General features: G+C 35.1%; 9 protein-coding genes across 14 annotated transcripts in view; 5 read left to right on the plus strand and 4 right to left on the minus strand.

Moving 5' to 3' along the window:
• LOC140755251 (uncharacterized) overlaps nt 1-7,094 on the plus strand; it is a 12,443-nt gene extending 5,349 nt beyond the window's left edge. Inside the window, exons 3-5 of one of the 2 annotated variants that reach the window (XM_073090494.1) lie at nt 765-852; nt 5,930-6,032; nt 6,840-7,094. In XM_073090494.1, the coding sequence (XP_072946595.1) occupies nt 765-852; nt 5,930-6,032; nt 6,840-7,045 (397 nt within the window). In that variant the 3' untranslated portion in view covers nt 7,046-7,094. Of the gene's footprint in view, nt 1-764; nt 853-5,929; nt 6,063-6,839 lie in introns of both variants that reach the window. The other variant, XM_073090493.1, reaches the window with a different exon arrangement.
• A 9,392-nt stretch (nt 7,095-16,486) lies between these two features.
• Nup62 (nucleoporin 62) lies at nt 16,487-26,537 on the plus strand. The gene is made up of 13 exons (XM_073090491.1): nt 16,487-16,708; nt 17,011-17,076; nt 17,597-17,686; nt 18,694-18,815; nt 19,302-19,515; nt 20,556-20,677; nt 21,086-21,263; nt 21,920-22,288; nt 22,651-22,735; nt 23,584-23,752; nt 24,201-24,376; nt 24,931-25,042; nt 25,608-26,537. Exons 1-13 carry the CDS (start codon nt 16,642-16,644, stop codon nt 25,764-25,766), a joined length of 1,929 nt encoding a protein of 642 aa, XP_072946592.1. The 5' UTR covers nt 16,487-16,641; the 3' UTR covers nt 25,767-26,537.
• Nucleotides 26,538-27,307: 770 nt separating this feature from the next.
• Nucleotides 27,308-30,552, minus strand: Hus1-like (Hus1-like checkpoint clamp component). The gene is made up of 6 exons (XM_073090495.1): nt 30,396-30,552; nt 30,066-30,272; nt 29,869-29,969; nt 28,899-29,006; nt 28,413-28,590; nt 27,308-27,581 (listed from the first exon to the last, which is right to left on the minus strand). Exons 1-6 carry the CDS (start codon nt 30,445-30,447, stop codon nt 27,352-27,354), a joined length of 876 nt encoding a protein of 291 aa, XP_072946596.1. The 5' UTR covers nt 30,448-30,552; the 3' UTR covers nt 27,308-27,351.
• A 1,209-nt stretch (nt 30,553-31,761) lies between these two features.
• Nucleotides 31,762-87,518, plus strand: Myb (proto-oncogene like protein Myb). Of its 5 annotated transcripts, XM_073090085.1 has the most exons (17): nt 31,763-31,964; nt 35,482-35,598; nt 63,590-63,722; nt 64,055-64,204; nt 71,650-71,747; nt 72,057-72,191; nt 72,927-73,077; nt 73,964-74,166; nt 75,038-75,129; nt 75,484-75,638; nt 76,391-76,552; nt 77,025-77,110; nt 77,273-77,465; nt 79,157-79,309; nt 80,260-80,433; nt 84,509-84,619; nt 85,182-87,518. In XM_073090085.1, the coding sequence occupies exons 1-17, from the start codon at nt 31,942-31,944 to the stop codon at nt 85,299-85,301; spliced, it is 2,256 nt and encodes a 751-aa protein (XP_072946186.1). In that variant the 5' UTR covers nt 31,763-31,941; the 3' UTR covers nt 85,302-87,518. The 5 variants fall into 5 exon arrangements, with proteins under 5 accessions (XP_072946183.1, XP_072946186.1, XP_072946184.1 ...); XM_073090086.1 differs by lacking the exons at nt 31,763-31,964; nt 35,482-35,598 and adding an exon at nt 36,024-36,346; XM_073090082.1 differs by lacking the exons at nt 84,509-84,619; nt 85,182-87,518 and having other exon boundaries at nt 31,762-31,964; nt 80,260-82,617.
• Nucleotides 87,519-90,477: 2,959 nt separating this feature from the next.
• LOC140755072 (gloverin-like) lies at nt 90,478-94,012 on the plus strand. Its single transcript, XM_073090264.1, has 5 exons — nt 90,478-90,615; nt 90,816-90,903; nt 91,882-91,993; nt 93,112-93,297; nt 93,775-94,012. The coding sequence occupies exons 2-5, from the start codon at nt 90,821-90,823 to the stop codon at nt 93,904-93,906; spliced, it is 513 nt and encodes a 170-aa protein (XP_072946365.1). The 5' UTR covers nt 90,478-90,615; nt 90,816-90,820; the 3' UTR covers nt 93,907-94,012.
• Nucleotides 94,013-111,982: 17,970 nt separating this feature from the next.
• Nucleotides 111,983-114,663, minus strand: LOC140755165 (attacin-A-like). Its single transcript, XM_073090375.1, has 3 exons — nt 114,276-114,663; nt 113,211-113,411; nt 111,983-112,361 (listed from the first exon to the last, which is right to left on the minus strand). The coding sequence occupies exons 1-3, from the start codon at nt 114,590-114,592 to the stop codon at nt 112,157-112,159; spliced, it is 723 nt and encodes a 240-aa protein (XP_072946476.1). The 5' UTR covers nt 114,593-114,663; the 3' UTR covers nt 111,983-112,156.
• A 5,876-nt stretch (nt 114,664-120,539) lies between these two features.
• Nucleotides 120,540-122,338, minus strand: LOC140755054 (attacin-like). The gene is made up of 3 exons (XM_073090237.1): nt 121,939-122,338; nt 121,484-121,684; nt 120,540-121,127 (listed from the first exon to the last, which is right to left on the minus strand). The coding sequence occupies exons 1-3, from the start codon at nt 122,271-122,273 to the stop codon at nt 120,923-120,925; spliced, it is 741 nt and encodes a 246-aa protein (XP_072946338.1). The 5' UTR covers nt 122,274-122,338; the 3' UTR covers nt 120,540-120,922.
• A 4,720-nt stretch (nt 122,339-127,058) lies between these two features.
• On the minus strand, nt 127,059-128,863 carry LOC140755058 (attacin-like). Its single transcript, XM_073090242.1, has 3 exons — nt 128,451-128,863; nt 128,007-128,207; nt 127,059-127,652 (listed from the first exon to the last, which is right to left on the minus strand). The coding sequence occupies exons 1-3, from the start codon at nt 128,783-128,785 to the stop codon at nt 127,448-127,450; spliced, it is 741 nt and encodes a 246-aa protein (XP_072946343.1). The 5' UTR covers nt 128,786-128,863; the 3' UTR covers nt 127,059-127,447.
• Nucleotides 128,864-135,007: 6,144 nt separating this feature from the next.
• LOC140755087 (defense protein 3-like) lies at nt 135,008-136,453 on the plus strand. Its single transcript, XM_073090284.1, has 3 exons — nt 135,008-135,403; nt 135,650-135,850; nt 136,248-136,453. The coding sequence occupies exons 1-3, from the start codon at nt 135,069-135,071 to the stop codon at nt 136,450-136,452; spliced, it is 741 nt and encodes a 246-aa protein (XP_072946385.1). The 5' UTR covers nt 135,008-135,068; the 3' UTR covers nt 136,453.
• Nucleotides 136,454-144,179: the final 7,726 nt, after the last annotated feature.

The raw sequence follows: 144,179 nt of genomic DNA on the forward strand, positions 1-144,179 counted from the left end.
GTGACTTAACCTGCACTGCAAAAAACTTACGATCAAAACTTCAATTCGACTTTTGCTAGCGTTAGTCTTCAATTCGTTTTATAAGACCATTTATTATACTCGATATTTCACAGTATCTGTATGTCTCAGACTCACTTAAAATTTACTGTAAGTACTACACCAGAGGCTATCATATTGACGTACCGAGAACGGCGGGAGTATCTCGCCCAAGGCGGCATTTTTGGAGGGCGAAAAGAATGTCACAAATTAAGGCCTTCTCATATTACGTTAATTGTATCTCATGTAGGATTTTTTTTTCGCCGACCTACATCCTATAGGTACATGTCTTACAGAACGACAAAATTTCGTATAAAAGATTTTTTAAACACCCCATTTAAGCTCCTCTGTAACAACCTCTGACGCGAAAGGTTGGCCCCACAGTGTATCAACGACGCCAGTCAGATGACCCTTAAAATAATACTTTTCTTACTTACATATATTCCATATAATAATAATAAGCCTTTATTCAGACACATATTTAACAGTAATTAATAACTTTATGACTCCAGTGAGCCGACTTCGTCAATGTGGTCTGTTTGCCCGTTTTTGGCAAAGGCCTCCTCCTTTTCTTTCCATTCATTCCTGTTTAGAGCTATCCTTGACCATGTTATTGCTGCTGTTGCTTTTAAGTCATCCTCCCATCTTCGGAACTGTCTTCCTCGTTTCCTTTTCTTATCTCTATACATATATTCCATACTTACACTTATATATAATCTTTTTTTCAGCTATCCTGCGATCCGAACGCCGCGCTACACAGTACTGCAGGCGCTTAGACTTTGGTTTGGCAATCCACGGAACAGAAGTCATTTACAAGTAAGACATCCAATATATATATTTTTATAATATAGAGGTAGCAACGAGTATGAAGTGAAGTGACTAGTGCTGCCCATGGATATTGGTAATCAATCCCAGATAAGACAAGATTCCTACCTAAGATCCGCCATAAAAGAATAAGTTCTAATCATATGTATAACCAAATTTGATATATGTATAAATACCTATACATAATCATCTGTCAATGATTTAAGTATAAAAATGTTTCATAAGGTTATTATTATTATTAATGATTTCTAAAACTTACACGTATTTTAAAATTTCGTCCGTCTTTGTAAGAGCTAATTTCTGAAACCACAGAATCGATACTGACAAGAATTTCAGTTCAAAAATGGAGACTCTTCAGAGTGTAATTTAGAAAAAATCCCGAAAATGTCATAATTTAAAACTGTATAAATTGGCTGAACTGAAATAAGAAAAATCGAATGCTGGCAAAAACATTGAATGCTCACTTTAAAAATATATAATGTAGAGCTTAAAATGTAGAAAGCGTTATTATTACATGAACGTAAGTGTAAATCTAACTTTTATGGGATTATTTATCATTTTAGTCACATTCTAAACTTGATTTAATTTAGTTTCTACACAAATGACCGCCGCGCCATTTGTCTCAGCAAGTCGCCTGCAGTAAATTTTTTCACCGCGTCACAATTCCACCAGCGATTCGGATCGCCCGATGGCTTTTAAAAGGCCATTTGCGTCGTAACAGTTTGTTTATTGCGAGCCCTGGGTCGAAGTTTGAAATATCGCCTGTAAAATACGGTCTCCTTTGTACCTTTTTTACTATTTAGTCGCAAAATGTTCTATGTAAGTCTAACTATGTCGACGTTATTTATGCTCTTTTAAAAGCACGGAGCCACGAAAAAATATTTTATAGATACTGTTGAATAGAAAACGAATTTTAATCAGCCAATAAAAATTTTGGTCGTGAAATTTTTACAATCTTACATAAACTACAACTTTTAATAAATGAATAAAATTGGCCATTCTTTTTCGTAGTTCTATTGTACCCACTTATAAAATCAGAACTCTTCATAATTTCCCGTGACAGTAACTATTCATAGGTGAATTGCAAGTTTACTTGCACATTTAAATTTGTACAGCTCCACCAACTTTATTCACTTTACAAAAAGTGCCATCACTCTTTCAGATTTATCCCTAAGAATGCTGAACCACAATATTTTGCTGTGTCACAATTTTGGCGCGTCGCATCGCCAAATGGCTTTTAAAAGACAATTTTCGCGAAACTGTTTGTTTATGTGAGGTCTTCGGGAAAAGTCGGCAATCAACCAAACATAAAACATGTTTAATTACTATACACATATTTGTAAAAGAGTTTATAGAAATAGTTACCACTACGAAGTTAATTTTAATTGTAATATAAAATGAAATGGATCATTTTACACGTACACGATGGTTTTAATTCAAACTGTAAAAAAAATAAGTCTCAATCTCAATATTGTCTTCGAAACAAAACACAGCAACGCATTATAAAGCCGAAGCACATATGTAGCAGTGGTGCCTTCCAGGTGAACCTAGATAGATTCTTTAATGAAATCGAAGCAAAATATGTATTACGTAGGCACAACTAACCACAACCGTATATCTAGATTCTTGTACGAGTGTTTCTGCACGACTGGCGTTATAAATTACACCATACATTCAACTGGACACCGTGCCCACCTGCTTTCGGTCGCTTAAATCATTTATACGGCGGCGGTACTCCGTATTTCAATTTTTAGAGCTCAGTAATCTGTATTTGTATCAAAGGATAGCTATAAGCTGCGTTTAGGTCTGTAATATTATAAATCTGTAATTTTCTAGGCGTCGAGGCCAATCCAAATACTGCTGTTGTTGTTTTTTTTTTTTATAATATAGGAGTAGCAGACGAACATGCACGCCACCTGATGATAAGTGGCTACTGCCGCCCATGGACATGTGTAATCAACCCCAGATAGGATTAGATATTCCTACCTGAGGTCGGCCACAGATGCGCCGCTACCCCTGAGGACTAAGCTAGAACGCCTCGAAAAAGTCTGTCTCCCTTACCACACCCTTCAAACCGGAACACAGCAGCGCCTAACACTGCTGTTATTAGGTAGAAATAGGTGTGGCTGTGGTGCCGCCGGAGTCGAACCACAAAGGGTTCTACCACCTTCAAATTGATTTTCTTCTGTCTGATTTCTTCGTCAACCTGGCCACAGGTCTCATCTCGAAGTGTGAAGAATTTAGAACGTAGTAGTGCGAATATACACACACACACACTCATACACACACACACACATACACACACACACACCTATTAGAACTATTTTAAACGACTCTCAGACGTGTCAGCTTAAGTATTTATTTCAACCGTAACATAGCCGCGTAGACGTGTCAAAATAATGCGTTAAATCTGCCGAAATATAGTTTAGAAAAATATGTTTTTTTGATACGAAACGTTCATTATCTGTAGATATAAATGGGATCTTAGTCCTCAGTCCTTGGCCCTTAGTCCTTAGTTGCAACGCATCTGTATCCAGGTATCCAGCGGTATCCAGGACCAATCGTAACTACATAACACACCATCAGGTAGATTTGCTAATTTGCTACTTCTATATTACAAAAAGCATATCACGAAATATCAGTAGATATTGTATTAAAGAGTAAAAGCACTAAAATAAAACTGAATTCACTCAGCGCGTTTTCAGTTATTGCCTCCTATTGTAGCGTGTACTCGACGCATGACATGGGCATATTGCGAACCGCCCTTCAAACTACATGTCTACGATAGATAGTTTTCCACTGTTTAACACTTGAGGTACCTAATTCGTTCAAGACTATAATACGCAACTTTATAAGTAGATATGATTGCGGACTGATTTTGGTATTTATTTTGACGACCCGCGTGACTGAGCGTTCGCCAGACTGGTCTGATCGCAAAGGAATCCAGGTTCTATTCTCCAGACAGCCAGACAGACTCAAATATCTAAATGATGAATTTAGATACATGTTCTTGGTATGAGTGTGTGTTCGTCTTTGTTTCCATAGTCTGTTTATGTGATGCCTTGAATTTACTGCAACAAATTTATCTTCGCGAGTACAGTGACATACATATAAATTAGAGAACTATTATAAACCAAAACCCAAGTCCTTAGAAATATAACTAACGTCACTCCTACAATTTAGCGTCACCTCATATATTAAAATCCGCGAAGCCATTTGGGCTGCAGCTTGCAGCCTGCAAAGCCTGCCAAAGTATAAGACATACATACAAGACACAATTCGTGTAAGACATACATATATACAATATGCTCGAAAAACATTACCCTCCGCTGTGCCTGACCGTGTGTTGTGACTTCTGGGCCCGAAAGTCGTTTTATTATGTAGCTGTGTTATTGTATAATATATCTATGACAAATTTACAAATTTTTAATAAGTATCAGTCGTCAAATTCACAATTCAAAATTCAAAATTCACAGTAAACATTTTATCTACTTCCCTACTTCGCTGACTTAATTGAAAGGAAAATTCCAGACGTTCTCAACCCTCGAGCGATATTTTAACGCCTCTGACCGCAAGAGGGCGCCACCGCGTATCAAAGATGGCTGACGTTTGACGTGACAAGACACGCGCATATTGGATTTCTGTGCCTCACCCGTCTCTTATTAAATTACCGCCTCGTATAAACGTTAGCTATATCGCAAAAATAATATCACGGTTTAAGCCAGGTTTCAAACGATATATTATAAATATTGGAAGTATCGAAATATTTATAAGTATTACATATTGCATAGAACATTTCTAATAGCATGAAGAACCCTTTGTGGTTCGACTCCGGCGGCACCACCGCCACACCTACGAGTATTTCTGCCTCATAACAGCAGTGTTAAACGCTACTGTGTTCTGGTTGAAAGGTGTGGTAAAGGAGGCATTATTTTCCGAGGCGTTCCAGCTTAGTCCGCAGGGGTAGCGGCGCATCGGTGGCATACCTCGGGTAGGAATATCTGATCCTATCTAGGGTTGTTTACAGATGTCCATGGGCAGTACCCACTGACCATCAAGTGGACTGTATGCTCATTTGCTACTCCTACACTATTATTAAAAAAATCAGTTTCAAAACTTATGCTTGAGTGAACAACTGTTTGTACGGAATAATCCCGTACAATTTCAATGAGATAAGACGATTTTTCAGCAATGTCAGACATAACGGTAATATTTATAAAAATAATCCTTAAAAATAAAAACAAATAACTACATAACCCATAGATAAATACAGACTACCCAAATTCTCTGTGCCCAAATTACAACGGTTTGTTACGGTTGACAATTTGTTGGAACATAAATGAAGAAGCATGCCAGCGATTTAACAATGTCTTTCTAAATATATTATTGTACTAGACAGCGAATTAGTTACCCTTGCGAAATTTGCTTTGACAAACTACCAGTGGGTCCCTACCCAGACTTTTGTGGGTCAGGTAGTCTTAAACGTTATTTAGTACAAATTCCAGACTTCACATTATCAGGCTATTCCTGTTTGACTGCTAGGCACAGGTCTCCTTCAGAGTGAGACCGGTTTAGCCAATAGTCCATCTCGCTAAGTACGGATTGGTAGACTTCACATAAATCTTTAAGAATTTTCTTAATCACCAGTGTGGTCAAGTTTGAATGGTGTCTTAAAAGAAAAACACGAGGTATTCCTACTTAGTGTTTAAGGACAGTACCTAACGAACCTCTGGCCGTCCTCAAGAACAACTTCAATTATCTTTAGTGGATAATTGTAGAGCAGGACGTACATAAACGGCAACCATTTATTATGAGGTGGACTGGAAAAAATCGGTCACCTAATATTTAGATCTGGAAATTAGTCGATTACGTTGATGTTTTGTTTTGTTGATTTGTTGAATGTTGGGTACATTGCAGATATTTAAACGAGTGTTTTTACACACTTTTTATCCCGTAATTCCAACGAAAAGGTAAAGGAAAATTAACTAATAATTAATGTATACATAGCGTGACCAAGTTAAGCCGGTTAAAAGATAAATTGTTTCTAAACATAACATTTCTTTTACAGTCCGACTGCTTGATATTCTGGCTGCTGTCCACGGTGACAGCCGGTCTGCTCGCAGTGTGCATCGTTGGTACACAGTACTTTGTTATCGAAGGCAACAAATTTGGTAAGCTTGATGCCGCTAGAAAAGATGAAGGTGTGTTTTTGTTTGTTTTAGTTTTATTCTTATTTATTTTTCCTTTTTTTATGAAACTGGAGTATTAAGTGGTCACTGTCGCCCAAGGTCATCTGTAATGAGTAACAAATAGGATTAGTATCGTATTGGCATCGGTCAGGGATGCGTTGCTGCCCTTAAGGAATGTCATGTACAACTCTCTTAGCACACCCTTCAAACCAGCACATAGTAGCACTTAACAGTGTTAAGTGCTACTATGTGCTGGTTTGAAGGGTGTGCTATGTGCACTATGTGTACTATGTGCTTATGGCAGTAATAGGTGTGGAAATTGTGCTAGCAAAGTTGAACCACGAAATGTTCCATGACTTTAAAATAGGTCATTACAACCTAATATCAAGAGGGCAACACGCTCATCTATTACATCGATAACGTAAAAATATCGACTATATAATATTATATTAGATATTTTATAAAACATTTCGTATACAATGAATTCTCTTTTTACAAATATTCATTGCAAAAGAAATTACATACGGCTGTAGAGAAGAATAGGAACATTAGGCTCGGCTCTCTCCGAGCGGCAAAGTTCCAGATAAGAGGATAGCTCTTTTTTGCCGACCCATTCTTAAGGGCAAAATTTACGCCCTGAGTGGCTCACACCCACTCTACACCACTAAGTGTACTCGTATAATATTTACTAAGACTGGTAAATGACTACAAATTCGTGCTATAAATCTTGTTTATACTGATTTATCTTAACATCTAAAAATCTATATTCTAAGACAACTTCTCTTGCAGGTATATCCCATCGTATAACAGAGACAGCAATGGACTTCTTTATGGCAATAGTCCTCTGTGGGTACTCAGTCACGGTGTACCTCCTCTGGAAGGATCATTACGTCATGTGGAACCGCTGGAGACGAGCCAACGTCAACGTCAGGCTACTCCTGACTCCTGACGCCAATCCTGTACCGTTCGTACCTAGGAATAGATTCGCCGTGTAGTTTGTACTCTGTTTTAACTGTACCGTTAATAAACTTTTATATTGATGTTTTTGTAGAGTTTCACTTTCATCAACAACCCATTATTGTCCCACTGTTGGGCACAGGTCTCCTTCAGAGTGTAAAGATTAGGCCATAGTCCACCGCGCTGGCCAAGTGCGTATTGAGACACTTTGCATACCTTTGAGATTTTTTTTATAAATCTCAGGTATGCAGGTTTCCTCACGATGTTTGCCTTTACCGTTTAAGCAAGTGATAATTAATTTCTAATACGCACCTAACTTTCAGAAATCAGATGTGTGTGCCTGGGGTTGGAACCACGGACCCCTCGATCGAGAGGTCGAGTTTCTTAACTACTAGGCTATCACTGCTTTCACTTGCTCACTCTAAATTACTTTAAAAAGTCATTCACCTTAGAAAAAATACTTATAATATGAATACTTATCATGAAATGAAATAGATACCCGTTTTCTGCTTTATTCAAAAATATTCAGAAACTGGAAACAAGTTCGACAATATTAATATTTATTCGCTATTTTACTTGTATAACTTTTTATTCGTATATTTAAAATACCAATAAGCATCGTTATGCTAATTATTCCACCCTACATTTTACTTGTATTACTTTTTATTCGTCTATTTAAAACACGAATAAGTATCACTATGCTAATTATCCTAAAGTAGTAGAAAACCTTGCATGTAAAGTGCAGTATGAATTTATATGGCATTTTCGAGTTTATAATAGGAAGGACATAATGTACAGTTTATTACATACAACATGGAGGTCTGGCGAGCTGCCAGCCACGATAGGTACAGTACAGCAAATCATTTCAGAGCCTATTCTGTGTTAACGAGGTGTAAACAAGCCAGATTGTAAAGAACGCTATTATGAGAACCGCATAAGAGTACCGATAAGTAACGTTGGCGCGTTCGAGAGTTGGATGGGCAACCACTAATGGTTAAATCCGCTTCTGTGCTTCAGCGTTAAGTTGTTAAAATAATAGTCCTTAAACCGTGTTTAACCATGAACAGTTTAAAGTACCTATCATATACCTGATGCTTTAAAGTAGCAGGATATCGTATGCGCTATCCTTTTATGAGAATGTGAGAGAATCACGTGTCCAGCAGCATTTTTTTTTTTTTTTTTTTTTATCTTATAACCTAACGATTAGGCAGACGTGCTACCTGATGGAAAGTAGTCAACGCCGCCTATGGACATTTGCAACACCAGAGGAGTTGCCAATGCATCGCCGGCTTTGTATGAGAGCTCTTTTTGCACCTTTTTTGAAGAGCCCCATGTCAGCATGACAAATATAACAAAAAATTGCAATAAGAATTTCAGGTTTCAAGTTTATCTAAAAAAAGACATTGTTAATAAATTTACGGTTGTTCATAAATTAGAGGATATTTTTTATAACATTCATCTTTTTCTTTCACAGGATTTACTTTAAATAATTGTAACGAATATATACAATACATGTTTAAAACTTTAGTGCCAGTTCACATTCATTTGGCCTGACATTTTTACCGTTTACCCACTGACCGATAACTATTAAGCAACAAAGGTTTGTTTTGTTTACTTAAAGGTAGACCAGCCGATTATTGGCAATTTAAATAGCAAGATTTGTCGGTCGGTGGAAAAACCGCGGTAAACTATTTTGCCGACCTAATGTGAACGGACCTTAAGTGTGTTGCTTTATTAACTGCGTTGGAATTTAACGATATAATTTATATCTAAAGTCTATTATATGTACAGTCAGCGTCATATAGTACGTAGCAGTCAAGATTACCAAATACATGGAAACATTCAATATGACCATTAAGAATGGCTCAACCAAAGCGATCAAAATGTTTAGACCATCCTCCGTGTACAAATATACCGGAGCACGCACAACACCAAATACTTGATAACATCCAAGTCGGCATTAGTACCGTGACAACCACAACGCCACTGGTTGCCTAACAGCCAAAGTGTCCAAAAGTATGAAGCAACCAAAGTATTCAAAAATATGTAGCACCCAAGTAGCTAAAAATATAGCAACACATAATAAAAATGGACTTTATATGACATGCAATAAAGTTCATTGTGCATCATTTTTTCCGATAAGTAAATTGATTAATCATTGACATTGGTCAAGTGCAAGTCATATATGTCAAATGAAGTGGTGCTTTAATGCTTGCTTTGATATATTTAATTCAAAAGTCACTAATGTCAAACGATTTCCATTGCGATTGCTATTAAGTTAGACAATAAGGGCGCAGTTTATACAAATTGGGCGGTCCTTTCGCTAAAAAAAAAACAAATCTCATCGGGTGTTAAAAATATATTTTTATAGGTTTAATTATATTTATTTCTTAATTAGAATCGTGTGTAGCCACCGTCTGCTAGAATTACATCAGAAAGACGTCTTCGCATGGATTGTACCGCATTGTAGCAAAAATTGTCTCCTCTCATGAACTCCCAAATTTCTTCAGCATGAGTCCTTAAATTTGCGGTGGTTCGCGCTCGAGTACTGTCCCACACTTGAACCATTTTGCCCCATAAGTTTTCTATCGGGTTTAGGTCGTGGCTATGAGGTGGCATCGAAATTAACTCCAGGTCTCGGTTACCTTCCAAGTAATTTTGAACAATTCTGCAGTTATGCACGGAACTGTTATCTTGGACAAATCTAATCCTTTCATGTGGAAAAAAATCCTGGCGGTTGGAAGCAAAACGTTTTCTAGGATGTCTTTATATCGGAGACCAGTCATTCTTCCTCCCACCTCGACTAGCTCTCCCGGTCCGCTTTGGGTCATCCATCCCCAAAATCCTAAGGTGATGCGACCACTGCGATTGTTAGGGAGAACATTTCTTTCATCATACCTTGTGTTCGATGTTCGGTATAGAGATAACCGTCCCTGGGCAGATGAACAAAAAACTTTTTCATCTACAAATATCACATTATCAAAATTGTAATTTAAGTAATTTCGTGCGAATTGTAAACGTTGCGCTTTAAGCCTCGGCGTTAATATAGGCTTTTTAGCTGGAATACGATGGCGTAACCCATTTTCTCGTAGACGTCGTCTTATTGTGCTCTGTGATACGCCAAATTCCACAGATATATTCCTGGAGTTTATAAATCGATTACTTATAGCTCGCTGCACTATATTTCTATCCTGAGTTGTACTTGTTTTACGTGGACGACCAAACGAGACATGGTTACGCACTGCACCATCACTTTGCCATCTTTCTAACCAACGGTATACGGTGTTTCTCTAAAAGAAAGAAAAAATATTTGAATAGATGCGAATAATTCGATAGGTAGGTAACTCATTTAAAGCGATACTTACGGATATTCCCAGTTCATTTGATATATCTGTTACGGAAACACCTTCCTCCTTCAAATATATAATTCGATGTTTTGTGGTTTCATTAATACGATAAGTAGCCATATTTATGCCACGAAGCACTAATATTGCATCAATAGATATTAAACTAACTTGACCGTTCTTCCAAACCTAATAAAACATGAGAGTAGCGTACTTGACTTTCCGAACGTTTCCTATTCGTGGTCTCTGTCTTACCTATCTATCCGTTCCTTTCTAACGGTCCGGCGACCCTCTCTCACCGTGGCAGAGGTTTGCAGGTAGCTGCAATGCCTCTTGCGATCATTGGCGTCTTGACTTTCGATCTAAAACGGACGTAGCCCCAAGATATAAGAGATTATAGTGTTCAGTTACTTAATATTAAAATACAGTGATTATTACGGAATATATCTTGTGGTGAGTTTTTTAAATATTTTTTAAATTCTAAGTTTGTGGTATGCCTTATTACCACAATACTTTACAGTGGTCTTTGCATTAATATCAGTGAAAGGATCATTAATGTGTTGTTATAATCTACCCTCCAATAATTAATATTATTATAGCAATTTTTAACAAAGTGTATTTCAATAAAATGGTGTTACCATTCGATTCTAAATGCTTATTTTCAGTTTTCTTGTAGTTTTGGAATAACTATGGAGGGATCTAACTGCATAAGTACTGCACAGGGTGCGCAGAAATCTCCTAGAAAACGGAAGGAACAGGAAACTAGTACCTCTGATTCCGACACAACAAGTTCGGAATCTAGTTCAAGAGGTAAGCCAAAAGCTAAACGACGCCGCGATCGTAAATATGACAAATTATTCAGGGAAATCAATATGCTTAAAAATCAAATTAATAGTTCTAACTCCAATAACTACCCACAACAATGTTGTAGTTATAATGATCAATGCGACTACGTTGATCTTAATTGTAGCGACAATTTAATTGATGAGGCGGGTCCTTCTCCCACGGGGAAACCTGTTGAACTCACCTGGACTTTGGGCACCAAAACACAGGAGCCTTCGATACCAGCCGCAGACCCGGTGTATGTGCAACAACTAAGTGACATACAACGGTTCAACCAAGAAGAGTGGAACAATGTCAGATACGCCGATGTACAGAAGCTGTACGTCCGCTCGCCCGGCTTTACTGCTTTACAAGCTAATGACGAGATTAGGCGTTACGACGTATCACGTTCTGACGCTACCTTAGAGAAAGCATTTGCAGGAACCACTTACGCTCTTCTGAAGCAACGTGAGGCTTTACAAGCCGAATTCACGACGTTTTTGTCTTGGGTGAATGAACAAGGAGCATCATTATCGTACAACACGATTTATGATAAAATAAATGAAATATTCACCAACGGTGAATACGTTAAGGCGTATAACGATACCCTTCAAATAGTGTGTGGCCATAGGGCCGAAATTATACAGCGCAGGCGAGAGGCCACCCTGGCGTCTGTGAAGGATATTTACCATAGAAGTGCTTTTCGTAAAATACCCCCAACTATAAACAATTTGTTTGATGTGGACAAATTCAGCGCTTTGATAGAAAAGTTCGGTGGAATGAAAAATGTTTTCTGGCCTAATTATAAGGATCGCAAAACCCCTGCACCGCAGAACGATCCGAGCCCGTCTACCTCAGCCTTGCATCAACACGGCAATGCGACTAGTCGGCCCCAGAGCAATAGAGGTAACGCCTCAAGGGGTTCGTTCAAACGAAATTCGTTTCATAGCGGAAAGAGCTCTAGAGGCCATCATAACTACAAGTCCTCAAAAGGACCACAGTCCCGCTCCTCCTTATCCCACCGGGATCGGGGAAGTCGGCAACGTTCACAATTTTGACAATCAAAGCACATTTGTTGCCGGTCAGCTCACGTTTCACTACAAACAATGGCAACGCCTGGGAGCACCGGTGCGCATCTTAAAGATGATAAAAGGGTATCATATACCGTTCGAGGCCAAACCCCCGCTATATATACCCAACTCTCGCAGCAGAATAACACAATCATCTCCAGAGATGGATATCATCATAACAAAAATGCTCAGACAACGGGTACTCGAACCTGCGGACCTCTCTCCGAGCTTCATATCACCCATATTTTTGAGGCCAAAAAGCGACGGCACGTCGCGACCCATTTTCAACCTGAAGCGGTTAAACAAATACGTACAACCAGAAAGGTTCAGACTAATAAATGTACAGCGAGTCCCCGACTTCTTGCAACCTTACGACTGGATGGCAAAATTGGACATTCACCAGGCCTACTTTCATCTCCCGGTTGCCGCAGCTCACAGGAGATTCCTTCGGTTGTTGTACAAAGGAAAATTAATGCAAATGACTTGTCTGCCCTTCGGGCTAAGCACAGCACCAAAGTCTTTCGCAGCGATGACGAACTGGATCGGCGAACAGCTTCGCAATCAGGGGATTCGTGTCCTCATTTACTTAGACGACTTTTTCTTGGTTCACCAAGACTACCATCACTTGAAGGAGCATGTCAACTTGGCAATCCACACCCTAACAAACCTGGGATGGACACTAAATTTAGAAAAATCTATAGCCTCCCCGAGAAGGTCTGTAGAATTCCTAGGCGTAATGTGGGACCCCTGGAAAAACGAAAAATATCTGCCACAGAGATCAACATGCAAATTGGAAAAACAAGTCTCAAAACTCCTACACATAAGGAAGGCAAATCTGGTCGAATTACAAAAAGTAGTTGGAACTCTGAACTTCGCCAGTTTTGTAGTCCCCAGAGGGCGTCTGCACTATCGCTACCTTCAAGAGCAACTAAACCTTACGTTGAAAAAGTCTTCAAGGTATTTACCCCTTTCGAAAGAAACGATGACAGAACTTCGCTGGTGGCTTCAGCACTACAAGGTCCGGTCCAAAATACACGTACATGCCCCAGTGCATCATCTAGTGACCGACGCGAGCGACGTAGGTTGGGGAGCAATGCTGGACAACCAACCTCTCTCGGGCCAATGGACCTCGGAGGAAAAGTCCTTACATTCCAACCTGAAGGAGATGATTGCAATAGTCAATGTACTTCGCGATCATTGTCAACTCCTGAAATCCACAGCACTTCACATACAAAGCGACAACATGACAGTGGTCTCGTATATTCGGAACGAAGGAGGCACCAAGTCCAAAGCATTAATGGATTTAACACGCAAGGCGTTTGCGATCTTAGACGATTTCCAGATTCATGTCTCGATTTACCACATTCCTGGCCAATACAATGGTCATGCGGACAGGTTGTCACGACAAAAAATGACACCAGAGTGGCATCTCCTACCGGAGATCACACACAGAGTATTTGCAAAATGGGGGACACCTGTGGTAGATCTATTTGCCTCGGAACAAGCTCATGTGGTGGATACGTACGGCACTCTAGACAGACGAGACAACAAGGCGAGTATCTACGATGCTCTGAGCATCGATTGGAGTTTCAGTCTGGCTTGGATATTTCCCCCACCTTATCTAATGCCCAAAATATTGGCTCACCTCAATCGCGCTCGAGGAATTTATCTTATAGTAGCCCCACGCTGGGAAAAGGTATACTGGAGGCCCGATCTGAAACACCGGGCTCTATCAGCCCCGTTCACCTTGAAGAATCTCGACCGAGTTCTGATAGACGTGTCCACAGGTCTTCCTCCTCCAAATGTGAAAGAGATGACCCTCGAAATATGGCGATGTGGGGGTGGGATGAGCACCTGAAAAATTGGACTGAAGAGCAAAGAATATTACTTACATCTAGTTGGCGGCAATCAACCTTGAACACATATCGCCCTGCATGGAATCGATGGCTTAGTTGGACCCAACAGAACAATGTTAATAAATGCAAGCCCTCTGGATCTGACCTGGCTCGATTTTTAGCTGACCTGCATCAGAAAGACAAGCTCGCCCTAAACACCATACTAGTCCACAAATCTGTGGTTTCCACATTCTGTGATCCAAACAACCGGTATAAATTAAGCTCCCACATCCTTGTTAAACAAGTATTAAAAGCTATAAGCTTAGCTAAACCTAAACTCTTAAAACCACCCATTTGGGATATAGATACCTTCGCGAATTACTTGGCAACGAAAAACCCAGACACTAAAAACTTATATGAAGCATCATGTCACACCGCATCTATTTTACTTTTATGCTCGGGAAGACGTATTCATGATTTAACTTTATTAAAAATTTCCCCCGAACATTGTATTATATCTGAAGAATACATAATCTTGAAACCAACCTTTGGGTCAAAAACAGATTCGATCACCCATCGGCAGTCTTACTGGAAGCTCATAAAAAATACAACTAATAAGGCTCTGGACCCCGTTCATTGGATTCGTCTCTTGATACAACTATCGCAACATAGAAGACTTTCATCCGCAATGAGTGAATGTCTATTTCTGACAACTGCAGGTCAAGCAAAGCCCGCATCAAATACGGTGATATCAGGCTGGGTGAAGCGTTATTTAAAAGAGGCCAAAATTGATGCGAGCCCTGGAAGTTGTAGATCAGCAGTGGCGTCGAAGAATTGGCTTGAAAACTTTTCTCTTAATGATATATTGGCTAGGGGAAATTGGAGGTCTGCTAATACTTTCATAAAGTTCTATCAACGGGAAGTTGAACCTTCATCAGACAACCGTAATGAAACGTTGATTACAAATTTATTTTCTCCTAATGATTGAAATCAATATACAGTGATTACTTATTCTTGGAAAAATTATACTTATGTTGTAATATAATTTAATTACAGAAATATATTATTTTTGGTTGAAATCTAAAAATAGTTTCATTATGACATCACCTTGGCGTCCTCTCTCACCAGGCGAAAACAAACAAATCTCTCATGTTTTATTAGGTTTGGAAGAACGGTCAAGTTAGTTTAATAGTGACGTTTTACCTTACAATAAAACGTTTATTAAACATACTTACCTTCTTCCAAACCTAATACTCCAACTCTGCCTGGTGAAAACATGCGAGCCAATGATCGCAAGAGGCATTGCAGCTACCTGCAAACCTCTGCCACGGTGAGAGAGGGTCGCCGGACCGTTAGAAAGGAACGGATAGATAGGTAAGACAGAGACCACGAATAGGAAACGTTCGGAAAGTCAAGTACGCTACTCTCATGTTTTATTAGGTTTGGAAGAAGGTAAGTATGTTTAATAAACGTTTTATTGTAAGGTAAAACGTCACTATTATTTGTAACTTGCCTTAGTATTAAACTTGACATTGATTTGAATTATAGATATTGACATACTATTATAAATAATAGAATGACATGCCAATAACATTAGGTTGCCTAAAGAGGTTTTCATATTTGAGAAACTGTTTATTTCTATAACAAGTAAAGTAGTTTATTTTTTCTAATGTTCCATATTTTTGAACGCTTAGAATGCTTGGGTACCATTGGCGAGATGACTGTAACTATGTTTATGGTGTTTTGACTGAACTGATGTATATGGCATTTTAAACGTCTCGGCCCTTGACTATATTGTTGTCAACAATAAGGAACCTTTGCTTGTACCGATATTATCGACTTTTTGGTTGCGTCTATTTATTTGTATATCCTGAGTGTCTTTTACTATTTGACGCTGACTGTACTTATGTGCTGTTTAAATTAAGCATTAGCTACGTTAATACCGATTTTTTGTATTATTAATAACACCAGGCTTTACGTTTCTAATAATCTTTGACAACTAAATGTCAAACATAAAAAAGATAATTCGAAACAACGAATGCACGGTTGCCAACTTAGGGGTTTTCCCCCCAGATTTAGGGGGTAAATGAGTAGTATGGGATTTTTCTAGGGGTTTTATATGTCTAGGGGTATTTTTAGGGGTTTTGTAAAGGCGCGGCGAGCAAAAAAAAAAAAAAAACGGGAAACGTGACATAATCTTGCACGGCGTCCAAAACAAACATGTCCTGAGCCGGCACGGCGGGGCTAAAAAAAAAAAAAAAACGGGAAACGGGTCATAAGGTGGCACGGCATCCCAAAAAAAAGTGTAATATATTTTTAGGGGAATTTTCAAATAATTAATGCAATTATAGGGGGTTTCGACTTCAGTTTAGGGATAAATATTTTTGAGAGTTGGCAACACTGAACGAATGGCGGCATTATCTTGCTGTCGTTTTGTTTAGTGAAATATATTTCAATAAAACGTAGTATTTTATTACAGATAACTAGTATTACATAACTTTGTAGAGATTATTTAATCGTTAGGACTTATAAAAGTTTATTTAAAGCGAGAAAAACACTGAAAATGTTTAACTTTGGACAGAGCAGTACAACAGCGGGAAATACTTTCGGCACAACAACACCCGCTACAAGTACAACTATTATTTTACTGTATTTTCTTAACGTATTACACATTTATTATCATTTGCGTCTCTACACAATTATATTCGACACAAATGTTATCGTAATGTTGTCAACTGATGAAACATAACCTAAAACAAGTTATGATAAAATTTATTACGTGCGTTTCCTATGTAGGATATTGGGGAAACCGTTACAGATTTTCAAACTGCGAATATAATTGCACTGGATAACATATAATTGTAAAATTTGTAATTCAGTTTTAATGCAAGTATTATGTTGTAAAAAAATAATAAAAAGAATGGTCTTTCAGGCTCTTTATTCGGTGGTGGAGATGCATCCAAAGGATTCCAAACTGGTGCAACAACTGCAACTCAAGGTACAATATAAATTTTACTTTAATAATGTCTGTTTATTTCTCACATTTGGTAAGTATGTGTATATATGCCAAAAAACAGTGAATGCCTGAAAACAAAATAGATAAATTTATTATTCTTTCCCATTTGTCTGTCATTGTAATTCTATACTGGATTTTACTACAAGTTCAACCTACAACTATCTAAGTATCTGGTCCATTTATTAAATTACGTGTGGAACTACCACTGGAAATCGACCAAAATAATTCTTCATCCAGTATCTGAAACCTGCCAGCCCAGATTTGAACCTGCTTCCTCTGTAAAATCATACAGCATGGTAACTTTCTTCACAAAACTTATGATTTGACAAAAGAATCTTTTTTTTTTGGACTTTTAGTCACACATTATCGAATATATCCCGCCGCATTTTTAGACGAAAAAGCAGAAATAGAAAGTCATGGGGAAAAGTATAAAAGATGGCTACAGAGGCACCCTAACCGACTAAACAATTTCAATTAAAATATTTCCATTAAACAATTACAGATAATAAGCAGAATGTGTTTGGTGGTTCCGCATTTGGAAGTAGCTTCATGTTTGGGGCTAAAACTACAGCAGCCGCTACTTCTAGTTTGTGTAAGTAATACTAAATTGTTATTTTGCACAATATTGATTAGCATGATGCAAATCTGGATGGATACAATATAAAATCAGTATTGCAACCCTCAATCATCAGCAAAAGAGGAAAAGCACTGCACAGACAGCTATAACTTTTTTTTTATATAAAATGTGGGAGTAGTAGCCCCTGATAGGACTGAGGACTTCAGCTAGGAATCTAATATTAACAGTGGTTTACAGCAGATGTCGATGTACAGCAATAGCCACTTACCATCAGTGCACACAAGTTTGCTACTTCTATATTATAAAACGCTTTTAGGCAAGTAGAAGGGCTCTCAATGCCATCACAACCAGAACTAAGCTTACTTAAAACTTAGTGAAATAGTTGTGACACTAGTGCATTCAGAGTCAAACTATGTAAGATTTCATCACCATAATATTGTTGCATTGCACGAATAACCGCACAACTCTAGAAATATTTTTTTCTAGGAGAGCCAGTTTAAAATTAAACAATGTTTTGTTTTGAAGAATTTTTTAATTAATAAATTGAAAATAATGAAAAATACACATTACACACACACATACACAGGCACATTAAAATGGGACATACATATTTTAGATAAAATTGCACCGTTAACAAAAAATTAATGTTGAGTAGCGCGGTTATTCGGGCAAAGCAGTGATATATCATATATAACAAACAATACTATAGTTACAAGTTGTAACTTAAAACAGAAGACGACCCATTGTAATTATCACCTAACTATATAAGAAAACTAGCTGACCTGGCAAACATTGTGTTGCCATATAAATAAAAAAATGTTAAGGGTGAACAATTCTTATCACTTAGGGGTATGAAGAATAGATAGTAGCCGATTCTCAGACCTACTGAATATGCATATAAAATTTGGTGAAAAGCAGTATAGCCCTTTCAAAGGAGTACGGTAACTAACATTGTGACACGAGAATTTTATATATAAGATGTTATTCTTTGCAAAGATTGTCCATATATGTTTATATTACAGTCTCTCCGGCAACAACGTCATCCGTAACAACATTTGGTGCGAGCAAGCCACTGAGTTTCGACTTTGGTTCTCCTCCAAATCAAACTGTCGGTAGCCCTGGATTTGGAGCAGCTACTCAACCGGTACTAAATATTTTTATTCTGAGTATTTTAGGATTGCTCTTTTTGTCATAAAATCGTTTCCATTCAAATAAATTTGTTTAAATTTGAGCAAATCTTAAAAAAGACTGATTTTGTTCACTTTATGGCTAATTTCTCATATACATAGGTGTTATGAGTCAAATTGGTTTTTCAATTATTTTTGAATGAGTATATCTGACATGGATCCTTGATCTGAATAAATACTATATTAGTACAGAAATATAAAGACTACTGAAATTGACGACTCGCACCAAAGCCGTTTGACTGGCTCAGAGTTCCAGGTTCAATCCCTGGCCAGACATATCAGAATGATAAATTAAGATTTTCATTCTGGATCTGACTGTTTATGTCTGCATCTATGTGTGTTTCCATGGGAGCTACGATAGAGAAACCTAGTGACAACTTTAGTGTATTGTCTTACTTTTTAAAACCAAATCAAATCCATTAATTTATTAATTAAATTCACAGCAACAGCCACAACAAACACCACAGAATCTGTCGTTCGGTGCATCGTCTCTACAGCAACAACAACCACAACTCGGACAACAACAACAACTACAACTTGGGCAGCAACAACCACAACTTGGGCAGCAACAACCACAGCTTGGACAACAACAACCACAACTTGGGCAACAACAACAGCCGCAACAACCAACACTCACATTTGGATCTCCAGCTCAAAGTATGTTTTACTTTTTTATATATATCTTTTTATAATATAGAAGTAGCAGATGAGCACTCCCCTTGATGGTAAGTGACTATTGCCGCAAATGGACATCTGTAATCAAACCCAGATGGGATTAAATATTCATACCTGAGGTCGGCCACAAATGCGCCGCTACTCCTGAGAATTAAGCTAGAACGCCTCTGATAAATATATCTCCCTTACCGCACTCTTCAAACCAGAACACAGCAGGGTTTAACACTGCTGTTAAGCAGAAATAAGTGTGGCAATGATGCCATGTAGACAGTTGAAGTTTTCACAATGCACTTCTGTAGCTGCTATTATAACAACATAGATTAGTAAAGATTACTCCCTCCTAAGTATAAAAAAGGAACCAGTTTTGTCAATTGAAATTGTCGCTGTCATCTATTTTCGTGTTTGAAAAATATGCAAAAAAAGAAAGTTGTTTTTAGAGCATTTACGAATGAAACGATATTTCTACGCACTTTTTCCTCGATTTCGTGTCTTTGCACCACTTAACTGAGCATGTCGGCATTGTTCCGCGTAAATACACCATGACAGCCATTAAACGGCTGACAGGATTGTCTGCCATTTAAGCCATTTAATGGCTTCCTTCAATTACAAGGCGGTCAGATATCTATACATATCTATGGATAACAAATACTAAAAATAAGGAACAATTGAAAATTTTGTGGCATGGAATCCTCCTTGAGCAAGTTAGTTGGTCTTCCACTTGGCCAATTATTCATATCAATATTATAAAAAGGTAAACATTGTAACTTTTGATTATTTGTTTGTTTGTTTGTAAGGGCCGATATTAATTAAAAGTGGGCATATAAAAGGGCACTGTAGATCGTCTACTAAATAGTTATTTTACGATCTTTGTAAAGAAATCTGCCAGTTTTGTTGCTCATTTGCGTTTAAATCGTGTTTCTCTTAATTTATTTAGAAAAGTTAAGGTTTCTCGGCTTATAAAAAGTTGGTTTTCAAAAAAATTCCTGACGATTTTCCTAACAATATTAATTTGTTATTTCCAGCTACAGCATCAACGTTATCTTTTGGTACACCATCAGTTTTATTTGGCAAGCCGGCCACCACAAGTGCATTCTCATTCTCGACACCAACATCCGGGTTTTCAGCGCCACAGCAAGCTCCTAGTGTGAGTATATTTTATTTTTAAAGTGAAAAGTATTTTGAACACATTGAGTTATTTAAAATTTGTAGTTCAAATTTCAAGTTTTGGTTTGACAAAAATAATCAATTTATTAATGATTGTTAAGCAAAGCAAAAATTGTGAATAACATACGGTTTGAGTATTCTTTTACTATAAAATTCACATTCTAAAGTTTGTATAATAATATATTTCTCGTAATGAAAGGTCTGATTTAAAAAGGTCTTTAGATAATGGGAACTATTTTCATGACTTTTTATTTTTAATATGTAATTGGTACTCACGATACGCGGTTTTTTTATTTCTTTTACTTTTTTCTTTTTTTCTAAAATCATATATTTATCCGTCTATTAATAATATAGAAAAAATAATTTTGGAAAAAAAAATTTTTTTCAGGCTACTACATCAACCGCACCACAAACAACCCAGTCGTTCTTTTCAGTAGCGTCAACAACTGCTACTAACATGGGTTCCACTCCAGCACCAGCTACCCTGAGCTTTGGACAGAGCAACTTTGGTGGCGGTTTCTCTTTTGGTGGTGCCACGTCGACAGCAGCACCTGCTAGCAGTGCTGGTGAGATAATGGTTAAATAAGGAATTAACTTGGAAGATGGTGAAGTCACAGACCTATATTTGGCACTAGCTGACCCGACAAACTTTGTACTGCCTCAAAATCTGTTTATCAAATATATTTCATATAAAATATAGCCTGTGTTACTCGTGGATATTGTAGCTTTCGATTGGTGAAAGAGTTTTTACAATTGGTCCAGTAGTTTTTGAGCCTTTGAGTTTCATTACAACCAAACAAGCAAACAAAGTTTTCCTCTTTATAATATAGTATAGATAAAACAAATACAGGTCTTTGGTAGAAGCCCTTTGTGGTTTAACTTCTGAAGCACCACCGGCACACCTATTTCTGCGCCATTACAGCAACGTTAAGCGCTGCTATGTTCTGGTTTGAAGGGTGTGGTAAGGGAGACATATTTTTCCGAGGCGTTCAAGCTTAGTTCTCAGGGGAGCACTTGTGGCCGATCTCAGGTAGGTATATCTAATCTCCAGAGTCAAACCACAAATGGTTCCACAACATTCAAAAGTTTGCAATAAGCTACAGAAAGCACTTGTGCAAAATTAGCTTTCGTATATTATTTTTTTACCATGCTGAACATATTTTGTAACGCCATGTGATTCTAGAAGAAATTTGAAAGCAATGTTAATATTTTATCATTCCAGTGCCAACTCTAACAGCATCGTTAACAACAACCGCTACATCATTCCCAACATCAATACCTTCGGCGACAACACAACAATCCGCCTTCAGTTATGGACAACCGAGTCTCAGTTTTGCACCAGCGGTTCAATCCCAGCCAACAACAACAACACAGCCGAGTCTAAGCTTATCAACAAGTTCTGGATTCGGCTTTGCTAAAACAACAAGTACAACCTTCGCAACAACAACACAACCCAGTTTGGGAACAACAGCGCCAACACTCAGTTTGGGGACAACAACAACAGCTCAGCCGACACTCAGTTTGGGAACAACGGCTAGTACAGGACTGACTTTCCCAAAACCAACGACTTCAGCAGTTATATCTAGCGCTGGTTAGTAATTTTGACAAACTATATTACTATGAAGTATCCTTTGTTATCAAGTTTATTAATAGAAAATTGATTTTATAATTTTTTTCGATTATATTATCAATGTTTATTTAATGAGTGCCTCATTTAAATATAAATTAAAAAAAGTCTTATACAACTATTTGTTGATCTCAAATTTAATCTGTGCATACTTACATTGATACAATAAGGGCTGCATTTACTTACACAATATATGTGTACTTCATTGTCTATAGTGACTGATTTCGAAAGTTTCAAACTTTTATTAAAATTTATGTAACAATATTTTTTTCTGCAATATTCAATTAACATATGAAGTTAATTTTAACATCTATTTATTATTTCAGCTTCCACACAAGCGTCTATAGGCATAACGTCATTTGGGAAAACAACAGCCACAACCACTATGGCGTCATTAACGACTGCTACTACGTAAGTGACAATACTATATTTAAATTTATTTTTAATGGTTTATGTACTAAACAAGTATATATTTAGATGATAAGCGCATACTGCCGCCCATTGACATCTCTCTATATAGACTCTATCTACCTGAAGCCAAAGACAAATGCATTGGCACTCCTAGGGTATCCATATCTAGTATATGGGTATCCGTGATCGATCCACACTTGTTGAGCTTTTTTTCCGTCTTCAGCATTATGTAACACTGCTTTGCTTTGGTTTGAAGGTTGTTATAAAGAAGAGACTTTTGTAACATAAACCTCTGCAACAAGCTGTAAAGCATCTAGAGTTGACCTTAGGTAGATCTTCAATCGTATCTGGACTTCATCTATACCAATATTATAAAGAGGAAAACTTTGTTTGTTTGTTTGATTGTAATGAATAGGCTCAAAAAGTACTGGACCGATTTTAAAAATTCTTTCACAATTCGAAAGCTACATTATCCACGAGTAACATAGGCTATATTTTATATGAAATATATTTGATAAATAGATTTTGAGGTGGTACAAAGTTTGCCGGGTCAGGTTGATACCGATAAAAATAAGTGATATTGGAAATTTTGCATGCCATGGAATGCATGAGTTGTTTGCTACAATGATACTATACGGCAGTGTTGGGCAATATGAAATCTAAGTTCTGAATCAGTAATTATAACTACAAATTACAAAAAGTAATTGCAAGAAGTAGTTAAACATTTTGATTACTAACTACGAATTGTAGTTGCAATCACGATTAGAAGATTACTTTTTGTAACTACATATTTAAAATGATTTTGGGGCTTTAAAAATCGCAAGTACAAACATATTATCGTATTCCAGTACAACAGCAGCAGCGCCACCTCAAGCGATCACATCAATATCCTTCGCTCAGCTAGAAGAAAACATCAACAAATGGACCCAAGAGTTGGAGGAACAGGAGAAAACCTTTATTAACCAGGCTACTCAGCTGAACGCTTGGGACCGCTTGCTAATAGCTAATGGAGAGAAGGTATGTATCTTTGTTCGAAAAAAAAGTAAAAGAGCACTATAATGAATTCTGACGAGCGTACATAAGGCAAGTACACACGTTGTTTGTAATGTACAATAATAGTAATAGTAGTAGCTAAGAGATATATCTGTTAAGTGGAAAATGTATTTTTCATTCGATGATAATTCTGTCCATACTATTGGTATAATTTCGGAATATACTATACTATTATATAATTTAATATAATATGTATAATTTTTATTATACTATTGGTATAATTTCTGAATAATTTTACCCCAAATTTGAATAACGTGTATTGTAGCGATGTCGCGTCGTGAAAATGTACGACCGTAATATACGACCTATCACAATGTCTTGATGAAATCCTGTTACTTTTTCTTAAAGTAAAAGATATAGTATTAATCATTACCTATTACAAGGTCTACTATATAATGTTCAAAACTTTTAGATAGTAGAGCTGAACGATGCAGTCCAAACAGTGAAAAATGAACAGCAGAGCTTAGAACACGAGTTGGGCTTTGTACTAGCTCAACAGAAGGAGCTAGAGGAATTGCTAGCTCCAATGGAAAAACAACTGCTAGAAGACCCAGGAGATAGACTGCGCGACCCAGAAAGAGAGCACATGTAAGTTTTAATACTACAACTGTAGATTATAATTACATTGGTAGATTTTTCATAATATACAAGTAGTAAGCAAGCATGTAGTCCACCTGATGATAAGCGGCTACTGCTGTTCATGGACATCTATAATCTACTCCAGATAGGATAAGATCCCTACCTGAGGTTGGACACAGATGCATTATTGCTACCCCTGAGGAGTAAGCTGGAATGCCTCTGAAAAGTATGTTTTGCTTATCACACCCGTCAAACCAAAACATAGCAGCGCTTAACACTGCTATTGTTTGGCAGAAATAGGTGTGGCAGTGGTGTGGACAAATTCGTTCCACAAAGGGTGTTACTACCTTCAAAATTATTTAATTATTTTGGTTATGTTTATGATATGGTGAAACATTTCCACCTAATTTAAAGTTGCAAACAAACTGCTCAATAATTATTGCAGCCTAGAGCCTAGTATAATAAAAATTACAATTGAAAGTGCTGAACTATAAATAGTAATATTCTACACTTTTAATCCCATTATTATTTATAAGAAGTTAATTTATTTTTGTTATTTACAGGTACTCCCTAGCTGAAAACTTAGAGACGCAACTCAGGCAGATGTCAGAAGACTTGAAAGAAGTGATTGAACATCTAAACGAGACAAACAGGAGTCAAGATAGTAATGATCCGGTAATCTATCCTGTTTTATTATGTCTCATATTTTTTGTAGGATCAAAGCAACATTACTTTTGATTTTAACCTCCTGATGGTAAGTGAAATGGATGTTGCCAGAAATGGACATCTATAATCAACTCCAGATATAATTGGAATTCTATCCAAATATAGTGGTAAATTGGTCTGTTATCTTACCACACTCTTAAACGAGAACACAGCAGTACGTAGCACTCTGCAGTTATAACACTTATTCATGAGGGGTGCACAAAGAGTTCTCCTCCAAAGCCGGCGATGCATTGGAGTCTCCTCTGGTGTTGCAAATGTCCATAGGCGACAGTGACTGCTTTCCATCAGGTAGCCCGTCTGCCTTATCGTTAGGTATAAATTAAAAAAAAAAGCAGACAGATGTAGCGGTGCTGCCTCCCGAATCTGACCAAGAAGTTTTAACTTCAACCATTAATCCTAAGAACTCAGGTTCGAAGTTAAGAATTCTGTTTGGACCAGGCAGATATCTTGTTTGGAGTCTAGATGTCTTTGTTCTTGGTGCTAAGATTTGTAAACGTCCTATTTTGTTTTACAGATTGTTCAAATCGGCCGAATACTAAACGCACACATGTCGTCCATGCAATGGATAGACAATTCAATTGCACAGATTTCAACCAAATTGGACCAGCTTAAAGCAACACACGATACACTGAGGCGAGAAAATGAGAGATCATTTCAGAAAACTTATAACTAAAGTATTGAATGCAAATGGACATTAAGAAAAGTTAAACTAATGAAGTGAAATAAGGCATAAAACGACAAATATTCAATTATGAAAAGTGATTTCGTGAATTATAATTGGAAAGTAATCACAGTTGAAAACCAGTGGTCTAATATATTATGTTATCTTGCAAAATGTCAGAGTAAAGTATTATTTTAGTGTTTTGATATAAGTTGTAAGAGAACGAAACTCATTCTCCAGGTAGAAAAATATAGATCAAACCCCTGGAATAGAATATTGAAGAATTTTTTGCCGATTTGCGTAGTCTACACGGATTGGAAAATAATGTATTCTATAGAGTAGACATAACTGTCGCGTTACCCTACCATCTAAATCAGATTGTGTTTAGCATAAAAGAGAAATTCACTGGTCTCATTGTTAAAACTAAATAAATATAAGTATGCCATTGTGTATCATTTATTTAAAAAATATTCGAAAACTCATCATTTACGAGACGACATTCACGAATTTTACCATTGCGACTAAGTTTATAAAAGGGCTAATTGTGCCTTTATGCAATGATTCTTGAGGTTTTATCTATTCTTTTCTTCGCCCGATTCACGGTTATTTGGTGATATATTATTGTATTACAATTTTACTTCCAACATTTTCATTCCCAAGTTAAAATAGTACTGAAACTATTGTTGGTTAAATACTGTTAACCATTGTATAAAAATAGTTGATTCGTTTTTTTAATTTAATAATTTGCTATCAAATGGAAAATAAAGATGATTTGCCTACAAATTTGTGTTTCAATTCCTCTTCTTACTACTATGACCTCGAAAGTGACCCAAAATGTTAAATAAAACCGCAAATAAGTAAAGCACGTTTTAAAAACAGTACTTTATTAATATCGCAGTACATACAAAATAATAACAATATCCTGAACATAGAAAAAATAAGAATAGTTTTGGTATCACATTAAGCAATAAGGTTAACGTTAGGGATGTAACCACGAGCCGTAACCATAGTTTAATAACTGGGAATCAGTAGCTTTAAAATCTGAAATTCTGAATCTGGCCTTATTGTTAAATGGCTTGTTCTTCTAAAAGTATAAAAAGCAGCTATGCTGTATATTTTTTCATAAAATAGAATTTTAAAGTAGTCTCCTCGTTTCATAAGTCTTAATAAAATATCCCAGTTATAAAGCACTGTAATTTCACATTCTCATCAGTCTGCAAACATAGTATGATTCTAGCTTCTTATGTACAATACTGCAAAAAATTAGAGGTGCGTGCCTGGGATTTGAACCCCTAATCCCTCGATTGCGGCGAAGTTTTAACTAGTAAGTTATCATTGCTGTGACCCTTAACCTTTGTACAAAGGTTAACATACAAACGAATATAAACAGTTTTTGAATCATATACTGCTGTTAAGATGTTCTAGGTGCACATCTCAACAGACCATCCATTATAGTGATGGCTGTAACTATAGTTTATTGAAATTTGAATCTGCCTGTACTTTAGTTCCAAAGTACAAGTTATATTCTTCTATAAGTAACATAAGCTTCCAGATCATAAAATAAATTCTGCAACTCATCCTTCCTTTCATAGTATTCTTAATAAAATATCCCTGTTATAAAACACTGTAATTTCACATTCTCATCAGTCTGCAAACATAGTATGATTAGTTTCTTATGTACAATACTACAAATGGTCTGGTTGTGTGCTATTTGGTCTGCACTGAGAAACATTGAGAATTTCTTAGTGTCCACTCTACAGAAACACACTTTTGACATGTCTTCATTCACTTGAGTTTCTGTTTCAGAGTCCGAATGATCAATTGGCCCTGTAATCAACCAAAAAAATTGCATTCTTATAAAATTTGGTATCTCTCTGTATTTCCTAACAAATTTATTTGTCTGCCCACTTGTGACTCGACCCTCGAATCAGTTGGATTTTCGAAAATTTCACAATATGCATTTGACTCAAGTAGAGGCAGGTCCACTTAAGCGATAATGAAATTAATTTAAAATTAAAAATATATAATCATTTGAAATTCATTGGAATATATATTTTTTTTATTTATTTGAATATATATTTTTATCTTATATAGACTTTTTTGTTCATTAAATTAGCAATTTCTCTAAAATATTATAATTTCCCTTCGGAGTTGATTCACAGAGCATCTGTGTTCAACTTCATGTAGAAACTTTGCTCTAAATGGGGTTGGTTACACATATTCATGGAGAGCAGGCACCACTTTCGGTTAGGTGTACTTCATACTTCTAAAATAAATAAAAGTTTAAAAAAACACGCTTTTATTGCTACCACACTTTTTACTCTGAATTGAATTATTTTAATAACTTAATTATTTTCTAGTTTTTAGTTCGATTATCAATAAAAGTGTGCTTTTTAGTTTATTTAAACTATTATTAATTTTTAAGTTTTTAGTCTGTGACAAACTCATAAATTGGGGGATTAATTCATCTAATAAGGATAATGGGAATCTTATCAAATTACTGCATTGTCATTGGTCCTTGATACATATGCAAAGTTTCAAATTAATCAAAGTTGTAGAAATTGGTGAAAGTTGAGCTCAAAGATTCCATTACATACATACATAGATACAACCCAAGCTAATATAAAAGCATATTAAAAATGTCTTAACACCACATACCTTCAAACGCCTCGACTCTTAAATTCTTGAATCTAGTTGAGACCTTCGCAATGTCAGTCTTTATTTGTAATGTTAGTCTTCCCTCAGCAGATGCTCGTATCACAACTTCCGAAGACATGGTTTTCATGCGGTCTATAGTGGTTTTTAGTTGTTTAAGTGGTGGCAATTCTATAGAGATCTGGAAATGTTAATAATACTACCCATTTTATACATCTTACATATAATAAATAGATTTTACAAAGGGCAGTCTGTAAAATATGTTTAGTTATAAAAAAGATCATAAAAATAAACACTGCTGACATAAACACAATCATCTGGATTGTGTAACTCTCTATATAATGAAAATAAAGCAAAGCTTTTTGTGCTCATGTAATACTGGAACAACCTCTATTTACTACCATGCGTTAATTACTAAATGCAGCTAATTCTTATTGTTTAAGCATAACACAATAAGAATAAGCAGTTTTAGTTTAACACAATACTTACATCTGGTGTTGGAACTCTAGGTTCATAGAAATCAGACCACATCTTCCTTGGGACTACAACAACTGGAAGATCATGTGTCACCTGTCTTGTCTGTGCACCTGAAGTCAGCTGAAATAGTATAATTATATAGATAGCACAAATAATAATCTATGGGCTCACTGAAAATCAGTACTGTGATGCAACACACCATGGCATCAATGCTGAGTGAGTGCCTTTTCCATATGCAATGTGTACATACAAGCATAGGGACATGCAGTAGCCTATCTATTTAACTATTGAAATTTTTTATATTTGTTTGTGTTGCTATATTATGTATCGTAAGTTTTTGATTTACCTATATCCCATTAATTTTTAATTAATTAAGATAATCTCTCATTGTTATGTGTGTGAACAAATAAAGTTATTTCTTTCTTCTTTCTCTTATTTCTTACTAATATTATAATGTATAAATACTTTGATTATATAAAACTTAATATTCAAATAACATTCTATTAAAGTATCTTTTATCAAGCAGTAATAGCCTAGTGGTTAAGGAACTCGGCCTCTCGATCGAGGTGTCCGAGGTTCAAATCCCAGGCACGCACCTCTGATTTTTCAAAGTTATGTGCGTATTAGAAATTAATTATCACTTGCTAAACGGTGAAGGAAAACATCGTGAGTGAAACCTGCATACCTGAGAGACTTATAAAAAAAGAAAAATCTCAAAGGTATGTGAAGTCTACCAATACGCACTTAGTCAGCGTGGTGGACTATAACCTAATCCTTCTCATTATGAGAGGAGACCGGTGCCCAGCAGTGGTACAGTAATGGGTTGTTGATGATGATCTTTTTTACACAGAAATAATAAATAAATGTCAATCCATTACTGTCCCACAGCTGGGCTGGGAGTTCCTCTGAAAGTAAAAGCGGTGACCTAAAAGTTGTTCAATATAAACAAGCCAAAAAATAAAAATACAAATAATACATATACCATTTCTATTTCCAATGTAAGACACGGACATTGCTTTTTAGTCAGTTTCATTTTCAGGCATTTCGCAGACTTCAATGTAAGTAGTATTTTAGCAAAGTTGCCTACAAAAGACAAAATATTTTAGTTTTTAATAATGAGACTTACTATGGTCTCTTAGTTATTCTATTTGTCTTTTATAAGAAGCGTAAAAATATTACCTGAATTAAGTCCCAAGTATATATCCTTATGCTCTTCATCCAGTCCAATAACTTGATACTCTGAGAAGAACATAGCATGTGGTATTTCACACCACAATACCGGTGGAGCGGGAGTATTGTTTTCTTCACTCACAATGAAGTAAAGCCTATCATCAGATAACCTGAATACGCATTCTTTTGATAACTTCGATATTGTGCTTACTATGTCTGTAAAAGATATTTAGTGCAGTAAAAATACAGAAAACGCGAAATCTGAAGTTACCAAACAAAATCTCAATCAACCATTTGAAATATTTAAATAAAATAATGTAAAGGGAATTTGAATCTCACTTGAAAATTCTCTCATTGGACCTGTGTCTATCATTACAGCTCTGAACTTCATTTTCCAGATAAGTAAACTAATTAAACGTATATGTATTTTATAATATATTTATTTTTAAGTACATAAATAAACTTTCGCGGTTTTTTAAGATTGACTTCACAATTCACATCTGACATTTGACAGTAACATGAGAAATGAATATATTATATAATAATACTCTATGAAGTATGAATGAATATATTGACGTTGGTCTACAATCTACATTACATTACTTTATTAGAATGAGAGGGAATACGCATAAAAATGAAAACTTAATCAATTTAAATATCAATGAGTAGGTATATTAATAAATATTCCGCTTATTTTGCAATTTCATAACAAAAGCTATAACATACAAAATAATATTTCTAACCACTAAATTGTCTATGATCCTAATCCACATTCTGAATGATTTATTAGGATTTTTTGCATAAAATAATCATAAAAAATAACAGCTTTCTAGCCTATAAGATCCAAACGTATATTGTTGCTGGTACTAGATGTAGTTTTTTTTCTTATTGGAGCTTTATAATGTTGCACTAGAAGCGGTCGCTGATAAATAAAACTAAGAGGTTTCCGGGTTCGATCCTTGCGAATCCCAATTTAAACGATGTGCGTAAAAACCATACTAGGCATAAAATTTCACCCATTCACATAGATTTACTTCTTATGTTGAGTCATACCAAACGATATAAAATAAAAGAATATAAATACAAGTAAAAAACCGGCAACGTGCAAATCGGGTGCTACATAAATATTGTATCATATTTACCCAAAAATAATGCTCACGAGCGCAATTTTAATTTTATAAGTGTATTCTGTTATTGAATCTTACAAAAGTAATAACAACAGACTGGCAGGCGGACGCAAAGAGTATAGTAACCTTTATAGGAAGGCGGACGGATTTAATAGATTTTCGGTGTTTTAAAGAAATCGTCAACAATATACTGAAATATATTAAAGGGTTTATTTTTTTCTAAATGGCTCTCAAAGTTCAAACTCGCACATCATAACACTTCACATTCTTTTCATTTCTTAAAAGAAATACTCTATTAATTGAAATTAAACTAAATAATTAATTTGATTTGTGAATTATTAAAACTTTATGCATTTTTTTCATTTTCATTTAATTCAATGTTATGTTTTATGTCTAATTTTATTTAATTTACGAATATAAAATAAATGGATATGGCAATTTTATCCCCATTCCATAGACAAAATAGTTCACTTCCTCTCAAAGATGGCGCTGGCATACTGATAAGTTTATTTACGGTGCTTATCGTCTATCTCGTTCTAACACAGCTTAAATTTGTATGGCTCGATAGAGACGGAAGACATCTTCTTTTGATTGTAACGAATATTAACGAATCGTGGTTATTTTACTCAAAGAATTTATTTATTTTACATATTTTGTTGTGCAATTTTAAGTAATTTATTGATACAATCGACCTAATTTATAAATATCGTTTAATATCTAGCTACTTTTGTCGCCACGAAACCATTTAAAAGGAGTATATGGAGAATAATGCACGTTCAAGGTATGTGTACGAAAATGACCGATCGATAAGCTTGTCATGTTATAACCATAAAATGTTACGCTTTCGTTTGTTTTTATAGAATTCTTATTAGGCTAGCATGTGTATCTTTTCATGTTGATATTTATTTTCTCATAAACACGTCATCACTGCCAGCGATGTTGTTAAAATGCGTAATTTGCCCTATTTATGTGGGCTAAGGAATCACCGTTGAGTTAACGTTTTTCCTTCGAATTCGATCTTCAAATATTTAACGGATTCATGTTTTGAAAGGTGATATTATGTGTCAAATGATTCGTATTAATAAGTAACTATAAATAAGAACGCGGTGTATGTACCGTTATGCGATGTAACTTCGGTTTTAAAAGAGATCACCGTATTCTCAGACGCAATAATAGGTTCAATGTCGTGGTCGATTATGCAATAGACTGACTGACATCATTTGTTCCTTTACTAGTATTAGTTGATAATAGCAATAGCGTTTTCCTTCTGTTTGATAACGTGATCTAACAATTTAATTTATACGATAAAACGTGTAGAAATGGAATTATATTTCTAATTACTTTTGCAGCATTCTTGATTGTACGTGTCGTATAGAATTGAGGTTATATTGATTAACCGCACTCAGGTACCACACAATCTACTTCACATGATATGGAATGTTTATAGTGTAATTAATTGGTTCATTAATATGATGGGCGTTAAATGTACCTACGTGGTGTAATACGAGATTGTATTGACTATGGCTTAGCCCGCGGATTTACTTACGCATTTTATTACTAGTTTATTTTTTAGCAATGCGCTTATCTACAAACTATTATTATAGTATTCGTATATTTGTAAGTATTACTAAGTATATGTAGTATGTGTCATTATATTTTCTATGCAATTATTTTTGTTTATTTAAGTACTTCTATTGCGACCTATACCTATGTATAATATGTATGTATAATCTGAAAATAATGGCCATAATTGCGATTAATAAATTAATGAAACAAACATGTTGTGTACAGTAATCACTTACATCGCAGGACTAAGCGATTCCGAAACAATTTAAATGATATCCATGAGTTATGGTCGTTAGATGTAGGACACCGTAAAGTTGAGGAGGCAATTCTATAATTTGATCATATTCTAGTTCTGTGTATCCTTGCGTTGATTATTTGAGCGGTAATAACCTGCTTAGCTAGCGTTGTGGACTATCGGCTTAACTTTTAACGGGACTGCCAAGCATTAAGTTGAGATCTCTATATCGACGTTGGATATGGATGGAATTTTCTTTTCTAGTCTTTGAAAAGAAAATTCTTTTCACCGACCTTTACGTCGGCTGTCTTATATACTGACCCTATAAACTTATTGCAACTCCCATGATCGGAAGTCTGAACTGGTGCCCAAAGTACCTATAGTTCACAGGTACATAAATGCTTTAAATAATGTTTTTTCTATGCAAGTGCATTTTCTTTGAAGAGTAATAATTTGATAGTCGAGAGATGGAATCTAGTGATAATATGCCAAGTGAACACAGTCAGAAGATACCTTTACCTTGTAATTTGCTTTGGCAACACTTCCTGCCTGTAATACCAGGAAACTGTAGAAATAATCTTTTCTGATACCTATTTAAGTTGACCATGACATAATACATATTTTTTCATAACCATGATAAAGTAAAAAGCAAGTTTTGTGCTCCATAGTTTGCTATATATAAAGTAGGTCGATTAGTGCGATTATACTGGATTCTTACGAAGGTACTTAAATATGAATGAAGATCTCGTAAGAATCTCTTAAGAATAAGGTAAGAATGCAGGATAAGGTAATGACGCGATGATTTTATATATTATTACTGGTATATGCATAATGAAAATGTTAACAGAACCAATGTAATAAATTAAAAAAATATATATGTGAAGCAAAAGACCAACATAAAGACATTATAAAAAAAAACATAACACAGGTAGCGAAAAGGAATTAAAATTTAAAGCAAACGAAAAAGGAGAGAATGAAGATACTTATTCACATATTGATAAAATGACTAAGCACCACATTAAGATTTTAAGCGAAGCACAAAGATCTAAATACGTCATTTAGATATTTTCCTGGTTGGGGATCGTTTCCGAAACTCACTTCGTGTCAGATCGGTATGCTGACCGCTCTGCCATGTCACCGTTCTATTCTTTGGATGAATATTGATAGAATTTCGTGGATGTGTAGGTGGAATTAACGAGGGTTGTATCGCCACACATATTTTTCTGTCATATATCATCTATACCTTCTGTTCTCTTATTTCAAGGGATACTAGTGTAAGGCTTTCCAAATTAATCCTCATGTCCAAGTAAAAGGACAATAATTTATAATTTTGTCTAAAAATAACAGCCTCGCTTTATTGATTAAAAGATCCTCTATTAATAATCTATTCCTCTTCACTGAACGAATTTTATAGAACGTCTTTATCATTAATTCCTTGTACCTATAACTTTGTTAAATAAATATTGTAATTCACATTGACGGCTTATGTTTTTGGCTCACATATTATAATTATATATAATTTTGCCAAATTTAATAACTATATTACTAAAACCTAGTTATGAGATCACTACTTAATTCGAAAGCTTTAGATTTGGGGCAAATAATTCAAAATATTTATATATATATTGTATTCTCAAAGAGGCCGCTATTCAACTATTCATAAATTCGTATTAATTTGGTATGAAAGGCCTTGGGTGTGGAGGGCAATTTGTATGAAAGCTTCCATGAATATTGATGTATTGAAACAAGTCTAAAGTACCTTGTTACCGGTTAGGTATATGCTGAACCGTACGATACAGATAATTGAGACAAACTACTGTGTTTGACTAAATTGAAATAAGTAAACTGAATACTGAATGTTACAATCATTCAGTAAAAAACTATTGAAGCAGGTATAGGCAAGTACCTTTGAGTTTGCTAAGTTATGTGCGCATTAGTCTAACAAACGAAGTATGACAATTCGCTCTTGTCCAGCGCTATGGACTCTAAAGCCCTACACTCTTTCAATTAGTGATAATAGTCTAGAAATATTTTGGGACCCACGTTTTATTAGAAGTAGCAATTGGAACCAAATCGATGAATATCTGAAGTTGCCATAAATAGGACAAGAACAAGCTTCCTCCCGAACCCAAAATTGGGGCGCCTCAACATTCGCCATTCACACTCTTAAATGAAGAGTAAGAATTTAGAAATAGGTGTGACGGTGATACCTCTACACTCTACAGCTTAGCTTTATTGTTCCTTATTGTAAAATTAATACTGATGATGATGTTGATGATAATTATGGCTTTGTATGATAGATATGAGATCTGGGTATTGAAAAAGGTGTGACGTGGTTGCTTCTTGGGTGAAAATTTTAGAGAAAAATTTTACTAAGAGATTACTAATTTTGAAAAAAATTGCCGACTAAGGTTAAAAACTTTACTAGTGTTAACATAAGCTACTTTGTCCCCTGAATGTGGTGTAAAATTATTAATTTGATTCTTACTTGTTGCAGTATGGCCAAGGATGTAGGAACAAAGTCCTTTCTTCAGCACCAAATAGAGAGACTAAAGGTTTTGCAGGCGAAACTTTCCACAGAAGCAGAAGAAGACTACGTTATTGTTAAACAAGAGTGAGTACCTATTTTATTATTTTACATACCCATGCGATTGAAAAATAACTTTATTCTCTGTCTATCACCTATTGTTTAGTTCCGGTTGCTGAGTTACTCATAGGCCACTTAAGTGGCTACTAAATATTAGGATGTTGTTGTTATTTTTGTAGGTACACTTCAAGATATGAATTTTCTGAAGTTAATAAATAACAAAGCGCATACTTTCTCATTATAATACGACACCTGCAGTTGTCTCGGAAACCTTGCAATAAAATGAATGAAAACTAAACTATTAAATTAAGCTAAGCTATTAAGTTTGGAATTCTACACCGCTATTATAATCTCAGGGCGAGACGGGAGTGTGAGGGACGTGGTCGGTTCCCGCGCTCGCCTCGGTCGCCTTGCGTTCATTCCATTCATTCAGTCGCATTAGGTAGTTCAGTCAGCCGGGGTTCGCGCGTGTTGCGGCTGTACACCGTGTCCGGTGTTTGAAAAATAAAAAAAAAAACTTATTGCGATTTCGCGGTAATATTTACGGTATGATTTAGATTAATGTTTGACCAAAGTGAGTTAATGTTGCGTGGATGATTTGTAACGATGGTTCTAAAGTTAGACAGTGATAAGGGTGGTTTATTTCGTCGTTACGCCCCGTAATTTGCGTGTAAGCGATGCAATATCCAAGCAATGATGAGGATGAACTACAATACAGGATTTTTGGTGAATCCTTCAACTTCCCTCTCGAGAACTCGACCTCCCGCCGTCGAAAGTGAGTTTATTTTGTTTACCTTCGGCTTTCGATTTTAACAATCCTTTGTTGCTATGTTTAATCTCTTTAGAACACCTTTTTATTAAATTATGTAGATACCTTCTTTAAGTAACGTAAGGATATGTAGATGTAAAATAAAATGTTCGTGGTTACTTACAAATTGCAATATCTATAGTCGTATTATTAACATGTATCTCTCTACATATAAATATGTTATCTTGTTATGTTGGACACATAACTACTTATATTTTGTTTATTAATTATACAAGAAATTACATCACAGGAAAGATAACTAAAATACTCAAGTTTTTGAAGGAGAGTGTAGTTGTCCTCTAATATATGCGGAAACCACCCAAAGTAACCCTACAGGTTCATACATTTTAAGGACACTTTACTATTTTCAAGGAAAGGAACAGGTGCTTCCATAGTACGAAGTCTTCATCAGGGTTTTTATATGATTAGAGTAGCAAACGAGCATGCATTCCACTGGATGGTTAATAGTCACCGCCCTACATGGTTATCAATTTGTTGATTTGTTGAGAGTTGTTGAGCCACTCCTGATTACTGCAGGATTCTCCTGAGGACTCCGCAGAATTGCCTCGCGCTAGTAATATACAGTCATAAGTAATCCTACCACACACATCTCCCTTTCCACCTTGACAGATGTGTAAGCATATACAACCTGTATGCACATATTATACTGTCTTCACAGAATTTACTCGTAAATTAGAATGGTTGGTTAAAGTTGAATGGTTTAGGTTAGCTTAGGTTGGAGGTATGGTTCGCGTCATGGTCGTGGCAGGCGGTGTTATTCTTCTGAGAAGCATTGTCGCTCGCGAAAAAGTCGGCTAAGAGGGCCAGGGACACTCAACGCCGGAAAGCGGCTTTCGCTGAAAGCTCCGTCCCAGGAGCCCACGAAGGCGGATTTGAAGGAATCCATTTTCTGTCTTTAGGGCTCAAGATGTCGTGTATGCGTTATGTACGCTCTTCTCATGATGGACAAAATTGAGTCCTCGCTCTCCTTCGAGTCGGCCTGTACATTATAGTTACACCCATGGGGTGTAATACACTGCAAGACTGAACGAGTAATGGATTCAATCTTTACATGAAAAATTAATGGTTGCATTTTTGTGTAGATTCTAATTATATCCATAACACTCCCTTAGAGCCGGTCCACACGGCGCGTTGCGTTAGCGTTGCGTCGACGCAGCGCTGTGGCTGCGTCGTTTTACATACTAATAAACATAGTGTACACACGGTGCGCTGCGTCGACGCAGCGCGTACGCGACTGAACTGCAGCGCACCAGACGAAGCGGGAGGGGGAGTACTCATTGCGTCGCCGGAGCGGCAGCGCTCAGTTGTTTATGCGTTGATAAGGAACGCACACGCAAGCTGATCTCGCTTTTTTTTTACGTATTGTGACGGTGACGTTGTAATAGCAGCAATGCCAGACGTCTTTTCCGATCCATGCTTTCTATAGAATGACTGCGACGATTACTTAAAATGCTCATCGCAACGGTGCGTCGCCGTTGCGATGACGGAGCGTTACAACTCCGTCGTAGTAACGCTGCGTTGGCGCAGCGCCCGTGTGGCCGGCTATGCGTCAAAACCTTTGCGTTGCGACGACGCAACGCAACGCAACGCGCCGTGTGGACCGGCTCTTAGGAAGCGTTTTCTATAGTCACAGGGTTTTGCGTTGTGCGGAGTATAGTAGTACGGTGCTTTTGACCATGTGAATTTTAGGCTTAGTGATGAATTAATATTTTAAAGATATGGAAAATTGTCTCAAAGCGCTACAAAATCCGTGCGACGACTCTATGCTGTAATTTTCTTGTTTCATTCTAAATTACATACACAGGTTTTGCGTGAAAAACTAGTTAATCAACTCTTATTTCTATCCACGACATGAAGCCGTAACAAGTATAGATAGGCTTTAAACATCATTTTTGTTTATCCCTCGAGGCCTCGATGTATTATCATTTTATGTTAAGAAGAATCTACTTCAAAAAATATTTACATACTTAGTTTTACTCGCATTTCTATTTGCTTTGTAATTAAAGGTTTAAAGATTTGGTTCCCTCTTGAGAATTTACACTATTTACGAATGACGCTAAAGTTCCTTTAGCTAGTAACTTTTCGTAACTTTCTATGAATTAGCATTCTGTAGAAGTAGTTTCTGAAGTCACTTATAACTAAATTCGTTCTTGAAGATAACGCCGGAGTTCAATACAAATACTTTTCTTCTTGAACCTCATATGTACGTTTACGTACATACATTCTATTAAGGTAATAGACGAAGCCGGGGGTAAAAAGTAGCCAGTATAAACTATTTACTACTTGATGGATTGCTACATGTGAAGAAAAAGTCGATTATATTTATTACATTCCCTCGGGCGATTTGCGACCGGATAGTGATTACCTATTAGTTATTTTTATACTAGGATAATGAGTTTGTGAAGGAAACGGAGTTATAGCTGATAAGCTTTTTCTTTAGATAAATGGTTTGGTGTCGTTAGTACGATGTTTCAGTGAAAATTGTTGAATGGTTTCAGTAGCCAATATGACTTGACTCATTTCAACTTATTAATACTACAGTACCACTGTTACTTGTGTTTTTGCCTTATAGTAATAAATAAACGTTTCTGTGTTCCGATTTGAAGGATATATGGTAGCCATAACTTGACCCAAGTTAAACTTGAAAGTTGAACTAAATGGAATGTCTCATCAAAGGTGCACACGTAATTGTGATAGGGTAGTACTCATTAGTGATTCTATTTTTAGATGCCAATAAAAGTCCATGGGTTACCCGCTCCAGAGATAATTTATTAACCTTAAAAAATTCTGCCATTTTTATTAGAAAAATGGTGACAGAATTTTTCCTTTCAAAGACATCAGGCCTTAACCACGCGGTATATATTCTATGTCAATTGCCAAATTTGAATAAACCGACCTCAACCGACCTTCAACTCGACTAGCCCGCGTGCCGCTCGAGACCTTGGAATTCGCCAAGGTCTCACGTACTAAACCTACCTACAAGTACAACAGCTAGATAAGTCTGGATAGCTTGAATGTGGGTGGGTTGCAGGGCTGGCAGATGTGGGAAAGCGCTTTGACATTTAAGCTGAAACATATAAATATTATGACGGTTTTTCTATGATTGTCTAATCGACTTTAAAGTTTAAATGCCTCCGAGAAGTCATTCATTGTAACTTTTTTGTAAAACTTAGTTATTATAAGTTTTGGGTAACAATCCGCATATTTTTATAAAATGTTGTTTTTAAATGTTGTCCCTTAAATTAAATTAGTATGTTGTGTAAAATCGAATAGCTTTGAAATAAAATTTTCAAATGTTCATACAAATAAACCTGTTATTTACAGGCTAAAACCTATATCCCTCGCTCAATTTAGGCGAATCCTACGTCACCATAAATGTTCAAATTCACTAAAATGTCTGAATTGTAGGGTGTGTCAAGGAAAGAAACGTACATACATAAACACGTTACCATTAGCAGTTGGGTAGAAAGTATAAAATATTTAAAAAAATGTTCAATTTCATATTACCTATATTTATGAGTAAGCTGATCTGACAACCCTAACACAATTCAGTCACACTGGATGAAGTCATACAACAATCCACAATTCAAATTTTCAATTAAGTATTCCACATGATCCTTGACGTTAATCTTTGGCTACCTATTTTATTTACCTAACTTGTAATCATCGTGTCATTTCCGCTTTGAATTGTTGTTTTAGCTTTTGTTATACATGGTGTTTTAAAAAGTACCTAGGAATATTCTACGGATATTCCTAGGTATTATATTATATAAAATTTTGTAGTAGACGTATGAAGCCATATGAAATGGTTCAACAACTTATTAATTTCAAGCAAGAATGAATGAAATACAAATTACCTAGATGGTGTTGTGTTAATCATAGATATTTTAGTTACGGAATTTATTTAAAAGCAATAGGCATTAAATTTTAAATGTAATATTTCCGACACATGTATGATCTTCATAGATATTTGATATCATCTAATATAATTTATATGAAATTTCAATATTATTTATACGAACACAGCTTGTTTATTTTCTAATGACATTTACCGCCACTAATTGCCACCGGTAAAAAATACTTGTATTCCACATACTGTAATCGCGTGTATACTAATTACGTTCGCCTTTTCCGTGAGTACCGTGTACTGTTGACCGGCAACCCCCGAGGTTATCGACCACGAGGGTGGCACCCCCGAGCAATTATTCCCTCACGACCATCTGCCGTCGGAACTCAAGGTGCGAACCAGTGATGACCTTTGGTGCTATCGATAAAGATGTAATACATAAACAAACTCACGCTCGATATTACTCGGTGAGTTAAATGAGTGCTGGTTTGATATTTATTAAAATATCTAATTAATTTAATTGCTTATCGTTGTGTGCGGAAATCAATAACATTTGAGGATTAATAGTTAGTTAACTAAATAACATTTTCCGTATAGTGTATTTTATTTTACGAAATAATTTTTAGCACGTTTTTGTTAAAACTTATTACCTACTTAGGTACTTATTTTTATTTTAAATATAAATTAAAACAATACAAGATTATAAACCAATAAAAATAGGCAGCCAAAATTTAAAGCTGTTAAATATAATGTTATCTTACTTGTTTTTTAAACAAACTTTATAAAAGAATTAGTATAATTATTTAAAGCAGACATGTTTTTTAAGTTTTTATCTTTACGATTTAATATTTTTATGATTTACTTTAAATAATTATACTTATTTAATAAAGATTTTTTAATATCGAATAACAAAAATAACTATATCGATATTTTTCTAGCTCGCGTCTAAGCACCCACCCATGAATAGCTACGTAATTGGGGTTGGTATAGGACGAAACTTTCACACGATGCAACTGCACTTTTATTGCGTAGACAAAGCCTGTATATCTTGTGATGGTACAAAATCCAACCAATTTTCAATCTTAAGGCCTTTTCATAAGGAATGTTGCGTTCATGGAGAAGTCTCTTTAATGAATGGATATTTTATGTGTTAATAAACATTACATCAACTTTTTACTAACCGTAGTTGACATTTCTAGGCGCTTTAAGTACTGCGATAGAGCTATGAATTATTTATTGATTGAACGCCCCATTTTGTAGAGTTATGGGCATTGTAGATTGCACGTCAATACATCTTCAATTTTAATAACAATCAAGCATCTTAGACCCCACGTTTAATTTATGTATGTATTTATGAATATGACTTGTTTCAATAAATATTGTAATCCAAATTGTCGGCATTTATGTTTATTTTTTTCCTTCCTAATAACATGTGACTGTGAGTGGGAAATACCTATGTCTACAAGAGATACGCCATTTCTGATTAAAATAATTATGGAAACAATTTGTAAATTAATGGAATTTTAAGGGAGAGGCATTATGATGACTTTTTTAGGCTCAGAAAAATTCGCATGTATGTTGAAGTTCTGTAATATTTTCTTAAATCATGACTTTAAAATGTATTGATGGAATATATGGAAGGCTTCAAGGTATACTCGGATTCTGTACTTATTTTCGATAGCAACCAACTAACAACTGACATATTTCCGGACAAAAAAAATATGTATTACATACATACATTGGTGTCGCCACGTGGTAGGTAGACAGCTAGGCCGCCGTGACATAAAAAATGCCACTGAATAGACCAGCTGTTTTGGGGTACACTAAGAAATACACTTACAATGAACTTGGACCCCCAAGAAATTGGGACCCCATTATTTCTGGGTTCCGTCTGGCGAACAAAAGCCTCGCGTCTTTGTGCATACAGACAGATTCGCAATTTTTACGGGGAAGGTTCGTTTTTGGTTTTGAATAAATAACATGGGTATTTTTGTGTAGTGTCAAAGTTCATCAAGGTTGTCATGATTTCGCAAAAGTTCGTAAAGATTTTTGCTGAATAAGGAACTGGATTATCGACGCTTTATTGTAAATTGAGTTTGATGGGAATACGTTATCTGAAATGATGAGAAAAAATCTGAGAAAACACGTTGTAAACCTTTATATGTACTATAAATATAGAGCATGTAGTAAATAGTATCCAATCGTTAATAATGTAACAATAAAGTACAATTAAGTTTGTTTAATTATTTCATTCACAAAATAGCTATGTGTCATATTTTTTTATAAATATGTAATTATGTTTAGAAATATTAAACTGTGCTCTACTTTAGCGCTACCATTCTGCTAAATCACATTATATCGAACGAAATAAGCGCCCTAATTAACTTCGAACATAGAACAATCCCATAATATTACAGAAAAATAAAACTAGAAATGTCCTTAAAGTTATTTCTATAATTAATTATTTAACCAGTTGTCTTCATCCTGTATAAACCTATGTCAAGTTGACAGATAAGCTGTGAATCTATGACAAAAGATCATCCTGTCCATTAAATCAGTGAAATCGTAGGAGTATTAAACTCGGCGCGTGCGCATGTCAGCTGTTTCTGTCTTTTTTCTGATCTATTGTATCCGGGGTGAAACACAAACGTAACTTAATAATGGAGATGTGTTTTGTATGTAATGTGTAATGTTACGTGTTGAAATTGAAACGAATACTATGTTTACGTTACATTAACTCTTCAAATGTAATGCAAGCGGAAAAGTTAAAGTTGTATTTTTTGTAGTAATACATAATATTTTTTTTATAGGTATATCCTTTTATAGAAATTTTCGAAAAATTAAAACTAAATCATCGAGGTACGAGGCTATAATTAATGTAACTTAAAAATAAAAATGATGACCCAAAAACTTAAACTACAAGAAAATTACAGCATTCAGATTAAAACTTATTGTTAAACTAAACTAGGAGCCCATTTCGAAGTTCTTGTAAATTTGATATCCAGACAGTGCAAGTGTGCACTGTTAACAAAGATGCCAACAGAATTCTTCATGAACAATTATAATCATCGAGTTTTAATGAGTACTATTTCATTATAATCAGTACCTACTTAATAAGTAACATGTAAGTAACACACAGACACTCATTGTTTGTATGTTAATAGTTGCTATACGAGCAACCGGGAGGTTCAATGGTTGCAACAAGGGCTCAGAGTGAAGGGATCGAATACCACTTTGGACCCATTGCTCCTTTGAATAGTACAAGTTGGATCTCCCCTTCCTGACGAAGATTGAAAGGTTTGAATATAACTTGTTTCTATAGGCATCCTACTTCGGAGACGTACAAGTGATCAGTTTCGAACAAATTAATTGGAGGTGAAATGAGTGGTACTGACATCTTTTCACGGATAAATTCGTTACATTGAAATGACAATGAATGTAGGCTGTTGAAGTTGCGAACAGAAAATATATATTTAGGAATGTTCTTTATTAGAAATATCAAGATTTATAATTTCTAAGTCGAAGTCCTGGCGTTGCACTTTCGTCTTTGTAGACGAAATAAACCGTTCAAGGCGAAGAATTCTATTATCACATACATACATAAGATAGGTAGGTATAATTACCGTCCCGGTGGTCAAGTTTCATTGTTTAGTTATTTTTCATATTGTTTTGAATTCGTGTTAGTATTTTGCAGAATTACACAACAGTGCTAAGTAATTCTCAAAAAATGTTATATTCCTAGAATGCTCATGTATTTTGCTCATGACTTAATTCAGAAAGAAAATACCTTGCGCTACATAATAGAATATTAACCTGCCCCTACAGAATGACCGCATCCATAAAGTATGAAAACGAAATAGAACACCTTTCTAAGCAACAAACACTATGCGGGCACGTACGCCATTAAAACTAAGTAGTAAATATCCTCAAGAGCCCGTATATTATAGATAAGTTTTACTGTTTTAAGGAAATTTCTGTGGTATCATGGCCTATTACCATGCATGAGGGTTGTTGACTTGTACGCAATTGTTCTGAACATATGGTGTTTTTGAAATCGATTTTAAGGGTTCTGTTGTATGTGTGTGTAATTATATCATAATTTCAATATTCGTTTTTACTGAGTGTATAAGATTTGGTTTTTATAAGCGAACAGAAATAGAAACAGCTTTTAGTAATGTCTTGTTTGAGTTATTGATTTTAGGATAGCTTGGGGTTCTGTTTTGAGTTTTTGTATTCTTTCTATCAACCATAAAGATGTTTCGATGCTTCAACATTTAAACTATAGCCGGTAGTAGCAATAAAATGTATACTCAAATTGTAAATATTTAACTTCACGGGTACAAAGTTAAGGAACTTCATGCGTGATCGGTAGTTGTTGCACTTATCCCGCGCTAGTGGTAATGTTTCATATTCGCTTCCTTTCTTCGGAAGGTATGTCATGACGTTGGTCCAGGTCGTTCTGGAACTTCTTCGGAGATCACATAAACGCTTTGAAAACATTGTATCTTTTTCCATCAAATCGCATTGGAAAAAACGTAATGGAGCAATCGTATAATATAAAGGGTTAGAAAAGAAATAGATTGATAAAACTAATCAAGTATTAAATTGTATATCTAACGCACAAAAACCCAAAGGATATAATTAACAACATAGCACCATAAAGCATGTAATCGGTAACTGCTCCAATTAATATCACATACAAATCGTATTAATGTTATTCTCCCTTTAATGTTCATCGTTTAGGCACCAACAACCGTGACGCCCATATTGCACGCGTCTTCATGTCATGGTTCAACAAGTTGAGGGCGTGTGACCTAACGAAAAAGTGTTAAAAGTAACAGGAATAAAAATAAGGCCAGAAAGTCAGATGATTTTGCTAATAACAATCTAGTCTTGTGTTTGGAAGAATAAAGATTCAGGTTTCTCTTTTACATTACTTGCCTAAATTGCTCGTTTCTTGTTCTATGATGAAAGAAAACATGGTGACGGAAACCAATAATATGTTTGAGAAGTTTGATACCAAACCTAATCCTATAATATTTTGCGATTTAGCCCTGCAGTGGCCGATGGACGATGAATCAATGAAGTCCTTGTTCCTTATATCCGTCATAAGGAAATGATGTATCCGACGGCAGGCTATTGTTATTATGCAATAAATGTTCAAGTACCATAAATAATTGTTACATTAAAGACTATGTATAAATTCGCGGCAAATATTAAAAAGATGATCTATGTTATTCGCTATCAATAAAAAAATTGGTTACGCTACAGACATAAAAGTATTCGAGGTATCGAAATAATGTTCCATAGAATTACCAAATCATGCGTGAATGGAATCAAAATACTGATTGTAATTTATTGCTCTTATAATTAAAAGGGGTTACGTTGTAAGCCCAAGCTTCAAATGAAGCACTGTATTTGTATCGTGATAAGGTTGGGAAAGTAGCACGTGTTGATTACAGGTAAATGGATTCCCACGATCTAAAAACGGGGGACTGCATGCTCGGACAAAGGCAAGGAGGGCAGTTCATTGGTGCATAGAGGCATACGTGTCATTATATCTGTCGTACAATTTTATATACAAACAGATGCGGTGATGCGCTTGTATCGTTCCCATGACGTTTCGACCCCTAATGCAAAGATCCGATTGATTAGATTGTTCTGGATGTAACTAAATAATGCTTCTAAGAATATGATCCTTAAACCTCAAATTCAATGCCGATTTTGTTAACAAAACTATATTCGTATTTTTTTTCTAAACGTAGATAAATTTTTGCTTCATTTGGAATCTTCGTCTTAAATGCATTTGTATAGATTTAAATGTATAATTATTTTCAATTCAATCGCAACTATATACCCTCACAAGTCTCGATTAAATCTAGAAGTGTATTAATCTTGCGACAACTTAACTCAAAGCTATTAGTGGCAGGAAAAATATTTCTAAACCAAAGTATATTAATATTTTAAATTTAAGGTGTAGTGTTATTAATAAAACTTGCCATATTAATAAAACTTTCAATTGTTTCCATAATTCATAATTATTTATTTGCATCGAATAAGGTTAACAAAGGTCTTATAGCTACAAATTTTCTTTCATTCTGCCGGGTCGGCGTGCAAATTTAGTAATTAGAAACAATTTACCTACTAACATCACTTAAATTCTATTTATATCAATGTCAATAATTAAAATAATTCGTTCTTAATCCATTTGGATTTATATTATCCGAATCTTACATGGGATTTAATATAACTTTATGGCTACTATTTTTACTGCATATGCTCATGCTACATTTCACCATCGCAAGTGCACTGTGCAATTTGCTTTGTAAGTCACAGCCCCGTTGTTATGCTTTTATTGTTCAACCCCACTTTCATCCTTTACGACGCTTTGTATAGAAACTGGATTTTTGTGAGAATTAAGAACCATTTTATAATCATTCAAAGTACATTGCCCTTTGCTTGGTTGGTAACTCTGATCACTTTCGCCTTGATGACTTTTTTAATTTATTATGGTGTAAATGTTCAACATTCATAGTTCAACATTTTACAAATCTACATTCACATTAATTTAGCAATTGTTGAGATTAGCGCGCCACAAAACTCAAGCAAGCAAACAAGGAGTCTAAAAGTTATCGTATTCTGTTTCCTAACTGTACTATGTCCACTTTACAGTGTAAGGTAAGTGGGAGGATAAATATAACATTTTTATATCCTCACCTTTGTAATTATAAAATACGACTTCTGTGAAACTATGCAATCCATTAGTGTTTGTTTAACAGACCAGATTGTTGTATTAATATCTTTGTTAGCAGGAAAACATTGCTTTATATTTTTATGTAGAGCTGTACCTATTTTTTCCTGCACTTGTTTACGACTGTTGTTTTAGTATAAATAAATGAATATGACATAATTATGGATAACCATTACAAGTTTTATGCACTAACAGTGTTATGCAAGTGAATTTAAGTAATTGTCCTAATGATATTGGTATTTAAAACGACGTTTTTAGGCGACAAATAGCTACCAAGTAGTTTATTTTGAATTGCGCTTCTTGATTAGAAGTTTCTTTTTGATTTGCAGTGTTACAATCTGCCTAGCCTTGTATATGTGCACTGTGTATGTCACAGCAAATAACAATTTGTTATGTGGTGTTTTTCCGTGTGGTGGCTTAGAATAACGCTACTCTTCTTCCCGTGAATGTAGTAGGAGACCAATAAATGATTTAATACATAAGATAGGTAGCAATCAGTGTTAGTGAGATATGTAGCAATTACAGTTACCTTTGACATCTCTTTTATCTCACCTACTGTGATCATAAACACGCACAGATAGTAACTAAACTAAACTAAACTAAACGGGTAAAACAATTTGTTTTAGCGTAGATATAGGTCCAGTCAAGCTATTGCTCTCAATGATAAAATTATGAAGGTATTTGGTGTATTAAAGACAAATGAAAAATAAAATGTTTGAAGTACAAAGTGTAATAGAATGCCGCTTTCAAAGGATACACAGTCAAACATCGGAAACATGATAATAACAGGAAATAAAACAAGGGCTTGATACACAGTAAATATTACGACGAATAATACTTTACATTACGATCGTATTTTTTGTCTATAGGTCGCCTTTTTTGTGTAACGTTACTCCCGACTTTTATAAGGGTTCCGTTTTGAGTTACATTGAACCAAAATCAATGAATTGTAGAATTTTGGATCCTTGTTAAAGAAACAGATTTGTTTTTTTTCATAAGAGATGTTTTATAAAAACGATATTTTCATCATTATGTTCACGGGTGCAAATAGATCTTTTCAGGCATGAAGCAAAGCAAAATGATATCTGCATTTTTATACATCGGACATCACCGTCGTCAAAAGGAAGTCTCATCTGACCTGATCAAGTAAGATCTTCAACTGGTGAAGACCCTTACTTAGGATAAACCTATTCTTTCTTGCCAATGTTACTGCTGTAAAATTAGATTGATCAGACGTTATCTAAGATGCAATTAGAAAACGTGTGCGTATTAGAAATTAATTATCACTTGCTTAAAACGGCGAAGGAAAACATCGTGAGGAAACCTGCATACCTGAGAGATTTATATATATTATTTTTATAATATAGGAGTAGCAGACGAGCATGCAGTCCACCTGATGGTAAGTTGCTACTGCTGCCCATGGACATCTGTAATCAACTCCAGATAGGATTAGATATTCCTACCTAAGGTCGGCCACAGATGAGTGTGGCGGTGGTGCCGCCGGAGTCGAACCACAAAGGATTCTACCATCTTCTACCAGGATATAAAAAAAATCTTAAAGGTATATAAAGTCTACCAATACGCACTAGGCCAGCGCGTTGGACTATGGCTTAATCCTTCTCATTCTAAGAGGAGACGATTCCCAGTAGTGGGACAATAATGGGTTGATGACGTGACATTGGAAAACTCATTCAAACTTCATGTACTGTGAATTATACGGAACCTAACCCCAGCACAAACCAGCCCATCACACCGCAGCTGCGTCGCAATCAACGCGGCATTATGCGTGGGGGCGCAGATGGCGCGTGCACTCCCGCGCCGATAAATCGATATCGCGGATGGGAGCGCGTCGTTGTATCGGTGTGCGGGGTTTGGCAATGGCTCTCTAATCATATGGGTACCGAGTACTGAGACGAGTTGATTTGATTAATTGTTTTGGTGATTCTATGCATTGTGTTGTAGATAGATGATCCTCGTGGCGCAGTAGTCCGTAGTAAACCTACTCAATTTATTAGTATCAGAAGTTTGTTCTATTTACATTTTGTTTCTACTATCCCTAGTATTATTCTCTACATCGGGTTATTCTCTAATGACCTCCTATTATTCTCTAATAACAGGACCACAGTCTGATAGGGCGATAGGATTCTTGTCGGGGACTGTTTTAAGGTCTGGTTGTTCTAGTGTAATTTCGTCTATATATGTTCATGGCATGACTAAGGAAATGCTAGTATGGGATTATGACTGTTCAACGCGTTATTTATTTTAAACTTAGCGGAGTATTTTAAATAAGAAATACCATATTATTTTGATATTTGTAAAATTGATAGAAGAAACTGAAAATACTATACGAGCTAGACGCTTAAAATTATCTGTAGATACAAAAAGAAAGATCCTAGATAAATGGAGATCTTTATAAAAATATATTTAAAACCTTTATAAAAATATTGTTGAAATATTTCGATCATTTACTCGTTAGCTAATTTGCTTGGAAGTTACTAAAAAAAACATCCTTGAACTATCACGTGATTACAGTCCAACATATTTTTTGCTTAAGAATTTCAAGACTTAAATACTTAGGTCTTGTTAATTGAAACAACTAATCACTCGCATTTAGCTCGTCAAGCAGTTAATTCTTCATCGCACTTAAGGAGCTGTCGCTCCATACCATCTGTCAACTTCAAATACCTTAAAAAACCCTTAAACATTTTTTATATCTTTTTAATGAACTTAAAATATGTCATAAATAAAACCCGAGCCTATCAAAACGATTTCCCTAACAAAAAGGTTCTATTAAAACCCGATATCGCCAATTAGGACAACACCTTCGAAGGTGCAAAAAGTTCCCGCTCCGGGAACCGTTCGACAAATCAAATTTCCGATAATTGTCAATCGCTATAGTGTTGTAAATTCGTTGTGCATTGACACGTGGTACGGCCAGATGGCGTATCACCTGCCCGAGACACACTACAGTCTGCGATCGAGACTTGGCGGAACTCGATTGTCCGGGACCACATTCTTTAGGAAAACATATTCCCATCACTACCCACCGGTCGTTGACTTTGAATGCTGGTTTTTGAGCTACTACTTTTGCAGCTGATTGGCTAAAACCACAATCTCAGGGAACTGGTAAGTGAGATTGCTCGAGATTTCGACGAACTGATATACAAGTAGGTATTGAAGTTCCATATCAAACTCAAGTCAGGTTCATGCATAATTAGTAGGTATCTGTGGAACCTCTTAAAATGTTTTTCAAAATATAAGCATTGGTTGAAGAATTTACATAACGAGAATAATTCAAAGTTTCATAAAATAATTCTTGCGTACTGTGGCAAGGACATCTTCAATGTTGAATAGCATTTTAGCTTCATGTTGTAAGTTTGAATTCGAATCTAGTCTAAGATTTCTCCTCAGTGTTTTCAAAGATGTTCAGCAACTTCATTAGGAAGAACGCGGTCATAATAAGGACGGTTTATTGGCTGTTTTAAGTTTATTTACCTAATAAACTGAATTAGTAAACACTTACAGTATACAGTGCATATATGATTGCTTTTCAAATAGATATTAAATGAAATGCAGAGAAAATAAGGCAATTCATTCCACGGGCAAGTCGGCCAAGAAGTTCCAAAGTTTTCGAACGGATGTTTACGTCTCGCATGATTGCTCAGTCACATTTACAGAAACTTAAGCGCAGCCTGCTAACATATTGACCTCTTTAGTCCCAGCGAGTGATTACGTCACCCGAAGGCCTATTTTCGTACTCCCGGGCCTTGGCGTCTACCCTGCGGTGCCTCAAGCATGGGACTGGGGTTTGATAAGAATCACTTCAAGGAAACCGACATTCCGGTATTATATGGGGTGCTTACATAAATGTGGGGAGCTTAAACTGTATTATATTCTTAAATTATCACTAGTTGACTTTGGACCTACTACAAAATCTACAAACAATTAGTTTTGTTGAAACTTTTTAATAAAAGGCTTTTGTTAGATTGAAAAGAAAACACAAGAAACTACATTTTTCTCAACCAAAAATAACGAATAAACCAGGAGCACTCTTATTTAATATTAAAACCATAACTTAACTAGTAACCAAAACGAAAAGAAGTATGAATTATACCTAATGAAATTATACCTAACTAGAATTACTTGAAAGGATGATTACTAGAAATAAAATAAAGCATATATGACATAGAAATAAACTGATTTAACTGATTTAAAAGTAGTGAAATTAAGTTGAAAGTCACTAAAATGTTCATCATGGGAATTGTGTAATACGATAAGTGGTCAAATAGATTTCAGCTATTAAACTATTGTGTAAACTATTTAGAAATTGGAACATTTTCATTCGTATCGGGTTGCGATAATATGATAAACTGTGGCAATTCAGGCCCTGGCGCTTGGAACAATGACCCCGTTATAATAAACACAGCATCTTCCTGTGTGAGGCCCCTGACCAATCTGTTGTCTTTATGAGATGTCGTCACGTTTCATATTAGAATTCTAACGTCTAAAGTAGCTTGGGTTTTATTATGGCTAGAAGTCGGATTACTAATATTATTAATATTATGTTTCTATATACTTACATCGTGTTTACACTACCATTTTAAAAAGTTCTTAATTCAGATCTAGGTACTTGATTAGTAAAAGTATTTAATGTTTAGTTTCAGTATTATATTCTGCTGTTCCCGTTGAAATGTCTTCCTAGTTTTTTTCAGCTCTTACTTAAAAATCCTATGTATGCTAAATAATTATGCCACTTATAATCGTCAAGCTGTTTATTTCGAACAAAAAAGCAATTACAATGAAAAAATCCTATGTTCTCACAAAGGCTACTCAGTTGGAACACAAATAAATGGTTCATTAGCGCTTTCTCTAAACACCTTTCGGGCGCGTGCTGCTTCATAATTATTGTAAGACGATAATAAGGGAGGAAGTTGAAAAAACTCCACGGGGTTAAGAAATGTCAGGCCATGTGCGCGGGAGTCATTGTACGGGGTCTCAAGACATTAATCTTGGGGGAAGTGCCCAGGTGAACAACCCCTCGGACCTTTATGTACGTCAATTATATTTTTTAGTTATGTTGACATTTGAAGTCAATCCCGAATAAAGCCGACGATTTTTTTTCGGTTTCCAGATGTTTCCCTAAATTCAGAGCTAAGATGCCAAGGTATAGGTACTGATACAATTATATTACAAAATTTCATCCTCTATTTTGCTTCTTAGTACATGAATTATTAAGTTTCCTTTTTGTAGAGCCCGTGTTTGTTAGGCAAATGTGCTAAAATTCATGGCTTCAGACTACGTAAGACAGTCAATGTTCTTTCAAGAATTTCGGTAAAAAAGTAAATATATTAACATATCACATATTGTTCATAATGCTTGTCTCTTGTTATGATATTGTTAAGCGCGTTGCTATATCCATACTCATCCTCGATACTTTTAGAGTCTAGTGAATATATTTTAGCAATCGATTGTAAAAAAGTTCTGCCATAGCCCAATTTGTGTATCCGAAGCTTTCCACCCCAAATCCATGTACACTTTGTGTTAGCGGCACATAAAAATACCCATTTATTCAAGTTCCAACTTGTCGGGTCTATCGCGATGGTAATCACTATTTCAAAGGGAGCAGATGTCCCTTTATAATGTGTTGCACCCCACTTTTATACCTATCCTAATGCCCTTCGTACATGGAATAACAAAATTTATTGTAACAATTGTTTCTTTAATGGAACCACTATTTAAAGTGCTTGCTAATTATATGGTTTTTATGAAATTATGAGTGATACGAAAACAGATCCCGCATTTAAAACAATTCAAGTGTTATTTGCCATTTTGCTAATAAGAAAAACATCCACATATGTTTTTAATGTGTCATCCAGGACACATTGGCTCGATCGATTGGATGCTCTGTATTATGAAACTTGAAAACAAAATTTATTTTGCCTTCAGTCGGAAGTGTCTCTACCTTTACGCAAAAAATCACTTCACTCTCCAAATGGTTGCTATTTTTTGTTGATTTACAGTTACTTTCGCACGTGTTTTCCTGTGTGTTTCAGTAATTTGATCTTGGAATACGCCGAAGATTAGACTAGGTTATTTTCGTTTTAAACTTTCCCGTTATTTCCCAAAATGAGTAAAGTTTAGTCATTATCGTAGATTAGCTTTAGGTTTTTATTTGTTAGAACTGTAAAATACGATAATAATATGATGGTACGTTCATATGAATTACTATTCTTTATTTATTATCTTTTACATGTCATCATAACAAGACAATTAGTATGGGCGGTTTTAATTTATCAAAAATACTAATAGGTACCTTGATAAATAAAGTAATTGAAGATCTCGCTAAAGACTGACAACTAAAATTACGTCTATTATTCAATTCATAAATAATAAATTGCACATGACAGTGTTCAAAGCTATCCGTGAGAAAGTGTTGTAAAAGACAAGAGATTCAATATCCCTTACGAACCCTTAGTTTAGTATCTATTGTGATTTGCTCTCACGTGGTCTCTTAGATTCGTCTATTTGTCTATTCTCGAAGGGATACTAACCTGTTTGTAGTGTAACCCTTCCCATGTTTATTTAAGCTTAGATCATGGCGTCAGATGATGGTAACATTTTGTTTGCTTTATGCTATTAAGTTACTGTGTAAACTTCGTGTTATTAAAGCTGCGTTTTGTTTATCTTATCTTGTTACTCTCGGGTTATCAGCGAATCTAATTTCACCTAAAGTATAATATGTTTAAGTAACATTAATATCTACATTTATCCTACTCTTTTTGTGTAGAATAAAATGTCGTGCAATATTAAATAGAAATAAAAATAGGAATAATTACTTAAAATATTCCGTTTACGAATATTTGCAAAAAAATGCTGTAAAATACGACGTTAGGTCGTAGAATTTATTTTATGTCGCAATGCTGTTAAAGCAAGTAAAAATATCATAGGAGAAAGGTTTTAAACAACTGACATAAATTATTCACCTTGATTATGTGTTACAATAAAATGAATTGGACTATGAATTGAATAGATTCAACCTTCTTAATGTCTTGATGTCTATAATATCTTCTTAAACAAAATGATGACCGTGTACTCGTACATTATGATTAATTTGGGTCATTTCGGTCACACGGGCCTTCTTCACTTATATTATCTCTGAGTGTATTGCAAATAATGTGTTTTGTTCCATAGTATGACACGATCCTTATTATTGGCCCCTTTTATCAACAGGAACTCATTATTTTCAATTTGAGCATGAATTTATTATCAATAGGTCATAGTATGCATTTTTTATTCATCGTTCGGATGTTATTATCTTTGTGTTTGTTGAACTTAATCATTTCTTTTGGAAACAAACTAAGTTAATCAGTGACATGTTTTTTATCTGTACCAAATATAGCGATGATTTGAATAATTGCCCAAATGGTACCTCTTTCATATTTTTCTCGATTAGAGTATAAAATATTTCATCCCATACGTACATTTATATTTTTGCGTTCACAAATTCACGTACCGTTACTAAGATTACATTATTGGCTATCCTTGTTGTTTCATCAGCACCATAATTCACAGTAATATATTGTCCATTTGGAATTACATACCGTTTCACTAGTTTGTTCGAATTTACTCTCCGTTTTCACTATATTGTTTGAATTTGCTCTCCGTTCAGAAAAAAATATACTCATTACTTCCATGAGATTGCACGGTATAGTGTTACGTGGCGAGCCTTCAGGGCGACCGCGGGTATGTTTTCGTTCACATGGCACTGTGTCCGGTGTCGGGTGACGTTTACTATGTCACAGAATACTCGCAGCATCGCGGTTTATGGCTTGCAAGGTTCGCTAAAACCTAGAAGGTCGATTCTTTTAAGCTTAAACTTTCACGGACCAGACTTGTTGGTTTGTTTTAATGGAAATTCATCACCGAATTTAGATTTGGAATAAGTACTAAATAATCTACTTCTTTAAGATGTTTAAATGTCTTTGTATTTTTCTTAATTACAAAATACAAATTCAGCAGATGTGTGATCACAACATCTTCCGGTATATTTTAATTTCTCGAAGACATGTGTTGAAAAACCTCAAAAATAATTTGATACAGATAGTAAATTTTAAAAGTATGACTGCCTAGATTATTACTATGATAGAATTAGGTACCGTTATTTCCTTCCTTATCCTTAGTTAAATTCTACGGTAATTTAAAAAGAAACCCTATACCTATACATTTCGAATCCCTCTTAAAATCAGCGCGTCTATAAACCTCCCTACAGGATCCGCCGGTCTTGCTCGTATGACTCATTCGTGCAATTGCAGTTTTTTTCGTCTCCCACCATGCAGTTCAGGAATGCCGTCCCTGTCAGTAGATTGTGATTCTGGTTCCATGCAGACTGTAACAACCACAGCAAATTAGTTGTGACTTTCTGTTTTTTATATTCATGTGATATTTTTCATATTCTAAATGTCTTTAACCAAATTAAAAAATATTCTGCAATTGTTAAGGGAAATATAGATCATAAGGTGTGTCATTATTGCTTTGGTTGTATGAATTTTGGCATATTTTGTTTGGGAACTGGAAAATAAATTTCAGTATGAAACTTCTGAATTTTTAATGTAAGGTGCTTAATAGAAATTGTTTATCGGGTATAGTTATCGCCAAACTGCTAATCCGCTCTGAAGTTGTTCCGAGCAGGTGTAGACATACAATTTGCTATGGCGACGCGATTAATTTCTATATTCAGAGCGGCATAGCAGTTTTACACGGACTATACCTTAAAAGTGAAGGAGGAATATAGTAAAGAAGCCTACACTCCTGTGAATTCTTGAATAAAATAATCACATACTTGTATGAAGTCTACTAATCCGCACATGGCCAGCATGGTAGACTGGATCATATCCTTTCCATTCTCAGTGAAGATCCGCACCCAGTAGGGGACGTTCGCGACGACAACGGGTTCACGATGATGAGACTTATGTACGTGTATCGATAAAAATTGATAACCAAATTATACATTATTATGAATGAATTTATCATGAATGGTGTCTAGACGAGCGTCGCCCGCGTCGCGACAGTATGCTATCATGACATCATGGCGACATATACATTTATATGCTATCTACATTACAATTTATGACATAAAATAAAATTTTCACATGTTTTTATGACCCTTGATATTCTGATAAACCGAATAAAGTTTATTAGCAAAGATAAAGTTTAGATTTACAAAACATATAAAAAAATCATATACGTTTCATATGTGATTCTACATCAGTATCAAAGTTTATGATTGATCAGTTTGATCAAATTGGTCGTTACATTAATGGAATAGCTCTAGGTAACCACTTAGAACGAACAAAGACACAAACAAATTAGCAATTAGTACACCTATGCACACTGTATCACACTTTCTGTGTTATCGCAAAGCAGACTGATGCAGATGAACAAAGAGAATAGACATGTTTCAATTATTTCCATTTCCACATAACCACATACTACAATCTCTTAAAACAATATTATTTTAATAAAAATTTAACTTTTTTTTTGTAGGAAGTTTAACTTTTTAAGCAAAATATTTCAATTTCAGTTGGTTTTATACAATGGATAAGCAAAAAAATAATAAGAGTTTAAGTTTGTTAAACTGTGTATGACGAAAAATTTTACTGTTTTAAGGAGGAAATAAAACTTTCCTGAACTATGACGGTTTTTAAAAGATGGTGGTAGGCCCCCAGCAATCCTAATATGTGCCACCTTATCGTTATAGTTCAACAAATAAAATCCTCAATGAAATTAGTGATTAAGTTAAAGTACATGAAGTAAATGAGTATATATCAATTAGCATTTTAAATCCGTGTCTCTATAAATTGACCTACAGTTATTATAGTATTATGTATCGGCAGAAAACGTGATCTATTATAGGAATTAGTTCTCAAAACAAGCATGGGAACTGTAACTGGTTGCAAGTTGCAGGTAATAACATTCTTCTGCAAACTTCGCCGCGTCAGGTTTTCGAACGCTACTTCGCCTTTAACAACGATAGGAAATGAAATGTGGAGGGGTCAAAATAAAGAGGGTTGACATTGTCTTAAATTGAGTGACGAGTATATGTAATTAAGGTATGAGTTCCGGTATATTTTTCTCTTTTGTACATATAATTTCCCCTGACCCTGGTAGAATAGAAGTATTTTTGGATTGGACTTAGATGATATCGTAAGGAGTACATGTATACAAATCAGATCGGATTTACTAATTTGACCCTAAGAGATAGAAAAAACATGTACAACTTAAGATGGGACTTAGAACTTTGTTTACCATTTCTAACATGAGCATACCTATACGAGCTCGTATTTTGAATTGTAAATCATCTTATTTTGAGAGAAGGTTTACAGTGTACAAGTAATGGTACACTAATGGATCGAAGTCAATTTTCTAGAACCTGTTACGTAAGATGTAACGGGATAAGGAATATTTCCAAAAAACTAGTTTGACATTAGAAAGTCGAAAGCGTTAATAAGAGGTCCAAACTGATGCGTCGTAGGGGACATCGGACAGGAAGCACGGCGCATGCGCGAGTTAACAGGACGTTTCCTCGCTAACCCCTCGGGGTGACTTCATGTTTTGTTTTATGGCACGGAAGTCGTTTTGTCGTAGTTGATGGTTTGCGAATAAGAAGGTACTGCGAATAGTTTTGGGAATGATTTCGTTTAGTTGTAGTAGATTGGAGAGGTTGCGACTCCTGATGTTGAATAATGTATGTGTACTTGTAATGTGATAATGTAATTTAAATCTAAATTAGAAAACTAATTTGGAGTATCTTAGCACTTAACATCAAAAGATTCGTTATTACAAACAGATCGTTCAGATTCAGATGCTTTAAGATCTTTGCATGGCGGGTTAATCTCTGAAGGGCAGTCTGTTCTAAATAACCTCCAAAGAAATGAAAGTTGAAAAATATTATAAAGTAAGTGATTAGAGGGCAAAATTAAATAAAATAAATGAATAAATAACAGAAAAAGATTACTGATATCTGTGTAGCTCTACGTTTAAGTGTACAAAGCTCCTATTTTTTTTTTGTTCACTTAAGCAACAATCAAGTGTTATTTTCCGTTTTTGGTCTAATCTTCGTTGTAATCAGACGACTACAAAAGGGTGTATGGAGGACAGGTGGAAATGACCATGCCTGTCCTATTTCCTCAATTTAATTAGAATTTATGCCTTATTACCTCCTTATTATTGTGTAGAAGACATTTTAATTGTCTTGATTTACTTATTTCGATTTATATCTTTTACAACAGGTTGCTGAACCCTTTAATATCCGTTTTAATATTTTTCCACTTATTTTCACTGTTTTTTAAAGTACCCCAAAATTCTTGATAATTTTAAGGCAGCTTGTGAATAGTCTAGCCATTTCGTTTTAAGTCTTATCTCATTCATTGTATATAGCACACAATATCGTGTAAGGACTTAAGCTTATTATACGATTTTTGGCCAGCGATGTGAAAAAAGTTTTAGTTATCAACATATCTGATTAGATTTAATGGTATCTGGCATTGCCCTTTAACTTAGCCGGTTCTAAAGAAAACCTTATCTTTATGTGACAGGAAGTAGATATATTTACGATCTCCCGATATATTTTGAGTTAGCTGATGTATGCAAGTCCACTCGCGAAGAATCAGTTTTGAAGCTTTGTATCAGGCTGGTCAAAATAAGAAAAGGTACCTGATCTGAAAATGTGTAGAATAAAATCAATTAAGCATTAAGTTACATACAGAACATAAATTGACATTATAATCATTTACCAAAATATATATATTTAGGACGAACAGGATAATTTTAAACTACTTAGGAAGAATCCACATTCCGAAAAAATGAGTGTGTGTTCATGTTTATGTTCATAAGCATAAGTTTATGATATGCATGCCAGCCCTCCCGCATGGGAAAATAAGACCCATTCGCGTATGTTAAAATACATCAAAACAACACGTGCTTCGCTCTAAAATAGCACCGCTAATACAATGTCTCTACATGTATGTATTAAGATATCTTGCTATTGCTTTCTTTTGTTTGTTTTGTATTGTTATAGCTTTTAAAGGCTTTTTGCTTATTTTATATAAACAGTGTGTTCTTCTATCTTTTTCGAAAAACTTGGCGAAATACTTTTAGTAGTTTCTATAATGAGTAGATCAAAATTTAATTTCCTACCTAGACGTCCTGCAAATAAATATTATGCTTATTGTAGAATAAGTTTACAGTACATTATTCACGTTCAGAATGACTTCTGTATTTAATCTTGAATAGCATTTGAAATTTAATACTTCCTATAAATCAGGGGTTCCCAATCTTTTGTAACCCGCGGCGCAGTTACAAGTTTAATATTCTTCCACGGCGCCCTGTGCCCTGTCCTAGCTAACTATTTGAAGAAGACAGTCGAAAGAAATAGGTAACTACAATAATAGTAGTTACCTTAGGTTGATCGAAACGAAATTTAAAACACCACAATATGAAATTGTATAATACGTTATTATAAAATAATTTAAACGGAAAACAACAAGAAAGACTTGAGGATAACAAAAATAAAATACGATATTTATTCAGTCAAATCAATGTGAAGGGTGAGCTAAGTGATCTCCGCGCAGTTTTTCAAAGCGGGGAATATCACTTGACACTGCTATTCTCATTTCTTGCTCCACATTGATCCGATATTTGTTCTTTATCACAGCTACATCTGAAAACCCAGCTTCACATAGATATGATGTTGCATACGGAATGAAAATTTTTAATGCTTTGGATGTTAAATTTGGATATTCGGCTCACGGCGCCCCTCTTTACTTTCTACGGCGCACCAGGGCGCCGCGGCGCACACTTTGGGAACCCCTGCTATAGATTATTAATTAAGCGTAAAAGATTGGCGGCAGTCTACTTATAAAAGCCGTCGCTGAGCACGGTATTTCCTGTAATCCGGATAATCCGCCTTTCTTTAATCTCATCCGACCTAATTATAATTGTCTACTTCTCTTAAATCTAAAATTGTGTTTTATTTCTAAACATAGATTTGTTTACAAGTTGGAAATAATTTAAAATTTACTGAAGTTTGGAGTATGGCGTAACAACGTAAATAATATTCCTCGCGCCATGTATCTTTCTAAAAAGATCATGGAATGTGAACTAAAACAAATGACAAGACTCGAGTGTTGGTATGTTGAACTCTTGGAGACGGAACAACTCCAAAACTGGTATCTACAAATATTTGTATAACGCGTGTTCCAACCAGGAATCTAATCCGGAAGATGGTCCAGATGCAAATATGGCCGACAACTCAGTCATCAGCTGACATTTGTAACTCATCTGTTCCTCGAATTTGGAAAAAAATATCCCTCTTCATTCAAAATTGGTTTAGCATCCGCCACAAATCAGCTTTTTGTTTTTGGTTTTTAATTTTGAACCGCAATAATGGAAGTACCGTTTGAAACATCGCAGATCGGCAACCTTTGCGGAATTTGACGACCGAGGGCTATTTTGTGAGCAATTTTAATAAGACACTTCTGGGGAACAGGAATTTCTTTACTATTATAGGACTTTAAGACTCGCATAAGGTAGATACCTTCGGGCTGTTTGTTATAAGGATTCGAAATATATTTACTTAGAGCGGCGGAAATAAAGAATTATGTATGAACACCTTTGAAGAAAAGAATTAGACGCTGACCTATCCAACAAAAAAGAGCATATGAAATCGACTTTCTTTGTCTATGTATGTTGCCTACACCTGCCCTGTTGCGTCACGGTCCCACTGGAGGGTATGATTTTAGTACCTGATCTTTCTTCTCTTTCGCACTTTGGATGAATCGTATGAACTTTTCTTTTCAACGCGTCCCTTACGGGGTTTTTGTGCCGTGCACCCTTATTATGTCCTGCGTGTGCGCTTAGTGCGTTAGTGTAGGTGTGTGTAAATGTGTGAACGTTTATTGTGCATGTGTGGGGATGGGAACGGGAATGGTGCTCCAGTGTGGTAGTGACTTTCGTGCGTGGTGCGTCTCCATACAATGTGATTGTGTTTTGGCGGGAAAATTACACCTAGGGTTGTAGGGATCTAGTGCAATAGTTTAATGGGTATAGTGTGAAAATGTTTTATAGTTGATGATGGAGTGCATATTATTATTGGTGGTGGATCTCGCGTTTCCTTCAGGATAAATCGGCGTGATGTTATATGAGTGAGTTGCTTTGTTGTTGTTTTGGTTTACAGCTTGTGGGATCTTTCAAACTTGTTTGTTTAAAGAGCTCTTTGTTGTTAACTCTGGCAGCACCGACATCACTTCTGCCTTCATTTCTAATCTTAACCCCTGGAAAGACTGAGTAAATCCGTACTGCTAGGTACGTTATACCTTTTAAGTTTATCTGCGTTACAAACCATTTTGTGTAAGACAATTATGAAAGTTTTTGATAGTCCTTGGGGATAATGAAGTATAAGCCTTTAGGTAGAGTTCAATTTCTATTGCGAGTCCGATCTACGATAGGCATCTTTACTGCAATAATGCTACCATATACTGACTTAAATATGAGGCTACCATCTTAGTCCTCAGGAGTGGTATGTGGCAACGTATCTATGGTGCCCCACACCTTTAGGTAGGACCCCCTGTTCAAGCACATTACTTGATTGTCCATGGGCAGCAGTGACCACTTTCCGTGAGGTGGACTGCAAGCTCATTTTCTACTTCAATCTTAAAAAAATGTCTATAAGTTAAAAGAAAATTTCGTCAAAATACAAAATTAATATAATTAATGCTCTTGTTTTTATGGTTACACGTGACAAAATCTTTATGAACCTGTTGGGTACGTAAGGTTAACCTTGATATGATATGACTAACTTCGAATTTATTTGCAAATGAGTCGTCAAAACCGGAATTGGAAAAGAATCTCCAATGCTTATTAAACTTTAAGGTTAGTGTACATAAGCATAAACGTAAGATATTCAGTCCAGTAATATGAAAGCCTTCCACAATGCAACACTTCTTATTTTAAGGGAAGTCCAGCGATGAGAAATTAATAGGCATAATTGTATGATAATGTAATAGGCATATAATAGTGTATTTCACATGTTTTTATTTTCTTTTTACTGGGAAAGATAAATTTTCTGTCAGGCTAGCTGATTGTACTCTTCAAACCTCATTTCGAAGCTAGGGTACGTTCAGTATCTCAGAAAGATTCAAAAGCGTGGGAATCAAAAGTAAAAAAATATCGTTCACTTGAAACGTGGCGAATAACACAGGTTTAACTTTTTCGCTGCTCTAAAAGATGCTGTCAATAGAAAAGGCAATTTGATATTGGTGTATCATGTTAAATAAGCTCCTGTATTCTGAACGCGGTCTTAAGAATCTATTTGTGTTAGCTTACAGGCATACACTGATAGTCTTAAATTAAAGTCATATCATAAGACCTAAGCTTAAAAAAATTAATTCACATGGTATTAATTCAAAATTGATGCATAATTTTTAAACGTCAATTAGGTAGTAATTACCACCCTTTCGGAACATATTTCTAGGGAAAAACGGTGAAGACTCCATAAGGATACTGCTTGATAAAACTAAAAAAACGTTCAAGTGTCCAAAGTAGAAGGCAGACCGGCAAGAATGTAGGTAATTATTATTTCCTCGTTTCGTAGCGCGAATGAATGAGAACTTAAACTCGTTTGTCAGCTGATCCTCCGCGCCTCGCATATATTAACACAATGTAGTTATTTTTATTTCCATTCTTACCTCATCGAAAGTATAGACTCGTTTCCAATCCCAGAATTATTATTAGGTTACCTAAAAACCGGTATGGCGTATTTTTCTTCGACTATTATTGGAACTCGTTTCTTACTCTCGTAGGTAGTGTTGCTCGCTCAGCTGATTCTGGTCTTTAAGATGGTATGACTAAAGTTTAAGTTGCGTTAGTAATAAGAAATGTACTTAAGGGCAAACAAAAAGGTATGTCCTTCACAGAATTTCATCTACAAATTGAAGAATGATTGGCGCCAAGTTTTTAAGATCTCACGGTGACAAACATTTTGCAGACTTCGTTCCTGGAATGTATGATGATGATAAATTGGCTGTCTTGTATGGAAAATAATGCTAATTCTGTAAGGTTTTGCTATACATTTTATTTTTATTTAGTATTGAATTTAAAATAAGTATTCTCTTAGTATTCACTAAATATATAATAAGTAGTTTTTATTCACAATTATAATAAATAAAGGTCGTTTAATTACTTTAAATAAAGTTTAACTTTATGAGCATTTTCTCTTGGTTTAACTTTGCATTATTATAATAACATAAATTGGTTTGCATAAACCTAATTTGTTTTAAAAGCCATTCAGTTTATTTTATCGGAAACCCAAGTTTATATAAAAATATATACATTTTAATTTAACTGAAAATTAATGTTCATGATAGTAATATCAGTCTTACTATCATGAACATTAACTTATATGAGTAATGGTTTGTGAGTAAACTTGAAAATGCTTCAAAGACAACAGGCAGGCCTTAGCATAGACACAGAAATAAGCATCAAATTGAAGCTAACGACGAGATTGTATCATTCATTTTATACATTTTGTCAACAGACGTAGCGGCTATGACTCTGAGAGTAGCGAGTACTCTGAAGACTCGGCAGCGGCCTACGAGGATGCGCAGGTTACAACCAAAGTCATTGGGCAGAGGAAGAATATCAATAGAGGGAGATGGACGAAGGAGGAGGTATGCTTTATATCATACAGTATTGATTTACGATCTATTCTTTGTATGGGATAACAAAAACTATTTCTGTTAGTGAAGCGGTGATAGATAGTATAGAAGTTTATGACAGAGTATTTAGAGGTTTACGGCTTATCTTTTTACGTCTAGATTGACCTCCAAATGTTGACGAACACATTCTAACTAAATTCAAATTAAAATTCTGGTCATCACTATGTAATCCCAGGTCTAGTGGAAGAAATTCTTGCAAACATCAGAAGAAAACATTAAAGCAAAGTTCTTAGAATTTGTTGTTAACTGTGACGACTCCTGAAATGAATCTCATAAATTTCCAGGACAAAAGGCTCAAAATGTATGTGAGGATGTACAACGAGAACTGGGAGACTATAGCGTCCCAGTTCACAGACAGATCCGACGTCCAGTGCCAGCAGCGGTGGACGAAGGTCGTCAATCCGGAACTAGTCAAGGGCCCTTGGACCAAGGAGGTAAGGATCTTTAGTACATACTGTACAAATCTTGCAACTATGTATCTATTTGCAAAATTCTCGAAAGTAAATCGCAAATACTAAAGGAGTCTTAAGGTGACTGATGCGGCGTCAAAGTTTAATGTTATCTCCTATGTTTTTGTAGTAGTTGAACGGTAGGAATTTTGTTTTATTATATTATTCAGAGCAACAAGCAAGAACATTATTGCTGCTATAAGATACTATAAGACCTCTTCTCAAGGAATTTTACGGAAAACTATGTATTCAAAGTGTTGCTCCGAAAATTTATCTTTACGAATTTTATGATTCACCTAATAGCATCCTTTCATTTATGTCCATTATGATAAAAGAGGGCTTTACTTCAATGGTGATAACTATAAGTTAGATTTAGGCAGATAGAGATTATTTTATAGGTATTGCTTCAAGCTTAACCAAAATAGGACTCCTGAGAGACTTAACTGCTATAAAATTAAGAAATTAAATACATAATTTTCAAGTCAAACTATAACTTAACCATAAACCAGAAGGTTCAAACATTTTTTTAAAAACAAAAAGTCAAAAATATTCAAATTGTAAATATGCTCTACACAAAAACGAAACAAAGGAAATGTGGTTTAGGTTTTGAGTTTACACCCCAACAATGGGGACGTACAGTACTGGAGGTGTAAATTGGGAATGGGTGGCCATCTGTCGTCACAACGTCATCTGTTGTAACCTTGGCATTAAAAAAGTAAAAAGTTATTGTTTACAAGGATATTTTTTTGGCTGCATATGAAACATAACTTAAAAGTTTAGTCATAAATTTTGAGTTTTAGTTTTCATACAGATCATGAATGTGGCTCGTTTCTTTGTATGATTTTGTTACTTATTAAGGGAATTGATATTGTTTTTATTGCTCCAATAGATTAATGTAGGTAAACATATTTTTAGCTAATTATAATAAACTTCGAATTTTTACGTACGGTAAAGCAGCAAGCAAGAATTACAGTGTTTTTTTGTGGATATATATTATATTAATAGTAATTCAATGAGGTAAAAAATAATTATATAAAGATGTTTTGTAAGATAAATTATAACTATTTTTATGAGCAATGCCCAGTGGAAACTTTTAAGAATATTTATTTATTATAATAAAGCTTCTAAGAAAGGATAATCGGTTGAAAAACAATGACAAAAAAAAACTGAACTCTTTTGATTTTGCATAAATATTTATTATTTCACTAACCATAAATCTAAAGGCTATTCATGGCTTGTGAAATTGTGAATAAGCTTTGAGAAAATGTTAAGCTATGTACATTTAAAGGAAATGTGAGGACCAATACAATGTCCAAAGATGCGTGGGAACGATTTGAGCACATGGCATGGAATTTGCGTAGGTTTAAGTTCTAATAGAATAAATTTCAAGACTTTGGTACGAAATATTTCTTTCGCATAAAAGCACCGCCGCCATCTGTTTCTGCCTAATAAAAGCAATGTTAAGCTCTGTTATGTTCCACTTTGAAGGGTGCGGTAAGGGAGACATACTTATGTAAGGCGTCCCAACTTCTTCGAGATTAGCAATTCATCTGTGGTTAATCTCTGGTAGGAATTTACTCCTATCGGAGGTTGATTACATATGCGACAATAGCCTCGTACCATTAAGCTCGGTAGCTACTTCGATATTATACAATAAAGGACTTTTTTATAATCATTTGTACTAAAGATCAATTTTATCCCAAAACAATAAGTGACTTTGTCAATACACAATTCCTGTGTTCACAAAAATAGGTTTTACCTTAGGAAAAGCCAATTGAAATAGATCAGAAATTCGCAATGGTTGGTGTTATGCCACAGCACACTTCCAATTAGGCTATTTTCAAATAATGCACCCACGATCGCCAAACCGTCTAACGAAGGAAGATGACTCAGGGGTCAGTAACACTGCACGCGGCATCTTGCATAACAACGTCATTCATTCACCGTCATTGAGCTATGCAAATGTTTGCATAACGACCTTCCTCATTCTTCATTAGCGGTCGCGGTGTGAATAATGAAATGGTTAATTTTTATTATATGGATTTTTTTTTAATTTTGAAACGAAGTTATCGCTGAATTTGGATTTTCTCCGTTATTTACCTATTAAAACATTATCAATAGTAGGTATTAATTAATTAATTAATTGAAAAAACTTGTATGCAAATTAGACCATAATAATTAAAAATTACCTATTAAAATAATTTTGATGAGTTAAATAGTCTACGTTTTCCATCGAGTATTTATATTTTGAATGGAATGTCAAAAACATTTTTGATATAGATTACCGAGTACCTTTTTAATCAATTAATGTATTTTATCAGGATTTTTATAGAAATAAAATTACTTTACCTGTCTATTTCAGTAAAAGCCGTAAAAGTGAAGATATAAAATTTTAAAAATTACGGGAGCGCACACGTGTTGTCTACTTCGTGAATGTAATCTAATAAAAAAACATTAAAATGGAATTGCGCGAAACATATTTCACGCTTAGATACAAAACTACTTAAACAGGTTTAACTGGTCATAAATTTGAATCGAATCCACTCGTCACATCCGTTTCATTTGTAACATAGAAATATTCCGCGTAGGTGGTTTAAAATTAATGACACAACTCCAATATACATATAGGTGTGACGTGTTGGTATTTAAAAAAAAATGTCAATTATTAATTATTTATATTGTAATTTAATATTTGTCAAACTAAATCGCATAAGATTTTTATTTTTTTTATTTTACACGTAACTGATTTAAAGTAAGGTTTAAAGATATAACAACAAAACCTATTTTGAACAAAATAGGCCACAGTGCTTTGCCATATAGGAAAATATAATATCGTAACCAAAAACTATTTTTATATCATCAAAATTAAATAATATAGAGATGTATCTTGCCAATAAGACTAACTTAAAAATACGAAGAAATATCAGAAAGAGCCAAAAAGTTTGTAAAAAGCAAAAATAGTAACTTCACATTCTGAGGGTGTAAGGCTAGTTCAAAATATAATAAACACGTAACCTTCAAAGTAAGATTTTGCTCATATGAATCCACGTTACGTTCATAAGTTGACGGCGCTTCTTAGATTTTATGAATGAATCCATTGTTAGTTGAGACATCCCGGGAATTTTAAATCCGTTTTCACTAAGGATGACAATCGTAAATCTTTTTTTGTTGTACATTTTTTATGGGGTTTTGCGATAAGGGCTTTTTTAATTCGTATAGAATGGTATGGATTTCTCACTCCCATGCAGTATTAGGATAGGTTTAATTTCTCGTCATATTATGCGAATATATTGGGCTTAAATATTTTTTCGTTTTTTAAATAACATAATAAGAGGCCTACGGTGGATTTTATCATTGATTGTAATAAAAAAAATATAAAAGTGAACATAATTCGGAGTATGTAATATAATTCAAATAATGATTACAATAATTGTATTTTAGCACAAGTTGGGCAAATATAATAATTTAATTTTAAAGTATCGTCGTGCAATACCTGGCACATTTTCGATACCGACCCAGGCCGCCATCTAAATGAATTTAAAATTATTTTACAGGAAGCTTTTGTATACTGTCTTAAGCATAGAAAAAAATATTTATTTGTCGTAACAGATAAGTCTAATAAAATGTTTCGACAACCCTGCAGATCTATTAACGTCGACGCTAACTATGTCATACTTATAAGGAGATATACATCTACGTATAGGTAATACGATTTTTATTACTTCGTACTGAGAACGCTGATGTCATAAATAAACAGCTGTTGATAACATCTTAGCAATTCACTATTCTGATCGTTTGAGGGGCTGTGTGGTCTATTTTTTATGCAAGTGACGTCATAATAGGTAGATGCCTTTAAATGTCACATGTGAATCTATTGGTGGTATTTTTTATTACATTTGAATTCTTTATACAACCGCAATTTTATGCCCCACTATTTTGCAAAGGTCTGTCCTTTTTAGTAGGATTCTAAATATACCTAAGGTACATAAAAATATATCGCTAGAGTCTTCTAGTTTTTAATAGAAATATCATGAAAATTATTGTACCAAGACAATCAAAATATAATAAAAAAAAACATATGAATATAAAAAAAGAACAAAAAATACAATCAACAAAATTTTAAGCTACGTAGACTGTCAATCAGATAAATAATAATAGGTACGTATGTAATAGTCTCAAAAGAGCCTAATAAGATCTCAAACACATGTGTCTCATTAGTAAAACAGTCGGTTCTCACGTCAACATCCCGTGGAATGCAGTTTAGGTGTGACATCGTTGTTTGCTAACCATTTTGGGTTCATTTATGGTATTTTGCATTCTATATATGGCACATGACATAAGTTTTTTGGCGACAGGTCAATATAATAGCTAAAGTGACTTCGTTAGAATAGCTGGGGTACCTGTCTTGTCATTGGAAATATTTTAAGGGAAACCTTAAGATTTTTTTTGTATTTTGTAAGAAGTTTGTACAGCATCATTCTCAAAATGCTCGATAACATGTGCTTATTGTGTGGCATCGGGGATCGGTGAACGAACCAAAGAAAATTGGGGATGACGAAGTTTAAGGAGTGATGACTTATGATTTTCAAAAAAGATACCTTCACGTAGGCGAAATTAGCTCGCGAGGCCTTTTTCATATTATACACAGAAATAGATGGACCTTTTTAGGGTAACAATGAGTGTTCCGCCCCTGCTATTTGTCATTAGCTAAAGTTTTTGATAATTCGTCCTGTTTGGAGGTTAGAAAATATTGATTCTTAAAGTGGGCGGTACACCAAATAAGTTTGATGAACTCTGTCCATTCATTCATAAAGTTAATTTAAATAATACTCGTAGCATTGTTCTGATTGTTAATTATTCACTTGTTATGTCTAATTTATTCGTAATCGTGGTATATAAACGTTATACCTGTAATTTTACACTTTATATACAACCTCTGAATTTCTTTGTAAGTTTTATATTGCAACTTGAATACCAAAAGAGTAGGTATACAATAAGACTTTCAAGACTAATTTCAAAACCGGATTATGACACCAGCTTCTTATAATTATGAAGGAACAAAAAATAATAATTATCTTATTTATTATTATCATAAGTAGTCATTATCCTTGTTGATATATGAAATTATGTGTTAAGCGCTGTTGTATTTAGGTTTGAAGATAGATATACATGTCAACTAGTTCCTTATGGTTAGCAACGCATTTGTGGTCGACTCAGGTAGGAGTGTATTCCTCTCTGGGATTGATAACAGATGTCCATGGGCGGCAGCGGTCACTTATTATCAGACGGACTGAATGCTTGTTTTTTAGTATAAATTAATTATTGCTTTAACGTTAAAGGAAGACATCGTGACGAAACCTGCATACCTGAGAAATCTTAAAATTAAAAGTATTCCAAGGTATGAAGTCTACCAATTCGCACTTGTCCAGCGCGGTGGACTATGGCCTAATCCCTTTCACTCTGAGACCCGTGCCCAGCAGTAGGACAGTAATGGGTTGATGATGACGATGAAATAAATAATTGCGGAGGATTAAACTAGTTAATTGTTAGACTTTGACACATGCTCGTTAGCCTTGACTCGGTCATTGTTTTTTGTCCGCCCGTCTGTGATCACATTCGCACAAAGATTAATGGAATACACGTAATGTTTGCACATGTCAATATGTTGCTAATGGGGGCCTTTAATTTTGGCAATACAGATGTACTGTCATTAATGATATGCTAATAAAACTTGTATTGTGTTTTTTTCGTGATTTCTTGTTCTTTATTGTAAACTTAGAGGTTGCGAAGGGTGAACTTAGTGACATAGGCGTCGTTTAGAATTAGTTTTATTTTAATCTTTCTCCTTTATTTTAATCTTTAATCCTTGAGGATTAAGTTAGAACGTCTCGCATATAATCATGTCTTGTTACATTCTTCAAACGTACACAGCAGAGCTACAAAGTACAAATATCACATCACATCACATCTAAGGGTGAAGGAAGATCTTCAAGGTGGACTAATCGGGGAAACAGAAATTCAATAAATAATAAGGAAAATGCATTCAAGTATTCTTGTTTTGTTTATATTAAATTAATTTATAGAGGTCAATGTTTGGCGGCGACCACAAATAAACTACTAAAATACCCATTTGATTCTCTTAATACAAGAAACTAATCTTATTATTAAAGTTCATTATTATAATCATATTATTATGTGTAAGCATTTAATCTTTTACGTGTTTTTTGTCGTGCAAATTACATGTGAAACAGGTAATACTCGCTAACACGTCATTGTATTGTCAATTTGTCATACATACATAACATAGCACTTAATATATTATACAATACTGGCTGACCCGGCAAACGTTGTATTGCCATATAAAAAAATTGAAAAATCGAATATCGAGCGGTAAGAAAAATGATAAAATTACTGAAATGGCTATTAAAAAATAGGGGTTGGTGATAAAAGGGTAAACATTTAGAGTTGTATGTATTTTTAATGCCAGATTATAGATAAATAATAACAAAAATGTGTCATAAATTTAAAAAAAATGTTACCGTTAAACAACCTTTATTACTTAGGGGTATGAAAAATAGATAGTAGCCGATTCTCAGACCTACTGAATATGCATATAAAAATTGGTGAAAATCGGTAAAGCCGTTTCGGAGGAGTACGGTAACTAACATTGTGATACGAGAATTTTATATATAAGATTATATGGCTAGTCACCCATCCCAGCTGATCCGCGATCTGAACAGTGCGATTTCATGTTTTTTCACCCACGCACCAGTTCACCTTGCGAAGTAACGAATTTTCGCACGGTTTAAATCAAATGATTGGTCATTCTTTTATTCCTTTTTTGTACCGGGTTTTTCTAAGATGCTCTATTGAAAGATTCGATGCTACTCTGTCTAAGGTAATAAGTTTTAAGTGGTGCGTAGCGAATATTCTAATTGGAATGTATAGGGTATGCGTATTGTTGATATGGAATTGGAGTGATTAGGATTATGTAGGTACAATATTATATTGTTCGGAGTCACGGAATCGTATCAAAAAATGTTTCAACGTTTTTGCAATCATACGTATTGTTACGAGTAATATTAAAATATGCCACAGTAACCTTTAACTGAATCTACATCTTAAAGATATGTTCTCTATAATTGAAGGTGTGTAGTTAGTTAGGTAGGTAGATGAGTCTGGCTGCATGTTATAAGACAATCTTATAGCATATTTTCTAATAAGTACTTTTTAGACACATATTGTTATGTAACGATTGCATTTTTAACATTATGTAATATTTAAAACAACAGGTATAAGAGTGTAAAAAATTAGTTGCTTAATCATGACGAGACAAGACAGTCTTAAAAGGTTTTCAGGTTGATTTATAAAACCATTTTGATTCTAAAAAAGTTTTGTTTATTAATATTTATTTTTGTGGTTCATTACAGGAAGATGAAAAAGTGGTGGAGTTAGTTGCTAAGTACGGCCCGAAGAAATGGACGCTGATAGCGCGGCATCTCAAAGGCAGGATAGGGAAACAATGCAGGTTGGTAAAATTTTACGTAATATATTATTTTTATATTAATTAATACGTTTTTACTATTAACACGAAAATTTGCGTTACTTAGAATATTTTCCAAGTTTATAACTTTTAATTTACAGTTTTCAGAATAAGTACTTATTTCAAAATTTTGCATCAACTGATATCATCAACAACAAATAATATGTGTAATGTAAGGCAAATTATAAATGTTGCTAATTATACTAAAAAAAAAAGAATTTGGGCATTATCAAATATTTATTTTTAATTTGTATTCTAAAAAAAAATTTTTAAAATCTATTTTGAATATTTCAGGGAGCGCTGGCATAATCACCTAAACCCGTCAATAAAGAAAACAGCGTGGACAGAACATGAGGATAGAGTAATTTACCAAGCCCACAAGCAGCTGGGCAACCAGTGGGCAAAGATCGCTAAGTTACTGCCTGGAAGGTAAGCATTTTATGTATTAGAATTATTAGTTTTTATGTAAACCATTTGATATGAAGGGTCACTGCTGCCAATGGATGAATTGTACCTGTAATAAATTTCATATAGAAGATAACAAACGTTTTACTACTTTTAAAGTCTAATGGGCTTTAGGAGCGTTTAGAAGCAGTTTTTAAGCATTAATTGTCAGATTTAAGTAAGCATTTTTTTATTTGGGAAATATACAATATTTAATACACACGGTAACTTTCACATAAACATAACAAAAATTATATTATTAGGTAATAAGAGATGTTAGACGGAACACATAGAAAGGTAAATTGTCATATTTTTTAAACCAAATTTAGGGTGTTTATCACCTTTTTATTGTATTTCAAAAAGTACAGTACAACCCTTTCATCATTATTTATATCAATTTATTATTGTGTCATTGCTAGACTTCGTTGCCTTAGAATGAGAAAGATTAAGGACATAGTAATGGCCGAGTAGTACCTATTATTATATCTAAATATAATTATATAACTCAAAGGTGACTGACGGACATACTGACACTGGACGGATCGGGCTGAAATTTGGCAGGCAAGTAGATGTTATGACGTAGGCATCCGCTAAGAAAGGATTTTGATCAATTCTACCCCCAAGGGGATAAAATAGGGGATGAAAATATTACTTCGTAAGGCGAGCGAAGCCGCGGACAAAAGCTTGTTACTAATATTTTCTCTCTTCCCATCTCCCCAGGACAGACAACGCGATAAAGAACCACTGGAACTCGACTATGCGAAGAAAGTACGAGCCAGAGATGCTGGATTGCTTCGAAACGCTCCGTCGCAAGCAGCGAGTCAAGCGCACCTTCGAGGGATCGGAGAGGTCGCACGATTCGCATAATGAGGTAAGTTTTATAATTATTTATGTAACTACTAGTTTACACCCGCGGCTTCACTCGCGTTTTAGGTGTCCCTTGGGAACAGTACCCTTAGTATGAGTATTTAAGTTTGCTCGAAAACGTTCAACGTTTATGAGCGATCATACAGATCTGATAAGGTCCCCGGGCGGACCTTATCGGAACTAAAATTTTGCATTAAAGTGTAAAAAAAAATGAATATTTATAAGTCCGTCTTTTAAACTTACACTGCGGAATTTTAGTTCCGATAGGGTTCACAAAGGCGCTATATGAGCGAAGTCGTAAACGTTGAACGTTTTTGAGCAAACGTAAAAACTCGTTCTAAGGGTACAGTACTTTTTTCGGGATAAAAGATATCGTATTACCTATTCTAAATCACTGAAAAAATTTCATGGCAATCGGTTTTGTAGTTAAGTCGTGAAAGTGTAATAAACGAACAAACTCATAAGCGCATTTATAATATGAGTTAAGATACAGGGAATGACACTAAAAGATATTGTATGATATAATATATACAGTGTAATATAATCATAAATTTGTTAGAAAGATTAAACCATAATCAATCGTAATAGCACTTAGGATTGGTAGACTTTGCATACCTTTGAAAACTTTCTTTTAATTCTTTTAAAGTACTCCCATGCATGTTCCATTCCAGGCCATGTTTCTCTAGAGTGAAAAAGTTTAAAGTTTTATAATAATTAAAAATAGTGTTGGACTAAATTATGATTGTAGCTTTAAAAAAACTTTAAAAAACGAAACTAGTTATTTACGTTAGTTATTTTATGTTTAGCTGTATAGATTAAAGTAAATATATGACATTCTTGACTTCACCCACCATAAACACATTGTTATTCCAAAATCCAATCAATTACAGACAAATTGGACGGACTCCTTCAACGAATCTGGCCAAAGCAACTCATCGCAACCAAGGCAGCCACCCTCCAAGCAAGTGCAGTACTTCAGGCAGTTGCTGAAGGACCAGCTCAGTAATCTCCAACACCAGGCTCCCGAGACTTCCCCGCACAGAGGGAATCTGGTCGCTGCGGACACACTCGAGATTGTTGAGTCACCGTTTAAGTGAGTATAGTGTACAGTATATATTGCTTTTTTATAATAGGGGAGTAGCAGACGAGCAAGCAGTCCACCTGATGGTAAGTGGATACTGCCGCCCATGGACATCTGTAATCAACCCCAGATAGGATTAGTAATTCCTACCTGAGGTCTGCCACAGATGGGCCGCTACCCCTGAGGACTAAGCTGGAACGCCTCTGGAAAGTGTGTCTCCCTTACCACACCCTTCAAAGAAGAACACAGCAGCGCTTAACACTGCTGTTATGAGGCAGAAATAGTTGTGGCGGTGGTGCCGCCGGCGTCGAACCGCAACCGGTTCTACCACCTTCAACGATTATAGAAATATGAATTATAGAAAGTAATTTTTAACAACGAACAATTCCATATTGTTTTTTATTATAAAAATTCTGATAAGAATTGAATGTTAAGTTCTTAACATGTGTGTGCTATCATAACAAATATCAGACATTAGTTTGTTAACTATATGGCACTAGCAAATAACCAAGAAAATTAATAAACAGTGAGTGGTCTCTGCCATGGTGTAGAGTGGTCTGAATAGAGTCCGACCTGAGGCAAATTACAAAAGTGTTAATGTCTGACCCTGACTCATATGAGAATATAGATATATCTTATCTATCTTCTCATATGAGTAAATTCTCATAGTAATTATTTATCACCCACTTTATTCTATTGTAGTTGTAGCAGTAGCAATAGATGTTTTTGATAGTGTTTACTTGCCACAGAGTTAAATTAATAAATACTATGATGGTTAAAAACAGTTCCATTTATATGTAATAGTATTTTTTTGATCTTATTTATAAAAGGATATGGTCTCTTAAATTTGAGTAATCACGTTTTTTATTACATTATTTTACAGATACGTAAATATAGATTCTTTACCATCCAATTCGCCTCTGAAGGACTATTTGGCGCAAACTTCTACAGCAGATACTGAAAATCAAAATTCTGGTAAGTATATTTTCATATTAAATAATAATAAATGATGACTAGCTGACCCGGCAAAGGATGTGTTGTCATATAAATAAAAAAAATGTTAAGGGTGAACAACCCTTACACTTAGGGGTATGAAAAATAGATAGTAGCCGATTCTCAGACCTACTGAATATGCATATAAAATTCGGAGGAGTACGGTAACTAACATTGTGACACGAGAATTTTATATATAAGATAAAGATTTGAGGAAAAAAATACCCGCTTCATATGACATACCCAATAATAAAATATGAGCTCTTTGTTTCAAGAAAGTAAAAAAAATCCAATTTAATTGGCCTTCCTATAAATAATTTATATTTTCTTTTCCAGTATCTTACTCAATACAGTCCGAATCGTCAAAGGATATAGTGGTGCCGTCGATGTACAGTTCGCCGAAGAAAAAACACCAAGAAACTAACAGTCCGCCCCCCATTTTGAGGAGGGGGAAAGTGAAAAAGAACCAATCGTTAACACCCAACCCTAATGTGAGTTAAAGTATCGTATCAGTTGTCAGTTATATTTATTTAATATTTTTGAGGGTTAAGTATTTGCAATGTACTTTCTGAATATACTTTTGTACTGTTTCTACCCTGATAATGTACATCTAGTAAAAACAACTATATAATAATTATAGTTTAAAAACTAACTACGCTAAAATCACACAAGGAAAATCGTTAATCCTGATTCCTGACGATCCTGGTGAGGAGAATGAGATAAAATTATTAAAATCGAATTCAAAGAGTCCGTTACATACATACAGGTCAAGCCAATAAAAGCGTGGTAAAATGCAGAGAAATGTTGCTACATTACATACTAGTGAGGAAGGTATGGTTTAGTGTCGACCTTGTATCAAATGTTTGTCAAACTGTCCATAAAGTCTCCGAGATTCAACAAGTGCTATAATATGATTTCTGGTATTGATGGCTTAAAATGTCCTCTGAAGTACAGAAGCATGCATGAAATATAATCACAATATATTAGTCACAAGAGTTTGAAGACATTGAAAGAAAATTTAAAAGTTTCAGTTACAGTTAGACGCTGATGGACATTGTAGTGCAATATAAAGCAAGTGAATAACAATTCAAAAACACATACTTTCTTTATCAGTTTATTGCTTCTGATAGTAACACAACAAAACATCTTGTGTTTTTGATCAACAAACATCTGTTTATGATTTTGCCACTTCAATGTATTATTTTAACTTTATATATAACATATTATTTTTATAACATTTCAGGCATGGTCAGAAGCGGTATCGAAAGCATTGGAATCGCGTAACGAAGGTGTAACTCCCATAAAGGCTTTGCCATTCAGTCCGTCGCAATTCCTCAACTCACCCGCGACTCTGTCCTTCCCTAACTTCGATTGTACGCCGTTGAGGCAAGCGGCACATGCTAAGGTTGGTTTGTATTACAATTTTTTTCATTGTAATATTTATGTGAATACTTGTTTATAATGTGATATTCGCTTTTTTGTATGATTTAAAAAAATATGTAATTAGTGATTTATGTATAGTAGTCGACACTAAAGTGTTTTAATAGTTAAATAGTCATTTCTATAATATACTGCCAGAAATATGAATATGAAATGACTACAAAGTCAGTATTCAATTGGTGATCGATTTTATAAATTACACAGTAAATGTGAAATTTACTTAAATGTGATTTTGGGCTCAACTTCATTATATAACTAAACTCGGAGAAAATTTTGCAAAATCGACAGTTATGATATTTTTTAAACTTTACATACCCCCAGTTATGATATTTTTTTAGCTATAAGTATATATACAGAAACAAAATCCATATAGATATTATATATCTTTATGAATTTAAACCACACCTTTTAATATTGGAACTTCATACATGTTATAGGAATGGGGAGCTAGTCCACTGCTAAACACACCGACACCAGTCAACATTACCCCCGGTGGTACACAACTGAAGAACAATACACCCAAGTAAGTGACAAACGAAATACTTTTTTATGTTAAATAAACTAGCAGACCCGGCAAACGTAGTGTTGCCATATAAAATTAAAAATCTGACATCGAGCTGTATGAAAAATGATGATATGCATTTAATTTCGTAAAAATAAAATTATTATTCTATTTTATTTTCAGAACGCCAACACCATTCAAAATCGCTATGGCGGAAATCGGCAAGAAGTCCGGCTTGAAGTATGAACCATCGAGTCCGGGACTATTGGTCGAAGATATTACTGAAATGATACAACGGGAAGAGAATTCGGATAGCACGATGCAGCTCAACGATTCTATGCTATCTTCTACCGCTGATCAGGAGAATATGCAACAGGTATGTTTTATAATATTATATATTACTAGCTGACCCGGCAAACGTTGTGTTGCCATATAATTAAAAAAATGTTAAGGGTGCACCCTTATTACTTAGGGATATGAAAAATAGATAGTGCCGATTCTTAGACCTACTGAATATGCATATAAAATTTGGTGAAAATCGGTAAACCCGTTTCGGAGGAGTACAGTAACTAACATTGTGACACGAGAATTTTATATATATGTCGTTACTCACTCCTAACAAGAATATGTAACCAGTTTTGACAATTGAAGTTGGTACTCTTCGTTTTGAAAAATTTAAAAAGAAAATAATTTACGAATGAAACGATATTTCTCCGCACTTTTTGTTAAATTTCGTATTGTTTTTGCACCACTTATTTGCACATGTCGGCATTGTGCCGCGTAAATACCATGACAGTCGGAGATGTAATGGGAAAACGATCGGTTATTTTACGTATGTGTCAGCCATTTGTGGCTTTCTTTAATATGACAAATTTTTTAACCCTTTTTATAATGTACGTACATGTCTACTGATTCCAAAAATTGTATTATTTCGGCAATAAATTCAGTATTAACGAAAACAATAGCATCTTTTTATACCTATTTTGAATTAAGCGCGAAAACGCTCGCGGGTGTCATGGCGTCCGTAGGTGACGTCACATTAGAACATCCCATTCGAAATTTCAAGCAATTCAGTGACATACCCTAAAATGACGTCATTCGCGCCGATTAGTGTTTCAGACAAGATGGCCGACTGCAGTATTTTATACTTTTATTTTATTGAAAATATAATAAAACTCAGTTTTTTTAACTGGGTTATTTTTGAGAATCCTTTCAATATATTGTGTTTACTTAAATCATTTATTATTTAATACTGCCATCATGCCAATTACAAGGATATCTATACTTATCTATGGTCGGCATTGTTCGGAGAGCAAGTTGGGTTGTCGCTATGCGGGAATAAAATACGGTCTCCGGTATGAGCGATATAATGTTCGTAATAATAAACAGCGTGCGCCTGCGCCGAGGTATGTTCGCGCACTGGCCCCGCCCGCCGGCGAGGTTAATGCTCCCGGCGCGCGGTCATTGACCTCTGTCCCCGCGCCCCGCTTCCCCCCTACTTGCGTATTGTCAGATTCATAATTAGGTGTCCAAAATGTAAACAAAGGTCAAGTGACCTATCAAGAAAATATGTTTCAAATGGTAGTTTCTTATTTTTGACAATATTAAATTAATACGACGATAATAAAATAATAATCTAAATAAATTAAGATTAATTTAAATATTTTATTATTTATATTACCTCAATTTCATTCCATACCGTTAATAATAATAAAAACAAGATTTATGGTAGAAAATTAAATTGTGAAAATGGTAACACAATCGGGATCCAAAACATGTTTTGTGCCGCTATTTTTAAGTTTCGTAGTTGATATTATTCATATTCGCGATTGTGGTCGAATTCGAATGTTTTCTAGTTTTCATAGCGTGTTTTTTTAAATTGTTTGCAGTTGTTAAGGTTTTGTTTTTGTTGAATTTGTGAAAATTTTCGTTTCTTGTTAATTTGTTAGGGCTTGCAATACCTGTAATCGTATTTTGACAATGACATTGTTTTGTTTACATTTTGGACACCTAATTATTATGAATGAGACAATAGACAGATATTATTAACCCGGTGTCGTGTCGCAGGGCAACAACGACTCCGGCATCGGCAGTGGCGGGCGGCGCGGCAAGGAGAACAGCTCGCCGCACCGCCGCGCGCGCAAGGCGCTCGCCCCCGCCTGGGCCGCGCTCACCTCCACGCCGCGCGCGCACCCGCCCGACGTGCACATGGAGACGCCGGTACGACACGCGCCCGGGCACACCGCACACACCGCGCACACCGCAGACACCACACACATCGCGTACACCACACACACCGCACACACTCGCACAGCACCGGCGCTCCCCCAGCTGGGCCGTGCTCACCGGTACCGACACATGGCCTACGCTGACCCACGCTAGCCCATTACTTTGAAACTATACCATACATGTCTACCATTAAAAAACGTTTATTACGGATATCGTTACAATAACATACGATGACCCACACTAAAACATACTGATCCTTGCCTGATTCTTTTTCACACACAAATCCCCCGAAGCGAAGTCCGCGCCCGCCAAACTTCAAGTCCGCCCTGACGTTAATGTGCGCAGATGTCAGACAAAGCCAATGCGATCGAACGCAACTACATACAAGCGTATACTCCGTAGCAACCTAAGGGCACACTAACTGCGCTATATCCCCGCGGGCGAAAACGCAAGCAGATGGCGCCGGCGGAGCCCGCGCTGTCTTCGTCCCGCTAATATCTACAATTAGCTATTGCGAATTACCTAAATTTACCTATTACAATTACCCAAATAAACAATTATGCTCACTACAGTTTACAACAGTATACGTTTATACTTACTGTCACGTTTAGGGAACATAGGATGAACGCTTTAAAATAAACGTAAAAACTTAAATAATTAACTATTGATTATTATCTTAGGCGTATATTTGTACGCTGGCATATGTTGACTTACAATCCCTATCTAAGAAAATTGAGAGTAAAATACATTTTTATATAAGTATGCATATGACAAGCAATTCTCTATACCACTATTTCAACTCATATTTTAAGCCTACATTATTAGTAATCAATGATAACCCTTAGACCCCCTAATAGCTGTCAAACTTTTATTGTAACAGTTAATAAATACTGTATTATAACACTGAATGAATGAGTTATAGAGATTATATTTTGTTACAGAGCAAAACGTTAGCCGGCGACAGTTCAGTACTATTCTCGCCGCCGTCAATCGTCAAACATTCGCTGCTAGAAGAGTCCACGAGCCTCCACAGCCTGATGAGCGCCGAAAACACACCAGAGAACATGAAGTACGAAGACCTAGACATCGAAACCGTCATCAGTGAGAAAACGAAGGTACAACACAGGTCCACGCTCCCTACTAATCCCGCACCTAACACCTTACATCCCAATCTAATAATGTATGACGATATGTATCAAAGTAACAACCAATTCGAAACGAATCCAAACGTTTTCAAAGACATAACGAACGTAGAATCCCCTAGGAGCTTCGCGAGATTGAACGCGGATAGACTTCGAACTATAACTAGCGGTAATGAGCTATCGTGTGATAATACTAATTTGATCGCCCCGAAACAAGTACTAGCTAACGCCTTAGCGGATCATATTTACAAAGTGACCAATCAAAAACCGTCTACGTCGAGAATTGACGAAATTTTAACCAATAAAATAATGACCACGTCGGTCAAAAATGAATATACGGAAAAGGAAAATCAGTGGTGGCAGATTGAAAATAAGGACACCGGTCAAAGCGACGATATATTTAATAGCGATTATTACATGTTCAATAACATGTAGGTTTTATAATAATAACAAAAAAAGGTTAGTGATTTAATGTACGTTATTATCATCGTTTCAAATGAAATAACATAACTAAAAATAATATTATTAAAAATATTTCAAATTATGACAAGCTTAAAAATAAAAAGTAATTACTAAAATCATGTAACATAACTTTTAAAAAGCTTCAATTTTAAAATTAATCAATTTTAAAATATGTGATACCACATAATATAATAAAAGTACAGAATTTCTGTACAAAGAAACTGAAAAGTCTCTCTAGGTTACTTAGGTATAGAGACCTTTTCAAGAGCATGTCTAAAGAAGATAATAATACGCTTAAAACTACTTAAAAATATAATAATGAAGAACTTAAAACAATAGTGATGTTAAATAAGTTATTCAAAGCATAAAATAGGTTATTCAAAAGATAGATTAGGTTATTAAAAAAAAATAGGTTAGTCAAAAGAAAAACTTCGAAGTTACTTGTTGAAGGTGATGTAAAAATCTTTAAGACTCGTTGATATTGCATTTGTAATAGATTTTTTAAAACTAAAATCATATTGAATAGTTTGTAGGATTTTTATATATAGACAGCTTAGAGAATGTAACTAAATGGACTCCCAAATGTTTTTTTTTTATCTTTCTTATCTTATCTTTTATATGGATTGGTTCCGAATATGTTCTATATGACTGATGTAATACCAGAATGCGATTAAACTAGGAGTTTATTTCTAAAGCTGTCTATCATAGATAATAAGTGCACCAAACTTATAATTACGAAGGTATAAAGTAGGCTACCAAAGATGAAATTTTCATCAGATGAATATCGTTTCGAATTAATATATTACTAGCGTTTAAATCGAATTAGGGTTAATGTTTTTTTTTTTAATAAATAAATAATCGATAAATTTATACCTCAAGTTTACCATGCACCAAATTTTTTAGTGTTACTAGGTTTAAATTTCGAATTTTAAGATTTTCTTCAAGTATTAATATAGGGTAAGGTTTGTAGGAACTAAAATGATAAGGACGAGACTAGAAAAAGTAAAATTAGTCTCGAAAGTATTAAGATTGGCTGTACGATGGAAAATCAAAGCCAAAAAGTCGTGTGAAAACATTAACAATTTCCTGTTATGTTAGGTACCCTTATCCTATCCTTGTATTTATTTATTATAGAAGTCTATTAATAGTATTCGCTTTGTAATTTTGCCTGTAAAATTATTAACATTTTTTTTCTTAATTTATCCGTTTCATTCGCTGTCGCGTTGTGTAATGTAATTACGTAACTATTTATTTCTCTTTTTTTGTTAAAGCTATTAACAATTTTAATATATCGGCAGCTGTACTTAAGAGTACTTTTGTTTGAAATAAATAAATGACATTACCTTTTATACCTTATTCCCGCCATGTCTGATCCTTCCCGCCCAAACCGATCCTTTACAATATTGACAGGCCAGTGTTGTTCTACATTTTATTCTAATTTTAAAAACGTATTTATTTATTCTTTTTTTTTTGTTAAAGCGATTGTTTTTTGTTACTATTTATGTTTTTTATAAATTGTTTTAATTTATTCTGTAGCCGTAGTCTTTTTGTACATGGCAAATCTGTGAACATTTTTTGTAGTTTTATTTTCATATTGTTTTTGTAGTTTAGTCACTGTCAATATTGCTTGTGTTCCCCAATATCCAAATGGTTCCAATGTCATTTTTTATTTCAATAAATGTATTTAATATACGATTATGTTTGTTTCTTTCTTCATCCTTTGGCTGACTTTCATATTAAAATTACTAATTGCTTTAATAAATTCAGCAAATGTTTACTAGTGATATCAACAAGAAAGTAGCTTTAATTTTAATTTGAAGGTGTCGTTACTGTATGTGAACAAATATCTAATATTCAGCCTTCTACCATAGATTAGTAAAGATACTTCGCCGCTTTGAAATTGAATGAAGTCACAAACGGCTTATTATCGTAAGTTCTTTTTTTGAATTCTTGACAAATAAAAACATTTTTAGACAAAATTTACAAATAAATAACTAATACAGCGTAATTTACATGAATTTACATAATAAATAAATAATTATTTCAAATATTTTAGGGATATTTTAGCACGGAGACGTGGCAAAACTTTTTTACGCAACTATTTCAATTCTCAAAACTGGGTACATTTTCTTGTTAGGAGTGAGTAATCTTTACTTATCTATGCCTTCTACGCTAAGGGATTTGAATCCAGGACTATTGGAATCCCTGACACGCGCCAATTATTTGATGTTATGGTTGTGTTGTTTTAGATAAATTATTTATTTATCACTTTCATTATCATCGGTATCAAATGAGAAATCCTACAAACCTGAGGGTTTTCCATGACAGTCTGAAATGTTTGAGAAGTTCAATCTTCATTTAGTCAGTGTGATCAGTAAGCTTAACAGTGAAACAATAATAGGTTAATAACAATGATTGGTAGATATCTAGTATTACACTTAAGGTACTGCAAAAAATTGTGTATTCACCATTCACCATTCGTATAATATATCCATCCAAATTCAGATTCTAATAGATTACATATTTAAATGTTTAATTGGTTAAAGTACACCTTCATATAATCAGGATGTATTGTTAAGCAATTTCGTATTCTTATCTACAATAATTTATTAGCATAATATATTGTTTAATAACGATAATAAGTTTTTGGATGAATATGATATGTATAACGAAAAACGCAATCAAAGGTGAAATTTGAAAATACCATTAATGATAAATATTTTATTCTAACTTAAAACCTACTGCTATAATAATATGTACTTAAATCATTACATATACTAAATTTATTTTAGTTATTTTTTACTAAATCATATTTGAGTATTCCATTTATTGGTTACATAACTTTTCTACAATTGAAAAATAAATAAACAGAGCTCTTCAGTCTTCATACACACACATGCACAAACTACTTTTCTTTCTTGTGGGTAACAAGATATACATATTCTGTTAATAATTTCTTTAATACGGATTCTTATGTTATAAGTTGTACCATAGACAGTCATACATATAATTTTAGAAGATTGCGAAATTATAAGAATTGTCCTATGGTTATATTACTGTGAGGGAAAAAACGAATCTTCCTGAAACACTACAGAATCTAACCTATATTGCCTATAAAGGCTTCTCAAGTCAGATCATCTGCGCTGGGAAAACGTGGCTATGGCCTTCTCTGGAAAGAGACCCACGCTCAGTCGTGGGATGCTAGTGATAAATAACAACCCATAAAGGAACATTTGAACATTTGAAGGTGGTAGAACCCTTTGTGGTTCGACTCCGGCGGCACCACCGCTACACCTATTTCTGCCTCATAACAACAGCGTTAAGTGCTGCTGTGCTCTGGTTTGAAGGGTGTGGTAAGGGAGATATACTTTCTCGAGGCGTTACAGCTTAGTCCTAAGAGGTAGCGGCGCATCTGTGGCCGATCTCAGGTAGGAATATCTAATCCTATCTGGGGTTGATTCCACATGTTCATGGGCGGCAGTAACCACTCACCATCAGTTGGACTGCTTGCTCGTCTGCTACTCCATATTATTATATAAAAAAAGGCATTCAAAATATGTTTGTGTTTATGTTTATTATCAAATAGATACGTCGTGTGTCGGACGAGCCCATCGTGTTGAAGAAATCAGCGGTCAGATCGATCAAGTTTGACCAAGAGCCGACAGATGTGAAAGAAGAAAAACCATCTTTCATACTGGTAAGTTCATTCAATTGAGTGTATTTGTAATTTTAACTTACTTTAGTCTTACCAGTTACTTTAGTCTGAAATTCCACAGGAAGACATGTTCTTTATTGGGACATACAGTTATTGTTATTTTGAGGGGGTAGGAGAACTTCGTATAAGCAAGGGAAACATTCCCTAAACCTAAATTGAGGCTGCTAGAACCAGAGTGGCCTAACTGCATTTTAATTACTTTTGACCTATCTGTATTTTCGCAATTTACAAATGTTGCACACTTTTACTTTTCTCCATATTGTAAAACATGTTTTTTGTAATTAGGCTACTCTGGTTCTAACAGCCTTAATTGGTAGTTTGTGCGCCATAATTTTTTATAAAATGACAAATAGCTATGCTTTATTTATTTGTACAACCATTCATTAATTTATTCATTCTTTCATCAATCAGTTCATTCATGCTTTCATTTACACAGTCGTTCATTTACTCACTACTCTTCGTCACACGTAAGGCCGCTGTATTCAACTATTTTTATATTATTAGTTTATTTAATTGTATTTAATAGAATCAAATATTTTTACAGAGTGAAAACAAATGGGAGACATTTGCCTGCGGCAGAACACAAGATCAACTCGACTTAACGATGTTAGCTCATCAGTACTTGAGGAAGACTGCCCTTAAACCACGATCGTTAAACTTTTAGAACAATGATTCAGCGTAGGATTTATTTTTCGTAGACACAATGTACACAAAGAATGATTTTGTAAACTTACAAACGTATAAACTATATTTATGTTATATGAGTACCTAATGTATGTCATTACAATTACATAATCGAATGACTCGAAGTGTAAGAGGAAAAAATGTATTGATCATATATTAAATGAAATAGAAATAGTAAGAGAACATGTCGAATTATGGAACATATGCTTCAAGTAAACCGAAGTTTCTAATACCTTTAGAAAAACCGTTCAAAATTTACTAAATTTGAAAGACATTTGATGCAGTTTATAAGTTTGTGAGTTCATCTGGTATTAATTGCTTTATATTCAAGTTAATTTACTTTGTATATAGATACAGTGTGATTTTAGATCTAAATTTGTATTTATAGCATAAGGTTAAATGGATATTGTAATGTTTTGATACAGAAGTTTCAGTAAAATAACTTCGATTCCTTTACTTGTGAGAATAATCATGTCATTATATTTTGTTTCAAGCGAAAAAACATTCATAAAGCAATATAATAAACTTTAGATCATAGAATATAAGAAATGTATAGAATTCGCATTTAAAAGTTGTGGCGACTATGTCAAACGGTTAATAAAAAGGTTTATTTTATTTTTTTATGTATCATTTAATTGTGGCAACCATAAAATATTTTGATATAAAACAATTTGGGCAACTTTATGTATAGGCGCCTTCTAAATATTTATTTCAATATGCGTTCTAAATATTTTGTATATTCTAAGCCAAAAATGCTGGATACAGGCTGAATTAAATATTATATAGTTGTGAAGTTTCAAGTTTTGTACTGTCTGTGTGTTCATTGTACATTCCCAAGTGTTTTAGAAAATTTAAAAGAAAGTACCATTATGTTTCCAATAAAAAACATTCAGTATAATAATATTTTTAAATAAAATTTTAATACTTTGTGTTTAAAAATATTTTTCAAAAGGTAACGTTTTTGAGTCCTAAGTTTTTTAAATAAGCTTTAGATATTTTTTTGGGAATGAAAAAGATTTTTAACAGATTTTTTTAAATCATATTTGTTTTAATTCATCGACACCAATAATTACTCATTAACCCAAAAATACGGTTTTGGCACCCAGGTGGTACCCATTTTTTATTTTTTAACAATCATGAAAGTTAAGTTTCACTTTGAGAACATTTTTCACCCAAATATAAAAAAATAATAATATATGTAGCGAAAAGCACTTGCACTATATTTATTGTACTCTAGTTGTAGAAAATTACATTTCTATGTTCTTTTTTGTACCTCCTTAGAGTAGTGATAAATGAATGTAAATTTAGTTTCAAAATTTCGAATAGTAAAACATTTTTAATTTTTTTTAAGTAAGTTCTTTGTAGCCTTTTATAATAGTGTAAGTTTGTGTATGTAAATAGTTATTTAAGTTTAAGTAAATTATGTCTTAAGAAGCAATATTTATAGACGATTTTATAAAGTTAACATTGAAAATAATAATTTTACGTTTTCAACTTGTAATGTCTAGTGTCTGATTGTTTTCGTGGGATTTTTGTTTGGGTTTCTTTTATATTTATTTTTCAGAGTTCTTCTGACTGTTTTGAGAGTGTGTTGCTGAAATATTTTATAGTAAATATTTTTGTTTATATGTAGATAAATAAACACGGATATGGATTTCAAATAAGTAAGTATGGTAAACTAATTAAATCTTATGATACAGTTTTAGTTTTTATCAAAATCGGCCTCGTAACTCCTTTCAGCATTTTTCGCTCATCCTTATAGTTTCGGATTTGGCCCTGAAGGCCCATTTGAGAAATTCACCCTGTATCAGCATATATTCTCATTCGTATTATTTTCTCTATGAAAGAACTGATATATATTTTTTCCTACAGGCCTTTATAACAAAATTAAAATTATGTGACTGGATCACGTTTATATTTTCAAATAATATCCATATTCGTGTTTATTTATTTATTATAATTTATATATGGGGTTTATTGCGTATTCAACGATAATGAATGCGCCAAGTTGTGTTGGCTTTTTATGTGATAATATACAACAATAGGTATTGAATGATAAAGTAAAAGAAACTATTCTGTGGGCACATTTTTTTATATTTTGTTCAATGTTCCTATGTTTTAGATTGGTTTAATACTTTAATAGGTGATGATTCGATTAGGTTTTTCTAAGATTGGTAAAGGTTGTATGTTGAAACTTAGAAACTTAGAAATATTTTTTTAGATATATTAAGTTAATTTTAAATCAATGACTATATGGGGATTCGGAAGCTTTCATACAAGGTTTTATAGGTATAACAATGTTATATTTGTTCATCTTAACAAAAATGATCAATCAATATCCTTTGTTGTATATTAGATGCCTTTTTAAACTTAAAACATTTTAAAATGCCATGTTTGTTAATAGTTTTTAATAGTAATTTTAACACGTGACAAGACGAGTGTATTTTATTGTAAATAGTTATTTGTAAGAAGGGTTTTGAAGTGGAAATAAAGAAATAAAAATATTGCTTATATTTTATTTTAAAATATTTAGAAATGGCTATATAATTAATGCTATATTTATATGGCTATCCTATATTTAATTAAGGCAATGGCCTTTCCGGTTGAATTGTATGAGAATAGAATGAGCAAAGACCAAAGGTCTATGTCTATATGATAATATCTATTATAAAAAGTTTTTCATAGTTAGAAATTAGGCCTAAAATCACAAATTATTACCGTAAAAGGATACTCTTAGGAACTTATTTTCCTATACATATAAAACAATCTAGAAAAGAAAACTACCATGTCATGTATGTCGTACTTGTAATGTCACGCTATGAACGGAGCCAAATTTTGAGATGATTTAAATTAAATTTTATTAAATTCAATGATGCTGAAATGATTAACGAGATACGGGTATACCGTCACAATGTTCTTCAATGAATCCAATTTCTCAGAGCAAGACCAGAACACAGCAAAATTAATCATACACACGTTTTACAAAGTGTCTGACGATGATGGAGTGTCGGCGAATGAGATCGCACGGCATCTACAGGAGCAGTTTGGTAATGTTTGGCGTTTGGGTGTTCTGAAGAGTAAAGCCGAGGAGATCTTACGACGTAGTTCAGTTCTTGGTTTTGTGGGTAAGCGGGGAGATCGGTATGTTGCTAACTGGGCTCGTGGTTTGTGCCGAAGACCTTGCCTTAGACGATATCGTAGGCGCTGTCGACGACGAAGCCGCCGATGCCGACGGTGTCGATAGTCGTGTATCTTATATAAATGAATTAAATTAACCTGTGATTAATTTATTGAACATGTTATATTTTTTAAATCGAGTTTCTCTATTTTCCTCGTATTTTAAAGTAAAATTGTAATCACAAATTTTATGAATAAACACGTTTAAGTTTACATATCTATTTCATAATGAAAGACATAATGAAAGACAAGACGTTTTTGAAGTTAATACTTTAGATAGTCGAAATTTATATTTTAACATATTCATATAAACAACATTCAATAAGTTTGTCAGTAAGAAGAAATGAAGCATTTAAATTATTGAACTTTACTTGTCGTTATATATTGATATAAATAGAAGTAGCTACCTATGTTGAAACAATAATTGATTTAACTTAACCGGTGTAACCTCAAAAACTTGATGACCTCAAACACTAGGGCATCAAAAAGTTTAAAATATAGTATTATCAGAATGTGCATTAAATGGTTCTTCCCGTCTATGCCCACTTCGGTAGAAACAATTACCAAGACAATTCTGATGACAATATGAATAACAAATAATGTAAAAATAACCGAAGTATGTACTAGATTTCATTTAGATGATCTTAAGTTAGTAGTTTCTACGGTGTGTTATTGAAGTTACTGCGCGGGTCAATGCGCGATCTTTCTTGCAATCGTTTATAATAATTCTTTCATAATACCTACCTACTTAACTCGCTAAGCTTTATTGGAGAGTTCTCCGAAGCTCTTTTCTTTATTCTGAACGTAGGTAGTTTTATTAGAAAAGAATTATTGATAGGCAATGTTTAATATTTTTGCGTAATTGTAATCATATTACAATTACCTACGCAAAAATAATTAATTAGGGATTAATGATTGAACTAATTAACAATTTAGACAATGTAAGCCTTACTATGGGTAAGATGGTATAGATTAGTGAAGATTACTCACTCCTAACAGAAAATGTAACCAGTTTTGACAATTGAAATTGTCACTCATCTATTTTCGTGCTTGAAAAATATTTAATATTTAATTAATATTTAATATTATAATATTTAATATTAATATATAATATGTAATTTTTAGATCATTTACGAATGAAACTATATTTCTCCACACTTTTCGATTCGTGTTTTTACACCACTTAATTGCCCGTCGGCATTGATCAGCGTAAATTACACCATGACAGCCATTAATGGCTGACACATTTGTCAGCCGTTTAAGCCATTTAATGGCTACCTTCAATTACAAGGTGGTGAGATATTATGTATGGCCTTACCACAATGGATTCACCGATCCAATCAGGTCATAAATAGGTGTGATTGTGGCTTATGCCTTTAAGGTTTGGAGCTCATCAAAATTACACTAGTGACCTGATTCTTAACAATTATATGGAGTAGCAATAATTCCCATGACGAGATCGTATGATATTTGTAGGTAGATACCCTTACAAGTAGAAGGGGGCTTCCGGGGTTGCGTGCGGAAAAAGCCGAACGTCAAACGAAGCTGGCTGGCTAGCGATCCCAAGGTGTTGCGTGGCCGTAAAAATACCCGTGGTCGATCCTATGGCACCGGGTACCTATCTTTTTCATGGAACCTTTTAAAAAATATCCATTTATACAAAACACTTTAACAACATTTCGATTGCACTATTCTATCCACATACTTCTTGCTTAAGTATTATTTAGCTGGAGTCAATTAAAGAGCACCTTCTATTATGAAACCATTTTCAAATTCACCTTATCACGTTCAACCAAAATTGCAATAAAGTTTAACACAAGACATACTCATTAATTCTTATCTTAACCAGGGTATTCCCTACTCACGCGCGCGTAATTAAAACTGATAACAGGCGTTTGTTTATACGTTTAAATTTTGTTTGAGACGAAATAATCTCTCGAGATGACGGCACGGAAAGGGGAATTACTAGCGAGTGCTTCCCTGTAATCGAAGGAAGTCCCGGCGAATTGAAGACTTGTATAAATAGAGATTTTTCAAAGCTTGTGTATCACTCAACCCTCAGCGTTCTTCAGGAACTCATCGTGTTTGCAACTTTGAAAACTTGTCTACAATAAACGGTAAGTGCTTATTTTAGACTTGTACCTAATGTGCACAGATAAAAATAATTTCGTTATTTTTTAACTTTGTTAAAACAAATGTTTTAAGTTATTTGTTTTAAATGTTTTTTTGTCTAATTAAATTTATTCTTGTATTCAAATAACTGGTTTTATAGAAATAATATTTTTTGAAGTCTTCATTTTTTTTTACCTTCTTGCAGACATTATGCAGTTCATTTACGTTTTTGCTGCCGTCCTCGTCGCCGTTGCTGCTCAACACCAAGACATGGAGCAGGAAGTATATGTCAGGTATACTACATATAATTATACTATATCATCAATATTGTCAGAGGTAGAACTCTTTCTTGTTTAACTATCATGGCACCTTACGCCTAATATCAGCAGTTATTAGCACTACGGTAATACTCGTACAATGGTATAGTAAGGTTTGCTAACTTGCCCTAAGCTAGCAATACAGGGTAGCAACATATCTGCCGATCTTAGTAAGTATTTTAATTCTAAATGGTGTATTTGTTGCTTTAAAACTAAATTTAGATCAAAAGTACCGATATTTAAAATTAAAATTATACATGTAATTTTGAAAAACGTTAAAACAAGTGCCGCTCAGAAAATCAGTGACATTAAATTGCACTCATACGAAATCGTTTCCATCGTTGCAGCGAGCGAGTTTAAATTGACCCGTAATTGAGTACCATTGTCATGGCAAATTGAATTTTAGTGTCATTGTTTTCGCCGTCTTTGTCATCAAAATCGCTTGCGATTCCTGACGTTGACGTAACCGGTAAAGGGTTGAAAATTTTACAGCGGCGTTTAACTTCGAAATTTAGTTAATAATAGAGGTTCTATATGTAAGAATGAAAGACAATTCAGCGGTATATATATTTAAGTTCGAATTTAACGCATCTTTTGTCTCTATTACGGTCTGTATTTGAATTGCAGGCTCAATGCAAAATTGCAGTTTGAATGCAGTTTTTGTGTAGTTGATATTGGTAATATTGCAGTTAACCTGCAATCTCTAGAAACGAAATAATGAATTGTGCAGTCGGTTAGTACCTACTTTCGATATAGTTGTCAACTGCATATAAACTACACTTTTTCTGCTTGTCTGCAATTTTACTTCATATTCGTTGTACCTACTAATTAATAACGTCTTAAAAAATATTGGTCACAAAGTTTTTAAGAATTTTATCGGCATAACTCTCATGATAACTAACAAAGTAATGGCTCAGTAATGCATATGTGGTAACTGAGAAAATCTATCCCCAGCTACCCTGACTGGTACATCGGGCACAGGGAGCGTCGTGACGTCACCTTCGACCACAAAACTGACAACGGACGCGTGTTTGGAACACTCGGACAAAACGACAATGGCTTATTCGTAAGTACAATAATATTATGCAAGTATTACACGCAAATGTGATAGCGTCGTGGTAAATTGCCTTTATAGGGGTTCGTAGGCACTTATGAATTCTTGTAGTTATTTCCATCAGAAATTTAGTTATTTCCGGTATCACATGCTTTAACGGCGAAAAAACATTGTAATTATTTAGGTTTACTGTGTTGTCACAGAAAATAAGTTCTCAAATGTGTATGAAGTCCACTAGTCCACACTTTGTTATTTTAGTAGACTAAAGCTTAAACCTCTCAGAGACATATTATCAACAAGGGGATAATAAAGAGTTAGTGATGATGCTCTATTGTATAAGTATTAATAAGAGTTGATAAAATTGCAAAATTTACTACTATTTCAGAAAAACGTTAACAAAAAAAAATATTTCATAGTAACTTTTAGATTAGACCTCAAATTTGGTTAGGAAGTGTAGGAACAGATCTAAAGGCTGAAAAGTAATCTTTGATTCGTAAGCGGGATGAAGCTTATGTAAGTCTAGCTGAATGCCTATTACGAAACACGTTGGAGTGACCTAATTCGCGCCAAGTTTTCCACGGGATCAACGGGTGCAGTTTGACGGAGCTCAAACTACGTAGATAACTAACAAGTTGATTTTGTGGGTCTTGCACTTATACTGTGTAAGTTACCTATTTAGCACCAATTGCGCTTCTACGAGGTAATTTAAATACAGGAATTCTATATGTTTTTAGTGAGGACTTTAGGTCGTAGTCGAACATTAACCAAATGCAGTCTGGTAGACATTTTTGAGTTTTTTAAAGAACTCTCAAGCGTGTATGTTCTCGATGGTTCTTTTTCACAGTGATAGCAAGTGATGATTAATTTCTTAAACGAACATTGCTAATTTAAAATCAAAGATACTTCCCTAATGCTAACTTATTTTAATTTACTTAAAATGTTATAAATGTAATATAATGTCTGTATAAAGAATTAAACAGTTTTATTAAGTTTCGGTTTTGTGCAGATAGCATTGGAACAACCATTTGCCACCAGCTTTTTAGGCATTCAAGACATAGTTAAGGCAATGGTATTGCCGCACTCAAACCATTAGGTACATCCTAGATCTAAAACCTTTTACTTTTTAACAGGGTCGTGGAGGTTACGAGCACCAGTTCTTCAACGACAACCGCGGGAATCTACAAGGGCAGGTCCACGGTACCCGTGTTCTTGGGCCCTACGGCGACTCCTCTCACCTCGGAGGCGGCTTGAAGTGGTCGAACCCTAACGCAGCTGCGTCTCTCGATGTCAGCAAGATGATCCATGGTCCTACTTCTGTGAGTATCTTAACTTATTCTGCAATAAATTAAGTGCGTTTTTAAGTTGTGTTATGTTGTTATTACACCCTGGACATGTATAACTGCAAAAATGCTGTACTAGGTGAGGTTGCTCAGAAGTACCCACTCTTTGATGATGCTTATGATGCAGATAAATCTTATGTGTAAAGGGTTACTACCGCTCACAAGCTTGTAATAACCCGTAAATAATCTGAAATGGACAATAGTTACCTACCTTTGAAGACGAAGTTAATCATACTTTTTATAACTGTTATAAGTTCGTAATTAATCTCAACAGAGAGTTAAAGCACCGTTTCTAAAGGTTCTTATTAGTGTTTGAATTTTTTTCACATCTATTAAACTAGAATAAAAGCTTACGTCACTGTTACAAGCCAAAAAATAGTTTCACCATAAAGAGTACTTACGTAATAGTTGTTGTTTCTTTTCTTGTAAGTAAATATCTTATTCTTGTTACAGTACCAAGCGGCTGCCGGTGGTAGATGGCCAGTAGGTAAGAATGGAGACTTCTCACTCCAGGGTACCTACGGAAAGGTGTCCGGTATGCGCCCTGAGTACGGAGGCATAGGCAACTTCAACTACCGTTGGTGATTCACCATAGAAGATGTACACTTGTACAGATGTGCCAAATATTGTATTATTTAATGTTATTTGTGTTGTATATAAATTGTAAATAAATGTATATTTTCTATTTAAAATATGTCTTTTTTGTTACATTTCAGTCATGAAAGAAATGTATTATCTACATTTAATAGAAAGTGGTCATATGTATAAACAGTAATTCAATTTTTTTTACATAGATCTTGCTACTCGCAAGAATACAAGGAGCAAATAAACAAATAATTTAATATTACCAACGTAACGAATATTACCAACGTAAAGAAGAACAGAAAATACTTGCAGTAGAAGTACTTTATTAAATAAACTGTAAAAAATAACTAAGTACTTGGTATGTATGAGGAGGGCAATTTGCCCTATCAAATATTTGAAAATAGGACACAGCAGTGATTAATATCACCGTTATGAGATAAGAAAATTTATTCAAGGCATTATTATTTACGTACATTGTTTGGTACAAAAGTAGAATATTTATAATAACACTATCTACACTCATAACCCCAGGTTAAGATTATCTTCAGAACAGAAACCTACATTTACTGTTAAATTATATTTGACCGGGGATCGAATCCGGAACCCATTCAAACCGGAATGGTCACTGCTCTGCCACGCGAGTCGTCAAAAGATTGTATATTCGATAAGATTTACACAATGACATTTCTAAAAACCCCATTTACATTAGAGAAACAGACACATTTCTAACCGAACCCGTAACATTACAGAAATAGACACATGTCCATACAAGTTAGGCATCGGGGGCACAAACGGAGCGATAAATTGGAGACTTAAACTAAATTTAGAGGAGTGACATGCAATCTTAATTGCTCCAGCGATGTTACTCCAATTTACAAGCGATCGGCCCCGTTGTGACCCAGTTTATACTTTGATCTATAAAGCAAACAGTCCTGTTTCCTTTGACCAATCAATTTGTGTGATTTTGGAGCGAGTGCAAGCGTAAAATAATATGGTTATAATTTTCTTATAACGTGATAGGTATTTGAGTTTGAGCGGCTTATGGTATAGAAACAAAAATGTTTTTGTTTTACGTTTTCCCTTCATAGTATTTAGCCTTACATTAAACATTTGACGTCAACAATAAAGATCCACAATTTGATGAAAAATTACATTACATTTTGGAACCTTAAATATTACGGCGATGTCACTCATTGATCTATATAGCAAACAATCCTCTTTCCTTTAACCAATAACTATTAGAGATGTTAGAAGCATTTATATTTGGACTCCGGCAGCACCACCGCAACACCTACTTCTGCCAAATAACAACAGTGTTAAGCGCTGCTGTGGTTTGGTTAGAAAGCTGTGGTAAGGGAGACATACTTTTTCCGAGGCGTTCTAGTTTACTCCTCAGGGGTAGCGATGCATGGTCGACCTCAGGTAAGACTCATCTTATCTGTGGTTGATTACAGATGTTTATGGACAGCAGTAGCCACATATAATCAGGTGGACAGTGGACTGCACCCTCCTTTGCTTTTTAATATCATAAAAAGCACTTCATTTCAAAATTTAAGCCACAATATTGTGGAGTAATGATTATCTTAATTCCTGATGACCTACTTAGGACTTTGATCTCTAACGCAAACAGCCCTATTTCCTTTGAACAATCAGTTTCAGGTAGTTTAGAGTGCTAGTGCAAGCGAATTGGTGCAATTTCAGCGTTTATTCTGTTATTATTGAGTTTCACAAGTATGCGTGGATAGCGAAATCCAAAACTATAAGGATGAGCGAAAAATACTGAAAGGAGTTACGAGGCTGAATTTGATAAAATTTAAAACAAGGTAAGTACGTCATTAGAGTTTTAAAAATCTATTTGCTAAGTCGAAATTATAATGCCATCGGATAGTGTCGCGTATATGGATTGAATTAATGATAAACGAATATGACATAAACTAAATGAATATGACATTTTTTAAGAAAATACATTCTTAAACCTTCTTCATCCTAAGCTCGAAGTGTAGGATATCATGTAGATCGCTTTCAGTACATAGCAGTTTCGACTTATACATTGTTTTACGTACCTATTGCGTTGACATTGAACTATGTATTTGTAAATGTAGGCATGAAGGACTTAGATGTCGTCTGACTTACATATGAGGCTGCAACTTAGTCCTCAGAAAGAACAATACATCTCTTATTGGCTTCAAGTAGAGCCACTATAGTAAAATTGCTTACTGACATCCGTGGGCTGCAAAGGCGACTTACCAAGTCCAATGCATGCTTGTTTCTACTTCAATTTTATAAAAAATCCATATTATTTTTTTTTACATATACCATATTATGTATCATATTATGAGTCATCTAAAAGAAGTTCCTACTGCCACCATACCCTTAGTTAGACAATTTAATTCTACCTCATGCTAATAGCTTTCAGTTCAAGGGAACAGCAATTTCACAAGACGTCTCCCACGAACCAAGTTAATACTTCACCAAAAAACTTTGTCTGAAGCAAATTGTATGAGGTATCTCTGTTGCTAATAAATTTTAATTATTGCTACTTTACTCTCTTTGGTTATTTTACTAATCTCTATATGTATTAGAACCTTTTATTTAGAATCATTTATGTTGTGGATTAGTTAGCGTACCCGTGGTCTCGACAAAGGGCCGAGAACCAGCCAGACTGGCCGAGTATTGAGGACCATCGTGGGGTGTTTGCTAGTAGGGAGTCCGTCATATCCTGTCCGTTGCTCTCACAGCTGAGAGTAACCCATGTAGGGTTTCCCAAGGTTAAAAAGTGTCATTCATTTATGTATAATGTGTTTTAGAACTCTTTGTTCTTTAACTTGGATGCATCTATTTCTATTTAGTAACAGGGATTTTATCCAGTTTTTTTGGATAAAAAAAATTAAAGTAAATGACCGTACTTACACTTTCACTACAATTTTTTTCCAGCTAGGTACAGGTAAATGGATCTGGACAGATTGAATAGGCTTCTTTGGAACTTTTTTGAGTAAAATATCACGATCGAGTGGACACAACGTAATAATACATTTTTAATTTAAAATTGTATTTTTTGTATTTTTTTATCTATAAACAAAAAAATGTGTATTCTTTAAATTAAAGCAAAAAAATAAAGTAATAAACAAAACACAAAAGTAACACATAAATATTTTTAAATATTTCACGAAATTGCAAAATTGTGGTTTACTTAAGTCTATTATTTGAAGTTCACTAAAACTTGTAAGCGTTAGAACTTTCCTAATATATAGACTATGGAGGTAATGGAAGTCTTGAAACTTGAGGGAGCGAAAATTATTAGGTCAATGCAATAAGCGGGAGTTCTGGGTTCTAGGCTATTGTATATCAAAATTGCTACAGGTCCTAATTGGCCTTTACTCTATTATATGTAACTCTATTAAGGTTGACCCTTTGCAGTTTGATTACATCTATTTCTGATGGTGGTGGATATGGTACTCATAGTAGATAGTCAGCAGCGGTACAGCGGTTTTCATTTCTTAGACGGATTCTTTACGTAATTTTTGTCGGAGAATAACTGAAATAAGTAAACAGTAAATATAAGATGAGATGGCAACGAGTTGATACTTACGATGACAAAAATGTATTCCTTAATAATCATAATATCGAGATTGAACAAAATCTCAGAGATTTCATCTATAAGAATTTCAAAGGTGCTCAAAAGTAGTTGTTTATAAATCAGTTGTAATTAGAGATTTGAATTTGACTCTACCATGATAAAACGTACTCTATACTACTGCAGAACTCAATGATTAGGACTAAGATTTATTTTGAAGGTGGTAGAACCCTTTGTGATTCAACTCTGGCAGCACCACCGCCACACCTATTTCTACCTAATAACAGCAGTGTTAGGCGCTGCTTTGTTCCGGTTTGAAGGGTGTGGTAAGGGAGACAGACTTTTCCGAGGCGTTCCAGCTTAGTCCTCAGAAGGACAATACATCTCTGTTCGGTAGCGGGGTAGCGGTGCATTTGTGGCCGACCTCGAGTAGGAATATCTAATCCTATCTGAGGTTGATTACAGATGTCCATGGGCGGCAGTAGCCACTTACCATCAGATGGACTGCATGCTCGTCTGCTACTCTTATATTATAAATAAAAATAAAATAAGATTATAAACTTATTCCAAATCATTCAACCATGTAGGAACAGTAATAATGAAACCATACAGAGTAGCTAAATAGCTACCCACTTAATTAGAAGCTAGTTCCATTAAAATCTTATTCGATTACATGGGAACTGTAATTCCCCGTACCTGCGCCTCCAATTAAGACGAGCCCGCCGACAGGGCGCAGTAGGGTCTCCATAGATTTTAGTTTGAGGTAAAATCACCGGAAAGTGTATACTTAAACTTAATATGATTGTAAGAAGTATTAATTTTGTAAGGCACAAAAGAACTTTGAGAACAGCCACGGCTATTATTGGAAATAGGTACATCCTATTTCTAGTCGTATAGATATATATGTCGTGGATATCGATATAGTTGTTTGATAAGATTGCTAATTTTATTATCTGTACCTCAGGTAGACGCCGTGACGTCACTTTTATTTACAGACAGACAGACAGAGTCGTATTCGAGAATGAGGGTAGTTTACCGTGAGACACGGACCCGGTCACATCTCCAATGCGAAACTGTCGGTTTACCTAATTAACGCTTACTTGACCGACTGACTATGATAACTTATTTTATTGTTACTGAATTACTGACTGACGTGTCCCTTTGATGTCTTAATCGTGTTTTCCCCGATATATAGATCGTCAACAAGGTGGTCTGACCAGATCAAGGACTTAACTAAATGTCTGTCACAGAATGCCTAAGACAAGCAGAACACCGAGCACTTTGGCGAAGTTTGCAGCACACCTGCACAGCAGACCAGCAGAGAAGGCACGACCTTCAGCAATGAAGAAGCGACTCAGAAGAAGAAGAGGATATATAGGATCCTGACAGTTTAGTGTTTTGTGTATCATCGTGTACGTCTCTACTTCTAAATAACGAATATGTGCATTGAAGTGTTTAACAGGCTGTCTAAAACTTAAAAAGGTACCGCAAAAGTTGTTTAAGATTTTTTTTAATTATAATATTACTTTTATGACATTCGTGAATATTTGATATTTAATATAACAGCTGGTGTAATGCTGTATTCAGCTGCGCATTTCTATTCCTTAGGACTAAGTTGGAACGCCCCCTGTAATTCCTTTATCACAACAACCTCAAAAAGAACAGAACTACCACTACTAAATAAGATAGAAATAGCTTGTGCTTTCGGAGTTGAAGCAAGGGTTCTTCCACCTCCAAGTTCAAGCTTTATGTGCAGGAATTTCAGATTGTTAGTCACACTAGCGATTCGGCTCAGCTCTAAACTAGCTGTAGTTGCGTTGCCCGATATTAATTAAGGATGATGATCAATTTATTATTTCCTCGATAATTTCTACGAGCTCGCAGGATTTCAAGGGACTATATTTTTTAATTGTGAATTCTACGTTAAAGTAATACAAAAATGCAGTAAATGAAAAACCAGATTTGTAGTCATCCATACCTAATAGCCAATAAACTGGACATGAAGTGGGGATGTGTCTATATTACCATAAAATTACTATTTGGTAGTAAGTACGATTTGAAAAATATGTCATTTGTCATGTAAGTATGAAAAGTTTTGTGCGATAATCTCGATAATGTCTGGTTCTTAAATACAAGAACAATAGGTATATGTAGACGTATACTTCTACGTATACAAAAGCAGTGATAGCCTAGTGGTTAAGAAACGCGGCTTCTCGATCGAGGGGTCCGAGGTTCAAATCCCAGGCACGCACCTCTGATTTTCAAATTTATGTGCGTATTAGAAATTAATTATCACTTGCTTAAACGGTGAAGGAAAACATCGTGAGGAAACCTGCATACCTGAGAGATTTATATAAAAAAAAAATCTTAAAGGTATGTGAAGTCTACCAATACGCACTTGGCCAGCGCGGTGGACTATGGCCTAATCCTTCTCATTCTGAGAGGAGACCCGTGCCCAGCAGTGGGACAGCAAGGGGTTGATGATGATACTTCTACGTATTAAGTGAGAATATCTTATGTTTGTGTCTGTTACAAATATATTTTATATATTACTGCTTTAATTAAAGAACTGGGATCAAATTGATACTTGCTAATATGAAAATCAGGGTTTATTTGTAATTTTAACATCTTTGTTAAAAAAATATTCGTAAACTTTATAATTACTTCTAATTTTAGTAATGTGACTTTTAACCCAAATCACTATACCACTATAATGTAAGAAAAATACAAGGAAGAAAATAATCACTATTTAGGGATCCCTTTAGGGACGAGAAGGGTTTACATAACTTTGAGAAGTTTATGGTAGTCTCCGGCACGTTGGTTTTCGCGCTTTTTCCTTCACTAATAAAGTGAGTGATATATATGTTTTAATGCGCATGATTTTTGAAAATCTGAACGTGCCGGGAATTTGAATCTGGATCTCTAAGGACCGAAATGTATATACCTAAAGGTAGTGTGCTAAGAAATAGGTATGGCTTCTCAGTCTTTTTATAGCTTATCCATACATAAAATTTGATCCGAATTATATCAAAAGGTTAAACATTCCTCACGGAATGCTATTACTAAGATTAAATATTTCGTACCTTTGTCAAACAGTCTTAAGATTCTTAGAGAATACGTGTTCCGTATGATGGATATTGTGACGAATAGTAAATTATTAGATATAAAACAAAAACCGCTTAAGTATAATGTAAATAAAGTAAATTTTACTCCCATTCCGATGATTCCAACGACACCTAATGTGTTAAAATCAATATGAATGAGACATGAAAGATACCTACATACATACCCTCGAAAAACATTACCTTCCACGGTGGGATATAATGAAAAGATGCAAAGACCTCGTCAAAAATACTAAACTTGTGTTTTGATTTTTTATACTTAAGCAAAGTGGCAACATTATCCATTGAACATACATTTACCTATAATTACATTACCTCCTTAAATAGAGAAGATAAAAAACAAAACCTTATAAAGGAAGAAAGGACAATAACAATAAATATAAACCAGTGTATCTGTATATATTTAGGCCCGTGCCATCGTAACTAGAGTGGAAGAAGCGCGCCGAAGCATTCTAAACGGTTTAAACGCTGCCTCAGTGGACCGGCTCGGCTAACGAAGCATACGTTTGTTTTAGGAAACGGTTTATTTCACGTTTTTCGTGCATATATTTAGTGTTTTAAAATTTACGTAAATGTGAATGGTATCTTATGATTAGATATTAATCGGGATTCTAATGTAAGGAATAACATTAATAGTAGCGAGGAAACGAATGGTAGGAGGTTTCTTAGTTGATCATGTGTAGACAGTGAATAAACTTTTTTTCACCGATTTTCGAATAATTTCAGGCATTGCATGCTTTTATTTTTTCTTACAGGATAACCGTTTTTTCGCAGTCCTATTCTGCTTATAAAAGCGATAACTAAAGGTTCTTGCTACCTAAACGAAATTTCTGGAAGTGTTACTGGTAATGAGAGTGACATCTAAATATATATAACTCAAAGGTGACTGACTGACATAGTGATCTATCAACGCACAGCCCAAACCACTGGACGGATCGGGCTGAAATTTGGCATGCAGGTAGATGTTATGACGTAGGCATCCGCTAAGAAAGGATCAATTCTACCCCCAAGGGGATAAAATAGGGAATGAAAATATTACTTCGTAACGCGAGCGAAGCCGCGGGCAAAAGCTCGTTAATTTCTAAATAGCAAAATGGCACATTTGGTTTGTGTTTCTTCGACGATTTATGTGACTTATTAACGCAATCGGATTTCTTGTCTAAAAAATTTGTCGTTGTGTTCTTGTCTTCTTGTTGTTGTTCTTGTCGTGTTAAGCATATAAAACCAATACAAAGGATTATGCAAATCAGACTGACGAGTATGTAAATATCTGTAATCTGTATACAGTTTTAGGCTTGTGGTAAGTGAGGCGGAGGACGTGCGCCGAAGCGCTTAAGCGGTTTACATGCTGCCTCCCTGGGAATTGGACTAACGAAGCATGTATTTGTTTAAACTGGTTTTATTCCATATACTTAGGTTTTAAGTGAGTGGCCACTGTAGCCATTTTAAAGGTAGATACTCTTTCTGGTTCGATTCGACGGTTCGACGCAGGCGCCTCCGGCACCTATCTTTATCTATTAACAGCAGTGTTAAGCGCTGCCGTGTTCCGGTTTGAAGGGTGTGGTAAAAAATATATTTATCCGAAGCGTTCCTACTTAGTCCTTAGAGGTAGCGACGCAGCTATGATGATCTTACGCAGGACTCTCATCTTATCTGGGGTCGAAAAAAGATATCCAATAGCGGTAATAGCCACTTAACATCTGGTGGACTGCATTCTCGTTTGCTACTTTGCATGGTAAACTATGGCATTAGCTTCTCCCAATCTGAAAGGAGACCCATGGTCAGCAGTGGGAGAATAATAGGTTAATGGCGACTTCTGAGTTCATCCGTACACAATTTGGTAATTTCATGACACAATTTGGTTGATGACAAAAAGGAAAAGAATATTGGAAATGCTTTAACAGTTTAAATCAATCAGAGCGTGAAGTGCTTCGAAGCGTTCTAAACGGTTTACACACTGCCGTGTAACGAAGCATACGTTTGTTGAAAAATATTCCTTTACGTCTAACAGTCTCTAAAATAACGCCTCATACCTTTTAAAAGTTTACTTTTGGTATACCTTCAAGAAATAGTAGTTTATTTATGTCGAAATAGTATTTAAGATGATAGAATCCTTAATATTCATATTGAGGATTAGTACATTTCCAAGGCGTTTAGGCTGGAACGCCTTGGAAAAGTATGTCTCCCTTACCACACCCTACAAACCTGAACACAGCAGAGTTTAACACTGCTGTTATGAGGCAAAGTCGAACCACAAAAGTCTACCACCTTCAATATTGTAAATATTTAAGATTATGGAATAATATATTGAATTTTTTAAATCCCTTCTGAGCGTTTTAACACTCGTTTCGTTTATTCCTACTCGTTGCTTACTTCGTAGATCAGTGATGGAATCCAATCGATAAGTTTCCACTTAGCTCATTGAAAAATAGATTAAAACGTAATCTTTTATCCAGTGGGAGTCTCGGGGCGCTGTAAGCTATATATCATTATGATTGATCGATTGATCGCTAGCAGCTGCCGATATGCAGTTACACTATGTTTTATAGATTCAAATAGCACTTGGTTTCTTTTAGATCATAAATAAATTAGAATGATAATAACCGCCAAAAAAATATATCTAAAATCATCATTCAGATATGGGTCCGGGGATTGAACCCGGAAACTTTTGCGTGTCAGAATGGTATGGTATGGTGACCGCTATGCCACGCGGTCGTGAATATAACCAATTTAATTTTATTTAGGCATCATATTCGTTATGTGGTCATCGTCGCATTATTGTCCCACTGCTGGGTACTAATCTATGCTGCTGGGCATGGGTTTTATTTCTGAGTGACAGTGTCTAGGCTGGCGCAGTGCGAATTGCTAAACTTCACACATATTACACATAGTCGTCACAATGTAATAGGCCCATTTTGACACATGCCATCCAGATGTCAATAATCTCTTAAACTAACTTTTTAGTAGGCAGATTACGACCACGTGACGGTTAGAGCTTGCGTCTTCAAAGCATTCGGAAGAAAACATAATCAATTAACTTTCAAATAATCGAAATTTAGAATTAAAAATGACTAATTACTTATCCTTTTTTCATCATAACTACAATAAAATAATGAAGACTTTGTTTCTTAGTAAATGATAAAACGAAAAACAAAAACAGTTTACTAGCGATGCTTTATTTATCTTCTAAAAATGATTATTTTTTTAAATTACACTAGAATTTATTTTCTTTTCTCCTTTTTATTGAACATTAAGATGATTTGGAAAAATATAGAATAAATATTCTGTTTATAAAATATACAGTACAGTACGATGTGTGGTTGTAATCGATTTGTCGTAAAAATAGGTTTCTTTGGTTATCGATTTGTATGTCACATGCTTAGAGCCTAGAGATGGCATGTGTCAAAATGGGCCTATTAAATTGTGATGACTACAAGTTTTTTTTTTAATTCAGAATATGTTTTCCTTCACCGTTAAAGTAAGTGATCAGTATTTTTAAGATGGATATTAAACGTTATTTATTTATAACGTAGAAAAAAATCAAAGTCTATATTTTATATAAAGTTCCGGCGTAAAAGTTAGTAATATTATCAACATCCAGCGTGTATGCGGCTTAAAATTTAACATTAATTAACAAAAAACTATAATGAAAAATAGAAATAAGTAACTAATTTAACAACTCATTAAAATTTTCCACAATAAAAACGAAACGTCATATCCCGTGACGTTTCAAAACGAAAACTTCTGAAGAGCTTTCCGTCAAGCTGGATCCGAGCTTTCGAAACTTCATTTATAACAAGACCTAAATAAAAAAATATTCGCAAAGTACGAGTCGGACACGCACATGGAGGATTCCGTACCACCAAATGTTCGTTATATTTTAATTATTTTAATAAAATAAAATAAAAATATGTCTTATTGGTCTTATTTGTATTTATTATAATAGTAGCAGTAGTAAGCGGATTGTAAAAATGTCAACTGTCTTCCTAGTTAGATGGAAAAATGCCGATACCGGGTTGTTGTATGGAGACCCCCCCCCCCAAAAATTAAACTTTATTTTTAGTATTTGTTGTTATAGCGGCCACCGGTTGTGCACCCCCTATTTCAAGTGTCTACCTATTACGGTTCCGAAGATAGAACAGTGACAGACAAACAGACGGAAAGACAGCGGAGTCTTCGTAATAGGGTTCCGTTTTTACCCTTTTGGCACGGAACTCCAAAAATGCTCAGATTTTTTTCAATTCCAGTAATATTTAAGTGAGGAGAGTAAAGTTCTCGTAATGCCCTAGTGGAAACAAAAAGTTTGCGTAGGTGGGAATGTTTGCCATTTGCAAATTCCAGAATTTCTGCTCTGAAGTTAATAAGGTTTTTGTCGTGGATTTAAATCGACATAATTATATGACTTTTATCTCCACGATCTCCAATCTGCTTAAGTGCATTTGGTGAAATATGTTTCGTAGCTGTAATGCCCAGTAGTGGGATATTAAAGGGTTCCAGCTATATGTATACAATATGATTTTTAGATGAAATCTGCGGTATCACCGAAATATTCTGAACTTTTAAAGAAACTGTGTGATGGTAAGTACTCGTGCCCATAGACATCTCTAATCAACTCTAAATAGGATTGAAATCCTACCTGAGATCGACCACGGACTTTACTCTGAGTAGATCGGAACACCTTGTGTACTGTGTATTAATATTTTTGGCTGCCTCTCTGTTTGCTTGTTCCAGCTAATCTGCGAAACGTCTGGACCGATCTTGGCGGAAATTTCTACAGCAGGTAATTAGGAGTAACATAGGCTGCTTTTATGTAAGAAAATTAATTAAGTTATCACAAAAAAAAAACATAAACCTAAAAAAAATAAGCTCCCGAATATTTACGCTTTTAAACGCGTATGAAAACGCAGGGCACAACTTGTATAAAGTAATCGTTAGAAAGGTATAAAGTACTAGCTGACCCGGCAAACGTTGTGTTGCCATATAAATAAAAAAAAATAAGGGTGAACAACCCTTATCACTTAGGGGTATGAAAAATAGATAGTAGCCGATTCTCAGACCTACTGAATATGCATATAAAATTTGGTGAAAATCGGTAAAGCCGTTTCGGAGCAGTACGGTAACTAACATTGTGACACGAGAATTTTATGTATAAGATTTCCTTTAAGATATTACCTAAGTGTAGGAAACTAAGGGTGTATCTTCCTACGTTTTAATTCTATGTTCTCAACATTATTTTTCCGTAGAACGAACATTCGCAAAGTGTTAATATCCGTATAACATAAGTACATTATGTTCAAATTGAACTTTAAAGCAGAATTTTGTTAGATTTTTTAGAAACTGCGATGTTATTTCAGAACTTCAAAGAGCTGTGTGTTTATGCGAATAAAAGTAATTTGTTTGATAAACTTGTTTTTATATTTTATTTTTTTATTTTCGCCCCACTGCTCGGAACGGATCTTTGTGGGAATGGACATATGTAATCAACCTCAGATCGGATTAGATATTCCTACCTGAGGTTGACCACAGATGTGCCGCTACCCCTGAGGACTAAGCTGGAACGCCTCGGAAAAGTATGTCTCCCTTACCATACAAATTGGATTACTAGACTTCATTTTAGTATGTTATGGATACTCATTATACGCGATTTAAATCTCTTTATTGCTGATATTACTAGGTGAATAATAAAAGGCTATCGAAAATAAAAGATAGACGGATGGAATAAATATTGAATATACGAGTATATATACGATTGAACGATTGTAGTATGAATCCTGTACCCATGAGTTTTTACGTTTTGACAAATATGACTGTTTTGGCATTTGTTTACGTATCTGACCATACAAATTGAAATCAGCGCCCCTAGCGGATTGTATCAGAACTATAGTGACAGTAACATAACATTAAATGTCTAAATTGACAAAATTGCGCTTTATGTTTTGTCTCTCTTTTTTGCGAACATGTGAGGCAGACAAAAATACTTGATCACTTACTTATTGTTACGTTTACTCAGTCTACTGAAGCAAACGGAACAGAATAATGGATTGAGTAAACGTAACGTAAAATTGTTAGATTTTTGAAAACTTACCATGAGTTATGCGTACTGATCAATCTATGTCTTAACATTGATAGCAAAATTACCTTATTTATTGTGTAATCATTGCAAATTAAATATTTTTCTAAAGCCTAATCCGCCTATACGAAACGTAACATAAAAGCTATTCGCTGACTGAAAGTCCTCGAAGGATGTAGTAATGCGATCCCCAAAGGGAAAAGCTTAGCTCTCATACAAAAGGTTCTTTAACCTTGATCCCTATAATAGGATGGGGTTTATTTAGTCATGAGTGTAGTTTATTTGTGGAAATAATACTAATTATATATGTAAGCTCATTATTCCTGATATACTCGTACTATTTTATATATTAAAAGATTCAATAACAACTCCATTATTTATGAAGTGACTTAAAAAAATATTGAAATAAATGTTGTTTTAGTACATAGTATCTGAATCGGCGCTCATATTGGACATGCTGTTTACAACGTTATCCAACGAAATATATTGAACGCCGACTGCAGAACTACTTTGTAGTGACATAGAAGTCAGTTGTGTTTTATGTTAATTTTTTTTTTTGACATTCCTTTTTTTACAACAATATTCCTCTTTCTACTTACTCATATTGCTACTCACCAGCAATTAAATATACTCTTATTACTATAAAATAATTAAAATGTATTGTAATGAAAATATACCCTTACGTATTATATTCTTAATTCAAATGAATATGCAGATAGTAAGCGATTACGTAAGTACTGAATATCTGTAATAAATTTATCCGAGACATACATATATGAGACATTAGTTCTCAGGGCTACGGGTAGATTTGAGTCCTACTATGTGGTTGGCCTATAACCACATACTAGGACTCAAATCTTACATGGATTACAATTATCCATGGGCGGTAGTAGTCACTTACCTCCAGGTATAAAAAGTACAAGCTTATCAAATGACTTATTTTACTTATGACTTATTTAATGCAATTGCATAATAACAACAATTACATTAAAGTCAACTTTTACAATAATACCTGTTTAAATAAAAGCCGTTTTTTTTTAGAAAAAGTATAATTGATTTCCGTAGGATAATACAAGAGTTTTCAAAGGAATAGATACTGAACAAAAAATTTTAACAAAAAAATAAAACCGACTTCTATGTCACTACAAAGTAAAAAATAATTGAAATAAATGTTGGTTTAGTACATATTTCTGAAGTCGGCGCTCAATATATTTCGTTTGATAACAGCGTGTCCAATATGAGCGCCGACTTCAGAAATATGTACTAAACCAACATTTATTTCAATTATTTTTTACTTTGTAGTGACATAGAAGTCGGTTTTATTTTTTTGTTAAAATTTTTTTTTCACCCTTTTTAGTGATGATATGCTAACGTTTGTATTAATATTATGTAAAATTGTATAAATGTGATCATGAATAAAGGTAAGGTCTGAATAGATACGGATTGGACCCACCCGCTCGCAGGGCGCTGCCGCGCCCTTCTCGCTTAGTTTTATATTGTCTTATATGTTCCAACCTAACCTAACCAATTCAATACGAAACACTATAGGCGAAGCTTTATGAGATACTAATTATTGGCTAGGTTAGGTAGGAACAGATAAGTAAATAAATCAAACTAGGTGGTAAAACTCTGCGAGTGAACCGGTCCAATTTACCTTAATTCAATAGTTAAGAAAAGAAAAAGGAGTTGATGGTCAAATTTTTCATCATATATCTCTGTCTAGCTACTTCATTACAACAAATGTCTAATCTATATACTTTACATGGGAGGTACCTCTGCATGATCAGGATTGAAGAATTGAAGGTCATATCTTCCATCATATGTCTCTACTCAAAGACCTTATCATATATTCGTAAGCTCCAAATGCCTAAGTTGTATGGTTGAGGCAGGAGGCACTTCTGCATTATCAGAGTTGAAGAGTAGAAGGTCAAATTTTCCATCATATATCTCTACCTATCAACCTTATTGAATATTCATAAGCATCAAATGCCTAACTTGTATAGCTGAAGCAGGAGGCACCTCTGCATTATCAGAGTTGAAAAGTGGAAGGTCAAATTTTCCATCATATATCTCAACTTATCGACTTTATTAAATATCCATAAGTTCCAAATGCCTAACTTGTATGGTTGAGGCAGGAGGCACTTCTGCATTACCAGGGTTGAAGAGTTGAAGGTCAAATTTTCCATCATATCATGATAACCTAGACACTCAATGTTCATTTTAAGTTTCATGAGAATTGAGTGGGCAGAAGGTAAGTTGTCATAAAATATGTAAAAAGCAGGGGTAGTGATGATGAGTTCCTCCCCATAACTTAAATTCTAATCATCAGAGCGTACTAATGTTAAGGTAGGAAAGTACCGCAACGAAACACCCTTTCATATGAAAAAAAGAAAATTAAAATTGGTTAAGAAATACTCGACTTATTCAAGTTTATATGAAATCGGGTTTTTCCAATTTTCCGGGAAAACTGGCGGAAATTTTCAAATTTCCTCGAAATGGGACCCCCTGTGAAACTAGCCGCATACAATGGTGTATGAATCATGTCGATCGGTCGCGGCATCGCGAAAAAATCGCCGAACAAACATAAAAAAAAAAAAAACAAAAAAATATATACGGTCGAATTGAGTAACCTCCTCCTTTTTCGAAGTCGGTTAAAAAAGTAAGGCTAAGTAATCATATATAGAGCTTGTGCGAGAATCCTGCTAACAGCCCGTGTCGCATTTCACGCTCGACCGGCTTGCTGGTGGCACAATGAGATTTAAAGCAAGTAATAATCATCTTACCATTCTCAGGCATAGATTACTAAAGATTACTCACTCCTAACAAGAAAAAAATCGCCGAACAAACATAAAAAAAAAAAAGAAAAAAAAAATATATATACGGTCGAATTGAGTAACCTCCTCCTTTTTCGAAGTCGGTTAAAAATGTACCCAGTTTTGAAAATTGAAATAGATGCGTAAAAAAATTTTGCCACGTCTCCGTGCTAAAATGTCCGTAAAATATTTGAAATTATTATTATAAATTATTTATTTATTATGTAAATTACGCAGTATTAGTTATTTATTCATAAATTTTCTCTAAAAATGTTTTTATTTGGCAAGAATTCAAAAAAAGAACTTACTATAATAAGCCGTTTGTGGCTTCATTAAATTTCAAGGCGGCGAAGTATTTTTACTAATCTATGTTCTCAGGCTTAAAAATACGCACGAAAGTTAATGCACGTAGTTGTCTTATAATATAGGTGTAGCAGACGAGCATGCAGTCCACTTGATGTGGCTACTGCCGCCCATGCACATCTGTAATTAACCCTAGATTAGATTCCTACCTGAGGTCGACCACAGTTGCACCGCTGAGGACTACGTTGTAAGTAGCGTCTTGGGAATCTTGCCCAAAGACAGTGATGGTGACAATTTTTTATGGTTGTGTTTTTGTTTTTATATTTTTGTTTTTCATTTTTGTATATGTATACATATAGGTATGTAAATTTTGTAAATAAGTTATTTTATATTTAAAGTTTAATTTATTATTTTAATTTTCTGTACGTTTAATTATAATTGTAAATATTTTTCAATTAATAAATTTTAGGTTGTAGTTGTAAGGCCTTGGATAAGTATGTTTTCCTTACCAAACCATTCAAGCCCAATAATAGCAGCGTTCAACACTGTTGTTATTAGGCAGAAATAGGTGTAGCGGTGTTGCCTTCAGAGTCGAACCACAGAATTATAGCTTCTTCATACGTTCTTATATTAATAGGTTTTTAACACGCTTTTATTAGCTTGGGTTGTATGTATGTATGTATGTACGTAATAGTAACGGAATCTTTGAATCCGATTTCTGTTCCTTAATTGATTCCTAGATTGAAAATTATTTCCTACTTTTTAGTTGAGTTTATCATAAAAGCGTGTTTTTTAGTTTTTTGAATTAAATTAATTCTAGATTTATTTATAAACACCCAGTGTGTCCTTAACTTTACGTTGTATTTTCATAAACTTCACAATCACTTCATAACGAACTCCTTCAGGATCTTCAGCTCGAGCGCGTATTTCATTACAAACTTCATAAATTTTATCCCAGCTTTTTCTAGTTTTAAAGTTTGTAATTAAAGATAGCGCTTAGCTGACAAGATTCTCTATAAAATACAGTTATAAGTTAGATTTCTTTTACAAATGTCAATTAATTAATATAAATTTGTATTTTACCAAATAATGATTGTATTATAACGTATATAACGATTTTAGATATCAAGATTTTAGGTATAAATTAGGTTTTAAGCGCTGTTGTATTCCGCTTTGACGGGTGTCGTAAATAAGACCTAATTAAACGAGGCGTTCCAGCTTAGTCCACAGGATGACAATTAGCAATGCATCTATGGCCGACCTTAGTTAGGTCCCTTATATTATGTGGGGTGGTTTACAGTAGTCCAATGACGGAGGAAACCATTCACCATCTGGTGTACTATATGCTCTCGTCATCAACTTAATACAGTCCCACTGCTGAGCATGGGTCTCAGAGTGAGAGGGGGCTAAGTCCACAGTCAATAGCGCTGGCTTAGTAGATTCTCAGACTTCACATACCCTTAAACCCCGTTAAAACTCTCAGGCGTGCAGGGTTCCTCAAGATGTTTTCCTTCACCATTGAAGCAAGTGATCAATAAATTCTAATACGTGTATAATTTTTGAAAAACCAGAGGTGAGTGCCTAGGATTTGAACTCTGGCTCCCAAATTAAGACGCCGTGTTACTAACTACTATGCTATCACTGCTGCCTGCGTTTGCTACTTCTCTATTTAAAAAAAAACAACATGATATCGTTATTCGTTATTGTTCTTCTAATAGAAGTGAATTAGATAAGTAACAACAACATCAGCTACTACAAAGCAAGTTATAAATTTAGTAGTCTGCAAACAAGTCTGGCGATTGATCCAGCTCGAAAGTTTTCCAAACTACGAAGTTAAACTAAAACTAACTAAGATCAACTCAAACACTAGACTTCAGTGGCTTATTGTTGGCTATTGTTTAGGTATTGGATGTGTAGCGTATAATGAAGGCCGCTAGCTATCTTCATCGTTACATTATCCCACTGCTGGGCAAAGGATTCTTCTTAGAAGTGTTTAGGATAAAGTGGCTATATGTGACGCAATTCACAGATCATTGAGAACTTTTAGAGAACGCTTAGTTATGAAGTATCTTTCTTCCATCATTAAAACATGATAAGTAACTTCTAATACTCACATGATAGCAAACAATAGAAGAAAAACTCGAAAAAGTGGAAATGAATTGCCGATAACAAAAACTGCAGGTAAAAACAAACAAAAAGTTTATCCATATTTATTTAATTAAAATTAATTTAGTAATACATTATGATTTGATTCCACAGGCACGGTGTGATTTACTCTAAGAAAACTTATTTGAAGACGAAAAAATATTCTTATTAAAAGTATCTTTAGTTTTTGGTAAAATCTTAAATTTCATATCTTTTCGTCTTTTTACCAGGTCTTGGAGAAACTGAAGCCGAAGGTGGGTTCCCAGGAAGACCTGGGAATGAAGGGGGAGAAGGAGCGCGTGGCGCCGGCGTTGAAGTCGAACGAAGAGTCCTTGTTCTTGAACAGGTTGAGATGACCGAGCGCGTTTACGTCAGTGCGTTGTAGAAAGTCAGTTCTCGCAGCCCCGAGGGAAGCGCCGATCTTGTCACTGTAAAACACAAGCTTATTAGAATCTGGTGATAATGTTAAATAGGAAATGAAATTCACAAAGAAATAAGCACGAAAGTGATAAATGATTTGATATGATCCTGAAAGATTATTGTCAGATGTTCCGACACTGGCAAAGGCATAAGTACCCGTATGATTAATTTTAGTCGAAGTACTTCTAAAAAAAACTCCTTTGAAATAGATTCATCTGTTTAAACTGTTTTATTGCAAAGAGACCCTTCTTACATATGATCAGTAACTTAATATTTGACCGACATCCCGTTCTTATGGCTATCACTAATTTTTACAAGCAGTCCTAACGACAAGCGGAGGTAGTTGGTGGTGGTTGTCAGTCACGGCTCGCGACAGTCTACGAACGTTAGCTACATTCATCGGTTGTCGTTGATTGTTGTCGGCGAAGTTTTGAAGGTGATAGAACCCTTTGTGGTTCGACTCCGGCGGCACCACCACCACACCTATTGCTACCTAATAACAGCAGTGTTAGGCGCTGCTGTGTTCCGTTTTGAAGGGTGTGGTAAGGGAGACAGACTTTTCCTAGGCGTTCCAGCTTAGTCCTCAGGAGTAGCGGCGCATCTGTAGCCGACCTCAGGTAGGAATATCTAATCCTATCTGGGGTTGATTACAGATGTGCATGGGCGGCAGTAGCCACTTACCATCTACTCCTATATTATTAAAAAAAATATGACGATGACAAAACACGGTCACTGTTTTGTGATCGTACTTTGCCATCGGTCGGTGACGACAGGTGAAGACGGTTGCCGGCGGTCTGTCGCTCGTATATAAGAGCCCGTTAAGCGTTATCGTAAGACGGCAGCTCTATTGTACTTACTTGAAAGTGTAATCAATGTTGCCACCATACGTATTGAAGTTGGAAACACCAGGGAACTTGTTCGGCATGTTTTTGGTGAGGAAGGCGTTTGCGTCCACGTTGTGCCTGTCCGTGTGCAGCACGTTCAGCTTCCCGGCTGCGGTCAGCTGGTTCCCAAACTCGGGGATCGCCTTCTGGGAGACACTCAGAGCATGACCATTTCTGAAATATCCAATAAGGATTAAAATGTTGAACGTGTATAATTCGATAGACGGGGGACGGTAAGAAGCAGGTCTTAGGTTTCGATCGAAGATGACTTAATTATCATTGTCGTCAGGAGTTGCAACGCATGTGTGGTCGGCGTCAGTCAGAACTCATGTTCTATATGTTGGTTACAGGAGCCCACTTCTGCTATTACAATTGGGTTCAATCTTAAAAAAAAAATCTTTTAGATAATCTTAAATTTAAAGATAAATATTCAGATATCTTTTAGATAAGTGAGGCTGTTAGAAAGGTTTAAACTTTTCAGATTAATTTTGATATATAATATGCAGTGCCTGACAAATCAAATATAATGTTTAATTATAATTTCAATATATTTACAAACAATAACCTAGGATATAACCGTATGCTTAGGATATGACCTTTAGGTATCAGTTTATCTTGAGGCAATTGTGTTATAAATAGAACAAGAACCAAGACTTTGCCGAGATACAGACGTTATTTGGTATAGGTTACATAATATCTGAATCATCACGACTAAAGGCCATCAATAATAAGGAAAATATATCCAAAATTAATAACTCAATTTACATTAACCTCGTGGATTAGTAGTCTAAAGAGTTTTAGGTTCGATCTTCGTTCAGGCAAGCATCAACGAATTTTGATTTTTTTCTGAGTTTAGGTGTTCGTAATCGTATGTGTGTATACTTTCTTTGGATGTGTATGTTAGTGACAGTTTCTAACGTAGAGAAAAGAAGAGTATGTAGAGAAATGAGAAAAGATAATGTAAATGCAATGTAGAAAGAGGAGAAAAGAGTGCAGAAGGAGAATAAATAAAAATTATACCAAAATATAAGAACTTACATATTGTCGACAGTGAAGCCGAGACCACGAGAGTTAGTACCTTGGCTGCCAGTTAAGCTCAGGATGTTGCTATCACTGCGAGCTATTGGGATTTTGGCTGACAGCTCAGCATTCCCCGTTTTGCCATCCACGCTTATTGATGTTTGGGCCTGACGACGCACTCTTGGGCTGTAGACTGGGTGTTGGACCAACTCTAGATCAGGACCAATCTCTCGAGGTACGAAGTAGTCACCAACTTGGAAAGGTTCTTCCACCAACAAATAGCGGCAATTGGCGCCAACTAGAAAAACAGCGAGAATGAATGTTTGGCGAAACATTTTGACCAAATGTTTTGTTACAAGGTTACGACAAATGTGCTTTATTGCGCGAATGCGAATGAAGTCTGGAACTTATGTCACTGCCTTATATACGGTATCAGTTTAGGAATTTCCCTGTTCCTTCGCATATCGTTTGTTATTGTGGTTTATATGTGGTGAAGATAAGTGTATCGTTGTTCCCATTGTATTAGGCGGGACTTCTTAAGATGGGATACTCGGGGACTGTACCGTACAGTACCTACGGAATTGGAGTTCAACTCAATTGTCGATTCATTATTATCAATTGGTATATTAAAACCGCCTGTTGTACCCTTAATTATTTGTTATTGTTGTTTATTACATTTTTCTTTGGTGTGCCATGAAGATTGTATTGTAAAAGTAATATTGTGAGGCTTTGAAAATTCTAATATATTAAGGTATAAATTGATATGATATGAGTTCTGGCCAAATGGTCTTCCTTTCTTTGGCTGATTACCCTCCGTCATTAATATGAATCTATCTATAAATGTTTGCCTGCCAAAGATCAAAATTTGATATTGTCTTGTATAAAGAAACCCTTGTATAAAGAAGTAGGAGGTAGGAAAAACATTGGATAGATTGATTATTAATAACGGACGTATACCTGTAATCTGTAATCTGTAATCATAATCAATTTGATCTCCCATTATGGACCCTGGCAGTATTATTGCATAATATATATTTGTTAATAGTAAATGACCCCTGCCAGTCATGTCCTATGGGCATCTGTCAAGGCTTAGACCATTTACTATCAGTTGGGCTGCACGGTCAGTTACTAAACTACTACTTGTAATTCAAAAGAAAGTAATGTAATTTCCACAGACCTCTTAAATTTACGACCTGTGCTTTTAAATAATAAATCTTAACCCCATTTGATCCAGCTATTGTTCATTTTTCATTAGCTCAAACATTTTTCATTATGGCAGCAATAACTCAAACTTTACTGCCATTGAAGTGTCCTTTGAAGAGTGAAAATATATTTGGAAATTTAAATGTCCTTTTCGGGGCACGCGACCATTACCAACTTTTATTGAGGGAATAATTCAAAATTAAACGCATCTAAATTACACAGGATTGCGTCGAATGACCGAGGATTAACAGTGGTTAGGTCCTTTGAAATATTATAATAGTAGGGTTAATTGAATTGAATATTAGGGATCTGTTACTTTTGTTATATGCATATCGATACCTTAATTCGCAAATCAGCCAACTCCACTTTTTGTCAAAATGTTTTTTTTTTTTATTTATTTTGATAGTAAATGGCGTTGAACGAAATAAATTAATTACAAAAAACCATATGAGAAGTTACTTTAACTGTGAAAGAAACATTGTGAGGAAGATTTGTAAACCAAATTTGTAACGATCTATTTTTTATTTTTAGTATTTGTTTTCATAACAGTCATAGAAGTAACTACATTGTGAAGAACATTTTATCTACATATTATGGTTCAATCTTCGATCACTAATAAGAACTGTTCAATAGATAAAGCGAAAAACGCAGAAAAATATACTTTTTTTTTTTTATGGGGACATTGAATTATTTTCAAGTGGTTTTGTTAGTATATGTATTTCAAACTTAAAAATTCAAATTTTTATTAAACGCATCTAAATTAAGCAGGATTGCGTCGAATGACCGAGGATTAAGTGGTTAGGTCCTTTGAAATATTATAATGGAAGGGTTAATTGAATTGAATATTAGGCTAAGTAACTTTTGTGATATGCACATCCAAAATTAGTTATTACTTTAACGGTTACAGTAAACATAAGGAAGACTTCATGACTGAAAGTGCTGTATATAATTTGCACGAACTCGCACACGAAGGGGTACCGTACCATTAAATTTTCAAGTCTTTTTTAAATTTTACTATTTGTAGTCGTAGCGGCCATAGAAGTCAATGCATTGTAAAAAAATTGAACTGTCTGCCTACTGTTTAATAGATAAAACGAAAAACATTGAAAAATAGCGGTTTCTTTTATGGGGACCCCCATTTATTTTCAAGCGTTTTTTAGTGTTTGTTATTATAGCATCCACCGCTATACATACTCTGTAAAAATCAAGTGTGTATCCATTACAGTTTAAGAGATAGATCCCTGTGATAGTTTTATTATCCGTTCCGTCCAAAACTTTATTTCTTTTTGGATCACTCACATTAAAATATGTAATCCCTAATTCCAGATTCTTTATTAATTCAATATTTTTTAAATAAAATAAATCCGCTAGTATCGCACAAAATACTAAATCACGCAATGATTTGTGTTCGCAATTCGGTGATAATAAATTTTAACTTTTTGTAAACTCAACATTTTTTCAGTATATCTGCCCTAAAACAAACGGGGATTAAGGAATAATACCGCTAGGGTCCATAATGGGCGACAGAGTTAAGAGCTTAACTGTTCAGGCTAAATGAAGGACAGAGCGAAATTGAAAAACATTTTATACCTCTTTTTAAGGGATTTTTAAGGGTTCCCTAAGCCGTAAATAACGGGTTACCGTCCGCTCTTGTGCTGAATTTTAACCGAATTTCAAAAAGATATCGTGATTTTTATTTATATTTTGGTAAAGATTTTAATACTTAAATATTAATCATTGGATTTTGACCGATAATCCAACCTGCATTAAAGTGGTAAAGCGGTCGTAAAGAAAAACTGTAAGTTGCATTAAAATTATTGCCACCAACTTGGTAAGTTATGGTAAAATTAGTACGACGCTTTGGTAAGATTCGTTCTAGTTTGGTAAAATTTGGTAATTTTTTGATAAAATTTAGTAATTATAAGTAAGATTCGGTAACTAATATGAGTAAATTTTAGTTTATAAGACGGTAATATTCGGTTAGATTTGGTAAGATTTGATATTCGATAAAGAATGTTAAGATCTGGTAAATTTAATATATTAGATGTTTCTGTAAAATTCGGTAAACTTCGGTTAAGGTCTGTAAAGCTACCAACCTGCGATAAAAGACAAATAAGTACGTAGTTAGAACAAGCAAAAGCGCACCTAAACATCAAGAACAACTAACTACTAACTAGTAGTAACTAGTAAAGTCAACTGAAACACCTCGCACCGAATACATTAGCTTTAACCAATGACTACGTCTGGGCGAATAAGTTTATACTAAAATTGTAGTATCAGTTTGATTCTGTGATAAATGGCAATTTTAAAAGACTGCTCATCTTTTATGACGCCATCAACCCGTTCCTACTAGGCACATGTCTCCTCTCATAATTAGAAGAATTAGGCAGCCCCCGCGCTGGACCATTGGAAGGAATTGCCCCGGGAAGGACGGCGGTATGTGTGGTCGCATACCGTCGTACGCACCAGACCGTGCGGTGAGCGATAAGCTCACCTGGGCGGAACCTTTTGAAGGGTTCCCAATCGTCAACAAAAAAAAAAAACAAAAGGCAGACCACCGCGCTAGACCATTGGCCAATATGCAATGGCAATATACCGTTGATATTTTTTATTCTCTCGTGTATACAGGTTACCTCACTGTTGTTGTTGTGTCTCGATCTCAATAGTTGAGGCTACATGGTTGAGGAAAGTTGGGCGCGGTCATGAGATGACTGACCTGAGGATGGGTGACCGCTACTAGCATAATTTCCCGCGCGTTATCTCTCGATTAACCTTTTCGGACACCTATTGTACTAACTCCTACAGTGTGGTGAGGGAGACATACTTTTCCGAGGCATTCCAGTTCAGTCCTCAAATGCACATCTATGACCTCAGGCAACAATCTAATATTACCTGGATGATTGTTGAAAAAAAACATCACATTATTACCAATATTATACGAAATCCTCAAAGCACATTCGTAAGACCTAGAAAACATTTTTTCTTTGTACAAATTCCCTGATGCTAAGACCAATATTAACCGAACCTACACTTGAATGATCAAAAGGTAAAGTGTATTACAGTCCTTTGATGTTGCTTGCTAAAGGGTAGGATCGCAAACAAAATAAAAGTCCCAAAGGTCATTAGCGTTCGGATCAATCAAACCGATTGAGCTGGCATATATTTAGAAACACACGGTATTCATTTGCGTCGAGCAAGCGATGTATTTATTTAACGAATGAAAAGAGCATGCAGTCTTGATGGAAAATGGCCTTGGATATAACCAATTTAATCTATGTGAATAGTTTTAAGGTAAGTAGATTAAGATGGTGCTATATCTAAGTGGTAGTATTTTTACTCTTAGAAATAGATGTGGCAGTGGTTAGTTGAAATTTACGTACGTTTAAATATTATATATTAAACCACGTGACTACGATCCATGCAAACCGCATATCGTGAGTAACCGTTACATAATAAAATGTTATATATTAAAATTGAATTCTTTTGTTTTTTGCACAAGGTAGATAGATGGTTAAAGTGAGTAGAAAGCAAACAGATTAGCGATGCTATGTTCTTTGATCATCTTATATATAAAATTCTCGTGTCACCATGTTAGTTACCGTACTCCTCCGAAACGGCTTTTCCGATTTTCACCAAGTTTTATATGCATATTCAGTAGGTCTGAGAATCGGCTACTATCTATTTATCATACCCCTAACTATTGGATTGGATTGGACTAATGTTTACTCAAGTTTGTATTACCACAAGCGCTCTTCAAATCGTCGTTAAACAACCAGACAGACAAGTTTGGCACAATGCTTTATGCAGTAACCCTTCGTATGTTATTAACATAATTAAACAAATTAGTAAACAAACATTTGCTTTGTGTTGAATGGCATCGTGTGTTTATGGAATCGAAATTCGGAGGAATAAAACAAGGGATTTAAGTGAACCTTAAAATCTGTGGTTAAGTGATTGCGGATTTACCAATCATTTATCCACTCTATTGCATTTATACGAGAGTACCCTTTTCCAAAAATATATCTAATTTTGTTTTAAATACGATTGTTATCTCGATTAATATTATCCGTAGTCGTAGTCATAGGTATAAGTTCTGGTCCCGGAACAAAAGGGACAATACATCCCTGTAGTTCCGGGACAGATTAGGGTTACGGTATCCCCTGCCTGTCGTACGAGGTGACTAAAAGGGGAGTTCTGGGGCCACGGGTGGCAAGAGTGGGAGATCGATCCGCCGTCCAGCGGCTTCTGGAAGAACGGCGGTATGTGTGGTCACATACCGTCGTACACACCAGACGGTGTGGCGAGCGTCAATGTCACCTAGGCGGAACTCGACGGGGCAACACGCTAAGAGGACTCCGGTTGCGTTTCTTTAGGGATTCCTCTCCGCAACGCCGAGGACAGCCACCAAACTCGTAACTCGTAACAAAAAATAAGGTAATTTATTATAAAAACTAATGTATAGTGATAGTGGCTTTATTATAAAGATTAATCAAGTTTTGAAAAAATTAAATTCCATGTAGAAAACATAAATCTCCCGAAAAATACCACACGAAAATAGTTTTTATGTAATCTGTTTTCTGAGCTCTCTACTTTACCATTTCTTAGTTCAATGGTGTGCTTATCAGACCCTAACAATACAGTTTTCCGGGTTGATAACGGGTAATGGATTCCCTAACAAGGCTGTTGGGTTTGGGATAAGACTAGCGGTTTATATTGATTCAATCATGACTTCTTGATGAATGAGTTAGTTTTTGTAAGGTCCGTCACATCGGAAGGGAAATTTTAGATGAATTAAGCGTTTAGTCTTTTGTCCTTCGATTCAAGGGTTACCAGTTTTATTTCTGCCTTATAGTAGATGTGTTAAGCACTGCTGAGTTTAGGTTTAAGAGTATGTTAAAGATTAAACTCATAGACTTGGCTCTCCACTTGGTGCCTTAAGAGAATAAATGCAATCGTGGCAGACTTTAAGTATTCAATTGATTTGCATTGATTTATAAAATTTATATTTTTAAAAAGTCTTTTTAACTAGTTTAATAGATACACAATGGTGTACTGTAGAAAGGAAAAGCAAACAACAAATATAATTTACGGATTTTATTGAAATTTTCATATTTAAATTTACAAATGCATCGAAAGTTTAAACTACTTATATACTATGTACAAAAAAGTCTTAAATTATTTATTTATGTAAAACTGACTGCGGCAGGTACTATGTTTAATACTCTAAAAAATGGAACATATTCTATGACCAAGTAATTCCATTTCACGAAGTAGTTTCATTGGATCTTTATTTAGTTTACGGTCCGATTTCGGCCTGAAATAAACTTTAAGTGACGGAGAAATGTTCATTTGTTGTATGGGTATCAACTCCGTGATTTTTGTAATGTAGCAAAAATTTGCAGGTTATAATAAGTTGTAATGTTCTGAACTATTGATCATAGAGATGTTCCTTGAATCCATTTTTACCAGGACTTGGAGAAAGAGAATCCATAGGTGGGTTCCCAGGAGGACTTGGGGATGAAGGGAGAGAAGGAGCGCGTGGCGCCGGCGTTGAAGTCGAACGAAGTGTCCTTGTTCTTGAACAGGTTGAGGTGACCGAGCGCGTTTACGTCGGTGCGCTGCAGAAAGTCAGTTCGCGCAGCGCCGAGGGAAGCACCGATCTTTTTGCTGTAAGCATACAAATATTATTATATGAGTGTGAAGTATAAAATAATGGAGAAGAAAGTGCGGTGAGAGAAGTGCTTAATTCTGCAGGGTAGTGCTTTGATGACTGCAGTAATGAAGACCTCAAGAGCAGCAACGCATCTGTGATCCAATATCAAATTGGTTACATATGGTTGTTGGCGGCAGTGACGAATCATCTGACACGAGTTGGCTATTAACTAACCTACCTACACCAAATTGTATTATAGCAATATGATGATGAATACTCTAGCCTTACTGGCCACTGTTGTATTTCTATTAGAGTGAGGAACTGCAGTAAAATTTTACTAGTTAGGTCTTTTCATACGAAGTATACTCACTCGAAAGTGTAGTCAACTCCGCCACCATAGGTGTTGAAGTTGGGAGCGCCGGGGAACTGTGTGGGCATGTTCTTGGTGACGAAGGCGTTGGCGTTCAGGTTGTGCTTGTCGGTATCCAGCACATTCAGCTTTCCGGCCGCCGTCAGCTGCTTACCAAACTCTGGGATGGTCTTCTGGGAGACACTCAGGGCATGGCCTTTCCTGAAACAGGTTTATTTAATAATTCTCCGATGCATAAGCCTATAAAAAAATTTTGAGCAATGTATGCAGCACAAATAGTAACCAAAACAAAAGTTGGACTTTGATGCGTAATACTCTATATTTAGAAGATTTCGTATAATAGCCCAAACATTTAGAGTTCTCGGGATGATGAACTAATGAAATTGTTTTATAATCCACGTCTTTGTTTATTTGCCTATGTGTGGTGTGCAAATAGTTTAAGTGTTAACACTTACACATTATCGAGAGCCAAGCCGAGACTGCGGGAGGCGGCTGACTGCGTGCCGGTCACACTCAGGATGTTGTTGTCGTTGCGGGCGACGGGAATCTTGGCGCCGAACTCCGTGTTCCCGGTCTTCCCGTCCACGCTGATCCTTGTTTCTGCTTGACGACGTGCTCTTGACAGTGGCTCCATCTGCACCGTCTCCAGTGGTGCGGAGAAGTATACTGTACCATCTTCTCCAACGATAACCCCATCTTCAGCCAGGTGCATAGGATGCTCTTCCACCAGAAGGTACCGGCAGTTGACGCCGACCAACAAAACAGCCAATACAAAGCCTTTAGCGAACATTTCGACTGATTGACAAATTATGTCTTAGTTCAAGATGTCTTGCTGCTTGCTCTTGCAAAATGCGAATGCTGTAAGCATCTGCACTCGTAGCTTTTATACTGAAGAGGAAGACTTAAGAAATCCCCGATTCCGCGATATCGCGGTGCTTCACATTTCATTGTTTATGTTATAGTGTTACGCGTGCGTATTTATAATTGATAAGGGTATAGTAACATATTACTTTACTTTATTATGTTAAGGTTATCACTATAATTCTTAATGTCCTAAAATATGTTTAATAATTTGAATATTTTTCGATATATTTTATAGACTAAATTGTTCGATCAATTATTGATCATCGATCAAGCTTCCAATCCAATCCAATGTAATCTTCGATCGAAGATCGAAGAAAAGTTTGTAACCATGTTTGTTTGTTTATTTGTTTGTTTGTTCCTTCGTTCGTCTGTTTGTTTGTAAGGGCTAATCTTTGGAAATACTGAACCGATATGGAAAATACTGTATAGCTAACTTTGTTATGTTTTTAAACTCAGGCCAAGCCACGGGTGCTGCTTGTCTATACTAATATTATAAAGAGGAAAACTTTGTTTGTTTGTTTGATTGTAATGAATAGGCTCAAAAACTACTGGACCGATTTTAAAAATTATTTCACCATTCGAAAGCTACATTATCCACGAGTAACATAGGCTATATTTTATATGAAATATATATGATAAATAGATTTTGAGGCGGTACAAAGTTTGCCGGGTCAGCTAGTGACAAATAAATTGGTGCAACACAGAATGGTTACGTTCCGTCGCTACCGTCAAAGTTATTGTTATATTTAACTATTTTATTTATTTTTATTTTATAATATAGGACTAAGATGAAACGCCTCGGAAAAGTATGTCTCCCTTAACACACCTTTCAAAACAGAACACGGCAGCGCTTAGCTGCTGTTATGAGGTAGAAATAGGTGTGGCGGTGGTGCCGCCGGTGTTGAATCACAAGTGGTGCCCGCGGCTTCGCCCGCATTTTAAAGAATAATATGACATACATAAAACAGAAAAATCGTACCTTCATTGGAATGACAGTGGTGTCATCTGTCGAAAATTGGTCTTACCAACTCCCAAACCTTCGTGGGCTCTTGGACAACAACTTTGCAAAAGATCATCACTTGATCAAATGCATAGTTTCCGATTCTATAAAATGTATATAGACAAATATTCATTTTCATATAAATAGATAGATGATCGATTAACATGGATAAGTAAAGTAACTGTAGGTAAATTTTAAAATCGAATTTCGATCTTCTGGGTTGAAAGATCGATTCACTGAATCGTTCCGTTACTGGAGATCGATTAAAATAATCGACTTAATGGTCCAAAAGATCGATTCTCCGATTAATCGATCTTAGATCGCCATCCCTAGTTCCCGTGGGATTTCCGGGATAAAACTATCCTATGTTCGTTCTCGGGTCTCCGACTATCTTTGTACAAAATTTCATTAAAATCGGTTCAGTGGTTTAGGCGTGAAGAAAAGACAACCAGATAGACAGACAGACAGACAGACAGAGTTACTTTCGGATTTATAATATTAGTAAGGAAGTAAGGATATATATTTTATTCATACATTACATACATATAATACCGAATAACACATGGAAAGATATTTAACATATAAATATATAGTTATATAAAGATAACGGTGTAATACAAATATATAAATAAATAATATATAATGATTTAACTAATACTCATCTTGCTAAGGAGAAGTAGTGGTCTTTTACTCTCTTTTTAAAAGTAGACGTGTTTTTGATATGTATCCTTAACTATTTAGTATTTTTCTAAATATTTTTAATCCCCGACGTCATAGCAATAAACATTATCCGCAAGTTTCGATACCTAATTGATAATTGTTGACTTCTTAAGATTTTTTAAATCGATATGTGACGTCAATTAAAAGTGAGAAATCAAACTCGGTTATTTATTCTTTCCTCATATATGTTTTTGATACAATTAGAAAACATTACAATATTAATGAAAACGTAAACTTAAAATACTCTTGATATTATGTTACTCTAGTGTGGCTTTACATAAATAATTATTCATAAGTATTCATAACTTCAATGTCCACATATAACGTGTACCTATATTCCTTTTTTTAGATGCAAATTACACACATTTCGGAAAGATGATCTATAATAGTAGACATTCAAAATTACTTTGACAGGAATTAAATTTGCACACATGCAGTTTGAATTTAAACTTTAATTTAATTTAATCTTCTACTAGCGCTACCCGCGGCTTTTTTCGCAGCAAGATGTAGTTGATTGTTTTGTTTTTATCAATCCCTTGGGAACTAATTTTCTTTCGGGATAGTTGGTATTCTATGTCCTTTTCTGAACCCCTGAAAACGTATGTACGAAATCATGACAAACTGTTATGTAGTTAAATCGTGAAAGTGTAGCAAATAAGCGAACAATCACATTCGCCTTTATAATATTAGTTAGGATTGAGTAGGTTTGCGGAAATGCACTCAGAAACTAAGGTACACTCCCCAATACAAAAAGGAATGAAATAAAAGTATCCTCAAATATGTATTAGTTATTACGAAAGACATTAACTTTATAGTAGTAATACGGACATGGGCAAGAAAAGTGTGCTCCACTTAGTACCTATTGGTAATAAGTTGTTCTGAAACAAATTTCAAACGTCAATCGGAAATGGTGTCAGTGTGAAGCGGGATGAAAGTTTTTGTATGAAAATATTGAGAATATCCGCTGTAGCCTAGTAATATTTAATCTGTTTAATTAATACTTACTACTTGATTAAGTAATTATTACTTGGCTTAGCAGTGATAAGCTAATGGTATTAATTTCCATTTTCAACGTTAGGACATTAGGGTTCAAATCCTTGTTGTACACTTCTGTCTTTTTATGTTATTCGTACCTATATTCTTTAACGATAAAAAAGTACATGAGAAAATGTTCATGCATGAGGGATTTTTAAAAATCTCTTGTAGGAAGTCTCTTATGTTAGTCAGTTGGCATCCTCATCCTCACCCTTTCATCAAAATGCTAGAACGTTATAAATAGGTGCTGCAATGAACCACGTAAGGTTCCATCACCTTCAAGTACCTATTTAGTTCCGGGCCTTCAAGTACCTATTTAGTTGCGCGGAGATCCGTGCACAAAGTGGGCTTAAAAGGCTTGAAAGGCTTAATTAAATGTAGAAAGAATAAGAAAGAAAACATAAATGTTGTTAACAACTTCTCAAGTATATGCATATCCTCTTATTTGTAATTTGCATTTTTAACGCACAATTTCTGGTATTTTACCACTTCTCCGTTTAATGACATATTAATCAGATACAACACGGTTTTCCGGCTTGAAAATTGATAGATTTGTAAGAAATATATAATACGTAATATTTTTCACAAAGCTTTCCGGTTTTATATAAGTGTTCTGTAACAACTGGTGATTATTATTGATTTAATCTCGAGTAACGGCCGAAAGAATGAGTTTTGTGTGAACTTAATCGTACTTATAGTGAAAATTCAGCGAAATTGAAGATACCATTCGTGGTAAATTCTTGAAGTACCACCGCCATACCTATTCTGCCTTACGCTTACTTATTTGTTTATGTATTTGCCCATACATTTCCAATCAGCGCCCCTAGTGGATTATATCAAAACTAAACTAAACTAAACTTTTCAAAACTGATTAATTTTTTAAGGTGGTAGAACCCTTTGTGGTTCGAATCCGGCAACACCACTGCCACACCTATTTCTATCTAATAACAGCAGTGTTAGGCGCTGCTGTGTTCCGCTTTGAAGGGTGTGGCAAGGGAGACAGACTTTTCAGCGTTCAAGCTTAGTCCTCAGGGGTAGCGGCGCATCTGTGGCCGACCTCAGGTAGGAATATCTAATCCTATCTGGGGTTGATTACAGATGTCCATGGGCGGCAGTAGCCACTTACCATGACTCATGCTCGTCTGCTACTCCTATATAATAAAAAAAATGTTTTATATTATACAAAGGATCAAATGTATGGGAGTAGATTGTTAATTAGATCGTATTCTTGATTTAAAAGGAGAAATAGATTTTTTTATGAAGCAGCCATTGCAAAAATTGTAAGTCTGTGTCATAGATAAATAAAGATACTTCGCCTCTTTAAAATTGAATAAAGCCACAAAAAGGCCGATTTGTCAGTTATTTTTTTGAATTCTCGACAAATAAAAACCATTTTAGAGAAAATTTACGAATGAATAACTAATACTGCGTAATTTACATAATAAATAAATAAAGTATTTCAAATATGTTGGGGACATTTTAGAACGAGGACGTTTCACAACATTTTTACGCAACTATTTCAATTCTCAAAACTGGTTACATTTTCTTGTTAGGGGTGAGTAGTCTTTACTATGGTCTGTGTAAGTAGTATATTTACGGACAAGTTAGATTCGACATGACAACACAATATGTCACAAAAAGATATGTAACAATAGTTCTTATCTTAGCAATTAATTACAAGGTAGTGTTATTCCTAGATATATCATGAATAACCTTTTCCAATGACTTGATATACAGTTAAATAATTGTAGAATTTATATCAAAGAAACATTCATACATAAGATTATAAAGTAAATATGAATGTTTAATAAACCTTTGTATTTTTTTGTAAGTTATATCTAAAAAGCTTTGCAAGTCTTCATATGAGAGACTTAATGGTTTAATTTTCTAACTAAAAAATATAATATTAATTTTCAATTATCAGGAAAAAATATAAGAAGGAAAAGCAAACAAAAATATAATTTACGGATTTTATTAAAATTTTCAGAATTAAATTTACAAATGCATCAAAATTCTAAACTAATTTTATTCTATATACAAAAAAGTCTTACATTATTTATTTATATAAAACTGAGTTCGGCAGGTACTATGTTTAATACTCTAAAAAATGGAACATATTCTATGACCAAGTAATTCCATTTCACGAAGTAGTTTCATTGGATCTTTATTTAGTTTACGGTCCGATTTCGGCCTGAATTAAACTTTAAGTGACGGGGAAATGTTCATTTGTTGTATGGGTATCAACTCCGTGATTTTTGTTATGTAGCAATAATTTGCAAGTTATAATAAGGTTATGTAATGTTCTGAACTATTGGTCATAGAGATGTTCCAACTTCTATCCATTTTTACCAGGACTTGGAGAAGGAGAATCCGTAGGTGGGTTCCCAGGAGGACTTGGGGATGAAGGGAGAGAAGGAGCGCGTGGCGCCGGCGTTGAAGTCGAACGAAGAGTCCTTGTTCTTGAACAGGTTCAGGTGACCGAGCGCGCTCACGTCAGTGCGCTTGAATAGGTCAGTCTGCGCAGCGGTGAGGGAAGCACCGATCTTTTTGCTGTAAGCATACATATATTATTATATGAGTGTGAAGTATAAAATAATGGAGAAAAAGTGCGGTGAGAGAAGTGCTTAATTCTGCATGGTAGTGCTTTGAAGGCTGCAGTAATGAAGACCGCAAGAGCAGCAACGCATCTGTGATCCAATATCAAATTGATTATATATGGTTGTTGGCGGTAGTGACGAATCATCTGACACGAGTTGGCTACTAACTAACCTACCTACACCAAATTGTATTAAAGCAACATGATGATGAATGCTCTAGCCTTGCTGACCACTGTGGTATTTCTATTAGAGTGAGGAATGCAGTAAAATTTTACTAGCTACGTCTTTTCACACGAAGTATACTCACTCGAAAGTGTAGTCAACTCCGCCACCGTAGGTGTTGAAGTTGGGAGCGCCGGGGAACTGGGTGGGCATGTTCTTGGTGACGAAAGCGTTGGCGTTCACGTTGTGTCTGTCAGTGTCCAGCACATTCAGCTTCCCGGCCGCTGTCAGCTGCTTACCGAACTCCGGGATGGTCCTCTGAGAGACACTCAGACCATGGCCGTTCCTGAAACATATTAAAATAATAAGTCTCCGATATTTATAAAAATAAGAGAGAAATGTATGCGCTTTAATAAAAACCAAAACAAAAATGGGACTTTGATACAAAATATTCTATGTTTACAATATTTCGCATAATCATTAATAGCCTAAAACATTTAGAGTCGGGGAAAAAAATAAATGTTCAAAAATCAAGTTTAGTTATATTTTGTTTATGTATGTCTTGCGTCTAATTAAAGTGTTAACTTACACGTTATCGAGAGCCAAGCCAAGACTGCGGGAAGCGGCGGACTGCGTGCCGGTCACACTCAGGATGTTGTTGTCGGTGCGGGCGACGGGAATCTTGGCGCCGAACTCCGTGTTCCCGGTCTTCCCGTCCACGCTGATCGTTGTTTGCGCTTGACGACGTGCTCTTGACAGTGGCTCCATCTGCACCGTCTCCAGTGGTGCGGAGAAGTATACTGTACCATCTTCTCCAAGGATAACTCCATCTTCAGCCAGGTGCATAGGATGCTCTTCCACCAGAAGGTACCGGCAGTTGACGCCGACCAACAGAACAGCCAATACAAAACCTTTAGCGAACATTTCGACTGATTGACAAATTATGTCTGAGTTCAAGATGTCTTGCTGCTTGCTCTTGCAAAATGCGAATGCTGTAAGGATCTGCGCTCGTAGCTTTTATACTGAAAAGGAAGTTTTAAGAAATCCCCTATTCCGCGCGATAACGCGTTGCTTCACATATGTTTATGTTATAGTATTACGTATTGTGCATATTATTGAATTGATAATGTAATGTAATAATTAATTAGTGCTTTATCATGCGTGATACTGTATGTTCAAGGGGTCGTATGGTTGTAACCCTTTTATTTCCTTTACTGGAAACGGGTCTCTCCCCATAACGAGGGAATGTAGGGACTTACGTCACCACGAGTCATACAGTGAGTTACTAAACAGTCCAGAGGAGTCCCATTGGACCTTAGGAACTTTGCCATAAGACTAACGTACACACTTTCACATACCTATAACATTCGTATTTATATTGTTTAACTATAATTATTATGTTTTCCTATTATATTCATAGTAGACTGCATATCTCTACATACAACCATCATTAGTCACAAGTACCTGCTTTTTGTATAACTTAAATATGAATTATATTAATACAGACAGATCGAACCAAAAATATACAGGTTTTAATACTATTATAATTTTGATAATTAATGTACGGAAGCCTTTCTTCTGCCTAATAACAGCAGTGTTAAGTGTGAATCTTATCTGGCGTTGATCACAGATGTGCATGGGGGGCACTAGCCACTTACCATCAGATGGACAGCATGCTATTTACTCCTCCTATATTATAAAAAAATGTACAAGTAAAATAAGTAGTAAATGCAGTAAAGGCAGTGATAGCCTAGTTGTTAAGAAACTCGGCCTCTCGATCGAGGGGTCCGAGATTCAAACCCCAGGCACGGACCTCTGATGTTTCAAAGTTATGTGCGTATTAGAAATTTATTAATTATCACTTGCTAAAACGGTGAAGGAAAACATCGTGAGGAAACCTGCATACCTGAGAGATTTATAAAAAAAAGCTCAAAGTTTGTGAAGTCACTTGGCCAGCGCGGTGGACTATGGTCTAATCCTTCTCATTCTGAGAGGAGACTCGTGCCCAGCAGTGGGACAGTAATGGGTTGCTGATGAAGTAGTAAATATCTTTATTATAAAATATTTAAGCGAATAACATACTATATAATATTTTTGAAAACTAAAAGTAAATCCCCGACTTCATAGCAAAAAACATGAGTGCACGTTTAGTTAATTATTAAATTTTTGAGTTCCAAAGAAAAATATAATCGATTAGGTGACGTCAGCAAAAATGAATCATCAAATTACAAACCGCATTTGTTCCTTAATTTTTCCTCATACTCGTTTTAAGAGATTATTTATAACTACAACAGCCATGGGAGCGGTGATAGCTTCGTCATCGTCATCAACCCATTACTGTCCCATTGCTGGGCACTGGTCTCCTCTCAGAATGAGAAGGATTAGGTCATACTTCACCGCGCTGGCCAAGTGCGTATTGGTAGGGTGAGAGTGGGTGGGTAGCTTAGTGGTTAGAAACTCTCAGTCGAGTGATCTACGGTTTGAATCCCAGATTTCCCTCTCCACTCATTTTCTAAGTTCTGTACATATTAAAAATATTATCACTTGTTTAAAGGGCGAAGGAAAACATCACGGTGGACATTAGCCTAAAACCTCGCATTCTCATAGGAAATCTATGCCCAGATGTGGGACTATAACGGGTTGACTTGGCAATTGCGGCTACGTATCTTAGTCGCTCGGTTTGATATTAATTAATAAAGAAGTAAATACATTTCAATGCCTGTCTCCATGGGAACTTCGGAGGTAAAAATATATAAAAACAACAAAAAAAAAATTTTATTCTATTGATTGGTTAAGGTGGTAGAACGGCATCACCGCCACGGCATGAAGGGTGTAGAGGAGACAAACTTTTCCGAGCCATTCCAGCTTAGTTCTCAGGAGTACCAGCGCATCTGTGGTCGTCCTTAGTTAGGAATCTAATCATATCTGGGATCGATTACAGATGACCAAGCGCTACAGTAGCCATTAGGGCGGAGCTCTCTACGCAGGGCCGAAGACGGCCACCGGGGGGTTTTAGTGCGGTAAAAATCCCACATAACCCTGCGTCGCTCCCGCGGCACCGGGTACCTTTTAAAGGTTGCCCCCTCGTTAACAAAAAAAACTTACATAAGGTAGACTGCATGCTCACCTGTTTATTCTTAATTAATTAATTCTATGCTATAAAAAACAATTTCTCAAGTCTCGTGAACACACTTGTAACGACTACGAACACAGGCTCAATTTTTAAAAGCCTGTCTCGTTCTCGGAAATGATCTCGGAAAGAAATAAAAGATATATAAGGTACATTCCCGAATTTTACGAACAGTTTAATGTCCTTTGTATCTGACTTCTATGATTTTTACCTGATTTAATCTTATATATAAAATTCTCGTGTCAAAATGTTAGTTACCGTACTCCTCCGAAACGGCTTTACCGATTTTCACCAAATTTTGTATGCATATTCAGTAGGTCTGAGAATCGACTACCATTTCCTTTTCATACCCCTAAGTGATAAGGGTTGTTCGCCCTTAACATTTAAAATCGGGTTCCGTTGGCTAGTAAAATATATGTTAAGTAAAAAAATATTTTTAATATTATTACCACATAATACATTTATGCAATTAAGTATATTTAATACGGCACCTTTGATCAAAGGTTCGGATCATAGTATAGTTAAATCATAGTACACTAATTACTATGGTTCGGATACTAACATAATTTAACATGGCTCTCATAGATGCCGGCTACAGGAGTCCTACCTGATATAGGTTGTTGTTTAGGCTTCTGATGTTTGATGAAATGCTTCGAAAAAGTTAATCTACCTACTACATCCAATAAAAATCTAAATAAATGTATTTAGGTACACCAGTGATAACTTACTGCAAAAAACCAGAAACAGGAAAGATGGTACTGCCGCAGGCGAGCGTCCAAAGATTCCAAATCACCCGTATTATTTAGTATATAGTGATCGCAATGATTTATGGTGGTATTTATGGAGGTTTCTCAATTCGACCGTATATATTTTTTTATGTTTGTTCACCAATAACTACGTCGTTTATGAACCGATTGGGCGCCCACTTCAGAACTATGTACTAAACCAAAATTTATAACAATTCTTTTATTTCATACGTCTTAATCTTACCATAACTTAGCATAAATTATTTATTTCATACGTCTTAATCTTAGCATCATTTACCTTTAAAACTTTTCTTGTTAATTCTAACATTTTAGCTAAGTTTTGACATGTGTAACATCTGTAAAGGTAGCATTTCATTAGACTTTATGTATTTTATTTATGTATTGTACTAAATGCTTAATGAAAAAAAAATACAAAAAAAATATCTTTTACTTTGTAGCGATATAAAAGTCGGTTGTATTTTTGTTAAACATTTTTTTGTTTTCCGTTACTGAGCACGGGACCCTTTTTCATAACTGGGGGAATGCCTAGAGTTGTTAGTGGGGGTTATTGAATGTTTTAACACTGCCCATAAGGCCACAAGGTTTAACTACAGCTATAACAACTAAGATCGACAAATAATATGCTCTCCGTAGCATGGAAGAAACAAAGTACGAAAATACACATTATTAAAAAAACAACGAAATAATTAAAATTAGGATATAAAAAACACAGCGGCTCATAAAACTACTACCGGTAACCCATCCATCGGACTGCGTTTGGCGTTGCTTAACTTTGTAAATTGGTTCAATTCCACACAAGTTGCGGGGCGCGCGTTCCTTATACTACATCTGATAATAAATATAATATGACCTCTTTGAACCAGTAATTATTATAATTTTATTGCCACCGATAAATTAATTGCATTGATTAGGTGAATCCCTGTTTCCAACTCAATAGTGCAAACGATAATCCGTCTGTACATTGAATTTACTTTTGAAAATATAGTAACAGCAGAAACAAATAATTGGCCAAGTGCAAGTCGAATCCGCATCCGATCCAATTTTGGTGGTACGGCACCCGTACCACCAAAATTCAATTTTTTTTAATTTCTAGTATTTGTTATTATAGGAGCCATTAAAGTACATTCATTGTGTAAATTTGAATACCATGTTATACGGCCACCGTTATACGTTCCCTGTAAAAACGTGTATCTATTACGTTAACAGAGATAAAGCCCTGTGATAGACGTACGGACGGACAGACAGCGGAGTCTAACGGGAGCGGGTTCCGTTTTTACCTTATGGGTACGAAATCCTAAAAATACTCGTAAGCATTCTACTAAATCGACTGTTGATAGTAATTACTTTTTTAATGAATCGCTAAATAACTTAAATAACTCATATGAAGTAAAAATATAAAGACAAGAAATAAACCTCTTATATTAATAAGAGGTGGTCTATTTATGTCTGCTAGTATGTCTTTAATTGTGTTATTAAACCTAAAATCATTGTTGATTCTTAATTTATTTATATCAAAAATAATTCTAGTCTAACTTTTTTTATAATATTTAAGAATCAAGTAAGCATACACTTTTCCTCATATTATGGGTACTACTAGCCATGGACATCTGTAATCTACTACAGAATAGGTCAGATTAAGCCTGCCATATATGCGTTACAATCCTGAGGACTAACTTGAAATAACTCATATAAGTGTCTCTCCCTTACTAAACCCTTCAAATTAGAACACAATAGTGCAATGTAGCTCAAAGGTCCTCAAAGGGCTCAGGTCTTTGATCCTTTCGTAAAATTCGGGAATGTACCTTATTTATGAAATTGGTATTTTTTGAGATCGTTTCCTCGAACTTAACTCGTAAGAAACATTTTAAACCCATATAAGGATAAAAATAAAATTAAAATACTTTTTTACTTTTAAGATCTCGGTTTAACCGGAAAGTTGAATGACGTCATCTAATGGATTTCAATTTTCTTTGGAAATCAAAAAATATTAAATATAAACGTACAGGATAATGTTAGAATCGGGGAACTACACTTATTTTCAAAAAGTAGTATTCTGCACCTATGTGTAACGTTTATAATAGGTTGGTAATTGTTTCTAGGATGTCTTGTTGGAGGCACCGCGTTCAAATGATTCCGAGTGGATTCCGATGGATATCCCGAAGTCCTCTTCGTAACTCTAGGACGGCCACCGAGAGGGCCCACAATTCCCACATGACCCGATGACTATCCGGCAACATCGACAAGATTTTTAAGGTTTGTCCCCTTATAAACAGGGTACTTTTAGGGTACTACTAAAATTTACAACTCAGTTGCTTATCCGGGGATCGAATGGGCATGATGACAGTATTGAAAAATCGAAGAGTAAATGATTTACTTAAAAACAATATGTTGAAAGCATTCTCAAAAAAAAAACAGTTTTAATAAAAACTTTAGGATTCCTTATATTTTCAATAAAATAATAGTATAAAATACTGCAGTCGGCCATCTTGTCTAAAACGCTAATCGGGGCGAAATGACGCCATTTTTTTGGCGTGTCACCGTATTACTTGAATTTTTCTATGAGATATCGAAGCGGACGTCACTCGCAGACGCCATGACACCCGTGAGCGTTTTCGCGCTTAATTCAAAATTTGTTTTAAAAATGCTAATATTTCCGTTAATACTGAATTTATTGCGAAATAATACGATTTTTGGGATCACTAGAAATGTACCTACACTATAAAAGGGGCGTTCAAAATTTGTCATCATGCCCATTCTTACATGACCGGAAAGCCAAAATCCATCGTGGTGGACTATGGTCTAAACGTCCCTCACTCTGAAAGAAGACACGTGCTCTAGTAATGGGTTGATATTGTTCATAACAAAAAACATTGGGCGGCAGTGACCAGTGACTTACCATTAACCAAACTGCATGCTGGTTTTTATTTCTATTTCATAAGAAAAAAATAAAGAAGAAAAGTATTAGACACGCTCGTTTTAAATATTTTACGCGCTGTACATTTTACTACAAATAATCAATTTAAGACGACGATTCAGACATTAATTAACGCTCATTAATATTCTACAGTTTCACGCATGATACACTAATCGATTCGTTCCGTAACCTTATCAGTTCAATTATACATGCATACGTAATACTATAACATAAACAATGAAATGTGAAGCACCGCGTTATCGCGGAATCGGGGATTTCTTGAAGCATCTTCTTTCAGTATAAAGGCTACGAGCACAGATCCTTACAGCATTCGCATTTTGCAAGAGCAAGCAGCAAGACATCTTGAACTCAGACATAATTTGTCAATTATTCAAAATGTTCGCTAAAGGCTTTGTATTGGCTGTTCTGTTGGTCGGCGTCAACTGCCGGTACCTTCTGGTGGAAGAGCATCCTATGCACCTGGCTGAAGATGGAGTTATCCTTGGAGAAGATGGTACAGTATACTTCTCCGCACCACTGGAGACGGTGCAGATGGAGCCACTGTCGAGAGCGCGTCGTCAAGCGCAAACAACGATTAGCGTGGACGGGAAGACCGGGAACACAGAGTTCGGCGCCAAGATTCCCGTCGCCCGCAGCGACAACAACATCCTGAGTGTGACCGGCACGCAGTCAGCCGCATCCCGAGGTCTTGGCTTGGCTCTCGATAATGTGTAAGTTAACACTTTAACCAGACGCAAGATATACATAGACGCAACACATAGATGACTTACTGACTACTTAGTTTAACATATTCTTTTAGAGAGCCTTAAAACATTTAAAATAATTTATATGAAATCTACCTAAAAACTGTTTTATTTCTTTCAAATATAAACAAAAATTACCTATTCTGATATAGTCCTCAATTGTTAGTTCTTTTTCATATAAGATACAGAGTTATTTGTATTGATCTATTTCAGGAACGGCCATGGTCTGAGTGTCTCCCAGAGGACCATCCCGGAGTTCGGTAAGCAGCTGACGGCGGCCGGGAAGCTGAATGTGCTGGACACTGACAAGCACAACCTGAACGCCAACGCCTTCGTCACCAAGAACATGCCCACCCAGTTCCCCGGCGCTCCCAACTTCAACACCTATGGTGGCGGAGTTGACTACACTTTCAAGTGAGTATACTTTGCGTGCAGATTTAGCCAGTGAGGTTATTAACTATGGGTTGACCTCCCACGTTCTAATAAAGAGACGTGGAGAGGGGACATTCAACGTCCTATCTAACTTTATTATTTGATGTAACTTTGGCCTATAGATGAACAAGTCCTCCCGGGAAGAATTTTGGAGCTCTAATATTCTTTGACGCGTTTTGATAGAAGAGTGATTTGTGGTCAATCTGCAGGCAATTTCCAACTGCCCTCACCATTGATATTAGTATCCATTTATCTGCTAAAAATGAATGTTTTACCACACCCATCAATTCAGAACACAGCAGCACTACAATATAGCTCATAATCATCTTTGTCCTTTCTATTCAATCATCTTATAATATTAAAATTTGTATTATTACAGCGACAAGGTCGGTGCTTCTCTCAACGCTGCGCGGACAGACTTGTTCAAGCGCACAGACGTGAGCGCGCTCGGTCACCTCAACCTGTTCAAGAACAAGGACACTTCGTTCGACTTCAACGCCGGCGCCTCGCGCTCCTTCTCCCCCTTCATCCCCAAGTCCTCCTGGGAACCCACCTATGGATTCTCTTTGACCAAGTTCTGGTAAAGGAGAGCCAACAGTTTTTATAGGAAATTTATTGTAACCAGTGATAAGCATCGTTCGTGGAACGGAATTACATGGTCATAGAATGTGTTCCATTTAATAGAGTATTAAACGCAGTACCTGTAGAAGTCAATTTAATGTAAAATAAATAATTTAAGATTTTTATGTACATATAATAATTTGACATGTGTAACACCTGTAAAGGTAGCATTTAATTGAACTGTATGTATTGTTATTGACTATTGACCTATTGTACTAAATGTTTTACACAATAAAATAAATAAATAAATAAAGATTTTACTTTTAATGCATTTGTACTTTTATCAAAAAATTCAATAAAATTCGTAAATAATATGTTTGGGTTTGCTTTTATTTCCTATGGCTATTTTGCAAAATGGTTATATTTTTACTAGCTGATCCGGAAAAAGTTGTGTTGCCATATAAATAAGAAAATGTTAATAGTGAACAGGGATCACTTAGGGATATGAAAAATAGATAGTAGCCGCTTCTCAGACCTACTGAATATGCATATAAAATTTGGTGAAAATCGGTAAAGCCATTTCGGAGGAGTACGGTAACTAACATTGTGACACGAGAATTTTATATATAAGATTTAGTCACACCATATACATGATGCTGTTTATTGCAACCTCAGGTAGGATTCCTAGCCTATATGGAGTTGATTGTAGAAATGTAGATATATATACATCTTATAGGGTAGGTAGTTGGTAGGTGGTGGTGATGGTTGGTAGAATACTTTCTGTCAGCTGGACTGCAAGCTTTTACTACTTTTATATTACCGCGGACTTAAAATTAAATTATGTGACACTTACTCATTGTATCATTGGATTACATAATTATTACGACTGTTTAATGATTAATTAATATAATGAATAAACAATAATATTTATGAGTTTTAAAGGGAAGTCCCTTATTTTAAGGCTGAAGCCGAGTGCTATACTAAATAGTTGTTTAGTTAATTTTATACCCATTGTTTGTTGTTGTTGTTGTGATACTAAGTTTTCATTTTTTCTTTGGGAAAAATGTATCTATCTTACAGTCTTTGTATTTCGGTGGAAGGGTATGGAGACCGGCTTTTTAGATAGACTCTGAAATGTTAATTTTAGTTCTTTGGATTGGCAAAGCATCTGTGATTTACTTCGTGCTTTTTGCCGATCCGTGGTCTCCATTGCAGAAAAGAAATAACTTCCCGTAAAACTATGTACATTTTATGATAGTTTCTAAAGAAACAGGTATATAAAATGTTTTTATTACACATCATAAAATCCTAGTTACATGAAATATATACAGTTTTAATAACCACGTTTTGAAATTACATTTCGTCAAATATTTTATTTGCATGCAATGGATGAACACAACAGTAATACTTTATATATGTAAAAAATAAATAGGTATGAATAACGACCGATAAGGAAAATTGAACTCTTGGCATAACATTTGACCATTTAATTGGCTTGCATAATAATTTACTGATAAAATTGCAATGAATCATTATGTAAGTATAATAGCCTTTGTAGGGACTTCCCTTTCTTTAAGGAAATAGGTTGGATTAAAGCTGACGGGATAAATATAGCACTTTTATTAATCTACTGAATAGGGTAATGTATGTATAAGCAGTGATAGCCTAGTGGTTAAGAAACTCGGCCTCTCAATCGAGGGGTCTGAGTTTCAAATCCCAGGCACGCACCACTCATCTTTCAAAATTTATGAGCGTATTAGAAACTAATTAGCACTTGCTTAAACGGTGAAGGAAAATATCGTGAAACCTGCATACATGAGAGATTTATAAAAATATCTCAAAGGTATGTGAAATATACCAATACGCACTTGGCCAGCGCGGTGGACTATGACCTTATCCTTCTCGTTATGAGAGGAAGCCGTGCCCAGGAGTGGGACGATAATGGGCTGTTGATGATATGTATATTGTATGTATGTCTTATTCTTTGGCCCTACAGCCCAAACGGGTTGACGCCTTTTAATAATATGATACTTTTTTGTCGCATTTTTCGTTTTTATAATAATCACTACTTAAAATCGAGTAGTTAAACGAGCATCCACTTCATTTGGTGGTAATTGTGGTGGCATTCCAGCTTAGTCTTCAGGGGTAGCGGCGCCTCTGTGCCTGATTTTAGGTAGGAATATAATGTTTTTTTATGTTAATTACAGATTTCCTTGGGCGGAAGCCAGTTACCATCAGGTGGACTGCATGCTTGTCTGCTTCTCCTTTATTACAAAAAAGAAACTTACTATAAATATTGTAGTCGACAGACGTATTGATAGCTGAGGTCTGACCATCAACACCCTAACTGGCGCTAAAGTATTCATTTTGAGATTTTTCCAATTAAAAACGTTTTAGACTGGGTTGGAGCTTCGCGGAACAATTTTCATCGCTCAAGCCCCGTGATAATGTCCCATCCTGTGTCCATTGTACTGGATTACAGATATAAATTAACTAGATGTGATTTACAGAAAAGTGTAAACATTTTTCTAGGTGATAAATCTTGTCTCTGTAGTCCCGGGACTGCCTATCCCCTGCCTGTCGTAAGAGGCGACTAAAAGGGGGCTTCCGGGGTTGCGGGCGGCAAGAGTGGGAGCTCGAACCGTCCAGCCAGCGACCCCGGGAAGGACGGCGTTACGTGTGGTCGCAAATAGTCGTAAGGGGCTTTGCACTTTAAGGACTCCGATTGTGTTTTGTTGGAGATCCCGGAGTTCTCCACCAAGAGCTAAGGCCATGGCCCGGCGACGCTCCTTACGGCGTCGGGTACTTTTCGAAGGTTTCCACCACTCAGTATCAGGTAGATTACGTCCGAGGGTAACGTTTTTTGAGCGTGTATACGTGTGTGTGTGTGTGCGTATGTGTGCACGTAGCTTGACGAATTTTAACATAAGAAGTGTAGTTTTCGTCTAAATTGTGAGAATGACACAGGTTACATTTTAAAACAGTTATTGGTATTTTGTTTATAATACTAGAACATAGTATTAAAAAGGGTCTCAGAAGTGTGGAGAAACCTGTGCTCAGCAGTGGTACAAAAGGGTTTCAACAGCAGTAAAACAATTAACTTTGAAATTATCATTTCGAAGACTCATCAAGTATCAATAATTTCATGGTGTATATTGTACGTTTATTATGACTTTAACCTGCGGGCATTGAATTCCAAGGACAAAAGACTTACAAAATATGGCGCTGCCGACATTTTTCCTATAAACATTTTTTTAAATATTCCTAAGGTTGTCACTGATTACAATGTTAAATACTTGATAACTATTAATTTAATCAGATTTATGTCAAAACCCTTTCGAGATTTAACTGATAATCAATACATTTTGTTTATAATATAAAAGAAGCAAAAACGTTTTGAATCTATTCTATGAAGAACAGTGGTCCTTTTCGAAGCTAACAAGAGTTTCCTATCATAAGAAACACAACCAACATCTATCGTAATAAAATTATTTTTGACAGATAAGTGACCATCATATAAGGATTTCATATATGGCGATTTACACGAAGAGCACTTCTCATAAAATTTGATTTACATCTCAACCAAAAGATATGAATCTGCAAAACAATTTAAGATAATTTCAACCAGGAATAGAACCCCAGACCACAGCCCGAACAACCACTACGCCATGACAAGGAAATCACAAAGTTAACTCGAATACATAATTACAAGATTAAATAACCAAGGGTCTAAGGGTTAGTGGAATAGAATTCTCTAGTGCCATCAAATAAAACATATTCCGTTGTACAAATATAAGGTAATCCTATTTACTTAGGGCCTTAATTCGACGGCCTTTCCGAAAGGATTTTCTGAAATCACTCTCCGGGTCGAGCACGTGGGGTAAGCGAAACGATTGTTCGTATCGCTACCAATTTATGGTCAAAGAAATAATACTTTGTTATTCACCAGTTGGTAGGAATAAATGTTAAGAATTATCATTTATAAATCACTTATACATACTTCAGTACCTATTATCATAAAATTTACACACATATTTTTGTTTAGTTGTAATACATTATTGAACGCAATTATTCTAAGATTGCAATTTTGGATACAACAAATCTTTGAATAAATCCAACATAAGTATTCAGTCCACCTGATGATAAGTGGCTACTGCCAAGCATAGACATCTGTTATCAACTGCAAATACGATTAGAGTCCTATCAGATGATGGCAAAAGTTGCAATGCTACTCCTGAAGACTAAGGACTAATAATAATAGTATTTTAATTATTTATTTATAGTAACAAAGGCTTGTTTACGTATTTGATACTTTTAAAATTTTAAATGTAGAAAACTGCAATGATATAAGTAAAAATATCTTGTGACAATCTCTCATTTACTTCACCATTGAACTTCAAAACAGATCATAGCAGCTTGACACTTCTGTTATTAAGTAGAAATATGTGTAGCGGAGTTTTCTATCGACCCGAAGGAATATCTTTTCAACTATTATCAGTCTCGAAGCGATTTATCGTTACATTTTCCAAACGTGCTTGTCTCCACCCTAAAACCGTTTTAGCGTGGGCGCCACAGTGGGACTGTTTAACTAGGTCCCTCTCTAACGTATGAGGGTAAAAAGGGATGCGGGAACGTTTTAGTGGAAAAGAATCCCTTTGGTCGAAAGATTAGTCGTTTTAAAAAATATATTTGTTTTTACTACCCACTTATGAATATAAAAAATAGCAATATTTTTTTTTAAATTAACAAAAAAGAATTCTCATTTAAGTGAATTGTAACTAATTCTTTTGAGAATAAATGATCTTTAACCACAAAAAAAAATGTTTATTTTATTCAGAAAATGCTCTAAATCCGGCCCTGGTTGTTACCCTCGAGGTCTAAATTGCATGTCGCTATAAGTCTGCACCCTTCTAACTAGGTCACAGTATATTCCAGTAGATTAGCTAGTAGGATTGAAGCCAGGTAGAATTTATAAACAGTTGGAGCTTTTTGATGAGTAAGGCTTCAGTGTATGACCATTTCTGTCAACCACCCTTAGAGAATAATTGTAGGCTTGTACTCCTCCTCGCGTCGATGTCCTCAATGCTGAGGGTCGTGACCCCCTATGTTAACTTTAATACTAATTCCTAGTTAAGATTTTGTAAAAACGGGTTTTTTTAATAGCCTGGGCAAGATTTTTTGTAAGCGTATGACTGTATATATGTGTGTATGTATGTCTTTTCTTTACTTAAATGGCTTGATGGATTTTAAAATATGAGGTGTCATTAGATTCGTCTAAATTGTGGGAGTGACATAGGTTATACATACCTTTAAGCGGTTGGGTTTACGATTTTATAATAATTCTCAAATTGAGATATGTATTTAAGAAATGAAACAAATAATTACACAGATTTCAAAAAATATATATTAATTAAATTGCAATATTATAGGTACATTGCAAGTTAAATAAACGCTTGTAAAATGAACTTATGAACCTTGTTCTTTCAAGCTTATGAATGAGTTAAAGAATTTAAAATTTTCGAATTTCAAATGTTTAGCTTACCTGCACTCAATAACCCATCGTAGTTCCGCCATAGTTTTCCCATTCGAATTTCGAATTTCCGTTGAAAATAAAAACCAATGTTTGCGGTACAGGATTCGAGTTTTCGTTTTTGCGTAACCTGGAATTAACGAAACGGAAAACCGAGCGGCTTCTCGCCGGGATTTTTAAACGAAACGAAACGACGCAAAATGTCAAAACGCAAAACGCAAAAACGTTGGCAAATGCGTATTATTCCAACCGATACATTAACGTAAGCGCGCGACGATTTAACGCCGCGAGACGGAAAAAATGGGGGGACTATTTTTGGAGTTCTTCGACTTTTGTCTGTTTTTGAGTGTTTTTTTATTGTTCATTGTTTATTGTTTCCATACACTCGACGTTGGATATACTTTTTAAACAAACAAACAAACAAACGCTTTCTACCCACTAGGATTCCCTGTGTCGTGAGTGCCATGGACACATACATCCAGAAATAGAAATCTAAATTTATCATTTAGATATACGTTTGGCCGGGGATCGAACTCAGGACCCTTTGCGCGTCAGACTGCTATGGTGACCTCTCCGCCACGCGGGTCGTCGAACTTTGAAGGTGGTAGGACTCTTAGTGGTATCATAAGTTATACTTATCAGACAGGAAACACATATCACATATCTCACATATCTCTGCCTAATAACAGCAGTGTTAAACGCTGCAGTGTTGCGCTTTGAAGGGTGTGATTAGAGCGACATACTTACCTAAGACGTTCCAATGAAGTCCACTGGGGTAGTAACATATTTATGGCCGACCTCAGGTAGGTCTATGGGCGGTAGTGACCATTAACCATCACATGTACTACATTTATTTGCTATCTATATTATACAAATACCCATGCGCACCGTTGGGACTGAAATCTCAACGATCAAATGTATTTAACACACACAATCCATCCGTAAACTCGCAAATATTTCCTATCTAAATATCCGTATTGAACGCAAAATAAAGCTGAGAAATATCTCATAAAAATTCCCAATACGCAATGACTATGTGTTAAGAGGTATATTTCGCTAGGGTTTATCCGAAAGAGCTTTAGAAATGTGGGAATGAATTCTGAAGTTATCGCTTCAAAGCGTTTAAAGTTTGTAAATATGAGTATGTTGTGAATTCTGTATCGGTGAATTGTTTGTATTGAAAATATTGTTATTCGTGCTTAATCTTTTAGACTGAGAATAGAAATATGTTATTTATGGTTACATGTTATGTTATTGTTCATATCTTTTAAACTTCGTATATTTGAAGGTGATAGAACAGAGCAGAGATGTGGAGTATGCTCAAGAACTATTTCAACTTTGAGGAGAGGCACGTGCTCAGCAGTGGGTTGTGAAAGGATAGTAGAGAACCGTTCGTAAATTGATTTGGTGACTCGATTACCACACTTATTTCTGCCATATAACAATTAAGCGTTGTGATTTGAGGGATGTGGAAAAGTAGGGAAATTTGTACACAAACATACCAACTTAGTCTTCAGTGTAAACAACGTAATTGTGGTCGACCTCATTTCTTCTATCTTATTAGGAATGGATTCGTCTATGAGAGATATGCACCATCTATAATCGCAATGACGTACTAATTTAACACTTCAAATCGTCACGAAAAAAAGGTTCAAATGTTGTAAATTTGCTCCTTTAAATCCAAAAGGTCTTAAATTTTGTTTTTGTTATTACATTACCAAACTTATCTAACAAGCTGTTTATTGCGGTTTGTTGAATAAAAGGAACATAATACAATAGAACAATAGCCGGAGATGACGACGGTTTTAAGATAAATCGACCATTAAAAGTTGTAAACACATTTGAGTCATAAGCATCGGAGCATATACACTCGAGTATTCGGGAGCGCAGTAGTAAATATTCTGAAAGAAATCCGCGAAGGAGATTTTATCCCCGTTATCGCTTGAACGAGTTCCCGCCTTCACTTCAAAGCGCACAAACATACACCAAGGATTCAGTGACACACATTTTATTCGTATTTTTGAGGCAGTGTAATATTTATGTTGAATATTTTGTAGGTAACACCTTTGGAGTTTACACGTGCTGTTTTATTCGAAGCATTTTCTTGAATGTCTAGAATTGTAGACGATTGCTTTAGTCATAGATAAGTATAGATATCTCACCGCCTTGTAATTGAAGGAAGCCATTAAATTACTTAAATGGCTGTCATGGTGTAATTTA

This window comes from Epargyreus clarus, unplaced genomic scaffold (genome assembly GCF_041222505.1).
Source record: "Epargyreus clarus isolate Ecla_fem2 unplaced genomic scaffold, WU_Ecla_fem_2.2 ptg000032l, whole genome shotgun sequence".
Taxonomy (NCBI): domain Eukaryota; kingdom Metazoa; phylum Arthropoda; class Insecta; order Lepidoptera; family Hesperiidae; genus Epargyreus; species Epargyreus clarus.

Bases quoted from the DNA above. Each gene is read 5' to 3' on its own strand.
- Nup62 (XM_073090491.1), top strand. From the start codon at position 16,642: ATGTTTAACTTTGGACAGAGCAGTACAACAGCGGGAAATACTTTCGGC. The intron at 17,077-17,596 runs GTACAATATAAA...AAACAATTACAG, and splicing joins TGCAACAACTGCAACTCAAG to ATAATAAGCAGAATGTGTTT. The intron at 23,753-24,200 runs GTATGTATCTTT...CAAAACTTTTAG, and splicing joins TAATAGCTAATGGAGAGAAG to ATAGTAGAGCTGAACGATGC.
- Hus1-like (XM_073090495.1), bottom strand. From the start codon at position 30,447: ATGAAGTTCAGAGCTGTAATGATAGACACAGGTCCAATGAGAGAATTT. The intron at 29,007-29,868 runs GTATATGTATTA...ATACTATTTCAG, and splicing joins TTACATTGGAAATAGAAATG to CTGACTTCAGGTGCACAGAC. The intron at 27,582-28,412 runs GTATGTGGTGTT...GGTTGATTACAG, and splicing joins AAGAGTCGAGGCGTTTGAAG to GGCCAATTGATCATTCGGAC.
- Myb (XM_073090082.1), top strand. From the start codon at position 31,942: ATGGAGAATAATGCACGTTCAAG. The intron at 64,205-71,649 runs GTAAGGATCTTT...GGTTCATTACAG, and splicing joins AGGGCCCTTGGACCAAGGAG to GAAGATGAAAAAGTGGTGGA. The intron at 77,111-77,272 runs GTAAGTGACAAA...TTTTATTTTCAG, and splicing joins CTGAAGAACAATACACCCAA to AACGCCAACACCATTCAAAA.
- LOC140755072 (XM_073090264.1), top strand. From the start codon at position 90,821: ATGCAGTTCATTTACGTTTTTGCTGCCGTCCTCGTCGCCGTTGCTGCT. The intron at 90,904-91,881 runs GTATACTACATA...ATCTATCCCCAG, and splicing joins GAGCAGGAAGTATATGTCAG to CTACCCTGACTGGTACATCG. The intron at 93,298-93,774 runs GTGAGTATCTTA...TTCTTGTTACAG, and splicing joins TGATCCATGGTCCTACTTCT to TACCAAGCGGCTGCCGGTGG.
- LOC140755165 (XM_073090375.1), bottom strand. From the start codon at position 114,592: ATGTTTCGCCAAACATTCATTCTCGCTGTTTTTCTAGTTGGCGCCAAT. The intron at 113,412-114,275 runs GTAAGTTCTTAT...TGGATATTTCAG, and splicing joins GGCTTCACTGTCGACAATAT to AAATGGTCATGCTCTGAGTG. The intron at 112,362-113,210 runs GTAAGTACAATA...TGTGTTTTACAG, and splicing joins AACATTGATTACACTTTCAA to TGACAAGATCGGCGCTTCCC.
- LOC140755054 (XM_073090237.1), bottom strand. From the start codon at position 122,273: ATGTTCGCTAAAGGCTTTGTATTGGCTGTTTTGTTGGTCGGCGTCAAC. The intron at 121,685-121,938 runs GTAAGTGTTAAC...AACCTGTTTCAG, and splicing joins GGCTTGGCTCTCGATAATGT to GAAAGGCCATGCCCTGAGTG. The intron at 121,128-121,483 runs GTGAGTATACTT...GTATGCTTACAG, and splicing joins GGAGTTGACTACACTTTCGA to CAAAAAGATCGGTGCTTCCC.
- LOC140755058 (XM_073090242.1), bottom strand. From the start codon at position 128,785: ATGTTCGCTAAAGGTTTTGTATTGGCTGTTCTGTTGGTCGGCGTCAAC. The intron at 128,208-128,450 runs GTAAGTTAACAC...AATATGTTTCAG, and splicing joins GGCTTGGCTCTCGATAACGT to GAACGGCCATGGTCTGAGTG. The intron at 127,653-128,006 runs GTGAGTATACTT...GTATGCTTACAG, and splicing joins GGAGTTGACTACACTTTCGA to CAAAAAGATCGGTGCTTCCC.
- LOC140755087 (XM_073090284.1), top strand. From the start codon at position 135,069: ATGTTCGCTAAAGGCTTTGTATTGGCTGTTCTGTTGGTCGGCGTCAAC. The intron at 135,404-135,649 runs GTAAGTTAACAC...GATCTATTTCAG, and splicing joins GGCTTGGCTCTCGATAATGT to GAACGGCCATGGTCTGAGTG. The intron at 135,851-136,247 runs GTGAGTATACTT...GTATTATTACAG, and splicing joins GGAGTTGACTACACTTTCAA to CGACAAGGTCGGTGCTTCTC.